The 144,179-nt window shown below is 50.3% G+C and overlaps 3 protein-coding genes across 3 annotated transcripts in view; all 3 read right to left on the reverse strand.

Annotated features, from left to right (window-relative positions):
* Positions 1-2,112: 2,112 nt before the first annotated feature.
* LOC119975729 (zinc-binding protein A33-like) lies at positions 2,113-23,923 on the reverse strand. Its single transcript, XM_038815555.1, has 6 exons — positions 23,428-23,923; positions 23,242-23,337; positions 22,915-23,148; positions 22,373-22,395; positions 20,801-20,916; positions 2,113-4,731 (listed from the first exon to the last, which is right to left on the reverse strand). The coding sequence occupies exons 1-6, from the start codon at positions 23,896-23,898 to the stop codon at positions 4,181-4,183; spliced, it is 1,491 nt and encodes a 496-aa protein (XP_038671483.1). The 5' UTR covers positions 23,899-23,923; the 3' UTR covers positions 2,113-4,180.
* A 14,198-nt stretch (positions 23,924-38,121) lies between these two features.
* On the reverse strand, positions 38,122-97,310 carry LOC119976483. The gene is given in 13 exon segments (XM_038817021.1): positions 38,122-38,894; positions 47,221-47,336; positions 51,677-51,699; positions 52,560-52,793; positions 52,887-52,982; positions 53,073-53,555; positions 79,175-79,434; positions 79,437-79,715; positions 93,420-93,535; positions 94,727-94,749; positions 96,166-96,399; positions 96,493-96,588; positions 96,679-97,310. Coding segments are annotated over 13 exon segments (2,946 nt in total). The 5' UTR covers positions 97,090-97,310; the 3' UTR covers positions 38,122-38,319.
* Positions 97,311-130,588: 33,278 nt separating this feature from the next.
* The window catches only part of LOC119976484 (zinc-binding protein A33-like), a 16,644-nt gene continuing 3,053 nt past the window's right edge, over positions 130,589-144,179 (reverse strand). The window contains exons 5-6 of the mRNA XM_038817022.1: positions 142,154-142,266; positions 130,589-131,893 (exon numbers count right to left, since the gene is read on the reverse strand). Of these exons, the coding sequence (XP_038672950.1) occupies positions 131,343-131,893; positions 142,154-142,266 (664 nt within the window). The 3' untranslated portion in view covers positions 130,589-131,342. The remainder of the gene's footprint in view (positions 131,894-142,153; positions 142,267-144,179) is intronic.

Consider the following 144,179-nt stretch of genomic DNA (forward strand, 5'->3'; position numbering starts at 1 on the left):
GTCTTGAGGACTTCTGCTGTTCTGAGCTCTCGCTATCTACCATAAGCCTCCCTTTTTCTTTTTACCCAAGGCCGTACATCCCTCACGATCCGGGGTTCACTGGATTTGTCAATGTGGTACAATTATTCACTGGATTTGTTGGTTCCACCCTTTTTCTTTGTTGGAACATGTTGGCCCTGCACTCTCCCTATTTCCTTCTTGAATGTATTCCGCTGTTCAGTCACAGATTAATCTAAATGTGTCCAGTCCAAATCCACTCTGACCAAATAATTTCTGATCTTATTAAAGTCGGCCTGCCCCCCGTTTAGAACTTTTTGATTTCAAAATAATTTCTGAACTGCTCTTTCAAACATGTCCTGGCAGCTTCAATCAATTACTTACATGGACCAGTTCACCAGTTCATTGGTGAATCACTTCACACTTCTCTGAATTGAACTTAATTTGCCACTTGTCTGCCCAATCCAACGTGTCAATGTTCCTTTTGAAGTTCAAGACTATCCTCATCACAGTCGGCAATGATTCAAATGTTTGTGTCATCTCTAAATTATGAAATCAAGCCTTGGACACTTGTGTCTCGGTCGTTAACAAATATATCAGAAAGAGCAAGGGTCCCAACACAGACCCCTGGAGATCTCCACAAAAACCTTCCTCCAAACCTTAAAAAAAAGCTCTTGATCACAACTCTCTGTTTTCCCTGTCACCGAGGAATATCTGAGCTTTAATAGGAGTGAAGCGATTTCCCCATCTACGCTATGGGATACACTGAATGATCGTTAGAGGGGAGGTTATCGCCTTTATGAAAAAATGAAAAATGAAAATCGCTTATTGTCACAAGTCAGCTTCAATTAAGTTACTGTGAAAAGCCCCTAGTCGCCACATTCCGGCGCATGTCCGGGAAGGCTGGTACGCGAATCGAACCGTGCTGCTGGCCTACTTGGTCTGCTTTAAAAGCCAGCGATTTAGCTGAGTGAGCTAAACCAGCCCCTAAAGGTGGAGGATAGCGGTCGTTGGCAGATGTCATGTTAGAGGTGGACCATCATGTTAGAGGTGGACCGTCAATTCTCAATCAATCACACAGCAGAATTGCAGGCTTGTAGGAAGAAGCTACAGTTGATATTTTGGGCTTCCATGCACAGAGAGAGCATGTGCTGGCTGCAACGTTAGTGCCGTGGGGAGGTGGGGCACTCTTTCTGAACACCAAGCTTTACCTTTAAGTCCATAACAGTGCACTTGACAGCAAGACACTGGATCACTATTAGGAGTGGGGATCCCAGCTAAATGTTTCAAACTAGGGACACTGAGGGTAACTTAAACTAGGGGCTCAAATCAAACTTGTTTTTAAATTTGAGTTTCATGTCACAGACATAGAGCCTTGAGTGGAGGTTGAACAACCAACAGCAAATAATTTGAATCCACTTTCTCAGGCTAATTCTGTCCATTGTATTTCTTCATTTGTTTTAAAAGAGAATTTTGCCTCAAACTCCATGAGTGTAAAAGACACTGAATTGTTCTGACACAATATTCTGTACAGTTCAGGGCAGTGAAAACTCCTAAAGAATGTGTTCTTTATGATTCAGGTGTTGTGAGAAAGACATTCCCCCTTCCCCACCCCCACACAGCCTCAATGAAAAGGAAGCCCCTCTTACCTGTGCCTGTTACCGGGTGGACAATTCCTCCTTCTCCCATTGTCGGCTCCCAATCTGATCTCCCAGTAACCGCTCTTGCTGGGTGGGGCCTTCAGGCTGTGCCTCACACTGACCTCTGCTGCCAGCAACAGGCCGTCATCACTCTGAGTGACAGGGGCTCCGGCCAATCCGCTCCTAATTAACCGGAAACCCGCCTCTCTCACGCTGGGTGACAGGGGCTCCGGCCAATCCACTTCCTCAATCATCGACCCGCGTCCCTCCCTCTGAGCGACAGGCCGTTTGACCAATGGGCTTCTCATATCCGCAGAAACCCTCCTCACTTACTGAGTGACAGGAGCTCCAACTAATCCGCTTCCATCGTGTCCGGAAGCCGGCTCCATCACTCTGAGTGACGGGACACTGGCCAATCCGCTTCCACATTCCCCGGAAACCCGCCTCCCTGACTCAGTAACAGACAAACAACATGTTGAATTTCTGCTTCTTGGATTTAATGATGAACGATGTCAACTTGATATAAAAACTGTTTCTATTCCAGTGGTTCTCAGATTGTTTTGTTTAAGGAATCATTTTACAAATGTAATCATGGATCCCCCAGTGTAAATTATAATTCTATATAATAATCATAAAATGAATAGGTTCCATTTACAGAAAACATTCATAATGTTTTGATAAAACAGGTAATTACATACTAGTGAGTTAAAGATTATTCCTCTGATGTGGACAGTGATGAGACAAAGCAGACAAACCAGACATAAATGATAACTGAGACTCCACTAACATTCTAGTGCAGCAACTGAACTGTTTTTCATCTGGTGAAACATAATCTGTTAATGTCTCACAAACCCCATCAGTTCACACATCATGGCCAATACAGACAGACTGTCAGATCAGTGTTCACAGCAGTGTCACATCATTTACATCTTTAAACTGTCTCAAGGCAGCTTCCTGTATTAATGTAAAATAAAAACTCCCGGAAACCCGATTTTCCTTTATTCCAATTGTATTATAGATTACCCACTGGAACATGACATTCTGGACAATATTTTCAGACCTGTACTAACCCAGTCCAGTTTGTCAGTGTTATTTAATCACACAAGGAAGTTACATTATTGAAACACGGTGAGAATTTGAAGTGAGTCAAACTGACAGATTTATCACGATTACAAGAAACAAACCAAATGGATATTAATATAAACAGAGAATGATGGTAATACTCAGCAGCCCGGGCAGCTCGATAACATAGAACATAGAACAGTACAGGCCCTTCGGCCCTCGATGTTGTGCCGAGCAATGATCACCCTACTCAAACCCACGTATCCACCCGTAACCCATCACAGCAGCAGCTGGTCTCCCACCTCCCCTCCCCTCCCCTCCTACTGAAAGTCAATGTGAGACTCACCGCTGACAACCATGACAGTGAAATGTCCATCACCGTGAAGAAGGGAGAGGATTCGGGAGGTTTGGGGTGGAAATATTGACAGCAGCTCAATGCAGAACTAACACTAACTCCTGTGAATTTATACAAAGCGGAACAGTTGATATTCATTCGGGTCACCCCCGGGGACCTCTTGCATTTATTTATCTCTCCCTTTCTCTCTGGAGAAATTATTTATTGGCTCCCCTGGAAAAACTCCCCGACCCCAGTTTGAGAATCACTGAACTGATTCATCTCAAACACGGTGTTCTATCGCCACCTTCCACCTGTGGAGCAACATTACAGGCATGAAGGTCACCGACTTCCTGCAGTTCACAGCTCATTCTACCCAGTAAGTTTCTCTCTACAATTGGACTTCTATTTGTTTCTTCTCTCTCCCTCCTTCTTTCCCCCAATCCTACAGAGGTCCTTGCTGATCTTTCAGTTCCCAGTTCCCATACAGGGTTTATACCCGGAATGTTAACCTGGTTTCTCTCTCCACACCTATAAACACTCCAGGCTGTCAAATGTCATGTTCATTTCCAACCCCTGGTTTGTGAGTGTTTCTGATTCTCCTGCCTGTTCCCTGTCCAATTTGCTTCTATTTGATTTTGAATTTCCTTTGTACATCCCTGGGTATTATTTAATTTTCCTGCTCTTGGATTTTCTCCTTTGTCATTTCCTTGCCATTGGTGATCAATCTCACCCTAGTTCCTCTTCCCTGCCCCTCTTAACGTTCAATTTCCCACCTGGAGTCTCTGAGACCCTGAGTTTATTTCTGTCTGTGTTTTAATTCTCCATCGTCTCTGCGCTTTGATTATTCTCTATTATCTTGGGGATTTTAATCTATTTTACAGGAGTCACTGGAAAAGTTACCGCGTGTTTGTTGCTCCTCATCGAGTAAGGAAACGAAAAACAAAATCACCAAAACATTATTGTCACTCAGCTGTAATCACCCTGAGCTCAGGAACCATCTAAATCACTGACTGTGTTATTTTAACTTTCCCCAGCTCCAGCCTCTCTGACTCTGGATCTGAACCCCCTGTGACTGAGACCCACACCCAGCAGTTTGCAGCTGGCAGGAGGCAGGGAGATGGTGTGAAATTATGGGATGGATCTGTTAGTGATCTTTAATCCCACAGATTGTCAGCGGGGCAGAAGTTTTCCTGTCAATATTCAATCCCGGAAAGAAGATGGGAAAGATCCTCTCAGTGAAAATGGGGGTGAAAGTGTGGAGATGGGACATGTTGTCCACATTGTAAAATGACACCTGTCCCCCCTCATAGTCCAGGAAAACCCCGATCTTCCCGGGAATCACATTCAGGGTGAGGGGGGTCCATGAAGGGGAGGTGCCGGCAAAATAACCAATTCCGGGAAACAACCCCAAAATCCAGAATCCAGACTCAGGGTTCAGGGAGATTCCCCCTTTCCTGTTCACAGACTCTCGGGCCACTCCCAGACACCACCAAATCTCACCCCCCACCTCCACCTCCCAGTAAGAACTCCCTGATGTGAATCCTTCTGATCCCAGGACACATTCCCAGAAATCAAACCTCTCCGAGGTGTCAGGGAGCGGCTGCAGTTTGTCTCCGAGTCTCACACTGGTCCGGTCCTCAGACAGGATGAGCCGGGGATTCGCTGTGTTCAGATCCAGAATCAGAGAGGCTGGAGCTGGGGAAAGTTAAAATAACACAGTGAGTTAGAGAGGGAGGGGGGAGGGAAGAGAGAGGAAGGGGTAGAGAGGGACAAATGGGGTAGGTGAGGAAGAGAATGGTGAGGGGGCGGAGGGGTCAGGTTCAGAGGAGAGGAATCAGAGCAGTAGAGCCAGGGAGTGGGGGAAGGGAGAGAACAGGAAAGGAGAGAGGGAGTGTGAGAATGGAGTGAAAGTGAGGCAGAAGTGGGTAACGGAAAGCTGGAGGGTTTGAGAGTGTGGAAGCCGGATTACAGAGAGATTGGGAGAGGGTTGAGAAATAGAGGGTGTAGCAGGGAGAACAGGAAGTGACAAGTGTTGTGTTAAACTACTTCGGCTAACACAGGCTGCTATTTCATAGATTATCATAGAATTTACAGTACAGAAGGAGGCCATTCGGGCCATCGAGTCTGCACCAGCACTTGGAAAGAGTACCCTACGCATGGTCAACACCTATCCCATAACCCAGTAACCCCTCCCAACACTATGTGTAATTTTGGACACTAAGGGCAATTTATCATGGCCAATCCACCTAACCTGCAAATCTTTGGACTGTGGGAGAAAACCGGAGCACCCGGAGGAAACCCACTCACACATGGGGAGGATGTGCAGACTCCGCACAGACAGTGACCCAAGCCGGAATCGAACCTGGGACCCTGGAGCTGTGAAGCAATTGTGCTATCCACAATGCTACCGTGCTGCCCGTGATTTGATGCAGTCTTAACTAAAGGATGCTCCAGACTTTGAAATGAGTTCAACGTGTTTATTGAACTATTGACACAGTTCTCAAATGAGTTTGACTCTCTAGTAACTCAGCCTAAGATGTACTAGCTTGCTCTAAGCCACGTGCTGGGGTGTGATGCTGTTGATCACCCTGTCTCACTCTTTGATGTCGGTCTGTGGAAAGAGGCAGGGTGTGAGTGCAACACCGGGAGGTGATCAGGGTTGGGCAGGTGTATGGCTGGAAGCGTCGTCCGCAGGTCCCAGTTCATCAGCAGTTGAACTGTCGACATGCCAGTGGACAAGGGTGTCGCCCGGTACACCAATAGTGCAAGGTGTATGTCAGAAGCAGAGTCCAAGGCCTTGTGGGTGAGCTGTTTAACTTTGCCATTGGACTGCGGATAGTGCGGACTGGAGGTGACATGCTGAAATTGTAGCTCTTGGAAAACGTGGACCATTCACGACTGTGGAAGCACGGGCCATTGTCGCTCATGATGGTGTTTGGGATGCCATGCCGTGAGAATGTTTCTTTACACGCTTTGATGACAGTCCGTGAGGTGAGGTATGGCAGCTTCAGCACCTCAGGATAATTCAAAAAATAATTGATGATTAAGATGTAGTCGCAGCATTCGCATGGAATAAGTCAATGCTAACCTTGGACCACGGAGAGGTCTCTAGGTCATGTGGTTGGAGCGTCTCCTTGCTCTATGCTGGATGAACCTCTGAGAGGTTTCGTAGTTGAGGACCATGTCCGTCATGTCCTGGTTGATGCCGGGCCAGTAGACAGCTTGCCAGGCCCTGCGTCTGCACTTTTCTACGCCCAGGTGTCCCTCATGAATCTGCCGCAGCGCCATGCTCTGGAGATGTAGCGGGATGACTATCCTGTCCATTTTGAGCAGGATGCCGTCGATCAGTGTCAGGTCGTCCTTGACATTGTAGAATTGAGGGCATTACCCTTTCTGCCAGCCATTGTTGAGGTTGTGGATGACTCGCTGCAACAAGGGGGTCTTTGGCCCTCTCTGCTCGGGTGAGAATAATCTTCTCATCTGTTGCCGGGAGAGTGCTTGAACACAGTTGCACCTGCGATTCAATGAGCTGGATGATCTCCAGTGGGTCACTGGGTGAGTTGACGGAGCGGGACGATGCATCGGCGATGATGAGCTCCTTGCCAGGTGTGTACGGCAAATTGAAATCATACCTCTGGAGTTTGAGCAGGATTCTCTGCAGGCGAGGTGTCATGTCGTTCAGGTCCTTTTGGATGATGTGGACCATCCGTCTCGACAGTGAATGTCGGCAGGCCGTAGACATAATCATGAAATTTGAGGATGCCGGTGAGAAGACGCCTTCTCAATCTGCGCATATCTGGTCTCAGTGGGTGTCATTGCCCGTGACGCGTATGCTGCTGGTACCCAGGAAGACGTGTCGTCTCTTTGAAGCAACACCGCCCCAATGCCATCCTGACTCGCATCTGTGGATATCTTGGTCTTCCGGTCTGGGTCTCGGAAGGCCAGGATGGGTGCATGGTGAGCTTGGCTTTCAGCTCCAGCCACTCTGTTCGGTGCTCCGTCTTCCACTCAAAGGCAGTTGATTTTTTCACCAGGTTGCGCTGTGGTATGTGTGGCCAAATTCGGGATGAACTTGCCAAGAACTTGCAGTACTGCCTTCTTGTCCTCGGGGACTATCATTTCCTCTATGGCTTTGACTTTGTCTGTATCCGGGCGCACACTGTGTTGTGAAATCTGACCGCCCAGGAAATTCAGCGTGGATGTCCAAAAACAGCACTTGGACCTGTTTAGCTTGAGGCCATGTTCATGTATGCATCAGAATACTTTCTTGGGTCGCGACACATGTTCTTCTGATGTCATGGACCAGATTATGATATCATCAATGTAGACACAAACCCCTTCTATTCCTTCCATCATCTGTTCCTTGATGCAATGGAATATCTCTGATGCCAAGATTATGCCAAATGGTATTCGGCTGTAGCAGAATCTGTTAAAAGGCATGTTGAAGGTGCAGAGCCTTCTGCTGGATTCTGCCATCTGAAGGTGTCCAACCGACACACACAAGCAAACTTACACTTCGAGATTATCCGCTCCAGGCTGAGAAACCCAGCCATATCGCTAACCCAGGACTCCACATTCGGGGGTTTTGAGTCTCTCCAGATTAACAAGATCCGTCTCCGGGCTACCAGGGAGGCAAAGGGCAACACCTCGGCCTCTTTCGCTTCCTGCACTCCCGGATCCTCTGACACCCAAAAGATCGCTATTACTGGACTCGGCTTCACCCGCGTGTCCAAAACCCTGGACATAGCCCTCGCAAAGGCCTGCCAGAATTCTTTAAGTGCCGGGCATGCCCAGAACATATGGACGTGGTTCGCTGGACTCCCTGAACACCTCACACAACTGTCCTCCACCCCAAAGAACTTACTCATTCTCGCCGTCGTCATGTGAGCCCGTTGCACCACCTTAAACTGAATTAAGCTGAGCCTGGCACATGATGAGGAGGAATTTACCCTGCCCAGGGCATCAGCCCACAGGCCCTTATCTAGCTCCTCACCCAGCCCCTCCTCCCACATGCCCTTCAGTTCCTCCACTGGGGCTTCCTCCGCCTCCTGCAGTTCTTGGTACATGTCCGTCACCTTCCCCTCTCCTACCCAGATGCCAGACACGACCCTGTCCTGATTCCTACGCGGGGGTAGCAGCTGAAATGTCCCCACCTGTTTTTTGAGAAAGTCGTGGACTTGGAGGTATCTGAAGGCGTTTCCAGGGGGCAGCCTGAATTTCTCCTTCTGTGTCTCCAAGCTAGGGAAAGTCCCATCGATAAACACGTCTCCCATCCTTCTAATGCCTGCCCTGTGCCAGCTTTGAAACCCCCCGTTTATCTTGCCCGGAGCAAATCTATGATTGTTCCGTAACGGGGTCCAAACTGAGGCCCCCTCCACTGACCCCAGACCCTCAGTGCCGCCGTCACCATCGGGCTTGTGGTGTATCACCTCAGCGTTTTATATGTTTCAATAAGATCACCTCTCATTCTCCTAAACCCCAAAGGGTATCAGCCCAACCTGCTCAACCTTTCATCATAAGATAACCCCTTCATCCCAGGAATCAGGCGAGTGAACCTTCACTGAACTGCTCCAGATGTGACCACATTAAGGATAGCTGCAGCAATAATTGTATATTTTCATATTTTATTGCAATAAATAACAACATCTCATTTACTTTCCTAATCACTTGCTGTATCTGTGGACTAACTTTTTGTAAATCTTGCACCAGGACACCCAGATCCATTTGCAGGTCTGCAGTTTCTCCTGACCCAATACCAGAGCAGATCCCCAAATTCATAACAGTCCGGAACAATAACCCCCAAATTTGGTTATTTTTTGGTTGAGGACCATTAAACCTTTTTGTTAGTTGACCTAGTAAGAGAATAAAGTCAGAAGATTCCAGGATTTGAAATCACCAAAAGCAATTTGCTATTCATGGGTCATGAAAGCAAACAGTCAATACTCGCTATCTTATACTCTCACATAAAACAATAGGGAAACATCATTAACAAGAGAACTTTGCTGTAACACACCAAAAACCCTGGGCTGGATTCTCTGATTCTGAGACTAAGGGCTGGATTCTCCGATTTTGAGGCCAAGTCCGGAGGAAGTGTGTAGTGTTATGATGAAAAACTCGGCGAAACCCCAGCACCGATACTCCGCCCCGGTGAGGGGTTAGCAGTCGTGCCACGCTCGGCCTTCCCGGTATAAACACCCGGAGAATTGCCAGGTCCGTGGCCACGCATCTGCCCGGCGATGACCTGCAGTAAGTCGCGCCGTACAACATGCGCGGACCTGGAGTACCAGTTAGTGCACTCCTGCACATCCCCCCCCCCCCCCCCCCCCCCCGCCCCGCCACCCTTGCACCAGCCCCGCTGACGCCTCCCCCGGCCAGCGGGACGGCTCCCTCCCCACGAACGTGACGGCACTGGACACAGTCCGCAGCCACAACACGAGGTTGACGATACCTCAGAGCACACGTGGCCCACGCAGTTGGGAATCGGTCCATCGGGGACAGAGTATCGGGGGAGGGACTTAGGGTGAAGTCCTGAGGCCGTGCCAACGGCGTGCGGCGTACTCATCGATAACGTCGCTTTGGAGGGGGCCGAGCATCCGAAAACAGGCACCGCCACTGATTTCATATGATCATATGATTTATATATCGGCGTCGGGCAATGTAGAATCCCGCCCTAAGTGTTGACACCAACGGAGAATCCGTGGGCTTTCACGACAGAACAATCGGCGCCACACCCGCACCGATTCTGCTGCTATTAAGGGGGTCGCACCGGCACCACGTGGAACACAATCGATTCTAATGGAAAACGGTGTAGGATTGGCCGGCTCCGTGATTGACACTCAGGAGGCTGACAAGCTGCAGCCGCACAGAAACAATTCTCCCCCCCCACCCCGACACACACCATCCCAGCCAACAAGATGGCTGTAAGGGGAGCAGCACCAAGGTTCACGGACGCAGACCTCGAGACCCTGTTGGATACCGTGGAGGAGAGTAGGGTGACCCTCTACCCCGGCACGGGAAGAAGGCTGCCAGCCACCGCCATTCGTCGTGCTGGGCGCAGGTGGCAGAGACGGTCAGCTCCGGGGGCAACATAGTCCGGACCGGCCGGCTGTGCAGAAAAAACTGCACAACCTCCTCAGGGTGGCCAGGGTGAGTAGGCAGCACTGTGCCCCTGGCATTAACCCTGCCCCTCACCCCCCCAACCCAGGAGAAGGCCACACAAAAAGGCCGGGAGCGGGCGAGGACAGGAGGGGAACCATGAGATCTGTGGCCCCTCACCAGGGCAGAGCAGAGGGCCCTGGTAGTGGCCAGCGGCCCGAGGAAAGGGCGGTCCTCGTGGTGGAGTGCAGCCACGGGCGAGGAAGTGAGACCCCACTGAGTTGCAGATCCATGACACCTGTGTGAACACCACCCCCACTGCCACCCCCACCCGCACCCAAACCCCCACACCACCCTCACCCCCAACCACACCCCCACACCACCCTCACCGCCAACCCACAGCACCCTGACCCCCGCCCCCACCCCACCCCCACCCCCAACCACACCCCCACCCCACCCTCACTGCTACCCCCACGCCACCCTCACCCCCAACCACACACCCCCCGACCCGCGGTCTATTCATGCATTTTGTCTGGTGTGTTGGAGGTCCTGCTGGGGATGGAATGGGTCTACCTGGTGTCCCCCGCCCCAGTCAGTGCCACAGCCGGAGACCACCAAACCCCCCCCCCCCCCCGGGAGCCGAGCAGTGATGGGAGCAGCTCGGACACCAACCCTCCGCCCGAGACCCTGGACACCCCAGAGCTCGGGTCGGAGGATGACAATGACTTCCCGTCACAGCGTCTCCAACACCCTCCACCATCCCAGAGACACTCACCTCGGTTGGCCATGTTAGTGAAGAGGCTCCTGGGACTCTCTCTGGTGCAGCACACAGCTGCCCCGGTACAGCAGGTGGAGGTAGGAGCAGCCGAGGGGGCAGCCGGTCGGAGGGCAGCCGACCCCAGGGACTAGCTGCCGTCCAGTCGGGTCTGGGGCTTCTGGAACAGACAGTCCCATCGATAGTGGAGATGCAGTCACAGAGCCAGGGACTACATGAGGGGATGTCGGTGAGCATCCAACACCTGCAGGCGCAGGTGGAGGAGTCCAACCGCGAGCAGGAGCAGGAGGTGGTGCTGACCATGCCTGTCACCCCGGCCAACACTCCATGGGTGGCGTCCGCAGTGGAGGCATTGGGGCGATGGTTTGGACTATGGATCGGCGATGCCCAAGGCCTGGGGCATTCTGTGCAGGCGCTGGCTGAGGCCCAGGACAGGGTTTGCTGCCTCACAGACGACCATGTCCCAGAGTCACCTGGAAATTGCAGCGGCGTTCCTGAGCATGGCCCAGTCACAGCAGGCCATGGCTGGGAACGTCAGCAGCATTGCCCAGGCACTGGCCAACATGGCGGAGACACAGAGGGAGGTGGCCCAGTCCCAGAGGGAGATGGCCCAGCCCCAGAGGGAGATGGCCCAGTCCCAGAGGGAGATGGCCCAGTCCCAGAGGGAGATGGCCCAGTCCCAGAGGGAGATGGCCCAGTCCCAGAGGGAGATGGCACAGTCACTGGCTGATGTGACACAAACACAGAAGGTGGTGGCACAGCAGCAGTCTGTTCTGGTGCAGTCCCAGATGGAGATGGTCCACTCCCTGTGCTCCTTGGATCCACCCCCGCATCTCCTTCCCCCCATCCCCTCACCCCTGGCCCTGTCGGTCCCACAGTCCCAGCTCCTCAGCTGAGCTGCTGCCAATATCTGCTGCTCCCAGCTTCTTAAACAAAAATCAACTGAACACAAAATGTTGTTCACTGACCCTTGAGCTGACCTGTGACCTCCCATCAGGGTTCAGCCTGCTGCCCTGAGACAGGATCTGAATGTGTCAACCCTCGGGACATTCTGAACCTTAAATGTTACAATCTCCAGTCAACTCAAAGGTCTTTCCCACAGGTGTTCCTCACTTAAAACCAACACAAGAAAATCTCCAAAAATAAATTTTTCCTCACCCTCTCCATGTAATTAATACATTGTCTGTATATTCTTCCTGCCTTTTCCCACATTATCCTCCATCTACTAACTGAACTATCAACACGCAGCACGGTGACACAGTGGTTAACACTGCTGCCTCACAGCTCCAGGGTTCCAGGTTCAATTCCAGCCTCGGGTGACTGTCAGTGACTGTCAGTGTGGAGTTTGCACGTTCTCCCCGTGTCTGTGTGGATTTCCTCCGGGTGCTCTGGTTTCCTCCCACAGTCCAGGGATGTGTAGGCTTGGTGGATTGGCCATGCTAAATTGTCACTTAGTGTCCAAAAGGTTAGGTCTGGTTACTGGGTTACAGGGATAGGGTGGAAGCCTGGGATTAATTTGGGTGCTCTTACCCAGGGTTGGTGCAGACTCGATGGGCTGAATAGAGGAATTGGGAGGGGAAAGGTCTAAATAAGCTGGGGGTGGGGAGAAAGCAGGGGTGGGAGACAGTGATGGTGAGTTACTTTCTTAAACCCCTGCAGTCTACGTGGTGTAGGTCCACCTACAGTGCTGTTAGGGAGAGAGTTCCAGGATTTTGACCCAGTGACAATGAAGGAATGGCGATATATTTCCAAGTCAGCACAGTGTGTGGCTGAGAGGGGAACTTCCAGGTGGTGGTGTGTCCAGGTATCTGCTGCTCTTGTCCTCCTAGAATCTAAAATTACTCTAAAAATAACCAATTCATATCAAATATACACAGTTTCTAGTGACTACTGTGTTAAATCATTCATTAAACTTGTCAAGGAGAAACGTGGCATAAGCGTCAGGTCAACCGTGGGTATTTAATAAGCTGCTTCTGTCATTAAAGGTCCTCCGGGCTGTTCCTAGGGTACAATAGCCCGGGCAATCTCAAGGAGATGGCAGGTTTGTCAACTCGTCCAAAATCAGTGTATTTTCTCGTGTCATCTAAGGTTTCTGTGATAGAGGACAGTAAGGACGGGGTGGGGGATGGAGTCGTGTTGTCTGTGGGCTTCATGTCGCACAATCTGGCTCAAAAGGATTTGCTGATCCTCAGTATGTCAGACTGCGATGATGTCACTGAACCGACTTCTTCTTTCAGGCTGTTGATCACAGAGCTCTCTCTCTCTCTCTCTCACACACACTCTCTCTTTCTCTATCTCTCTCTGTCTCTAACTCTCACTCTCACTCTCACTCTCTCACACTCTTTGTCTCTGTCTCTGTCTCTCACTCTCTCTCTCTCTGTCTCTCTCTGTGTCTCTCTCTCCCTCTCTGTCTGTCTCACTCTGTCTCTCTCTCTCTGTAACCTGTGGAAGATGAATCGTGAGCAGAGTCTGGAATGAATGATAATCTTGGAGCCTCTGCAGCAAAGAGCGAGTCATGCTGACCCTTCGTCTCTTGGAGACCCTCCTCGATATTGACCCCGATGATCAGAAGCAGGAGCAGATTCGATTTGCTTTTCTCGAGTCAGGCCATTTCCTTGTGTCTCTCCCACCCTCTGAACACCTCTAAGGATGAACAACATCTTTATTTTCCACTTGACTGCTTCCCCAGGCACCAGGACCTCAAAGAGGAGTTCCAAAAGCATCCACCTTTTGTAATCCCATTTGAGTTCCTTGCTGTCCTCTGGGGTCCCCAATTTGACGTTGTGTGTCCATGCCCCCCCCCCCCCCCCCCCCCCACCTCCGGTCGGGATGTGGTGTGTTATATATGGGAATGGACCAAAGTTAATGAATTGAGTAAATTACGCTAAATAACGTAAATAACAATGTCCGAACAGGTCCGATTTTCCACAGATACAACAAAGTCTGGGCTGCCCAGTGTAGACAAGGTGACCCTGGCTTCCCCTGATAACAAAGCTGGAGGGAGGGTGGGGATTGCTCCCTTACCATCCACCTTCAAAGTCATTCTGACCTGCTGTTTGCTGGTCCAGATCCAATCCTGCCTCACAGGCAATGACCCAGATTCTTCAGGCAAAAACTCATCCCTTACTATTGACACCCTCCACATAAACTATTTGGAGTGATTTACATTTCAGAATCCTCAAAATTTGCACAGAAATGGAAATCAAAATCACACACTATACTTACTACCCAACTCCCATTAATATTACCAAACCCTCTGCCTGGGTTATGTAGCAGCTGCAGGTATCCAGTGTTCCCACACTGAACACAAGAAGAAGCCTCATTGTCGACACAAACTGGAGACATTTGATGCAGATGGGAGTCAATACAATCTTGATCCTCCACTGGATGGTGAAGCCCCACCCAGAGGAACAGTCTGTAGAATGGTTGAATCACTAGTCTGAAAGTGACCTCCGGAAACTCCATCAGAAATGATGTGAGGAGATAATTTTCTCTGTGTCCTGCCCAATAGACTTTATCAATAATCTTTCTTATTCTCACAAGTAGACTTACATTAACATTGCAAAGAAGTTATTGTGAAAATCCCCTAGTCGCCACACTGCAGCACCTGTTTGGGTGCACAGAGGGAGAATTCAGAATATCCAATTCACCTAAAAGGACGTCTTTCGGGATTTGTGGGAGGTAATCTGAGGACCCACGCAGACACAGGGAGAACGTGCAGACTCCGTACAGACAGTGGCCTGAGCCAGGAATCGAACCTGGGACCCTGGCGCTGTGAAGCAATAGTGTTAACCAGTGCTGCCCCAAACAACATCATCAAAACAGAACACTTCATCATTCTCACAATGCTGTTTCTGGGATCTTGCTGTTCACAAATTGGTTTCCTCACTTCCTACATTACAAGAGTGACTTTTCCTCAACAATATTCCACTGGTTCGGGACTTCCGGTTGCGGCTAGGTGGAGCTAAGCCGCACGTTCGGCAGCTCCCGCTAGAAACGGACTTTGGGGCTCTTTTCAGGGCCCCCAACGGCGCTTTTTCGATGAATCCCGACGTGGGAAGGGGCCTGCAGTAGATCCCCAGGGTTCTATGGTCCGGACCAGGAGTGGGGTGAGCAGAAAAGCGGTGGCAGCGCCTCTGGAAAAGCGGGGGAAAGAAAACAAAATGACGGCTGGTGGAGCCCTCGAGGAGTGGAGGCAGTGGGCAGAGGAGCAGCAGGAGACTATTCGGCGCTGCTTCCAGGATCTTAAGGTGGAGCTGCTGGAGTCGCTGAAGGCTACCACCGGTAAGCTGCTGGAGACTCAGACAGCCCAGGGGGCCGCAATCCGGGAGTTGCAGCAGCAAGCCTCCGAAAGGGAGGAAGAGACCGCGGCCCTCGCGGGGAAGGTGGAGATGCACGAGGCGCTCCACAAAAAGTGTCAGGAGCGGTTCGAGGAGCTGGACAACAAGTCGAGGTGGAAGAATTTACGGATCCTGGGCCTCACGGAGGGGCTGGAGGGATAGGACCTGGCGGCCTATGTGGTCATCTAACTGAACTCGCTGATGGCCGCTGGGTCCTTCCAGGGGCCCCTGAGGCTGGAGGGGGCCCAGAGAATACTGGCCAGGAGGCCCAAGCCGAATGAGCCGCCACGGGCGGTGCTGGTGCAGTTCCACCGGTTCGTTGACTGAGAGTGCGTGCTTCGGTAGGCCAAGAAAGATCGGAGCAGCAGGTGGGAGAACACGGTAGTGCGGATCTACCAGGACTGGAGTGCGGAAGTGGCTAAGCGGAGGGCCGGGTACAACCGGACGAAGGTGGTGCTCCATAAACAGGGTGTGAAGTTTGGCTTGTTGCAGCCGGCGCGTCTGTGGGTCACCTACAAGGACTGTCACCATTATTTTGAGTCCCCAGAGGAGATGTGGGCCTTTGTGCAGGCCGAAAAATTGGACTCAAACTGAGGGTAAGGGATGGGGGTCTTGTATGTAAATGCAACTGTGTCTTTTTTGGAGGGAGGGTTCTCTGTTTCATGCGGGATGTGTGTTGGCTTCAGGGTGGGTGGGATGGTGTCTTTGTGTCTTTTGGTGTGGGTCTGGTGGACGGGTTCGGGCAGGGAAGTGCATTGGGAGTGCGGGGAGCTGGCGGTGGGGACCGGCAATGGGAGTTGCCCTAGAGGAGGCGGGGTTGGGCAGGGCGAAAGCGCGGGCTTTCCTCTGGTTTCCCGCGCTGCGGGGTGAAAGGGGCGGGGTCGGGGCTGAGAAGCGCGGGCCTTTGCTGGTTGTTACTTTCCCGTGCAAGAGCGGGGGGGGGAGGGGTGGAGGGTCTGCTGATGGGCACAGAGGGGGAGGAGTAGCCCCACATGGGGAGGGGTCGGAGGTGTGGCGGGAGTCACCGGGGTCAGCAGAAGTTAGCTGGCTCACGGGAGTGCTATGGAAGGGGGGGCGTAGCTAGGAGGGGTCCTAGCCTTGGGGGGGTGGGAGTTGCTGCCGTGGGAACAGGCCGAGCGGGGGGCGCTGGCCAGTGGCGGGCAGGGGATGGGTTATGGCTAGTCGGCAGGGGAGGGGGGCCGGGAGCTCTCTGATCCGGCTGATAACCTGGAACGTGAGGGGGCTGAACGAGCCGGTCAAGCGGGCCCGGGTGTTTACGCACTTGAAGGGGCTGAAGGCAGATGTAGCCATGCTCCAGGAGACGCACCTGAAGGTGGCGGACCAGGTTCGACTGAGGAAGGGATGGCTGGGCCAAGTATTCCATTCAGGGCTGGATGAGACAAACCGGGGGTGGCGATCCTGGTGGGAAAGATCCTGTTTGAGGCGTTAAATGTGGTGGCTGACAGTGGCGGGAGGTATGTGATGGTGAGTGGTAAGCTGCAGGGGGAGCGGGTGGTGCTGGTGAATGTTTATGCTCCAAACTGGGACGATGCGGGGTTTATGCGGCGCATGTTAGGCCGCATTCCAGATCTGGAGGCTGATCATGGGGGGATTTCAACACGGTGCTGGATCCCCCATTGGATCGATCCAGGTCCCGGACAGGCAGGAGGCCGGCGGCAGCTAAGGTGTTGAGGGGGTTTATGGATCAGATGGGAGGGGTGGATCCCTGGTGGTTTGCAAGGCCAAGGGCCAGGGAATACTCGTTTTTCTCCCATGTGCATAAGGCCTATTCCAGGATTGATTTTTTTGTCCTGAGCAGGGGACTGGTTTCGAGGGTGGAAGATGCTGAATACTCTGCCATAGCCATTTCAGATCATGCCCCGCACTGGGTGGACCTCGGGCTGGGGGAGGAGAGGGACCAGCATCCGTTCTGGCGCTTGGCGGTGGGGCTGTTGGCAGACGAGGAGGTGGCCGGGAGGGTTCGGGAGTGTATCGAGAGGCACCTTGAGGTCAACGATAACGGGGAGGTTCGAGTGGGGACGGTCTGGGAGGCATTGAAGGCGGTGGTTATAGGGTAGTTGATTTCCATCCAAACCCATAGGGAGAGGGGAGAGCAGAGGGAGAGGGTAAGATTGGTGGGGCAGGTGGAGGGACTGGGGGCGCCGATTGAGCTGGAGGAGCTGGTTAAAGGGATATGGAGCATGCAGTCAGGGAAGGCACTGGGGCCGGATGGGTTTCCGGCTGAATTTTATAAAAGGCATGCGGACATGTTGGGCCCCCTGTTAGTTCGGACCTTTGTAAAGAGGCAAGGGAGGGGGGCGCTTTGCCCCAACTATGTCACGGGCGCTGATTTCCTTGATCCTTAAGCGGGACAAGGACCCTCTGCAGTGTGGGTCATATAGGCCGATCTCGCCTATGTTGACGCCAAGTTGTTGGCAAAGATCTTAGCTACCAGGATAGAGTATTGTGTGCCGGGAGTCATTCACGAGGACCAGACGGGGTTTGTAAAGGGAAGGCAGTTGAATACCAACATACGAAGGCTTCTGAATGTCATTATGATGCCGGCTGCGGAAGGGGAGGCGGAGATAGTGGTGGCATTAGACGCGGAGAAGGCCTTTGATAGGGTCGAGTGGAGGTATCTGTGGGAGGTGTTGGAAAGGTTTGGGTTTGGGGAGGGGTTTGTCAGTTGGGTGAGGTTGCTTTATGAGGCCCCGATGGCGAGTGTAGCCACGAATAAGAGGAAGTCGGAGTACTTTCGGCTGCACCGGGGGACGAGACAGGGGTGTCCCCTGTCCCCCTTGCTCTTTGCGCTGGCAATTAAGCCCCTGGCCATGGCGTTGAGGGAGTTGGGGAACGAGGGGCCTGGTGCGGGGTGGGGAGGAGCATCGAGTGTTGCTTTATGCGGACGACCTGTTGCGGACCCAGTGGGGGGGAATGCCGGAGGTGATGAGGATTCTCAGCGAATTTGGGGGCTTTTCGGGGTATAAACTCAACCTGGGTATGAGCGAGCTGTTCGTGGTGCACCTGTGGGGATCAGGAGGAGGGGATTGGTAGGCTCTCACTGAAGCAGGCAGGGGGGAGTCCAGGTGGCTAGGAGATGGGGGGCTCTGCATAAGCTCAACCTCACAAGGTTGGTAGAACAAATGGAGGAGGAGTTCAAAAGGTGGGATATGTTACCGCTGTCGCTGGCGGGTAGGGTGCAGTCCATCAAGATGACGGTGCTCCCGAGGTTTTTGTTCCTGTTCCAGTGCCTTCCCATCCTTATCCCGAAGGCCTTTTTTAGGAGAGTTAACAGGAGTATTACGGGATTTGTATGGGCGCATGGGACTCCGAGGGTGAGAAGGGTGTTCTTGGAGCGGGGTAGGGATAGGAGGGGGCTGGCACTGTGGGTATTACTGGGCTTCCAACGCAGCGATGGTGCATAAGTGGGTAATGAACAGGGAAGGGGCAGCAAGGAAGAGGATGGAGATGGTGTCCTGTGTGGGCACGAGCCTGGAGGTGCTGGTAATGGCGCCGTTGCCGCTCCCTCCAACGAGGTATACCACGAGCCCCGTGGTGGAGGCTACCCTCAAAATGTGGGGGCAAGGGATACGGCATAGGGGGGAGGTGGGGACTCGATGGAGACCCCGATACGGGGGAACCACCGGTTTGTTCCAGGGAGTATCGATGGTGGATTTCTGGGCTGGCACAGGGTAGATATTAGGAGGTTGAGGGACCTGTTTGTGGATGGGAGGTTCATGAGTCTGGGGAGTTAGAGGGGAAGTTTGGGCTCCCCCCGGGGAACATGTTTAGGTACATGCAGGTTGGGGCGTTTGCCAGGTGGCAGGTGGAGGGGTTCCACGTGGGGTACGGCATAGGGTGCTCTCGGGGGTGTGGGTTGGAGAAGGGAGGATTTCGGATGTATACTGCATAATTCAGGAGGTAGATGAGGCCTTTGTGGAGGAGCTGAAGGATAGGTGGGAAGAGGAGGGCAAGACAGGTGTGCTAGGTGCTCGGGGAGCCCAGCGAACCACGCCCATATGTTTTGGGCATGCCCAGCGCTGGGGGAGTTTTGGAAGGGGGTAGCAAGGATGGTGGAGCCGGGAGTGCAGGAGGCGAAAGTTCTGGCCTTTACGTCCCTAGTAGCCCGGCGGAGGATCTTGCTTCATTGGAAGGATGCGAGGCCCCCAAGAGTGGTGGCCTGGATCAATGATATGGCGGGGTTCATTAAATTGGAGAAGGTGAAATTGTCCCACAGGACATTTTCCCAAATTGCAAATCCTGGGGAGTGTGGACAGTGATATTGTTCTGAAGATCAGCCCTCAGAATGGACTGGGCCTCTGAGCAAATTCACAGAGTGAGCAGCGGCTTCACTGGTTCACTACCTGCTCCATCAATGGAGTCACTCAAAACATCAACCTCACTCAATACTAACTCCCTATTCTAGATGTAAAACTATACCTATTTTGATCTAGACTCTGTGACTGTGTTAAACCTGTGGATTTTTACATTCTCCCTTCTGTTTTGAACATTGAACATTTCAATAAGATCACCACACTCCCTCCCTTATCCAGTGCAGACTCGCAGTTTCTGCAGCCCCTCCTCTTGATGAAGGTGTCCAATTCCACAAACCAGATTCTCTGTCGTTTAATTATCATAGAGTTTACAGTGCAGAAGGAGGCCATTCGGGCAATCGAGTCTGCACCGGCTCCTGGAAAGAGCAGCCGACCCAAGATCAACACCTCCACCCTATCCCCATAACCCAGTAACCCCACCCAACACTAAGGGCAATTTTGGACACTAAGGGCAATTTATCATGGCCAATCCACCTAACCTGCACATCTTTGGACTGTGGGAGGAAACCGGACCACCCGGAGGAAACCCCCGCACACACGCGGAGGATGTGCAGACTCCACACAGAAAGTGACCCAGGTCGGAATACAACCTGGGACCCTGGAGCTGTGAAGCAATTGTGCTATCCACAATGCTACCGTGCTGCCCAACTTGTTTAACACTTGCTCTCTAATGTCTGGATGCCTTCCCGATAAACGATGATAAAAAATGTTCCCCAGAATGACAGACGGGACCAGTCCTGTCTCCTCGACAAATTGGGTTTCCCATCCTGAGATTGGTGCTCTATTCCTCTGGTTATACAGATCCCTTCACTGCTTTGACACACGGAGCTGATGGCTTCATTTGGGAAGATGTCCTGTGGGACAATTTCACCTTCTCCAATTTAATGAACCCCGCCATATCATTGATCCAGGCCACCACTCTTGGGGGCGTCGCATCCTTCCAATGAAGCAAGATCCTCTGCCGGGCTACTAGGGACGCAAAGGCCAGAACACCGGCCTCTTTCGCCTCCTGCACTCCCGGCTCCACTGTAACCCCAAAACGGCTCCACTGTAACCCCAGACACTCACCCAGAGGAACCCACAGAGAGTAAAATATGAGAATGGAGAGGCTCCCGAGGATTAACAACCGACAAATTGAATATTTAATCTGGGACCTTGGAGACCCTTTAGTCCCTTCACAACTGGATTTAAAATCAGGAAAATGAATAGAAGAGTTTTACCGGGGTTAATGGAGTTTCTCATTTCTCTCCACGCTGTGTACTGTAAAGGGCCTTTGAACTTTCCGATAGACAGGGCGGCAGCAAATACTGAGAGTGTGCAATGGTCATCACTAATCCTGGATGTTAAAAAAATGGAATAAATTTATTTTTGTTAGAAGAATTTAGAACATATGCCAGGTTATGGTCACGTTTTCAGCATTTCTGATGATTGCGAAAATGTACAAAGTGAAATATTAATCACGTTTCTCTAACTGAGAAAGTGATAACTTGGAAATTCAAAGGCAGAGAATGGAAACCCCCATGTCCTGAAAAAGGTTCACAGTCTGATAACAGATTAGTTACTGGGATATCACAAATCACAGGAGAAGAGAAACATTTAGCCTGTCCACTTGCTCTTTTAGAATAGAATAGAATAGAACAGTACAGCACAGAACAGGCCTTTCGGCCCTCGATGTTGTGCCGAGCAATGATCACCCTACTTAAACCCACGTAACCCGTATCCCAACAATCCCCCCCATTAACCTTACACTACGGGCAATTTTAGAATGGCCAATCCACCTAACCCGCACATCTTTGGACTGTGGGAGGAAACCGGAGCACCCGGAGGAAACCCACGCACACACAGGGAGGACGTGCAGACTCCACACAGACAGTGACCCAGCCGGGAATCGAACCTGGGACCCTGGAGCTGTGCAGCATTGATGCTAACCACCATGCTACCGTGAGGCCCCAAACAAACAAAGTTTATAAAACAAAGACAAAGTCTGAAAACATCTGGAACTTAATGTTCAACCCTTAATAACTGATCCCACAACCCGCCTAGAATCCTGCTCTCTGGCATCTTGAATATCTCTGATTTTAGTCACTCCCCCATTGGGAGCTGGACCTTCAGCTGCCGAGATCCTCAGCTCTGGAATTCCCTCCCTGATCCTCTCCCTCTCTCTCTCTCTTTCTTCCTCAATCACTCTCTCTAAGATCCACCTCCGTTATCCGTATTAATATTTCCTCATGTATCTCTGTCAATTTGTGATTTTTAACGCTCCTGTGAACCTCCTTTAGACTTTATATTACATTAACGGCGCTATATAAATACAAGTCTTTGCTGTTGTTGTTGTTAAGGACACAGAGCCAGTTTATATTACAGAATAAAAATAGAACCCGTTCCCCCTTTAAAGTCTGACTTTCTCGGGTTGCTCAGGCTCCATGCAGGGACATGGATGACCCACTCCTTGGATACATGGACCGTGCGGCTCTCTCAGGGTCAGTCGGAAGGTCACAGACACTAACAGCAAACATCAGGCAAGTGATCCAGCCTGGGAATCAGGTTGTATTATTTACCTGACATCTTGTCATTTATACAATATTGTAGAACAGTTATGGAACATCTAATACTGTTTAATAACGGACATAAAGATCGTTATTATAAAATACTCGGCAGTGAACTATACGCCGCGTTTTCATGGCCCGATGGACGACCATTTAAAGTTATGACAACCAAGAAATAAATCCAGAAGAACACTTTATTGAGTTATTGTATCAAATTGCAGCGTTTCAGTCAATAACATGTCCTACCTTCTCTTCCGACATGCTTCCTCCTGAAAAAATGAATGAGGAACAGTGAGGATGACAGTAACAGATTTCAGGAGGAGTTAGAGAGGCTGGTGAAATGAGCAGACTCAGAGCAGATGAGATTTCACACGGAAGTGGAAAGTCATGGATTTTGGAAGGAAGATTGTGGAGAGTCAAATAAACTGGAACTGAGCATCAGTCCCGCTCACAGACACAGTGACTCTCACACACCGTACCAGACACACCCACACCCTCACAACATGGAACTGGAACTGGATTACAATGGGAGTTCCAGGAGAAAATTAAACTTGGGCAAAAAAAAGATCCAGAAAATTTATTCTCAGGAGGTTAAAGGTATTCCCGGGAATCTGCAGACAGTTTGGGAGCCGTCAGTTCCCAACTGCAGAACCGTTCAGGAAGGGAAACAATTTCAGTTTAATTATGTTTCTATTTATTCAGTAACTTCTATAGTTAATTCGCAGTTATCACCAGTTACTTTGTGATTGTGAAGTTTCACTGAACTGACCCGCAATATATTCCCTCACCTTCAGAAATATCAGCTCGTCTTTTTGCTCCACCTGTTTCTGCAACTTGTAGAGTTTCTCCTCAATAGAATTCAAATTCTCCTGAATCTCTCGAAGGTTTTTCTCCATTGGTTCTAGAAACCTCTCCTCTTCTTCCCTGAGATCTCTGAGTAAACGCTGCTCTTTCTCAGTGAGAATCTGGTGCATTTTACTGAACTCGGATGTGATGTGGGTCTGCAGACTGCTCGACTGTTCCTACCAAATGAAATGTGAAATATAATTAATGTCCCGCGATAAAGGGAACAAAACTAACCGAGATCCCAGAAAATCAGCACAGGGAGACCTTACCCGAACTTCAGAAATCTTCCGTGTCTGTTTCAGTTCCGTTTGTAGAACCTCCGATTTCTTCATAGTGAGAGAAACTAAGGAAGATTTCAGCTGATCCTGGATTGGGAAATAAAATTACAGAATGAAAGCGTTAGATCATGAAAATGTGATAAAACGTATCGGTTTATAAAATATTTCCCCTTTTACCTTGTAGATTTCAGCAGCTTCTTTAATCGGCAGGAAGCTGTGCTCTCTGTGTTCCCCCGAATCTCTGCAAATCACACAGATCAATTTCTTGTCAGTTTCACAAAACAGCTTCAGTTCTTCCTGATGTTCCTCACAGTGAAGTTTACTTTCCTTCTCTTTCGGATTCAGCTTTAATTTTCGAGTTTTCTCGGCCAGATTCCCGAAGGCCCGATTTACCGTGAGGTTTATTTCCGGAAATTCCTCTCTACATTCCGGGCAGGAGTTTACCTCCTCTTTTTTCCAACACTGGGAGATACAGGAGTGGCAGAAGTTGTGTCCACAATCCAGTGTTACCGGATCAGTGAAGAAATCAAGACAAATGGGACAAATTGTCTCCTCGGTCAAACTCTGGACCTGCTGTCTGAGAGCCATGTTCACACTCAGCACTTCCTGATTCAAACTGCTTTCAGTTTCAATCGGTTTCTGGAACATACCTCTTCATTCGCCCGGGGAAGGAGCAGTGCACTAGCTTTTAGTGTTTGAAACGAACATGTTGGACTTTAACCTGGTGTTGTAAGACTTCTTACAGTGCTCACCCAGTCCAACGCCGGCATCTCCACGTCATACAGTTTCAATGTTATTGCGCTGCTGACTCGCCTGAACAACTTGACGGAGTGATCAGGAGATTGTCTCAGAGCATTTTAATTGTATTGCTTAAAACACACTGGTCTATTTCCTCTCGAAATTTTTTAGGCTTTGACTATGCAGTATTTTGGGAAACTTACACTTTAAATTACAGAAGCACTTTATCCTCTTAATTTGAACACAACTGAATATCCCACTTCCTGATTGGACTTTACACTGACCCTTATGTACAGACAAGCAGATCTGGCAGCATCTGTGGAGAGAGAAACATAGTTTATGCTTGCAGACTGGGACCTTTCACCAGAACGGAGAAAAGTTAGAAATATTGGGATTGAGGTGAGGATCAGATCCAGAGTCTGGATGAGGGTGAGGGTTAGCGTGAAGGTTACATGTTAATGTCAGATATTTTGAGGAAGTGAAGGGGATTACTGTTAGGGTGAGGGTTAGATGGTAATCATAAATGTTGGGAAAGTGAAAGGGGGGGGTGGGAAGAAGAACAAAAGGGAAGGTCTGTAATAGGGTGGAGAACAGGACAGATTACAGGTTTCATAATGAAAGGCCAGAGGGAGTGGTAAAGGACAAGGAAGAAAATAAAAGGTGAGACTAGAGAGGGTGTAAAATACATATTAGCAGCCTCTCAAATACAAAGTAAAGTAATTAAGAAAAAAGTGAAAAATAAATAAACCAACCAAATGAACATTTGGAGAATGAGAGCAGAGATTGTGATCTAAAATAGTTGAACTCAGTGTTGTGACCAGGAGGCTGTAAAGTGCCCAGTGGGAAGGTGAGGTTCTGTTCCTTGAGTTTGTGTTGAATTTTATTGGAACACTGCAGCAGGCCAAGGACAGAACGGTCAGAGTGGGTGGAAGGTAGAGAATTAAAATCACTGGTGAGTGGGATCTCACGATCATACTTACAGTCTGAATGGAAGTATCTGTAAAACACTCAGCCAGGCTTTGTTTAATATCTCCAGGGTAGAGGAGACACATCCTGAACAGCAAATACAGGATATTTAATTGAAATAAATATAATTAATCAGTTTTTCATTTGGCAGGAGTGTTTGGAACTTTACACAGTGAGAATGGTGGATGTTAAAAGGCAGGTTTTACACGTTCTGCGTTTGTAATGAAATGTTCTGTATGTGTTGGTGTAACTAAATAATAAACTACCTGAAACGCTAACTGTGTTTGTCTCTGTACCGATGTAGCTCTGTCTCTTTGTCTCTCTGACCTGCATTTCCAGCATTTTCTGTGTTTATTTCAGATTTCCAGCCACGACAATATTCTGTTCTGGCTTTTCCCGGTGTCCTGGCCCACACCAGCAACCACCCCACATTCCCCCACCAACCACCCCCTTCCCTTCACTCCAACTCTCAGCAAGCACCACCGAAGAGAGACTGACTGGTCATTCGTGTCATTATTACTTTGTGTGTTGTTTCTGTGAGTAAAATATTTGCTGCGTTTTCCTATAAACTCAAATCTTCCACAGTTACAAAGAGCCACCTGCTGACAGAATGTCGGTGCTGCAGGAAAGAATTCCCCATTAAAAACAGCCCGAGAAATGGGGAGTGTCTTTGAAGGTTCACTGACACTATGGGCCGAATGGTCTCTTTCCATTGTGACATCATATTGTGATTGTTGCGTCACTGAGATTCGGATCGGATCAAATCCACATTTTGAAAGTTGACTTAATTCAATCCCATTATTTGATTGGATGTTTGATGACCATCATTGGGAAAGGTCAGTTATAAACTGTCTTAATATACACAATGTTGTGACAAATGTCTATTCATTAGGATCACCTATTCCTGTGTCAGAGTTGATAAATGCTGAAGCTGTTTCTGGATTGTGCTACAAAAAAATCAATCTGATTGACCTCTGGGCATTTTTGCACCAAGAGAACGATTTAAGTACAGGAATGGGAGAAAACAAGTGATTGGGGAACTCAGGAATCGGATGGGATCGCTCTCAGTCTTGGCATCAAATCTCTGCTTTCGGAAGGTCTGCTGCAGTCCTCGTTTGTCGCTGCTTCTGGGTGAATATTTACAACGGGAATCTGTCTGCAAATATAGAGAACCCACACTACACCTGAAATACGTGTACAGTTCTGGTCACCTTAATGAAGGAAGGAGATATTTTCCTTGCGGTGACAATGGTCTAGGCTGATTTCTGGGGAGATTGTCCTTGCAGAAGAGAATGAACAGTCTGTCATTGTTACAAAGAGCACCGCTGCCCCCTAGTGCCAGATTCTATGTGTTGCAAGAAATAATTTCACATTAAACACGCCCATTATCATTTCCTGTCTTTGAAATATCACACGCAAAATGGACCGAATTGTCTTCTTCTATCCGGGATCACGCTATGATTCTGATACTGTACTTGGATCTGACCAAATCTACACGTTGAAAATTAATTCCATCCAATCTAATTGTTTGATTATATTTCCCCTGACCATCATTGGGAAAGATTAGCTGGAAAGTCCCAAACTGAAATTCGCAATCACGCGCAAATGATTTACCGATTAAGATTCTCCATCAATGTATAAGGTTTGATAGATTCTTCTCTATTTATCCGGCTTTGACTTGACCCACAGGAAACAATTGTGCCAACAGAGCGATTGTGGGTGGGTAATAAAAATGCTGCCCAGCCAGCAAAACCCGTGAGAAAATGAAAAGGGACCAGGTTTAACCCCTCAGGTCCCTGACCAGAATCCATCCAGCGCTGGGCTTCACTGGAACATGAAATGAAATGAAATGAAAATTGCTTATTGTCACGAGTAGGCTTCAATGAAGTTACTGTGAAAAGCCCCTAGTCGCCACATTCCGGCGCCTATCCGGGGAGGCTGGTACGGGAATCGAACCGTGCTGCTGGCCTGCCTTGGTCTGCTTTAAAAGCCAGCGATTTAGCACAGTGAGCTAAACCAGCCCCTCCAGCTAAACATTGCAGCAGGCCAAGGACGGACACGTGGACATCTGTGTAAACAGTGCCCTACAGTAATGTCTATGTAAACAGTGCCCTACAGTAATGTCTATGTAAACAGTGCCCTACAGTAATGTCTATGTAAACAGTGCCCTACAGTAATGTCTATGTAAACCGTGCCCTACAGTAAAGTCTATGTAAACAGTGCCCTACAGTAAAGTCTGTGTAAACAGTACCCTACAGTAATGTCTATGTAAACAGTGCCCTACAGTAATGTCTATGTAAACAGTGCCCTACAGTAATGTCTATGTAAACAGTGCCCTACAGTAAAGTCTGTGTAAACAGTACCCTACAGTAAAGTCTGTGTAAACAGTACCCTACAGTAAAGTCTATGTAAACAGTACCCTACAGTAAAGTCTATGTAAACAGTGCCCTACAGTAAAGTCTATGTAAACAGTGCCCTACAGTAAAGTCTATGTAAACAGTGCCCTACAGTAAAGTCTGTGTAAACAGTGCCCTACAGTAAAGTCTATGTAAACAGTGCCCTACAGTAAAGTCTATGTAAACAGTGCCCTACAGTAAAGTCTGTGTAAACAGTGCCCACAGTAAAGTCTGTGTAAACAGTGCCCTACAGTAAAGTCTATGTAAACAGTGCCCTACAGTAAAGTCTATGTAAACAGTGCCCTACAGTAATGTCTATGTAAACAGTGCCCTACAGTAATGTCTATGTAAACCGTGCCCTACAGTAAAGTCTATGTAAACAGTACCCTTCAGTAAAGTCTGTGTAAACAGTGCCCTACAGTAAAGTCTGTGTAAACAGTGCCCTACAGTAATGTCTATGTAAACAGTGCCATACAGCAAAGTCCTAGAATACAGTGCGCCGTTTTCATTTCCTTCTATAAAGTAGTTCAGATAGTGTTGTTGGGCTGAAAGGTTTAACATATAAGGAAACGGAGACCAGATTGGGTTTTATTCTTTGGGGTTTAGAAGAATAAGAGGGGATCGTTTTGAAAAGTATAGGATACTGAGGAAGTTTGACCGAGCAGATGTTGAAAGGAGATTTTCCCCATGGGGGAAATCAAGAAGTAGAAGCCATGGGTTCAAAATAAGGGGTGATCCATTTAAGGTGGAGATGAAGAGGAATTTCTTCCCTCAGGAGTCTGTCAGTGTTTGGAATTATCTGGCCTAGACAGCATGCGCCAATAGAACCCACTTTGTTGTGTTAAAAGTTGCAGCGAATTGTTTGCTTTCCCCCAGCTCCAGCGTCTCTGACTCTGGATCTGAACACAGCGAATCCCCGGCGCATCCTGTCTGAGGACCGGACCAGTGTGAGACTCGGAGACAAACGGCAGCCGCTTCCTGACACGACGGAGAGGTTTGATCCCTGTGCCTGTGTAGTGGGATCAGAGGGATTCACATCAGGCAGACATTACTGGGAGGTGGGAGAGAAGACCGAGTGGGAGCTGGGAGTGGCCCGAGAGTCTGTGAACAGGAAAGGGGGAATCTCCCTGATCCCTGAGGCCGGATATTGGATTGTGTGGCTGGATTCTGGAAGCAACTATTTTGCTGCCACCTCCCCCACTGATACTCCTCTCAATCTGAGTGTGAAACCCAGAAACATTGGGGGGTTTCCTGGACTATGAGCGGGGACAGGTATCATTTCACAATGTGGACAACATTTCCATCTCCATACTTTCACTAAGAGAATCTTTCCCATCTTCAATCCAGGAGAGAATGTCGAAGAGGAAAACTTTGCCCCGCTGACAATCTGCGGGACTAAAGATCACTCACAGATCCATCCCATAATTTCACACCGTCTCCCTGCCTCCTGCCAGCTGTAAACTGCTGGGTATAGGTCCCAGTCACAGGTGGAGAGAGAAACCAGGTTAACATTCCGGGTATAGGCCCTGTATGGGAACTGGGAACTGAAAGATCAGCAAGGACCTCTGTAGGTCTGGGGGGAAGAAGGAGGGCGAGAGAAGAAACAAATAGAAGCTCAATTGGAGAGAGGAACTTACTGGGTAGAATGAGCTGTGAACTGCTGGAAGCCGGTGACCTTCCTGCCTGTAATATTGCTCCACAGACGGAAGGTGGCGATAGATCACCGTGTTTGACATGAATCAGTTCAGTGATTCTCCACCTGGGGTCCGATGAGTCTTTCCAGGGGGTCAATGAATAATTTCTCCAGAAGGCAAGGAAAAGAGTGAGCGGGGTGAGAAGAGAATAAGAATGGCACGTGATTTGGGGTGCGAGTAGGAAATAATAGGACAAAATTCCAAGCGATCCGATCGTTGCAATTTCCCAGGAGTTAGCGTTCGTTCTGCATTAGCAGCTGTCAATATATCCACCCCAAACCTCCCGAATCCTCTCCCTTCTTCACGGTGATGGACATTTCACTGTCATGGTTTTCAGCGGTGAGTCTCACATTGACTTTCAGTCGGAGGGGAGGGGACGGGAGGTGGGAGACCAGCTGCTGCTGTGATACTCGCTGTCTTCAGTTTGGGCTCAGGCAGTGAGTAAGTGCCGTTATCGAGCTGCCCGGTCTGCTGAGTATTTCCATCATTCTCTGTTTATATTAATCTCCAGTTAGTTTGTTTCCAGTAATTGTGATAAATCTGTCAGTTTGAGTTCAAATTCTCACCGTGTTTCAATAATGTAACTTCCTTGTGTGATTAAATAACACTGACAAACTGGACTGAGTTTGTACAGGTCTGTAAATATTGTCCAGAATGTCATGTTCCAGTGGGGAATCTGTAATAACATCGGAGAAAATGAAACTCGTGTTTATTGGTCATGTTTCCATTAAAATAGGAAGCTGCCGGGAGACGGGTTAAATCAGTGAATAGCGTGGGACTGCTGTGAATCCTGATTTCCAATCCATTGAATCGATTCGGTCTGTGTGAAAAAATCAATTCAATGGATTGAAAACCAGCATATTCTAACCCCATTAAAAACAACCCAATTGGCATGTATTCGAATGTTAGTGGAGTCACAGTTATCATCTATCTCTGGATTGTCTGCTCTGTCTCATCACTGTCCACATCAGAGAAATAATCTTTAAATCATTAAAATATAGTTTCCCGTTTTAATAAAAGTATGATTGAGCTATGTACATGAACTCCCTTCACATTATGCCTCTTATTTACCATTACATTTTATATGGGTGGGGAGTTCACGATTGCTAATCCATTGCAAAGAGAATTTTCAACTAACTAAATCTCAGAATCGCTGGAATAGAAGCAGAATTTTTTCTATAAAAGTGGTTCGGTCCGTAATTAAATTCAATCAGCAGAAACTAAACATGTTGTTTGTTTGATTGCAAATTTCTCCAGAGCTTGCAGCTAGAGCGAGGGCCCCTATCCGAACTCAGGTGGGTGGTTTGAGCCGACAGCTGGAGTAAACAGTGTGATGTGAATTGGGAGTAATGTTTGCTCAGGTACTTCAGTCCTCGCCACCTCGGGTAGGGTTCCTGAGATGGGCAGTGGGAATGAGATGGGCAGTGGGAACACCCGCCTGTTACAGGGGCAAACAAATAATTAGTTCCGAAGGTGGTCAGTCAGCTTCTGTATCTGTACAAGCTCCGCGAGCGAGTTATGGAGAGATGATGCTTTCTGTCAAGGCCGGATCCTTCAGGACAGCTCCACGCACAAGCGCTGTGCTCAGTGAAACATTCCCACCTACACTGGCCCAGAAACTAAAACAAAATACATCAGAAAGCCCATTCTGTCCAGTAAGTTCCTCTCTACAATTGAGCTTCTATTTGTGTCTTCTCCCCCCCCCCCCCCCCCCCCCAGCCCTACAGAGGTCCTTGCTGATCTTTCAGAAATCTGAGAGGGGGATGGTGGAATCCTGCTCCAATCTTTCTTGGATACAACGGGCTGAATGGCCTCCTGTGCATTCCATACCGTGATCCGGATGTAACGGATCAAATCCACATCTTCAAAATTCCATTCAATTCCATAGTTTGATTATGATTTTATGGAGATCATTGAGAAAGATTAGCTAGAAATTGACACATTAATATCCGCAATGTTGTTCCGTTCAATTACTGAAATTTAAACAAAAGTATTTTTGAAAATTTCGTCCTTACTCCTGATTCTGAATCCTTCCATCTCACCCCTAACACAGGGCCGGATTTTCAGAGCCTCCGCCTGGTGTAAACAGAGCGATAGTCGGCTGGAGATGACACTAAAGTTCCCACTGATGTTTCAGCCATGAGCGCATTGAGCAGGATCCAGGGATGGGCAATGGGAACACCCGCTTCTTTCAGATTGGAAACCTCTTAGAATAATAAAGTCAGACACGGCAGAAGACCATTCGGCCCCTCCTGCCTATTCAGGCTTTTTAGAGGGGCTGCCCAATTAATCTCACCCACTCATTTTTCGACAGACTTTTGACTTTCGAGTATTTATCCGGTTTCTCTGAGAAATCTGTTCTCGATCATTTCAGAAAATAAATTCCAAATCACATCACACTTCCAAAAAACATTTCCATTCACCTTTTACTCTGAATCTGTCGTTTTGTTCCCGACGCTTGGTAACTGAGGTCAGTTCCTCCTAATTTACTCCATAAACCCTGTTCACGGTTTCAAACATCTGTATTAAATTTCCCCTTACCTTTCTCCGCTAGAAATAAAACCTTGGGCTTCTCTGGGCTCTGCGCATCCCGCCTCTCTGAAACCATTCTAATCAATCTCTCCAAAAAGTTACTTTGTTCTCCATCCATTGATGGGATGTGGGTATCGCTAACATTTATTGCCCATCCCTGATTGATGTGGGTCTGAAGTCACATGTAGGCCAGACCGGGTCAGGATGGCAGATTTCCTTCCCCAAAGGACAATAATTCCTGCCATAGCTGCCCTCCTCATTCTGTCTTCAGCCAGAACCTACTCTCTCTCACATCTTCTAGTCTCTGTTCCCATGGCAATGTAGTTGGCTCTGCTTGTTGTTCTGTTTAGGTCAAAAAGCACAAAAGGAGGCCATTCAGCCCTCTGAGTGCAGGCATCACTTCTCTAGAGGAATTCAATTAGTCCTATCCTCTGTCCCAACACTATCTTCGTAGGTCTTTTTGATTCAATAATTTAAGGTTTTAATCTTTTATGCAGGTTTATTTCACTGAAATCTCCATCAATTTTCCTTGGAAATCAATACTTATCACTCACACTCCCATTTACAATCATAGAATTTACAATGCAGAAGGAGGCCATTCGGCCCATCGAGTCTGCACCGGCTCTTGGAAAGAGCACCCTACCCAACCCCCCCCACCTCCACCCTATCCCCATAGCTCAGTAACCCCACCCAAAACTAAGGGCAATTTTGGACACTAAAGGCAATTTTATCATGACCAATCCACCTAACCCGCACATCTTTGGACTGTGAGAGGAAACCGGAGCACCCAGAGGAAACCCATGCACACACAGGGAGAACGTGCAGACTCCGCACAGGCAGTGACCCAAGCCGGGAATCGAACCTGGGACCCTGGAGCTGTGAAGCAATTGTGCTAACCACTATGCTACCGTGCTGCCCTAATGGGTTGCTCCTGAAATCACTCCTGCATCTTTTGCCCAATCCTTACATCTCTCTCTGCTCGTGATTGCAATATCATATTTAAGGAACAGCTTTTTTTGTTGACCTGACCAAAACCTGTCAGAATGATGCACACATTCATCACCTCTCCCCTGAATCACATTTTCTCCAGACAAATCATTCGGGTAAATCTGATTTGCTCCCTCACAAGAGCCCTCACATCCTTCCTCAGGTGTGGTGACCAGGACTAGCTGTAATATTCTAATGTTGGCTAACTTTTCATTTATTAGGTATATTATCTCTGACCATTCTTAATTCTCCCACTTCTACTACTACCTCCACTTTGCCACGACAATGGTGTTAACCTTTGTTAATACAAAGGTAAAAAAAAGTACAACAGTTAAAAACAAAACAACCAATCAATTTGGTCTGGTGCATTTAACATGTCCCAACATGCTTCACAGGAATTTATAAAACAAAACATCTAATTGAATCACAAGTGGAGAATAAGTTAAACCAGGTATGTGGATTACATTGGAGCTTTATATAATATATACATTTCTAATTAAGTATCTGTCCCAGTCAACCACTACAGTGAATGAAAGAGAGAACTCCCAGATACCCCAACACCCTGAATATAGAGATGTTTCATCTGGCTGCAGTGGCTGTACCCAAACAGTAGGTGGTGCAAGTGTTCCAGAGGCCGGGCCATCTTCAAATTCATTTGGAGATCCAAGATGGACCGGGTCCGAAGAGACATAATGTACAAGCTTCTAGATAAAGGAGGGAGGAACGTACCCAACGCCGCCCTCATCCTGATGGCCACCTTTGTGCGTAACTGCATCAAGCTGTGCGTAGACCCCGGGTATGCAAACACCAAGTGTCACTACATACTGAGGTTCTACCTGTCCCCGGTGTTGCGAAGGATGGGCCTGGCCTCATTGCCGCGGAACGCTCCAAGCAGTTGGACCGGGCCGTACCACCTGTCCTTCGTGGAAAATTTTTTGAAGAAAAACACCTTTGACCACAAAGTAATGAAGCAGTGGTCAGCACGTAATGTCCTCGAGACCCTCAGAGAAAAGGAGACTGTGGAGGACGTTGGATGGTTCCCTGAGCAGACTGTCAGAGTCATCTGGCAGAATGCCTCATCACCAGAACTTTCAAACAAGCACCAAGACCTAGCTTGGCTGGTGGTGAGAAGGGCCCTCCCTGTCAGATTCTTCATGTACACCCGAAGGCTCAGCACCGTTGCACGCTGCCCTCGGAGTGGATGTGGGGAAGATGAGACAGTCACACACCTCCTTGTAGAATGTGCCTTTGCAAAGCAGGTCTGGAGTGAGATAGAACATAGAGAACATAGAACAGTACAGCACAGAACAGGCCCTTCGGCCCTCAATGTTGTGCCGAGCCATGATCACCCTACTCAAACCCACATATCCACCCTATACCCGTAACCCCACCCCCCCTTTAACCTTACATTTATTAGGACACTACGGGCAATTTAGCATGGCCAATCCACCTAACCCGCACATCTTTGGACTGTGGGAGGAAACCGGAGCACCCGGAGGAAACCCACGCACACAGGGGGCGGACGTGCAGACTCCACACAGACAGTGACCCAGCCGGGAATCGAACCTGGGACCCTGGAGCTGTGAAGCATTTATGCTAACCACCATGCTACCCTGCAGTGGTATCTGTCAAGGTTCATCCCGAGCAGCTCTGTAACACTGGACTCTGTGCTCTACGGACTGTTTCCAGGGACACACACCGAGACAAATATCAACTGCTGCTGGAAGGTCATCAACTCGGTGAAAGACGCTCTTTGGTCTGCCCGAAACCTGCTGATCTTCCATTGCAAAGAATTGTCCTCGACCGAGTGTTGCAGACTGGCACATTCCAAGGTCCAGGACTACGTGCTGAGGGACGCACTCAAGCTTGGGGCAGCTGCTGCCAAGGCGCAATGGGGGAAGACCACAGTGTAAGGTCTTACCAGCAAATGTACACCGAGGGGTTGGAAACAGTGTAAACCCCTCCGTCCGGGGTTCTTTTTTTCAATACCGCAATGTATGAAAGAAACAAAGTAATGTAAATATTTAAGAAAGAACTGTAACTTATAGTAGGATACGGGTGTAACGTTATCCCAATTGAATTGAAAACAAATGAATGTAACTCAGACGGAAATGTACAGTCAAGGCAATTTGAAATGTTCTGTAAAGATTATGATAAATTTTATGAATAAAGTATATTTTTTGAAAAAAAAGTGTTCCAGAGGCTGCCCTCTTTCCTCGGCCCTGTTTGAGTGCTGCACAGAACCTTTTGCCAAGTCCATCAGGAAGGATCCGGGTATGAGAGGAGTGACGATCCCAGGCAGCGGAGGCGTGCAAGTCAAAGCCTCCCTGTACATGGACGACGTCGCCGTCTTCTGCTCGGATCCCGCGTCTGTACGCAGGCTCTTGGACACCTGCAACCAGTTTGAACTGGCCTCAGAAGCCAAGGTAAACCGCGGCAAGAGCGAGGCCATGTTCTTTGGAAACTGGGCCGACCGGTCCTTTGTCCCCTTCACGATCAGGACAGATTACCTGAAGGTGCTGGGGATATGGTTCGGAGCGGCAGGGGCATGCACCAAAAACTGGGAGGAATGCATTGCTAAAGTAAAACAGAAACTGGGCTGGTGGGAGCAACGCTCCCTCTCCATTGCGGGCAAAACCCTGGTCATCAGGTGTGAGGTACTCTCGGTGTTACTGTACGTGGCGCAGGTCTGGCCCATCACTTGGACCTACGCCGCAGCAGTCACCCGGGCCATCTTCAAATTCATTTGGAGATCCAAGATGGACCGGGTCCGAAGAGACATAATGTACAAGCCTCTAGATAAAGGAGGGAGGAACGTACCCAACGCCGCCCTCATCCTGTGTGCAGTTGCATCAAGCTGTGCGTAGACCCCGGGTATGCAAACACCAAGTGTCACTACATACTGAGGTTCTACCTGTCCCCGGTGTTGCGAAGGATGGGCCTGGCCTCATTGCCGCGGAACGCTCCAAGCAGTTGGACCGTGCCGCACCACCTGTCCTTCGTGGGAAAGTTTTTGAAGAAAAACACCTTTGACCACAAAGCAATGAAGCAGTGGTCAGCACGTAATGTCCTCGAGGCTCTCAGGGAAAAGGAGACTGTGGAGGACGTTGGATGGTTCCCTGAGCAGACTGTCAGAGTCATCTGGCAGAACGCCTCATCACCAGAGCTTTCAAACAAGCACCAAGACCTATCTTGGCTGGTGGTGAGAAGGGCCCTCCCTGTCAGATTCTTCATGTACACCCGAAGGCTCAGCATCAATGCACGCTGCCCTCGGAGTGGATGTGGGGAAGATGAGACAGTCACACACCTCCTTGTAGAATGTGCCTTTGCAAAGCAGGTCTGGAGTGAGATAGAACATAGAGAACATAGAACAGTACAGCACAGAACAGGCCCTTCGGCCCTCAATGTTGTGCCGAGCCATGATCACCCTACTCAAACCCACATATCCACCCTATACCCGTAACCCAACAACCCCCCCCACCCCCCCTTTAACCTTACATTTATTAGGACACTACGGGCAATTTAGCATGGCCAATCCACCTAACCCGCACATCTTTGGACTGTGGGAGGAAACCGGAGCACCCGGAGGAAACCCACGCACACAGGGGGCGGACGTGCAGACTCCACACAGACAGTGACCCAGCCGGGAATCGAACCTGGGACCCTGGAGCTGTGAAGCATTTATGCTAACCACCATGCTACCCTGCAGTGGTATCTGTCAAGGTTCATCCCGAGCAGCTCTGTAATACTGGACTCTGTGCTCTACGGACTGTTTCCAGGGACACACACCGAGACAAATATCAACTGCTGCTGGAAGGTCATCAACTCGGTGAAAGACGCTCTTTGGTCTGCCCGAAACTTGCTGATCTTCCAGTGCAAAGAACTGTCCTCGACCGAGTGTTGCAGACTGGCACATTCCAAGGTCCAGGACTACGTGCTGAGGGACGCACTCAAGCTTGGGGCAGCTGCCGCCAAGGCGCAATGGGGAAAGACCACAGTGTAAGGTCTTACCAACAAATGTACACCGAGGGGTTGGTAACAGTGTAAAGCCCCTCGGTCCGAGTCTTCAATACCACAATGTATGATAGAAACAAAGCAATGTAAATATTTAAGAAAGAACTGTAACTTAAAGTAGGATACGTGTATAACGTTATCCCAATTGAATTGAAGACAAATGAATGTAACTCAGATGGAAATGTACAGTCAAGACAATTTGAAATGCTCTGTAAAGTTTATGATAAATTTTATGAATAAAGTATATTTTTTGAAAAAAAAAGTGTTCCAGATTACTGCTTGATGTGTTTAGAGACATCCTTCACTGAGATGCACTATTTTAAGCAAACAGACAGACTTGACAACAGAAGCAGAGGAGATATGAAGAGGGTGGAATATGCAGCAAGTTATAATCTGTAAAACTCTGTTTGAAGGAGGGGGTAGCAGCTTCAACAGTAACTTTTAAAGGGAATTGAAAGGATATTTGAAGGTCAACATTATTGTAGGGCCAGCTGGACAGCTTTTCAAAGAGCTGGCATGGACAGGACGGGCTGTGTAATCTCCGACACGGTTTCCCATCTGAAACAGGAGGTAGATGCCGCTGTCCATTCAGAACCAACCCTCGGTGCTGAGGGATGAGGGGCCAGTGGAAGCATTCGCTTCACTTCAGGGTGAAAATCAATACGTTTGTACAGGGCAGTGTGGCACTGAAAACAGGCTGAGAAGATACACATAGGCCAGGAACAGAAACTGTCTCATGAGACCCTGGCTGGAAACGATACTGGCCATCAGCAAAAGCACCCAAATCAAGGCACAAGGGGCTGGTTTAGCACAGTGGGCTAAAGAGCTGGCTTGCAATGCAGAACAATGCCAGCAGCGCGGGTTCGCGGCCTCTCCAAACAGGCGCCGGAATGTGGCGAGTACGGGATTTTGACAGTAACTTCACATTGACAATAAGTGATTATTATTATTAAACCTGTTGCTGCTATATGGATTTTCATTACCAACTCCAAGTCTATGAATATGGAACGAACTTCCAGACACAGGTGATCAACTTTGCAGCAGGACGAAGAACAGACAAAAGAAGCCATCAGACTGCTCAATGAGCTGATGGCTGGTCAGACCAGTGGTGGGCAGATACATCTGACTCAATCCAAGCTTCCCAGCATAAGTAAGCAGCAGCGAACAGATCTTGAGCAATAACCTGGCAGTTGCCCAGGCACAACCATCGCAAGAAGAAAGGGCCCTGCGTCTAGAACCCAGAGAAGACATCAATATCGAGTGATCGCAGCCCGTCAGCCTCCTTTACTAAGTGCGGCTAAAACCCAAAGCTCAGCCATGAGTCAGAGTCATATTTTCTTGAGGAATAGAATTGTGAATAAAATTGTGTTAAACTGTGAACCTGGTTTGTCCTTTGTTCATGCGCAAATAAGGGTCAAACTTAGCAAAACTTTTGAGTAAGTAAACTGGTCGAATACTTCAGAGGTTTTAAAGGTACAACAGCAGGAATTTCCTAAACAGGTTTAAACGCTGGAGTCTGGAGACAGCAGAAAATGAAACATACATTTTGCTTTCATGCTCTGATTTAATCAAGAAAAACATCAGACCTTTTTCAAATAAATCGTTTTTTTGTCCAGTTTAACAACAGCGTTGGGCAGTTGAACTATTTGAACCATCCGCACCCCCTGTGACTGAGACCCACACCCAGCAGTTTACAGCTGGCAGGAGGCAGGGAGATGGTGTGAAATTATGGGGTGGATCTGTTAGTGATCTTTAATCCCACAGATTGTCAGAGGGGCTGAGTTTTTCCCGTCGTTATTAAATCCCGGAAAGAAGACGGGAAAGATTCTCTCAGTGAAAGTGTGGGTGAAAGTGTGGAGATGGGACATGTTGTCCGCATTGGAAAATGACACCTGTCCCCCTTCATAGTCCAGGAAAACCCCGATCTTCCCGGGATTCACACTCAGGGTGAGGGGGGTATCAGAGGGGGAGGTGGCGGCAAAATAACCACTTCCAGGCTCCAGCCCCACAATCCAGAATCCAGACTCAGGGCTCGGGGATTTTCCCCCTTTCCTGTTCACAGACTCTCGGGCCACTCCCAGACCCCACCAAGTCTTTTTCCCCACCTCCACTTCCCAGTAATGTCTCCCTGATGTGAATCCCTCTGATCCCAGGACAAAGGGCCAGGGATCAAACCTCTCCGGGGTGTCAGGGAGCCGCTTGAACATTGCCTGATAATGGAAGAATATGGAGCTTCCGAGTCTCACACTGGTCCGGTCCTCAGACAGGATGAGCCGGGGATTCGCTGTGTTCAGATCCAGAGTCAGTGAGGCAGGAGCTGGGGGAAAGTTAAAATAACACAGTCAGTGATTTAGAGAGGGAGGGGGAGGGAAGAGAGAGGGAGGGGTCGAGAGGGGCAAACGGAGTAGGTGAGGAAGAGGATAGTGAGGGAGGGGGAGGGGTCTGAGGAGAGAAATCAGAGCAGCAGAGCCAGGGAGTGGGTGAAGGGAGAGAGCAGGAAAGGAAAAATGAAAATTGAAAATGAAAATCGCTTATTGTCACGAGTAGACTTCAAATGAAGTTACTGTGAAAAGCCCCTAGTCGCCACATTCCGGCGCCTGTTCGGGGAGGCTGTTACGGGAATCGAACCGTGCTGCTGGCTTGCCTTGGTCTGCTTTCAAAGCCAGCGATTAGCCTTGTGAGCTAAACAGCCCGGGAAGAGAGGGAATGTGAGAATGGAGTAAAAGTGATGCAGAAGTGGGTGATGGAAAGCTGGAGGGTTTGAGAGTGTGGAAGCCGGATTACAAAGAGATTGGGAGAGGGTTGAGAAATAGAGGGTGTGGCAGGGAGAACAGGAAGTGACAGGGAGTGTAGGAGGGTGTGAGAGACTGAGGTGGAGGAGTAGAGACAGCAGGTTAGCAGGGAGAGTGTGAGGGTGAGAGAGAGAGTGCAGAGGAATAAATGCAAAAGTTGGAGAGTGTGAAAAAGAGATGAGGGGAGGTTCCCAACAGTAGGAAGGTGGGGGGGGAGGGGGTTACTGGGAGGGTAAGAGAGAGAGTGGGGGAGAAAATGTACAAGATGGGATGAGAAAGAAAATGAAGGGACGGGGGAAATGCGAGGGGGGAGGGAGAGCGCGGGAGGAGGGGAGGGTGGAGGGAGAGGTATAGCGGAATGATGAAGGAAGAGGGAAGGAGAGAAATGGAAGAGAGAGTGTGGTTAGGCGGAAGAGAGAATGGAAGGGGCTGAGAGAGAGGGTGGGAGGGGGAAAGGAGATAGAGAGTGGGAGGGAAAGATGTTAGATTGAGCAGAGGGGAGAGTATGAGTGCGTGGCAGGGAGCGAGAGATTGTGGGAAGGGCAGAGGTAAGGAGAGCGGATATGAAGCAGAGAGAGAGCGTGTGTGGGAGTAATAGGCTGTGAGGAACAGGGGAGAGGGAAAGTGCAGATGGAGGGAAGGAAGGAGGAGAAGAGGGAGTGACCCGAGCCAGTCAGAGTGTGAGGGACAGGAGTGGACACAGTGAGATAGCAGGATAGTGGGGTGAGAGAGAATGTGAGAGATGGAGGAGAGATTGTGAGAAGGAGAGTGGGAGGGGAAAAGCAAGTTTTGGGAGAGAGGGTGAGGGAACAGAGGGAAGGAGAGAAAGAGCTGGAGAGAGAGCGGGTGATATTCCCGCTGAGCAGCGTTTCGATGTCACTGCACAGGTTGTACACAATCCCAGTCTGTAAGATACCAGACAGAAATTACATTACAAGAACACAAGAATTAGGAGCAGGAGGAGGCCATTCGGCCCCTCGAGCCTGCTCCACCATTCAGTAAGATCATGGCTGATCCGATTGAATATATTTCATGACCCAGTCACCACTGCTCACTGGGGAAGAGAATCCCAAACACTAACAACCCTCTGACAGCAAACAAATTCTCCTCATCTCAGTCTCAAATGTCAGATCCCTCATTTTTAAACTGTCCCTTCATGCTCGACTCCTCCACAAGGGAAACATCCTCTCAGCATCCACCCTCTCAAGTCACCTCAGCGTTTTATATGTTTCAATAAGATCACCTCTCAATCTCCGAAACCCCAATGGGTATCGGCCCAACCTGCTCAACCTTTCATCATAAGATAACCTCTTCACCCCAGGAATCAGGCGAGTGAACCTTCTCTGAGCTGCTTCTAATGTAATTATATAATTTAATAAATATGGAGACCAAAATGGTGCAGAATACTCCAGATGTGACCGCATTAGGGATTGCTGCAGCAACAATTGTATATTTATATATTTTATTGCAATAAACAACAAAAGAAATAGATAAACATGGTTAACAGGAAATCTTTGCGGTCACACACCAAAAACCCTGGGCTGGATTCTCCGATTCTGCGGCTCTGTCCGCAGGATCCGTCTGATCTTACGACCAAAAAGTTGCCGCCTCCCCCGCACCGATCCTCCGCCCGATGAGGGGCTCACAGCCTCACAGCATAAAGCCGCCGGCTTTACCTGCCAATACGGACGCAGAATTGCCGGGTCCGTGGCCACGCATGCGCACGCGGCGGCCGCTCTGCACAACATGGCGCCGGCTGCGCACGGACCCTGTCTGCCAAAACCTGCCGCCCGTAACCCCTCTCACCCCCCCGGACCAGCCTCCACCAATCCCCCCAACCCCCACTGAAGCCCCCCCCCCCCCCCCGCCAGCAGAAAGGCTCCCCCTGCCCCCACCCCCATTACTGTGGGATGCTGGACACAGTCCGCAGCCGCCACACGAGGTCCCCGAAAGTTGTGAGGACACGTGTCCCACTCCGTCGGGGACTCGGCCCATCGGAGATGGAGCATCGGAGGAGGGCTTCAGGTAACGTCCTGAAGGCGTCCATATGGCGTGGGACGTACTCCTCGAGTCCGCCGTGTTTGAATGGGCGGAGCATCGGGAAAGCTGCGCCACCCCTGATTGCAGCGTAAAAATGGATTCTCCGGCCGAACGTGATTTTGGCGTCGGCAATCGGAGAATCCAGCCCTATAAGCGTTCACACCAACGGAGAATCTGTGGGCTTTCACGACAGAAACATCGGCGCCGCACCTGCACCGATTCTGCTGCTATTAAGGGGCTCGCACCGGCACCACGTGGAACACAATCGATTCTAATGGAAAACGGTGTGGGATTGGCCGGCTCCGTGATTGACACTCAGGAGGCTGACAAGCTGCAGCCGCACAGAAATAATTCTCCCCCCGACACACACCATCCCAGCGAACAAGATGGCTGTAAGGGGAGCGGCACCAAGGTTCACGGACGCAGAGCTCGAGACTCTCTTGGACACCGTGGAGGAGAGTAGGTGACCCTCTACCCCGGCCCGGGAAGAAGGCTGCCAGCCAACACCATTCGCCGTGCCTGGGCGCAGGTGGCAGAGACGGTCAGCGCCGGGGGCAACATAGTCCGGACCGGCCGGCAGTGCAGAAAAAACTGCACAACCTCCTCAGGGTGGCCAGGGTGAGTCGGCAGCACTGTGCCCCTGGCACTAACACACGCCCTTCCCCACCCCAGGAGAAGGCCGCACACAAGTGCCGGGAGTGGGTGAAGACAGGTGGGGGACCAGGAGACTTGCGGCCCCTCACCATGGCAGAGCAGAGGGCCTGGAAGTGGCCGGCCGCCCAGAGGAAAGGGAGGTCGCCAAGGTGGAGTTCGGCCACGGGTGAGGAACTGAGACCCCGCTGAGTTGCGTTTCCCCATGACTTGTGTGTGAACAAACACCCCCCCCCCCCCGCCACTTCAGAGGGCAGGCCGATCCCAGGCCGTCCAGACGGGTCTCCTGCTTCTGGAACCGACAGTCCCATCGATAGTGGAGATGCAGTCACAGAGCCAGGGACTACATGAGGGGATATCGGTGAGCATCCAACACCTGCAGGCGCAGGTGGAGGAGTCCAACCGCGAGCAGGAGCAGGAGGTGGTGCTGCCCATGCGTGTCACCCAGGCCAACACCGCGGTGGAGGCATTGGGGGCAAAGCTTCCATCTAAGGATCGGCATGCCCAAGGCCTGGGGCATTCTGTGCAGGCTCTGGCCGAGGCCCAGGACGGTTTGCTGCCCCACAGGCGACCATGTCCCAGAGCCACCTGGAAATTGCAGCGGCGTTCCTGAGCATGGCCCAGTCACTGCAGGCCATGGGTAGGAACGTCAGCAGCATTGACCAGTCACTGGCCAATGTGACGCAGACACAGAGGGAGGTGGCCCAGTCCCAGAGGGAGATGGCTCAGTCACTGGCTGAAGTGGCACAAACCCAGAAGGTGGTAGCACAGTCAATGGGTGATGTGGTGCAGTCCCAGAGGGAGATATCCACCTCCTGTGCTTTCCAGCCACCAGCTTGCAGACCCTGGTCGAGACCAGAGCGGACCTCGAGGACTGGCACTGCCAGGTGCCGTCATCCTCCCCACATCTCCCCCCATCCCCCCACCACCCCCCCCCCCCACCCCATCCCCCCCCCCCCCCCCCCCCCCCCCCTCCCCACCCCATCCCCTCACCCCTGGCCCCATCAGTCCCACAGTCCCAGCTCCTCAGCTGAGCTGCTGCCAACAACTGGAAGTGAAGGAAGGAGGTCCGTGGGGATCAGTGTGTGGGAGGGGTAGGAGAGAGAATGTGGGATTGAGGGGTGTGGAACAGCAGAATGGGGAGAGGGATGGGATGGGACGAGGGAAGGGAAGACAGTGGGACAGAGGATGTACAGGGAGAAGAGCATGTGTGAGATGGCGAGGAGAGAGCTGTGGGTGGTGGGCCGAAGGGGTGTAGATGGAGGGGAGAGAGGGCAGAGGAATGAGAGGTGAGAGAGAAAACGGCAGCGAAAGGGGAGGTGGCTGGCAGCAACTTCTGGATGGGTGGAAGGGCAGAGAGAATTAGGGAGCAGAAGGGGAGAGGAATAGAGGAATGGAGAGGGGAAGGGTCTAAATAGGCTGTGGGTGTGGAGAAAGCAGGGGTGGGAGACAGTGATGGTGAGTTACTTTCTTAAACCTCTGCAGTCTATGTGGTGTAGGTACACCCACAGTGCTGTTAGGGAGAGTATTCCAGGATTTTGACCCAGTGACAATGAAGGAATGGCGATATAATTCCAAGTCAGCACAGTGTGCGGCTGAGAGGGGAACTTCCAGGTGGTGGTGTGTCCAGGTATCTGCTGCTCTTGTCCTCCTAGATGGTAGCGGTTGTGGGTTTGGAAAGTGCTGCCTAAGAAGCCTTGGCGAGTTTCTGCTGTGCATCTTGTAGATGGTACACTCGGCTGACTTTGTTTGTCCTTGTTAGAGGGACTTCATGTTTGTGGAAGGGGGAGCGATCAAACGGGCTGCTTTGTCCTGGATGGTGTTGAACTTCTTTAGTGTTGTTAGAGCTGCAGATAAGCTGACAAGACACTGGCAGTGGGGGGTCAACAGAGGTAATGGAGAGGTAGAACTAGAGTTATCTGAAAACTGTCCCTCTTTCTGTGGGTGAGGTTACTAAGTGGCAGCAAGTAGATCAGGAAAGGAGGTGATCAAGGATAAAATGTGTGAGAGTCTCCTAGGGAGCAGTATGGAGGTGAGAAGTGAAACTATTGCTGGAGATACTCTGGCTGTGATAGAATCGGCAAGTGTGGAACCAAATACAGACAGAGCAACAGAGTCGGACAATGGATAGTTTGGAGGAGAATGGTGGTGTTGACCATGTCAATGTTTGCAGAGAGGTTCAGATGGATGAGGAGGGATGATGGATTATACTCGTTATGTGTGTCATTTATTGGGACCATTCTGGGCTGTGGTCGGGATGAAAATCTGGTTGCTGTGGTTCAAACATCCACGTGCAGAAAAATTGGACATTTATTTCAGAAGTGATCATTTCTGGAAGACTTTGTAGAAGAATGTAAGGTCAGAGAACAATTATAAATACAGAGGGATCAAGATTGGGGATTTTGAATTGGGGCTTAAAAATCTGAACAGGAATTTAACAGGAGGTGACAGCACAGGTACAAGATCGGAGAGAGAACACAGCCCTGTCTGACTCCAGATTTAACGGGAAAGTTTTTCAGTTTCAACACATTGATTGAAATTGTGGTATTTTCGTTTGGAGAGAGCAGTTGGATCCATTTGCAGATTTGCTCCTCAAACTTCATTTTGGAGAGCATATTGACCATGTGTGTGTGTGATATTCTGTTAAAGGCCTTCGCCTGGTCCAAGCTGATGAGGCAGGTGTCTACATCCTGACCCACATATAGGTGATTGTATCCCTGAGGAGCACAAGGCTATCAGAGATCTTCCTTCCGGACACAGCAGAGGTCTGATCAAAGTAGATCACCAACTCTAGAGCAGACTTGACTCGATTGATGACCTTGGGCAGAATTCTGTTGTCCATGTTAAGCAGTGAAATGTCACCAATTTCTAATTCCTCTCTCTCCCGTTCCACATGTTGACGTTGGCGCGTCATTGCAAGGCCCTCCCACAATGCTTCACCCCCAAGGGGCCGAATTCCTGACCGCGCGGGACAGGTGTGGTGTCAGCGGTCGAGAACCCAGCATGGCTGCTGAGGACTGTGACCAACATCGCTGGGGGGGTGGGGGTGTGGGGGGGTGGCATGTTGTCTGAGGGCTTTTCTCTCTCTGTCTCTCTATCTCTCTGTCTCTCTCTGTCTCTGTCTCTCTCTGTCGCGTTGGGTCATTTCACGTTGGGTGTCTATGCTCCCCCCCTCCCCCGCCACCACCCCCTCCCCGCCCCTCCAACCCAGTTGCCTGCAACTACAGATGTTCAAGGTCTCTGTCAGGGGCACACGGGAGACAGGCGGGAATGTGGTGTGGTGAACATGGGAATGATGCTAAGTTAATGAATTGAGTAAATTAAGCGAAATAACGTAAATAACAATGTGCGAACAGGCCTGATTTTCCACAGATCCAACAAAGTCTGGGCTGCCCAGTGTGGACAAGGTGACCCTGGCTTCTCCTGATAACAAAGCTGGAGGGAGGGTGGGGATTGCTCCCTTACCATCCACCTTCAAGGTCATTCTGACCTGCCGTTTGCTGGTCCAAATCCAATCCTGCCTCATAGGCAATGACCCAGATTCTTCAGGCAAATTTGACACTCTCCACATAAACTATTTGGAGTGATTTACATTTCAGAATCCTCAAAATTTGCACAGAAATGGAGATCAAAATCACACACTATACTTACTACTCAACTCCCATTAATATTACCAAACCCTCTGCCTGGGTTATGTAGCAGCTGCAGGTATCCAGTGTTCCCACACTCAACACAAGAAGAAGCCTCATTGTCAACAAAACTGGAGACATTTGATTCAGATGGTGAGTCAATGCAATCTTGATCCTCCACTGGATGGTGATGCCCCACCCAGGGGAACAGCCTGTAGAATGGTCTAATCTTCTGAATTCTCCCTCAGTGTACCCGAGCAGGCGCCATAGTGAGGCGACTTTGGGATTTTCACAGTACGTTCATTGCAGTGTTATTGTGACACTAATAAAGATTATTATTATTTATCACTGGTCTGAAAGTGACTGCCAGAACACACATCCAAAATTATATTAGGAGTTCATTTTCTCTGTGACCTGACCAATATTTATACCACAAACAACATCATCAAACACAAAACTTCATCATTTTCACAATGCTGTTTCTGGGATCTTGCTGTTCACAAATTGGTTTTCTCATTCCCTACATTACAACAGCGACTGTTCCTCAACAATATTCCACTGGTTCGGAAGCATTTTGGGTCACGCTGCGGAGATGAGAGCAGTTTATAAGTTCAAGGTCTATTTTTCCCCTAGTTTGTAATGATTTCTCTGTGACCAGGAGCTGAGATTTTTCTTACTGCTGCTCGCCGCTCTTTTCCCTCTCTCACCCCCGCTGTATATTCATGTCACCCCCACTCCCCTCACCGGAGTCAGAGGAGGATTTCCTGTCTCCTGTCCCCTCCTCACAAACCACAGAACATCTTCCCACACTGCAAACCCGTGGGAAAGTGGACAGTGATATTGTTCTGAAGATCAGCCCTCAGAATGGACTGGGCCTCTGAGCAAATTCACAGAGTGAGCAGCGGCTTCACTGGTTCACTACCTGCTCCATCAATGGAGTCACTCAAAACTTCAACCTCACTCAATACTAACTCCCTATTCTAGATTTAAAACTGTACCTACTTTGATCTGGACTCTGTGACCGTGTTAAACCTGTGGATTTTTACATTCTCCCTTCTGTTTTGAACCTTGAACATTTCAATAAGATCACCACACTCCCTCCCTTATCCAGTGCAGACTCGCAGTTTCTGCAGCCCCTCCTCTTGATGAAGGTGTCCAATTCCACCAACCAGATTATCTGCCGTTTAACACTTGCTCTCTAATGTCTGAATGCTTCCCGATAAACGATGATAAAAAATGTTCCCCAGAATGACAGACGGGACCAATCCAGTCTCCTCTACAAATTGGATTTCCCATCCTGAGATTGGTGCTCTATTCCTCTGCTTATACAGATCCCTTCACTGCTTTGACACACGGTGCTGATGGCTTCAGACACTCACCCAGAGGAACCCACAGAGAGTAAAATATGAGAATGGAGAGGCTCCCGAGGATTATCAACCGGCAAAGTGAATATTTAATCTGGGACCGAGGAGACCCTTTAGTCCCGTCACAACTGGATTTAAAATCAGGAAAATGAATAGAAGAGTTTTACCGGGGTTAATGGAGTTTATCATTTCTCTCCACGCTGTGTACTGTAAAGGGCCTTTGAACTTTCCAATAGTCAGGGCTGCAGCAGATACTGAGAGTGAGAGAGAGTCATCATTACTCCTGTATGTTAAAAAAATGCAATAAATTTCTCTGTTATATTTCAGAACGTACGTAAATGTTTTCAGCATTTTTGATGATAGAGAAAATGTACAAAGTGAAATATTAATAACATTTCTATAACTGATAAAGGTGTAATTTGGAAATTCAAAGGCAGAGAATGGAAACCCCCATGTCCTGAAAAAGGTTGACAATCTGATAACAGATTAGTTACCGGGATATCACAAATCGCAGGAGAAGATGAATTGTACACCGCTATAAATAACATTGAAACAGAATACCCGGAGGCCTTATTCATCGTGGCCGGTGACTTCAACCAGGCCAACCTAAAGAATGTACTGCTGAAATCCCACCAACACATCTCCTGTCCCATCAGGGGCTCCAACATCCTTGACCACTGTGACACAAACATCAACGGTACCTACCAATCCATCCCCACATTGCACTGCTGAAAATCGGACCACAAGACAGTGTTCCTTCTCCCTGCATACAAGCAGAATCTTAAGCGGGAGAATCAGGTTAAGAAGGTTGTGTAATGCTTGTCCGAGGCAATGGAAGAATCTATGTGACTGGGCGGCATGGTGGCACAATGGTTATGCACTGTTGCCTCACAGCGCTAGGGACCCGGGTTCAAATCCTGCCTTGCTGGACTGTGTGTGTGGAGTTTGCACTTTCCCCATGTCTGCGTGGGTTCCCTCTGAATACTCTAATTTCCTCCCACTTTCCAAAGATGTGCAGGTTAAGTTGATTGGCCATGCTAAATTGTCCCTTAGTGTGCAAATGTTAGGTTGGGTTTTGGGATTGCACGGGGGTGGGCCTGAGTCGAGTGCTCTTTCAGATGGTCAGTGCAAACTTCATGGGCTAAATGGCCTCCTTCTGCGCTGTAGGGATTCTATGATTCTATGACTGCTTGGAGTCAGTGTATTTGTCCTGATTCAAGAAGTCAACGGTCAACCTGGACAAGTATGTCACCACCATCACAGACTTCATCACTAAGTGTGTCGAAGATTGCGGGCCAAAGAAGGTAGCACGTGCGTTCCCCAACTGGAAACCTTGGTTTAACTGAAGTCCAGGTCAGAAGCATTAAAGACGGGCGACCCTGACCTGTACAAGAAAATCTATGAACGACCTCTGCAAAGTCATCAGGGCTGCCAAAAGACAATGCCAGACTAAGCGAGAGTCACAAGCTAATGACGGACTCTCGCCGGTTGTGGTAAAGCTTAAATATTATAACAGGTTCCAAGCAAAGCCGAGTAGAATCTCCAGCAAAAGAACACCCTTCTCTGATCAACTCAATGCATTCTATGCTCTTTTCGAGTAGGAAGCCAACAAACCATTGTCAACTGCCCCAGCAGCCTCGGACACACCCATACCGACCGACACAGCCTCAGGAGTCAGGGTGGCTTCTTGAAAGTGAACCCACGGAAAGCAACAAGTCCAAATGGAGTCTCTGGTCATGCACTCAGATCTTGGATGAACCAACTGGCGTGCGTGTTCACGCACATTTTCAACCTGTCCCTACTCTGTTCCAAGGTTCCGTACTTCTAGAAGATGACAACCATATGCTAAAGAAGAACCGGGCGACATCCCCAATGACTACCATCCAGTGGCCTTGACATCGATCATTATGAAGTGCTTTGAGAGGTTTGTCATCAGACACATCAGCTCCATACATCCGGACTGCCTTGATCCACTGCAATTAGCAAACTGTCACAACCAACCACTGCAGACGATATCTCCCTGGCCCTACACTCATCCCTGGAGCATCTCAGCAACAGGGGCTCCTATTCATTGACTGCAGCTCCGCCTTCAACAGCATAATCCCAGCCAAGCTCATATCCAAACTCCAAAACCTAGGAAGTGGCTCCTCCCTCTGTAACTGGATCCTTGACTTCCTGACCCATAGACCACAATGATACCTCCTTCATGATAGTCCTCAATACCAGGGCCCTGCAAGGCTGCGTACTTAGCCCCCTACTATACTCTTTGTACACACATGACTATGTGGAAACATTCGGCTCCAACTCCATCTACAACTTTGCTGATATGACCGTAGTGGGCCAGATCTCAAACAACGATGAGTTGTATGTGATAGAGAACCTAGAGGCATGATGCAATGACAACAATCTCTCTCTCAATGTCAGCAAAACTAAGGAGCTAGTCATCAACTTCAGGCAGCAAAGTGTTGAACACATCCTTGTCTATCAATGATGCCAAGGTCAGCATGGTGGCACCGTGGTTAGCATTGTTGCCTACGGCGCTGAACACATGAGTTTGAATCCGAGCCCTGGGTCACTGTCCGTGTGGAGTTTGCACATTCTCCCCGTGTCTGCGTGTGTTTCACCCCCACAACCCAAAAGATGTGCAGGCTAGGCGGATTGGCCACGGAAAACTTGCCCCTTAATTGGAAAAAAAAAATTGGGTACTCTAAATTTATAAAACAAAAAAACTCAATGATGCCAAGGAGGTGATGGTTGAAAGCTTCAAATACCTGCATGTACACATCACCAACAATCTGTACTGGTCCACCCATGTCGACGCTACAGCCAGGAATGCACAACAGTGCCTATAATTCCTCAGGAAACTGAAGAAATTGGGCATGGCCACATTGACTCTTCCAATTTATAATTTAAAACAAAAATAAATTTAAAGTACAGGAACCAATTCTGTATTTTTTCCAATTCAGGGGCAATTTAGCATGGCCAATCCACCCAACCTGCACATCTTTGGGTTGTGGGGGCGAAACCCCGCAGACATGGGGAGAATGTGCAAACGTCACACGGACAGTGACCCAGGGCTGGGATTCGAACCCGGGTCATCAGCGCCGCAGTCCCAGTGCTAAACACTGTGCCACATGCCACCCCTTACTTTCCCAATTTTTATAGATGTACCATAGAAAGCATTCTATCTGGCTGTATCATAGCTTGTTATGCCAACTGCTAGGCCCAAGACCGTAGGAAACTAAAGAGGGCCATGGACGCAGCCCAGTCCATCATGCAAACCTGCCTCCCATCCACTGACCCTGTCTACACCTCCTGCTGTCTTGAGAAAGTGGGCAGCATTATCAAAGCCCCTCTCCCACCCAGATTATTGACTCTTCCAATTTCTTCCATCGGGCAGAAGATACAAAAGTCTGAGAATGCACACTAACAGATTCAAAAACAGCTTCCTCCCTAATGTTAGCAGACTCCTGAATGACCGTCTCCTGGATTGACCTGATCTTTCTACACATCTTCTCTACAGTTATAGCACTGCACGCCATATGCTTCACCCAGTGTCTATGTCTATGTATTTACATTGTGTATTTATCATATGTCCTGTGTTTGACATGTATGGGATGATCTGCCTGGACTGTACACAGAACAATACTTTTCACTATACCTCCGAACACATGACAAACATCAACATTGTAGAACAAAGACAAAGGCTGAAAACATCTGGAACTTAATGTTCAACTCTGTAATAACTGATCCCCACAACCTGCCAAGAATCCTGCTCTCCTCGACTGGCATCTTGAATATTTCTGAATTTAGTCACTCCCCCATTGGGAGCTGGACCTTCAGCTGCCGAGATCCTGAGATCTGGAATTCCCTCCCTGATCCTATCTGTCTCTCTCTGCCTCTCTTTCTTCCTGAAACACTCTCTCAGAAATCCACCTCCGTCATCTGCATTAATATTTCCTTATGTATCTGTCTGTCAATTTGTGCCTTTTGACACTCCAGTGAACCTCCTTTAGACTTAATATTACAATTAAGGCACTATATAAATACAGGTCTTTGCTATTGTGGTTGTTAATGACACAGAGCCAATTTAGTTTTAATGTCTGACTCTCTTGGGTTGCTCAGGCTCCATGCAGGATCATGTATGACACACTCCTTGGATACATGGACCATGTGCCTCTCTTAGGGTTAGTCAGAAGGTCACAGATACTAACAGCCAACATTAGACAAGGAAACACTTCCAACCTGGGAACCAGGTTGTATTATTTCCCTGGTGTTATCTCTTATGCAAGATTGCAGGAAAGTTATATAAAATCTAAGAATGTACAACTGCTTCAAGAAAAGTTACTATCAAGCAGTTGTCATAGAATCATAGAATTTACAGTGCAGAAGGAGGCCATTCAGCCTATCAAGTCTGCACCGGCCCTTGGAAAGAGCACGCTACTCAAGACCCATGCCTCTACTCTATCCCCCTTTATGTTATGTGTGAATAATGAATGGAATTGTTGACGCCTGATGGACAAACCTTTAAAATTATGAGAACAAACAAAAAAGAAATCGATGAAAATATTTTATGGAATTATTTTAGCAAACTACAGAGTTTCAGTGAAGAACATGTCCTACCTTGTCTTCCGACAAGCTTCTTCCTGAAAGAAATGAATGAGGAACAGTGAGGATGACAGTAACAGATTTCAGGAGGAGTTAGACAGGCTGGTGAAATGAGCAGATGAGATTTCACACGGAAGTGGAAAGTGATGGATTTTGGAAGGAAGATTGTTGAGAGTCTAAACTGGAACTGAGCATCAGTCCCGCTCACAGACACAGTGACTCTCACACACCGTACCAGACACACCCACACACTCACAACATGGAACTGGATTAAGGGAGGCAGTGGCATAGTGGAATTGTCACTGGATTATTAAACCAGTGACCCAGAGTAATGCTCTGGGGACTAGGTTCAAATCCCTCCACAATAAATGGTGACATTTGAATTCAATAAAAATCTGGAATTAAAAGTCTAATGATGACCATGAAACCATTGTCAATTGTCCTAAAAACTCAGCTGGTTCACCAATGTCCTTCAGGGAATGAAATCTGTTGTCCTGACCTGGACTGGCCGATATGTGACTCCAGACCCACAGCAATGTGGTTGACTCTTAACTGCCCCCTGAAGGGCAATTCGGGATGGGCAATAAATCTGGCAGAGTCTGCGATGCCCACTCCCATGAACAAATTTTTAAAAAGGTATTTCTTGGACAAAATTGAACTTGGGCAAAACAAAGCAAGTGTGAAGATGAAGAAAACTAATTCTTAGGAGGTTCCAGGAATCTGCAGACAGTGTGGGGGCGTTAGTTTAGAGACAACATCAGAACCGCTCAGGATGGGAAACAACTTTCGTTTAATTCTGTTTCTATTTTGTCAGTAAATTCTATAGGTATATCACAATTATCACCAGTTATTTTGTGACTGATGTTTCACTGAACTGACCCGCAACATATTCCCTCACCTTCAGAAATATCAGCTCGTCTTTTTGCTCCAACTGTTTCTGCAACTTTGAGAGTTTCTCCTCAATAGAATTTAAATTCTTCTGAATCTCTCGAAGGTTTTTCTCCAGTGGTTCTAGAATCCTCTCCTCTTCTCCCCTGAGATCTCTGAGTAAACGCTGCTCTTTCTCAGTGAGAATCTGGTGCATTTTACTGAACTCGGATGTGATGTAGGTCTGCAGACTTCTCGACTGTCCCTACCAAATGAAATGTGAAACATGATTAATGTCCCGCGATAAAGGGAACAAAACTAACCGAGATCCCAGAAAATCAGCACAGGGAGACCTTACCCTAACTTCAGAAATCTTCCCTTTCTGTTTCAGTTCCGTTTCTAGAACCACCGACTTTTTCGCTGTGAGAGAATCTAAGGAAGATTTCAGCTGATTCTGGGATTGGGAGAGAAAATCACAGAATGAAAGTGTTAGTCCTTGAACATGGGAAGAAATTATCAGTTTGAGGAATTTGTTCGCCTTTACCTTGTGTTTTTTGACAGCTTCTTTAATCGGCAGGAAGCGGTGCTCTCTGTGTTCGCGCGAATCTCTACAAATCAAACAGATCAATTTCTTGTCAGTTTCACAAAGCAGCTTCAGTTCTTCCTGATGTTCCTCACAGTGAAACTCTTTCCGATTCAATTTCAATTTTCGAGTTTTCTCGGTCAGATTCGCTAAGGCCCAATTTATGCTGAGGTTTCTTCCCGGAATCACCGCTCTACATTCCGGGCAGGAGTTTATCTCATTATTTCCCCAATACTGGGTGATGCAGGAGCGGCAAAAGTTGTGTCCACAATCCAGTGTTACCGGATCAGTGAAGAAATCAAGACAAATGGAGCAATTTGTCTCCTCGGTCAAACTCTGGACCTGCCGTCTGGAAGCCATGTTCACACTCAGCACTTCCTGTTTCAAACTGCTTTCAGTTTCAATGTTATTGCGCTGCTGACTCGCCTGAATAACTTCACCGAGTGATCAGGAGATGGTATCAGAGAATTTTAATTGTATTGACTAAAACACACTGGTCTATATCCTCTCTACCTTTTTTAACTTTGAGTAGACACTATTTTGGGCATTTTAAATTCGAAAATAGCTTTACCTCTTAATTTGAACACAACTGAATATCCAATTTCCCAACTGTACTTTACACTGTCCTTTATGTATACATTGAATTCTCCTGGAGCTATGCGCAAATGATCATTGGCTCCTCAGGGTTTACTTCAATTATTTTCCTTTCCCATTTTTGTCCCGTTTCACCCCAGAACTGTATTTCACGGTGAGCATCTTTCCCGGAGATTCTCTCTCTCGCACAGGCTCGGCTAATCTTCGTGAATTCGGCCTTTTCAATCCGGGTGCGAACTCCCAGCCACATTCCTGTGTGTTTAACCAGATAGACTTTAACCTCTAACTGCTCCTATCACTCAGATCCCGACAGACTCCATTGTCTATGAGATTCAGCGATATTTAACAAATCCAGGCAACCCTATTCCCAGAATGGGTTCCTATGGAATCTCCCTCTCCCAAAGTCTGTCTCCATGGCGACATGAATCACGCGGCCTTGTATTCAACCGGTTCTGAATTGCGCTCCCAAAGCAATCTGATTGCCCTCTGCGCGTTTTTTTGCCCCAAAAGAACGATTTAATCTCAGTAATGTCAGAAAACAAATAATTGGAGAATGCATCGGATTTTCAAAATTAAGTTGATCCAATTCTGTGACCATCATTCGGAAAGATTCGCTGGAAAGTCCCACACTGAAATTCACAATCATTCCGAAATGATTTGCCAATTAAGATTCTCCATCAATGCACAAGGTTTGATAGATTCTTCACTATTTACCTGGCTTTGATTTGAGCTACAGAAAACAATTGTGCCAACAGAGCGATTGGAGGTGGGGAATAAAAATGCTGCCCAGCCAGCAAAACCCGTGAGAAAATGAAAAGGGACCAGGTTTAACCCCTCAGGTCCTTGAACAGAACTACATCCAGCAGCAGCCTCCTCCCCCTGTCTCAACTTCTTACTTTGAGCAGCTTCTCCTGCATCTCAACACACTTCATCCAAACAAAAGGCACTGCTATGGGGACCTGGGTGGATTCTAGTTATTGTTGTACAACATGTGCTGTACTGTTCTATATAGAACATTCCTTGGTCCAGTCCTACTCCCTCCCTCCCCCCTCTTCCTCTCTTTCACACCAGTTCCCGCTTCCCCCCATTCTCGGTGTCTGACTTTCCCGCGGCTTCTGTCTCACACGTTAAGATGCTCATTTTCCCATCATCTGGATCAGGTTTTTGCACCCCTGAAATATATTTCCTTCAGTAACTCTCAAATGTTCAGTGTTTTTTTATTAGCTGTTGGGTAGCCTCAGGACTGGATTTAAAAAACCGCTGCTTAGGCCCCGGAAATCCCGTCTGACAATAAACTTGGTGATAATTTGGAGATGTTTCCTGTGTGTTTTGGGCAGGAATGACGTGAACAGAGGAATAAGAAGATGAAGAGCACAATGTAATGTTGCAGTGTGGGTGTTTATCAGTGTGTGTAATGTTTGAATGGAGCTGGTGAATCAGTGGGACTCAGGATGACAGAATGTGGCGAGAAACTTGAATCAGCTGAATTTGGGACATTGTCACTTTCTGAAGCCCGGGGGCTCCGAGGCCTTTCCCGCGCTCCCCTCCCCCACTCGCGTGCTTCCCACCACATGATGCTATGCTGAGTACAGTCCCCCCCCGTGACACTTCCTGATCCTCCAATCAGTGCCGCGCTTCTTCCCGCTCTCTCTCTGACTCGGGCTCCTCGCGCTCTGACCTTGGGCTTGGAGGTCAGCGCGTGGCCGGAGCTTTTCCTCCCGAGCGGCCGCTTTCCCCCCTCAGCCGCATCCTGGGCGCTCATTAAACTCCTCCTTCCGTACGAGGCCAACAGTTCCTAATGGGATGTCCAGTTTGACTCCATTCCATGGCCTCCTGAGAGTTTGCACCAAGGATGCAATGAGGTCTGGAGCCCGGTGCTCCTGGAGGAAGCCAAACGGAACATCTGCCCGAGCCGGAGCAAAGAGCTGAATTCCAGAGGTGGAGTGAGAGTGACTGCCCTAAACATCAAGGCAGCATTTCACCCAGTGCGGCATCAAGGAGCCCCAGCAAAACCCAACTCAATGGCAATCAGGGGGAAACTCTCCATTGGTTAGAGTCTGGATTATTTCTCCAGGAACATTACCATCAAGCTGCTAAAGTCCCTTTTCTGGAAAGTCCAGCCAGAGGATCCATCCTTCCAGCGTCTACCCTGGGTCAAACCCCGTGATAAGTTGAAGTGTTTTATTTGAACTCCGGGGAACAGATGCTGAATCTATTCATTCTCTTCTCAGGGAACAATTTTCAGCTGAAATCAACTTTGAAAATGTGGATTTGATCCGATCCGAATCTCAGTGACGCGACAATCACAATATGATGTCACAATGGAAAGAGACCATTCGGCCCATCGTGTCTGTGAACCTTCAAAGACACTCCCCATTTCTCGGGCTGTTTTTAATGGCGAATTCTTTCCTGCAGCACCGACATTCTGTCAGCAGGTGGCAGCCGTGCTCTTTGTAACAAAAAATGACTTGAGTTGACACATGACGAGTCTCAACACATCCCAGAAACTTACTGCATCCGCAATGAATTACTCACAAGTACAGGAGCCGCCTATAGGAAAATGCAGGAGCACCTTTATACACAGCAAGATCCCACAGAGCGATAAACAGATACAAAAGAAGTGAACCCCTGGTGATGCTGGTTGAGAGAGGAATGTTGTCCAAGACATCGGGAGAACTCCCCTGCTCCTCTTTACCGTGGGATCTGAAACACCCACCTGAGGTTTAATATCTCTCCCGACGGACTGAGTTGGTCAGAGGAAGATAGGAACAGGAGTGGGCCATTCAGCCCCTCGATTCTTTTCCACCTTTAGAGTAGATCATAGTTGAGTTTGTCCCAACTCCATTTACCCACATTAGCTCCATAACCCGTGATACTCTGGGAAGATCCAATTGTCCCAGCATCTGCGGGTGGAGAGAGTTCCACATTTTTCTTTCACTAAAAGTGGAGATGACCTTTTTCTGAAACCTGAAACATTAATTCACTCAGCGCCCTTATCGCTGAGTGAGAAGAGAGTGGGATCGATCCCACTCCACACACTTCAGCACATAACCGGAATTGGAGGGATCTCGCTGATCTCAAATCAGCTCAGCGACCCCAGGAGCGGTGAAAGAAACTTTGTTCTTTGCTTCCCAGCAGATAAAACCGAATCTCACATTTCCCTCCCCTCTAAAGATTTTGTCTGTGCGACATAGAATATTTCATCAGAACATAAGAACACAGGAATTAGGAGAATAAGTCGGCAATTCAGACCTTTGAGCCTGCCCCGCCATTCAATCAGATCATGGCTGATTTCCCAAAGTCTAACCTGTGACTACACATCAGACCTGGTCCTTCGTGCACTTTGGGACGTCAGAGAGTGGTGTAAGATGCTACATAAATGCAAATGTTTCTGACTCATAAATAAGATTGAAGGTTATAGGTTAAATCCCTCGAAACAGAGGGCAGCACGGTGGCCTAGTGGTTAGCACAACCGCCTCACGGCGCTGAGGTCCCAGGTTCGATCCCGGCTCTGGGTCACTGTCCGTGTGGAGTTTGCACGTTCTCCCCGTGTCTGCGTGGGTTTCGCCCCCACAACCCAAAAATGTGCAGAGTAGGTGGATTGGCCACACTAAATTGCCCCTTAATTGGAAAAAATAATTGGCTAATCTAAATTTATAAAAAAAAAGTCCCTCTAAACAGGACTTCCGGTGGTGGCGATGACGTAGGAAGCCACACATTTGGGAGCTCCCGTTTTAAACGGACTTTTCAGTTCTTTTCAGAGCCCAAAACGGAAATTTTTCGACGTCTCCCGGTGGGGGAAGGTGTGCTGAACGACTTTCCCCGCAGTCCATGACTCGAACACGGAGTGGAAAGGGGGAAAAATTGGCAGCAGCTCCCCAGAAAAAACGGGGGTAGGAATCCAAGATGGCGGCCAGCGGAGCTCCAGAGGAATGGAGGCTGTGGGCCCAGGAGCAACAAGCTGCTCTCCTGCGCTGCTTTACAGACTTCAAGGCTGAGGTACAGAGCTCTCTGCAGGAAACGAACAGAAGGCTGTCGGAGATTCAGACGACCCAGGGTGCTGCCATCAAGGAGTTGCAGACGCAGGCCACTGAACGAGAGGAGGAGGCCGTGGTCCTCGTGAGTAAGGTGGAGGGGCACGAGGCACTCCACAAGAAGTGGCAGGAATGCTTCGAGGAGCTTGATCACCGCATGAGGCAGAAAAACCTGCGGATCTTGGGCCTTGCGGAGGTGTCGGACCTGACAACCTACGTGGCTACGATGCTGAACTCGCTAGTGGGGGCCGGGTCTTTCCATCTGCCCTTGGAGCTGGAGGGAGCACGCAGAGTACTGGCCAGGAGGCGTAAGGAGAATGAACCCCCGCGTGCGGTGCTGGTGAGGTTCCACCGGTTCAGTGATCAGGAGTGTGTGCTGCATTGGGGCAAGAAGGTGAAGAGCAGCAAGTGGGAGAATGGGGTAGTACGGATCTATCAGGATTGGAGTGCGGAGGTGGCTAAGCGGCGGACCGGATTTAATCGGATGAAACAGGTGTTTTACAGGAAAAAGATAAAGTTCGGAATGTTGCAGCCCGCCCCTGTGGGTAATTTATTCGGACCGGCATTATTATTTTGATTCCCCGGAGGAGGCGTGGGCCTTCGTGCGGACGGAAAAACTGGACTTGAACTAGGGGTTGGGGATTGCGGGGTCGGTTGTAATATTTTAGTGCTGGATTCTGCTGTTGCTGTGTTCTCTTTTTTTTGTACTTTTAAATTTTGATATGGTTATTTATGGGGGTGTTATTCTGTTATTTTTTTTGCTGTGTGGCATTGTTTGAGTTTTGTATCTTGTGGGGAGGGTCGGGGGGTTTGTTGTATTCTATGTCTGGTTGGGGGTATGGAGTGGGGCTGGTATTTGGGAGCTGCGTCAGAAGGGTGTGGTGGGGCAGTGCAAAAGCGCGGGCTTTCCTCTGGTTTCCTGCGCTGCGGGGCTGGGGGGGGCGGAGACGGTGACGGGGGAGGCGGGGCCTTAACTGGTTCTTCCCCGCGCATGGAGCGGTGCCTGGAGTAGGGATAGATTGGGGGATGATCCCACTTTTGGAGGGGTCGGGTTATTGGCGGGATTTCCGGGGTCAGCAGAAGTTAGCTGACCCACGGAAGTACAATGGAGGACGGTTCGCGGCTGGGAGGGTTACTAGCCTGGGGGGAAGGGGAATACCGGGTTGCTGCTGGTAGGGTCAGGAAGGAGCTGGTGGGGGCTGGGGGGGGACAGAGGTGAGGTGCTGTCGCTGTGGGGACTGGGTCGGGCAGGGGGTGCTGGCCTGGGGCGGGCAGTCGACGGGCTTTGGCTAGTCTACGGGGGAGGGGGGGCGGGACGCTCTCTGATCCGGTTGGTCACCTGGAATGTGAGGGGGTTGAATGGGCCGGTGAAGCGGTCGAGGGTACTGGCTCATCTGAAGGGGCTAAAGGCAGATGCGGCAATGCTTCAGGAGACCCACCTGAAGATGGCGGACAAGGTCCGTCTGAGGAAGGGATGGGTGGGGCAGGTTTTCCACTCTGGGTTGGATGTGAAGAACCGGGGAGTGGCGATTCTGGTGGGGAAAAATGTGTTGTTTGAGGCATCGGAGGTGGTGGCGGATAAGGGGGTTAGGTATGTTATGGTTAGGGGCAGGCTACAAGGAGAGAAGGTGGTACTTGCTAGTGTGTATGCCCCAAATTGGGACGATGCGGGCTTTATGAGGCGTATGTTGGGACGGGTCCCGGATCTGGAGGTGGGAGGTCTGATCATGGGGGGAGGGGACTTTAATACGGTGTTGGATCCTTCACTGGATCGGTCCAGCTCTAGGACGGTAGGAAGCCGGCGGCGGCCAAGGTACTGAGAGGGTTTATGGACCAGATGGGTGGGGTGGATCCATGGAGGTTTGTGAGGCCGAGGGCACGCGAGTACTCTTTCTTCTCCCACGTACATAGGGTCTACTCTCGGATAGACTTCTTCGTGGTGAGTAGGGGACTGATTCCAAGAGTGGAGGAGGCCGAGTATTCGGCCATTGCAATCTCCGACCACGCTCCGCATTGGATAGACTTGGAGATGGGAGGGGTGCGGGACCAGCGCCCGTTGTGGCGGTTGGATGTGGGGTTGTTGGCGGAGGGGGAGGTGTGTAGGAGGGTCCGGGCAAGTATTGAGGGGTACCTCGAGGTGAATGAAACGGGGGAGGTTCAGGTGGGGATGGTCTGGGAAGCCCTGAAGGCAGTGATTCGTGGGGAGCTGATATCCATCCGGGCACACAGGGAGAGGAGTGAGAGGGATAGACTGGTGGGAAAGATGCTGGAGGTAGACAGGAGGTAAACAGAGGCACCAGAGGAGGGACTGTTGGGGGAGAGGCGCAGCCTGCAGGCTAAATTTGATTTGCTGACCACTAGAAAGGCGGAGGCACAGTGGAGGAAGGCACAAGGGACAGTGTACGAACATGGTGAAAAGGCGAGTAGGATGCTGGCTCATCAGCTCCGCAAGCGGGATGCGGCTAAGGAGATTGCTGGAGTGAGAGACAAGAGTGGGAATGTGGTGCGGAAGGGGGTAGAGGTGATTGAGGTCTTCAAGGACTTTTACGGGGAACTGTACCGGTCGGAGCCAACGGGGGAGAGGAGGGGAATGGAGAGGTTCCTTGACGGGCTTTCTTTCCCGAATGTGCAGGAGGAGAAGGTGGAGGGGTTGGGTGCGCCGATTGAGCTGGAGGAGCTAGTTAAGGGGATCGGGCAGATGCAGTCAGGGAAGGCTCCGGGGCCGGATGGGTTCCCGGTGGAATTTTATAAAAAGTTTGTGGACCTAGTGGGCCCCTTGCTGGTGTGGACCCTCAATGAAGCATGGGAAGGGGAGACTTTGCCCCCGACGATGTCGCGGGCGCTGATCTCGTTAATTTTAAAGAGGGACAAGGATCCCAGCAGTGTGGTTCATACAGGCCCATATCTCTTCTCAACGTGGATGCTAAGGTGCTGGCAAAAATCCTGGCCACCAGGATAGAGGACTGTGTGCCAGGGGTTGTGCACGAGGACCATACAGGTTTTGTGAAGGGAAGGCAGCTGAACACGAATGTGCGGAGATTGTTGAATGTCATCATGATGCCGGCAATTGAGGGGGAGGCAGAGATAGTGGCGGCGCTGGATGCGGAGAAGGCCTTCGATAGAGTGGAGTGGGGGTACCTATGGGAGGTGTTGGGGAGGTTTGGATTTGGTGAAGGGTTCATTAGATGGGTAAGGCTGCTATATGAGGCCCCGATGGCATGCGTGGCCACGAATGGGAGGAGGTCGGTATACTTCCGGCTTTACCGAGGGACCAGGCATGGTTGCCCCCGGTCCCCCTTGTTGTTTGCACTGGCAATCGAGTCGCTGGTGATGGCGTTGAGGGATTCAGAGAGGTGGAGAGGCTTGGTGCGAGGTGGGGAGGAACATAGGGTGTCGTTGTATGCCGATGACCTGTTACTATATGTGGCGGACCCGGTGGGAGGGATGCCGGGGGTGACGGAGTTGCTAGCTGAGTTTGGGACCTTTTCAGGTTATAAATTAAATTTAGGCAAGAGGGAGATGTTTGTGGTGCACACCTGGAGACCAGGAGGAAGGAATTGGTAGGCTCCCGCTTAGGCGGGCAGGGGAGAGCTTTAGGTACCTGGGGGTGCAGGTGGCCAGGGACTGGGGGACACTTCACAAACATAATTTCACCAGACTTGTAGATCAGATGGAGGAGGAGTTCAAGAGGTGGGACATGCTGCCATTATGTTGGCGGGGAGGGTACAGTCCGTCAAAATGACGGTGCTTCCAAGGTTCTTGTTCCTCTTTCAGTGCCTGCCCATCTTATCCCCAGGGCCTTCTTTAGGAGAGTGACTAGCAGTATTTTGAGCTTTGTGTGGGCACGTGGGACTCCGAGAGTGAAGAGGGTGTTCCTGGAGCGAGGGAGGGATAGAGGCGGGCTGCGCTGCCCAACCTTCTGGGGTACTATTGGCCAGCCAATGTGTCAATGGTGCGTAAATGGGTGATGGAGGGGGGAGGGGTGGCATGGAAAAGAATGGAGATGGCGTCATGTAGAGGTACGAGCCTGGGTGCCATGGTAACAGCGCCGTTGCTGCTCTCCCCTAAGAGGTTTACCACGAGCCCGGTGGTGGCGGCGACCCTAAGAATCTGGGGACAGTGGAGACGGCATCGGGGGGGAAACAGGGGGCTCGATGGAGGCTCCACTGGGTGGCAACCATCGGTTCATCCCGGGGAACAAGGATGGGGGATTTAGGGGGTGGCAAAGGGCGGGCATCAGCAAATTGAGGGACCTGTTTATTGGCGGGAGGTTTGCGGGCCTGGGGGAACTGGAAGATAAATTTGGCCTTCCCCAAGGGAACATGTTCAGATACTTGCAGGTAAAGGCGTTTGCTAGGCGACAGGTAGAGGGATTCCCCCTGCTGCCCTCGTGGGGGACGATGGACAGAGTGCTTTCAGGGGTGTGGGTCGGAGAGGAGAAGGTGTCTGACATCTATAAGGTAATGCAGGAGGTGGAGGAGTCGTCAGTGGAGGAGCTGAAGGCTAAATGGGAGGAGGAACTCGGGGAGCAGATAGAGGACGTGACTTGGGCGGATGCCTTGGAGAGAGTCAACTCTTCCTCCTCATGTGCGAGGCTTAGTCTCATCCAATTTAAGGTGCTGCACCGGGCCCACATGTCCGGGACTAGGATGAGTAGGTTCTTTGGGGGTGAGGACAGGTGCACCAGATGTTCGGGGAGTCCAGTGAACCACACCCATATGTTCTGGGCATGCCCAGCACTGGAAGAATTCTGGAAGGGGGTGGCGGGGACGGTGTCGAGGGTGGTTGGATCCAGGGTCAAACCAGGGTGGGGACTCGTGATTTTTGGAGTTGCGGTAGAGCCGGGAGTGCAGGAGGCGAAAGAGGCCGGTGTCCTGGCCTTTGCGTCCCTAGTAGCCCGACGAAGGATTCTGCTACAGTGGAAGGATGCAAGGCCCCCAAGTGTGGAGACCTGGATCAGTGACATGGCGGGATTTATAAAATTGGAAAGGGTCAAATTTGCCCTGAGAGGATCAATACAAGGGTTCTATAAACGATGGCAGCCTTTTCTGGACTTACTGGCTCAAAGATAGGTATCTTGGTCACTAGCAGCAGCAACCCGGGGAGGAGGGGGTGGGGAGGGGGAAGTGTTCCTTATTGTTGTGTCTATTCTGTAACTTTATATTGTGTTAATTTGCGTTGTTGTTAAAATGCTGTGTTGTTCATGGAGGTGGGGCGAATGTTTATGATTGTTAATATTATTGTTATTTTTGGTATTTTACAATGGTGCATTATTGTTGTATGAATTCAAAATTTTTCAATAAAAATTATTTCAAAAAAAAAAAATCCCTCTAAACATCTTCTCAGTCCCAGTAATCTAACATCTCTCCTTGACATTTATAGTATTTTGTGTTTTAATGTGAGCGGCTGCTGTCATGAACACAATTCAGTTTCTGCACCTGGATCTCACACCGAGTTTCCCAGAGGGTTTGTAATCGGCAGCAAGTTCAGACTGGAGAAAAATGTAATGAAATCTCGATCCCACCCATCTCCACCTCCTCCCTCTGTCTGTCTGTCTCTCTCTCTCCAGTGTCAACATTTCTTGGAGCTCAAGCCGTCCCAGTTGGATTCAGTTCCTCTTCGTGCGCTAACACTGTTTCCCCCTCACACTGTGCTGGGTTTCATGTTCCTGTGTGAGACACTCAACTTATTTAATCAAATTAGTTATTGCTATAATTCCCCCAAATATTGCAGTGAAATTCATCAGGAAATCATGGAACTGAAGTTGCTGCTGTGGGAAAGTAGCAGGTAAAATGCTTGAGTCTATTATAAAGGATGTAACAGGACACTTCGAAAATATCAATGGAATTCGACACAGGTGAACATGGATTTCTGAAAGGGAAATAATATTTGATAAACCTCCTGGATTTGTTGAGGATGTAACCAGCAGAATAGGTGAAGGAGAACTAGTGGATGGGGCAAATTTGGCTTCTCAGAAAGTTTTTGATAAAGTCCCGCATAAGAGGTTAATGTGGAAAATTAAAGGACATGGGATTTGGGTTAACATTGACATGAATTGAGAATGGGTTAGCAGACAGCAAACAGAGAACAGAAATAAATGGGTCTTTTTTTGGAGTGACAGGCGGTGATTGTGAGGTGGCACAGGGATCAGTGCTTGGACCCAGATTTTCATCATATATCGTCTTCAGCAATCACTCGGTAACAAGTATCATTGTCCACCTAAAAAGTTACTGGTCATGGGTTCTGTGGGTCCTTGAGTGGCTGAAGAGCCCGATCCTGGAGCCACATCTTCAACCGTACACTTTGCGTTATTTCCAGGAAGTGGGATCGGTCCTGGGATTCTAAATCTATGGTATTCCTTTCTCCGGCTCCTCTTCCAGTTCTCCTCTTGGCATTGGGTGTCCCCAAATAATTGTTTCCCATCAATCAGGAGCTTCCTCCAAGTCGGTCTCTTCTGAGCAAATCTCCCAGGTGTTGTTGTCTCTGTTGCATTTCTTTAGGGAAGCCCAATGAGGAACCAAATGTCATATTTCCATGTTTACTAGCATGGTGGTTAGCATCAATGCTTCACAGCTCCAGGGTCCCAGGTTCGATTCCCGGCTGGGTCACTGTCTGTGTGGAGTCTGCACGTCCTCCCCGTGTGTGCGTGGGTTTCCTCCGGGTGCTCCGGTTTCCTCCCACAGTCCAAAGATGTGCGGGTTAGGTGGATTGGCTATGCTAAATTGCCCGTAGTGTAAGGTTAATGGGGGGATTGTTGGGTTACGGGTATACGGGTTACGTGGGTTTAAGTAGGGTGATCATTGCTCGGCACAACATCGAGGGCCGAAGGGCCTGTTCTGTGCTGTTCTATGTTCTAACACGGAACTTGGTGGGAATGTGAGTGGTGAGGAGGATGTTAAGAGGCATCCAGGCTGGAATGGGTCAAAGTTGCCCTGAGAGGATCAATACAAGGGTTCTATAAACAATGGCAGCCTTTTCTGGACTTCCTGGCTCAAAGATACATATCTTGGTCAATAGCAGCAGCAACACAGGGAGGGGAGGTTCCTTATTGTAGTTTCTATTATGTAACTTAATATTGTGTTAATTTGCATTGTTGTTAATATGCTGTGTTGTTCATGGAGGTGGGGCGAATGTTTATGATTGCTAATATTATTGTTATTTTTGGTATTTTATTGTGGTTCGTTGTTGTTGTATAAATTCAAAATTTTTCAATAAAAATTATATTTTAAAAAAAAGAGGTTTCAAGGCGGTTTGGACAAGTTGAGTAAGTGGGCAAATACATGGCAGCTGCAGTATAATGTGGATAAGTGTGAATCTCTCCACTTCAGTAGGAAAAACGGAATGGCAGATAATTATTGAAATGGTGACAGATTGGGAAACATTGATGTACAAAGGGTCCTGTAATGTTGTTCCACAGTCGGAAGGTAGTGGATAATCACCGTGTTTGAGATGAATCAGTGCAAACACCTTTACTGCCGAGCCCCATTATTAAAGTATAAAACAGAAGCAGCATCTACTCTGAAAAGAGGGTTTGATGTGTTATTACATCCCAGAAGCCTCACCAGGACCTCGCGGTGGTGAAGGACAGGCGGTGGGGAAACTCCACCACTGAGCACTCAACACCGTAATCCTTCCTTTTGGGGAAAATGTATCAGTCAACCACTGAGATCACATTGATGGAGAAATTCTGGCCCACATCTCTTATCTCCAACTCTCTCTCCTGTCGGTTTTATAAACAAATTCCACAGGTGAATCATTACTGTCTGATATACTTCAATTAGTTAGCAAATGTTTTCAACTTTCCTCATGTTCCACACATTTCTTACTCTTTAGTAATACAAGTGTGTTGTGGTGGACGGCTACGTGGAATTGGGGAGCTTGTGATTTGCGGGGGGTGAGTGGATATCTTGGGAGGAAAGGTTAATCGAGGCGGCATCTTGGCACAGTGGTTAGCACTGCTGCCTCACAGCACCAGGGACCTGGTATCCATTCCAGCCTTTGGTGACTGTGTGGAGTTTGCACGTTCTCCCCGTGTCGGCGGGGGTTTCCTCCAGGTGCTCCGGTTTCCCGCCACAGTTCAAAGATGTGCAGGTTAGGTGGATTTGCCATGTTCAGCATCTGATGATGTGCAGGTTAGGTGGGGTTACAGGGATGGGGCAGGGGAGTGGGCCTGGGTAGGCTGCTCTTTCGGAGGTTCGGTGCAAACTCACTGGGCCAAATGGCCTCCTTCTGCACTGTCGGGATTCTGTGGAGGTTTGACCTGTATCCACTGAAGATTAGAAGATTGAGAGGTGAACCTATTGAATAATATAAGATCCTGAGGGGACATGATAAGGAGAATGGTGAAAAGATGTTCACACTCAGGGGAGCGACTTGCACTCGGGTCACAGTTTATAAATAAGGGGTCTTCCATTTAGGACTGAGACGAGGAGAAACATTTTCTCAGAGGGTCGCTCGGCTTTGAAACTCTCTTCCCCAGAGAGCTGTGGAAGCAGAATCATTGAATATCTTAAAGACAGAAATAGACAGACAAGGGAGTAAAAGGATAATCTGACACAGGCAGGAATGTGGAGTTAAGTCCACAATCAGATCAGTCACAATCTATCGAATGACAGAACAGGTTTGAGGGGCTGAATGGCCAACTCCTGATTTGTATGTTTTTCTGTTCCTCATCTCAGTCCTAAATGACTTTCCCCTTATCCTGAGACTGTTTCCCAATGATCGAGATTCCCAGCCCAGAATCCTGTATGTTTCAGTGAGATCATCTCTCATTCTCCTAAACTCCAGAGAGTTTCGGCCCAATGTACTCAGCCTATTATCACAGGACAACCGTCTCAGAGCAGGAACCAATTGACTGAACCTTCACTGTGCTGACTGATCAATCGCTGAGAGCAAAATGTTTCTTTCCTCTCTTCTTTCTGAAACATTTTTCATTATTATTTACATTCAAATCCATGAATCAAATAAATAAAAGCCACCATTTCATTTATTTCTCATTTTAAGTTAGTAGGAATAATATTTACGTTCTTATCTGTTATTCAGTAGATGTGGTCACTTGAGGAGTTTCTGGGTTAAATAAGAGAACAAGAAAAGATCTCGGTCCCCGGTTTGAGAAGGTCTCTGATACGTCTCCATTCTCCATACTGGGTGCATCCTTTAAATGCTCCCAGAGACAAACTGCCTTCTGCTGGGATTGGCTGATAGTCTTCTTCACTAATTATGTAAATATTAAATATTTAATAACAGAAAATAAAACAATCACTTCAATCTGTTACTTTATAATGTTGCTCAGTTATGTTTGGAGAACGTGCCGTCAGATGTACTCTCCTGAAATAAAAAAAAAACACAAATGTTAACACACAGTAAACTGATGGCCGTCCACAAATAGAGTAAAAAATCCTTGACTTTCCAGCGTGAAAGAAGACGAGAGTCAATAATAAAATGTTCAGCAAATTGCTGATCTCAGCTGCCAAGAAGCTGAAGGGAAAGTTTTGGGACTTGGACAGGAGTGGGTGTGAATTAATGGAAGGAAGCAATTGGAAAGCTAATTAGAAAAGGTGAGTGAATAATACAGGAATAATAGAGTAAAGGTTCAGTGAAGTGGACGGGCTGGTGCTCAATATTGAGGGTGAATCACTGGAGAACTGTGACAGGGATTTTTACTGACAGGCACAGGGTCAGCAAGAAACAGAAATAAGTGCCGGGGAAAACCAAACACAGAAAATAATAGGGGATGTACTGACGCCAGGAAGAACACTTGGAAAGACAGTGAGAGAGGCACAACAATGTGAAACTACAGGAACAGGAGTAGGCCATTCAGTCCCTTGAGCCTGTCCCATAATTCCATTAAATCAAGAGACCCAGTCGTGGAGAAGTTGATAGTTCAGAACCCAGAGAACGTGGTTACGATAAAGGTGGAGTTGGGAAGGTGCAGGGAGATTCTGGCTGTGGGTAGTGATTGAAGATAAATGACAAAAAGGTACTAAGGTCCTGTACAGCTGAAGGAGTAAATGACAAAGGAAGAAATGTTGGGAATTATTCTGGAAATGAGACCCAGACCTCACAGGAGTGAAATGAGGAAATATTTCAAGTTAAAGAGGGTGGTCGAAGTCTGCAACTCCCTTCCCCAGATGGCAACTGATGCTGGATCGAACTGAGTTTCAAATCCGAGATAGAGGGATGTTTGTCAAGCAAAGGTTAATGGGAAAGGCGAGTATCTGGAGTAGGATCGTAGCTCAGCCAATGTCTCACTGAAAGACAGAACAGGTTTGAGGGTTAAATACCTCCCGCTGCTGTTCTTATGTTCTTTCAGGAGAAATCTGTACTTTGATGTTTGTAGGAATATTTAGGGAAAGTTTCAGAAATTAAACTAATCTCAGAAGTTTATTTAAATTCGAAAGAATCATAAGAATAACATTGCAGCTAAGTGGCAAATAATCTAAACAGTAAACACTGAACTAATAAATAACGATAATGAGACACATCATTTCCCACCGTCAGGATGACCAGTGAAGACAGTCTGTCCTCTCCCACAGTCGATCACTGGTGAATTTTATAAGCTACAACTTCAAGAAGCTCCGTTAACAGCTCACCACTGACATGAACACAGTGAACAGGGTCCTGAATGTTCTCCCTGTGTCGACACTGCTGTTGGCATCACAACTGCACATCTAAATACTTTTTCAATGTTATGAGAGTCTCTGCCTCCACCATGTTTTCAGGGAGTGAGTTCCAGACTCGCACCACCCTCTGGGTGGAAAGGTTTTCCTCACATCTCCTTTGAACCTGCGTGGCAAAACTTAGTTCCAACTCCATCTACAAGTTTGCTGATACGACCATAGTGGGCCGGATCTCGAATAACGACGAGTCCGAATACAGGAGGGAAATAGAGAACCTAGTGGAGTGGTGTAACGACAACAATCTCTCCCTCAATGCCAGCAAAACTAAAGAGCTGGTCATCGACTTCAGGAAGCAAAGTACTGTACACACCCCTGTCAGCATCAATGGGGCCCGAGGTGGAGATGGTTAGCAGTTTCAAATTCCTAGGGGTGCACATCACCAAAAATCTGTCCTGGTCCACTCACGTCGACGCTATCACCAAGAAAGCACAACAGCGCCTATACTTCCTCAGGAAACTAAGGAAATTCGGCATGTCCACATTAACCTTTACCAACTTTTACAGATGCACTATAGAAAGCATCCTATCGGGCTGCATCACAGCCTGGTATGGCAACTGCTCAGCCCAGGACCGCAAGGAACTTCAGAGAGTCGTGAATACCGCCCAGTCCATCACACGAACGTGCCTCCCATCCATGGAATCCATCTACACCTCCCGCTGCCGGGGGAACGCGGGCAGCATAATCAAGGATCCCTCCCACCCGGCTTACTCACTTTTCCAACTTCTTCCATTGGGCAGGAGATACAGGTCTGAGAACATGCACGAAGAGACTCAAAAACAGCTTCTTCCCCACTGTCACCGGACTCCTAAATGACCCTCTTATTGACGGACCTCATTAACACTACATCCTGTATGCTTGAACCGATGCCAATGCTTGGGGCAGCAGGGTAGCATGGTGGTTAGCATAAATGCTTCACAGCTCCAGGGTCCCAGGTTCGATTCCCGGCTGGGTCACTGTCTGTGTGGAGTCTGCACGTCCTCCCCCTGTGTGCGTGGGTTTCCTCCGGGTGCTCCGGTTTCCTCCCACAGTCCAAAGATGTGTGGGTTAGGTGGATTGGCCATGCTAAATTGCCCATAGTGTCCTAATAAAAGTAAGGTTAAGGGGGGGGTTGTTGGGTTACGGGTATAGGGTGGATACGTGGGTTTGAGTAGGGTGATCATGGCTCGGCACAACATTGAGGGCCGAAGGGCCTGTTCTGTGCTGTACTGTTCTATGTTATGTAGTTACATTGTATATCTTGTGTTGCCCTATTATGTATTCTCATGTATTTTCTTGAATTTTGTTTAATTACCTTTTCTCCCATGTACTGAATGATTTGTTGAGCTGCTTGCAGAAAAATACTTTTCACTGTACCTCGGTACACGTGACAATAAACAAATCCAATTCAATCCAAAACCTTCTGCCAATTACCTTAAAGCTATGCCCCCTGGTCATTGATCCCTCAACCAAGGGAAAAGTTACTTCCTGTCCACTCCACCCATCCCCTTCATAATTTTATACATTTCAATTATGGTCCCCCTCAGTCCCCTCTATTCCAAGGAAAACAACCCCAGTCTATCCAATCTCTCTTCGTAGCTACGGTACACAGCACAGTAGCATTGTAGGGCAGCACGGTAGCATTGTAGGGCAGCACGGTGGCATCGTGGATAGCACAATGGCTTAACAGCTCCAGGGTCCCAGGTTCGATTCCGGCTTGGGTCACTGTCTGTGCAGAGTCTGCACATTCTCCCCGTGTGTGCGTGGGTTTCCTCCGGGTGCTCCGGTTTCCTCCCACAGTCCAAAGATGTGCAGATTAGGTGGATTGGCCATGATAAATTGCCCTTAGTGTCCAAAATTGCCCTTCGTGTTGGGTGGGGTTACTGGGATAGAGTGGAGGTGTTGAACTTGGGTAGGGTGCTCTTTCCACGAGCCGGTGCAGACACGATGGGCCGAATAGCCGCCTTCTGCACTGTAAATTCTATGATCTCCAGCCCAGGCAACAGGCTGGTAAATCTCCTCTGCACCCTTTCCAGTGCGATCACATCCCTTCTACAATGTGGATTCCAGAACTGCACACAATACTCTAACTGTGGCCTAATCAACATTCTATACAGTTCCAGCATAGCCTCCCTGCCTATTAAACTCTAAACTTCGCCTGATAAAGGGAAATATACCACATGCCTTCTTAACCACTGTATCCACCTGCCCTCCTACCTTAAGAAACCGGTGTACATGAACACCAAGGGCCCTCTGATCGTCAGTACTTCCCAGGGTCCTGCCATTTATCCTCTATTCCGTTGCCTTGTTTGTCCTGCCCAAGTGCATCACCTCACACTTATCCGGATTGAACTCCATTTACCACTGATCAGCCCATCTGACCAGTCCATCTATATCCTCCTGTAATCTAAGGCTATCCTTCTCACTAATTACTGCCCCACTAATTTCCGTATCATCCGCAAACTTACTGATCAACACTCCTACATTCAAGTCTAAATCTATCTGTAAACCACAAACAGCAACAGCCCCAACACTGATCCCTTCGGACCCTACTGGACACAGGCTTCCAGTCAGGAAAATACCCCTCGCCCATCACTCTGCTTCCTGCCACTCAGCCAATTCTGGATTAAATTTGCCAAATGTCCTTGGATCCCATGGGTTCTTACACAATAAATGGTAGAACTCTTGCGAGTACTGACAGGCAGAGAGATCCGGGCGTGCATGCGCATCGATCACTGAAAGTGTCAACGTACGTGGATAAAGTGGTGAAGAAGGCATACGGCATGCTGGCCTTCATTGGTCGGGGCTTTCAATATAAAAATTGGCAAGTCATGTTGCAGCTGTACAGGACCTTAGTTAGGCCTCACTTGGAATATTGTGGACAATTCTGGTTGCCCCACTACCAGAAGGGCGTGGATGCTTTGGAGACAGTACAGAAGCGGTTTACAGGGATGTTGCCTGGTTTCCAACTCCATCTACAAGTTTGCTAACGATATGACCATAGTGGGCCGGATCTCGAATAACGACAAGTCAGAATACAGGAGGGAGATAGAGAACCTAGTGGAGTGGTGCAGCGACAACAATCTCTCCCTTAATTCCAGCAAAACTAAAGAGCTGGTCATTGACTTCAAGATGTACACATCCGTCAGCATCAACGGGGCCGAGGTAGAGATAGTTATCAGTTTCAAATTCCTTGGGGGTGCACATCTCCAAAAATGTGTCCTGCTCCACCCACCCAGACTCCCAAATGACCCTCTTATGGATTGACCTCATTAACACTACACCCTCTATGCTTCATCTGATGCCAGTACTTATGTAGTTACATTGTATACCTTGTGTTGCCCTATTATGTATTTTCTTTAATTTCCTTTTCTTCCCATGTACTTAATCATCTGTTGAGCTGCTCGCAGAAAAATACTTTTCACTGTACCTCGGTACACGTGACAATAAACAAATCCAATCCATGGAGGGCATTAGCTAGGAGGAGAGGTTAGATAAACTCGGTCTGTTCTCACTGGAACGACGGAGGTTGAAAGGCGACCTGATAGAGGGCTACAAGATTATGAGTGGCATGGACAGACTGGACAGTCAGATGCTCTTTCCTAGGGTAGGAGAGTCAAGTATTCAGGGACATAGTTTTAAAGTATGTGGGGAAAAGGTTTAAAGTATGTGGGGAAAAGTTAGGACAAATGTCCAAGGCAAGTGTTTTTACATGGAGGGTGGTAAATATGTGGAATGAGCTGCCTAGGGAGCGGGTACGATAGTGGCATTTAAGGGACATCGAGACAAATATATGAAAGGGTGGGAATGGAAGGATACGGACTCCCTAAGTGCAGATGGTTTTAGTTTAGGCAGGTACCATGGTCGGCGCAGCCTTGGAGGGCTGAAGGGCCTGTTCCTGTGCTGTATTGTTCTTCGTTCTTACCTTCGTTATCAATCTCCCATCTGGAATCTTATCAAAGTCCTCGCTGAAGTCCAAGTCGATTAAGTCAGATGTATTGCCCTCTTTGAAAAATTCAATAATTGGTCAGACATGGCCTCCCCTTATCAAAACCATGCTGACTTTCTTGATTCATTCCTACCTCTCCAAATACAGATTAATTCTGTCTCTCAGAATTACCTCCAATATGTTAGACTGGCTGGTCTGTAGTTTCCTGGTTTATCCATTCCTCCCTTGGTGAATAATGGTACCACATTGACTATCCTCCAGTCCTCTGGCACCTCTCCTGTTGTCAGAGCAGAATTGAAAATTATTGCCAGCGCCCCTATTTCCTCCCTTGCCTCATTCAAAAGTCTTGGATACATTTCATCTGGCTCCGGATATTTGCCAATTTATAAGTCTGCCAGACCACTCAGAATCTATGTCAACTTCTTTTTATCACAGTCTTTCTCCCTGATTCCTGTACCCACATCGTACCTCTCATTCACGAACACTGACACAAAGTTTCCATTTAGAACCCTACCTATGTCCTCCCGCTCCACACACAAATAACCATTCTGGTCCTTAATGGGCCCTATGCTTTCCCTAGTTATCCTTTTACCCTTAATGGATTGTAAAGCAACCAAGGATTTTCCTTTATTTTACCTGCCACTATCCTTTCATATTCTCTCACCTATAAAGTTCCCTCTTGCACATTTTACATGTCTTGAGGGCTTCTGCTGTTCTGAGCTCTCACTATCTACCATAAGCCTCCCTTTTTCTTTTTACCCAAAGCCGTACATCCAGGGTTCACTGGATTTGTCAATCTGGTACAATTATTCACTGGATTTGTTGGTTCCACCCTTTTTCTTTATTGGAACATGTTGGCCCTGCACTCTCCCTTTTTCCTTCTTGAATGTGTCCCACTGTTCAGTCACAGATTAATCTAAACGTGTCCAGTCCAAGTCCACTCTGAATAAATCATTTCCGATCTTATTAAAGTCGGCCTGCCCCCAGTTTAGAACTTTGGTTTCAAAATAATTGCTTAACTGCTCTTTCAAACATGTCCTGGCACCTTTAGTTACTTACTTACATGGACACCAAGGTTCCTGTGCTGCACCTCCTTTACAGTTTCTCCCTTTTGTTAAGCTGTCTCTCTATATTTTTCTTACCCAAATAAATCACTTCGCACTTCTTTGAGTTGAACTTAATTTGCCACTTGTCTGGCCAATCCAATATGTCAATGTTCCTTTTAGAACATAGAACATAGAACAGTACAGCACAGAACAGGCCCTTCGGCCCTCAATGTTGTGCCGAGCCATGATCACCCTACGCAAACCCACGTACTCACCCTATACCCGTAACCCAACAACCCCCCCCCTTAACCTTACTTTTATTAGGACACTACGGGCAATTTAGCATGGCCAATCCACCTAACCCGTACATCTTTGGACTGTGGGAGGAAACCGGAGCACCCGGAGGAAACCCACGCACACAGGGGGAGGACGTGCAGACTCCACACAGACAGTGACCCAGCCGGGAATCGAACCTGGGACCCTGGAGCTGTGAAGCATTTATGCTAACCACCATGCTACCCTGCTGCCCCTTTTAAAGTTCAAGATTATCCTCATCACAGTCGGCAATGATTCAAATCTTTGCGTCATCTCTAAATTATGAAATCAAGCCCTGGACACTAGTGTCTCGGTCATTAACATATATAACAAATCCCAACATAAACCCCTGGAGATCTCCACGGTAGCACAGTGAGTAGCATTGTTGCTTCAGAGCTCTAGGATCCTAGGTTCGATTCGCAGCTTGAGTCACTGTGTGTGTGGAGTCTGCACCTTCTCCCAGTGTCTACATGGGTTTCCTCCGGGTGCTCTGGTTTTCTCTCACAAGTCCCAAAAAACATGCTGTTAAGTAATTTTGACATTCTGAATTCTCCCTCTGTGTATCCCAACAGGCATTCTCTTTAAGTCCATTACAGGGCACTTGCCAGCAAGACACTGAGTCACTATTAGGAGGACCCTGGCTAAATGCTCCCATTCTTAAACTAGAGACACTAAGGCTAACTTTAGTACATCAGCTCAGGACACATCAAACTTGTATTTTTGGAGTTCCAATCAGCCTGTGTCATGTCACAGACATTGAGCCTTTAGTGGAGGTGGAACAAGAAACAACAGCAAATAATTTTAATCCACTTTCTCAGGCTAATTCTGTCCATTGTATTTCTTCATTTCTTTTAAAGAAGAATTTTGCCTCAAACTCCATGAGTGTAAAAGACACTGAATTGTTCTGACACAATATTCTGTACAGTTCAGGGCAGTGAAAACTCCTAAAGAATGTGTTCTTTGAGATTCATATCTTGTGAGAAAGACATTCCCCATTCCCCACCCCCACACAGCCTCAATGAAAAGGAAGCCCCTCTTACCTGGGCCTGTTACCGGGTGGACAATTCCTCCTTCTCCCAGTGTCGGCTCCCAATCTGATCTCCCAGTAACCGCTCTTGCTGGGTGGGGCCTTCAGGCTGTGGTGAGGTCTGACTTTCACTGACCTCACACTGACCTCTGCTGTCATCAACAGGGCGTCATCACTCTGAGTGACAGGGGCTCCGACCAATTCGTTTCCCCATCTGCCGGGAACTCGCCTTCCGCGCTCTGAGTGACAGGCCGATTGACGAAAACCAGCCTCCCTCATTATGAGGGCCGATTAATTGAGCAATCCACTTCCGGTACCACGCTCGGTTTCTCGGTCCCTCTTTGTAAGTGGCACTTTGACCAATCCACTTCCGCATTACCCGGAAACCCGCCTCCCTTAGTCTGAGTGACAGGACTTTCGACCAACCCGCTTCTCCAATCCGCATAAACCCTCCTCACTTGCTGAATGACTAGAATTGCAACCAATCAGCTTTCATAGCTCCCGGAAACCTCCCTCACTCTCAGTAACAGGCCCACGGGCCAATCCGCTTCCAAATTCTCTGGAACCCGCCCCCCTCACTCAGTAATAGACATGTTGAGTTTCTGCTTTTTGGATTTAATGATGAACTGTGTAAACTTTGAGAAAAACTGTTTCTGTTCCAGTGTGTTATAACCTGCCTGCTTACCATTGGCTGGGGATTAATGACAATCCCACAATTCTGTGGGAGTATGAGCTTCCCCAATGAGGGGGGGGGGGGGGGGAGATAAATCATTTGCAGGCTCCCTGCATAAATAGAGCTGGCCAGTTTGGAACCAGAGAGAGAGGAGTTTGGCAGCAAGAGAAGTTGTTGTATATTTATGTTAATTTGTAAATAAATGTTATTTCTTTGTATCCTGAAAACTTGTGCTAGATTCTTTGTGGCTCTCACAAAACTGGCGACGAGGGTTAAAGTGAATAGCTGTGTACACTGCTGAAGCCACCTCCCTGGACGTTTGGATGTTTTTTGATGCTGCGCTGGAAAGCTGGAACCAGTACGCACAACGGATGCATTACTATTTCCGGGCAAACAACATCACCGAAAACAAGCAGCAGGTGGTCATATTGCTCACCGCCTGCGGCCCGCATATGTTTGGGGTGATTAGGAGCCTTACGTACCCAGTTGTGCCAGACACCAAAACGTTTGATGAACTTGTGCGGCAATATTTTACCCAACCCCATCCACGATAGACCAACGTTACCGGTTTAATATCACTGAAAGGACCCCAGGAGAATCCCATGCCGACTTTCTATCCAGGCTACGCAGGATTGCGGAGTACTGTGACTATGGTGAGACCTTGTCTGAAATGTTACGCGACCGTTTGGTTTGCGGTATTAACAATGTGGCCACCCAGAGAAAGTTGTTAGCCGAGCCAACATTGACTATTCAACAGGCCATTCAAATAGTATTGTCCCGAGAGAGCGCAGAACTAGGAGTGCAGGAGGTACAGGGAATGGAGGTGCATGCCTTGGGGCGCAACACCTTCCGTACGAAAGCATCCCCCGCACCCCTGTGGTACCTTGGGCAAGGTGATGTCCGGATCGACGCCAGTGGCCGTCAGACATTCCTCCCTGAAGGGAGCCTTCTCTAGAACCAATGGACGAGGAGCCATGCCCGTGTCAGACTTGTAGGCGCCGACCCCGTCGCGGACGCCGGTCCTGGGGGTGCCAGTGGCGCCGTCGTTCCAACCGAAACTGGGGCCAGCCCAGGGGCCGTACCTTTCATTTGGATGAACCTGTGTCGACTACTCCCGAGGACGTGGAGGCGGAGGATGACTGCCTGCAGCTGCATTGTGTGGCAGCTCCCCGTGTGGCCCCCAAGTGACAGTACGGGTCAATGGTCACCCGCTTGAGATGGAGTTGGACACTGGCGCAGCGGTTTCCGTGTTCACCCAGAGGACATTCAACCGCATCAAGCAGGGTATACAGACTCTTACATTAACTGACACACAGGCCAGGTGGCCACCTATACTGGGGAACCATTGGACATTGAAGGAACTACAATGACCCCTGTTGTTTATGGACGGCAGGATGGGCGTTTCCCACTTATCGTGGTGCGTAGCCATGGGCCCAGCCTGTTGGGTCGGGACTGGTTGCGCCATTTGCAGTTGCAGTGGCAGCACATCCTCCAAACAGTTTCTGGAGGGTTGACTGAGGGGCTAGGACAATACCCAGATGTATTCCAGCCCGGTTTGAGGAAAATAAAAGGGGCTGTAGCCCGTATCCAAGTCGAACCAGGAGCCACGCCGCGCTATTTCCGGGCGCGCCCAGTGCCTTACGCCTTGCTCAAGAAGGGGAGCTCACTCGTTTGGAGACTTTGGGTATCATCAGGCCCATGGGGCGGAGAAATTAGCAGACTCCCTGCATAAATGGAGCTGGCCAGTTTGGAACCAGAGAGAGAGGAGTTTGGCAGCAAGAGAAGTTGTTGTATATTTATGTTAATTTATAAATAAATGTTATTTCTTTGTATCCTGAAAACTCGTGCTGGATTCTTCGTGGCCCTCACAACACAGTGGTTCTCAGATTGTTTTGTATTGTTTAAAGAATAATTTTACAAATGTAACCATGTACCCTCCAATGTAAATTATAATTCTATATAATAACCACAATATGAACGGGTCCATTCACAGAGAACATTAATAATGTTTTAATAAAACAGGAAATTACATACTAGTGATTTCAGGATTATTTCTCTGATGTGGACAGTGATGAGACAGAGCAGACAAACCAGAGATAAATGATAACTGTGACTCCACTAATATTCTATGGCAGCAACTGAACTGTTTTTCATCTGGTTAAACATTATCTCTTAATGTCATACAAACCCCATCAGTTCACACATCATGTTCAATACAGACAGAGTGGAATCAGTATTCACAGCAGTGACACATTAGTTACATCTTTAAACTGTCTCAGGGCAGCTTCCTGTTTTAATGTAAAATAAAAACTCCCGGAAACCCGATTTTCTTTTATTCCAATTTTATTACAGATTCCCCACTGGAACATGACATTCTGGATAATATTTACAGACCTGTACAAACCCAGTCCAGTTTGTCAGTGTTATTTAATCACACAAGGAAGTTACATTATTGAAACACGGTGAGACTTTAAAGTGAGTCAAACTGACAGATTTATCACAATTACAAGAAACAAACCAACTGGAGATTAATATAAACAGAGAATGATGGAAATATTCAGCAGGCCGGGCAGCTCGATAACGGCACTTACTCACTGCCTGAACCCAAACTGAAGGCAGCGAGTATGACAGCAGCAGCTGGTCTCCCACCTCCCCTCCCCTCCTACTGAAAGTCAATGTGAGACTCACCGCTGAAAACCATGACAGTGAAATGTCCATCACCGTGAAGAAGGGAGAGGATTCGGGAGGTTTGGGGTGGAAATATTGACAGTTGCTCAATGCAGAACTAACACTAACTCCTCGGAATTTAGACAAAGTGCAATAGTTAAGATTGTTTCATTTCATTTCCTCTCTTGTGTTTCTCTATCATTCTCTCCCACTGTCTGGAGAAATTATTTTTGAACCCCCTGGAAAGACTCCCCGACCCCAGTTTGAGAATCACTGAACTGATTCATCTCAAACACGGTGATCTATCGCCACCTTCCGCCTGTGGAGCAACATTACAGGCAGGAAGGTCACCGGCTCCCTGCAGTTCACAGCTCATTCGACCCAGTAAGTTCCTCTCTACAATTGAGCTTCTATTTGTTTCTTCTCTCGCCCTCCTTCTTTCCCCCAGCCCCACAGAGGTCCTTGCTGATCTTTCAGTTCCCAGTTCCCATACAGGATTTATACCCGGAATGTTAACCTGGTTTCTCTCTCCACACCTTTAAACACTCCAGGCTGTCAAATGTTTTGTTCATTTCCAACCCCTGGTTTGTGAGTGTTTCTGATTCTCCTGCCTGTTCCCTATTGATTTTGCTTCTATTTGATTTTGAATTTTCCTTCGTACTTCCCTGGGTATTATTTAATTTTCCTGCTCTTGGATTTTCTCTTTGTCATTTCCTTGCCATTGGTGATCAATCTCACCCTAGTTCCTCTTCCCTGCTCCTCAACGTTCAATTTCCCACCTGGAGTCTCGGAGACCTTGAGTTTATTTCTGTCTGTGTTTTAATTCTCCATCGTCTCTGCGCTTTGATTATTCTCCATTATCTTGGGGAATTTAATCTATTTTCCAGGATTCACTGGAAAAATTACCGCATGTTTGTTGCTCCTCACCGAGTAAGGAAACAAAAAACAAAATGACCAAAACATTATTGTCACTCAGCTGTAATCACCCTGAGCTCAGGAACCATTTGAACCATCCGCACCCCCTGTGACTGAGACCCACTCCCAGCAGTTTACAGCTGGCAGGAGGCAGGGAGATGGTGTGAAATTATGGGATGGATCTGTTAGTGATCTTTAATCCCGCAGATTGTCAGCGGGGCCGAGTTTTTCCCGTCGTAATTCAATCCCGTACAGAAGAAGGGAAAGATTCTCTCAGTGAAAGTGTGGGTGAAAGTGTGGAGATGGGACATGTTGTTCGCATTGTAAAATGACACCTGTCCCCCCTCATAGTCCAGGAAAACCCCGATCTTCCCGGGATTCACACTCAGGGTGAGGGGGGTCTTTGAGGGGGAGGTGGCGGCAAAATAACCAGATCCGGGAATCAGCGCCAAAATCCAGACTCAGGGATCAGGGAGATTCCCCCTTTCCTGTTCACAGACTCTCGGGCCACTCCCAGCCACCACCCAGTCTTCCCCCCCACCCCCACCTCCCAGTAATGTCTCCCTGATGTGAATCCCTCTGACCCCAGGACACATTCCCAGGAATCAAACCTCTCCGGGGTGTCAGGGAGCGGCTGCTGTTTGTCTCCGAGTCTCACACTGGTCCGGTCCTCAGACAGGATGAGCCGGGGATTCGCTGTGTTCGGATCCAGAGTCAGAGAGGCTGGAGCTGGGGGGAAGTTAAAATAACACAGTCAGTGATTTAGAGAGGGAGGGGGAGGGAAGAGAGAGGGAGGGGTAGAGAGGGGCAAACGGGGTAGGTGAGGGAGAGGATTGTGAGGGAGGGGAAGTGGTCAGAGGAGAGAAATCAGAGCAGCAGAGCCAGGGAGTGGGTGAAGGGAGAGAGCAGGAAAGGAGAGAGGGAGTGTGAGAATGGAGTGAAAGTGAGGCAGAAGTGGGTGACGGAAAGCTGGAGGGTTTGAGAGTGTGGAAGCCGGATTACAGAGAGATTGGGAGAGGGTTGAGAAATAGAGGGGGTGGCAGGGAGAACAGGAAGTGACAGGGAGTGTAGGAGGGTGTGAGAGACTGAGGTGGAGGAGTAGAGACAGCAGGTTAGCAGGGAGAGTGTGAGGGTGAGAGAGAGAGTGCAGAGGAATGAATGCAAAAGTTGGAGAGTGTGAAAAAGAGAGAGGGGATGTTGGCAACAGTAGGAAGGAGGGAGGGAAATGGGAGGGTAAGAGAGAGAGTGGGGGAGAGAATGTACAAGATGGGATGAGAAAGAAAGTTTAGGAGGTCGGGTCGGAGGATGACACTGACTTCCCGTCACAGCGTCTCCAACACCCTCCACCATCCCAGAGACACTCACCTCGGTTGGCCATGTCAGTGAAGAGGCTCCTGGGACTCTCTCTGGTGCTCAGCACACAGCTGGCCCAGGACAGCAGGCCGAGGTTGGAGCAACCGAGGGGGCGGATGGACGGAGGGCCGACCCCAGGGACTAGCTGCCGTCCAGTCTAGTCTGGGGCTTCTGGAACAGACAGTCCCATCAATAGTGGAGATGCAGTCACAGAGCCAGGGACTACATGAGGGGATGTCGGTGAGCATCCAACACCTGCAGGCGCAGGTGGAGGAGTCCAACCGCGTGCATGAGCAGGAGGTGGTGCCGACCATGCCTGTCACCCCGGCCAACACTCCATGGGTGGCGTCCGCAGTGGAGGCATTGGGGCGATGGTTTGGACTATGGATCGGCGATGCCCAAGGCCTGGGGCATTCTGTGCAGGCGCTGGCCGAGGCCCAGGACAGGGTTTGCTGCCTCACATGTCCCAGAGCCACCTGGAAATTGCAGCGGCGTTCCTGAGCATGGCCCAGTCACAGCAGGCCATGGCTGGGAACGTCAGCAGCATTGCCCAGGCACTGGCCAACATGGCGGAGACACAGAGGGAGGTGGCCCAGTCCCAGAGGGAGATGGTCCACTCCCTGTGCTCCCTGGCCTCCAGCATGCAGACCCTGGTCGAACCAGAGCGGGTCTCCAGGAGTGGCAGTGCCAGGTGGTGGGGGAGCCTCGGGGGGTAGCTCCCCTTGCCCCCTCAGTCCCATTGAGGGAGGAGGAGGTGATGAGGCCCATGTCGGTGACTCCCGCAGGGGAGGTGCCTGATCACAATAGCACCTCGGACTCCCCCCTCCTGTCCCTGGCGTATCTGGTTGGCAGCGGGCAGAACATGGCGATACCACGCCACCTGGGACACCTGAGCAGGGGCCGGGCCTATCCAGGCCCGGTTTCTCCAGAAGGCGCCGGCCAACGGGGACCCAGTTCGCAGGGCAGGAATCACAGTTGGCCGGCGTCTTCTGGAGAAACTGGGCCTGGTTGGGCCCGGCCCCTGCCAGGTGGGTACCTCTGGGGACCCACCTAGACATAGTGTTAGGGCCCGCAAGGCCAGAAAAGTAGACACCAGTTAAGTTGGCTCGGGTGCAGGGCACAGTTTAGTTATAGGGGTATATATTTGTTCACAATAAACACCTGTTACCACTGTTACAACCTGCCTCGGTGCTTTGCCTGATGGGTGTGTGGGGTGGGCTAGCCTAGGCTGGCTGGGGGTGGGGGGGGCAATGGGTGAATGTTGGGGGGATCTGGGGTATGGTGCGAACCCTGTGGGTGGCCCGTGATCCCCACCCTCCTCACCTCACCCTGACCGCTCCGACCACCGCCGCCCCAGGGATTTGATGGGACCGTGTGTAGGAATGACCGGCTCACAGGCAGGGATCACCCAGGTGGACGGTGGAAAGTGTTACCGTGGGCAGGAGTCAGACATTGTCATACGATGCAGAGCAGCAGAGCTCATCGCAGAGCGGGTTGTCATCATCCTCCATCCCAGGGCCCCCACCCCGCAGTGCAGCAGGTATGTGTCACGGAGGGGGCTGCAGGTGGGGGTGGGCGGGGGGTGGCCGAGGTGGGAAGTGAGGAGGTGTGCGGTTGGGATGCAGTGTCTGTGCCCCTGGACAGTTCCCCGCACCCCCCCCCCCCTACTTGTTGGCTGTCAGCGTGTCCCATGCTCGTAGGCCCTGGTGCACACGTCATGCGGCATCCCGCACCTGCCTGGGCTCCATGTCCTGGCCGCCCTCACCCTGGCGTTCCTCTTCCTCCTCCAACACATCGCCCCTCTGCTGTGCGATATTCTGGTGGATGCAGCAGGCCGCCATGGGCGACCCTCTCAGTGACATACTGTAGGGTCCCTCCACAGCGGTCCAGGTATCTGAACCACATCTTCAGGAAGCCAAAGCACCGCTTGATCACACCGCTGGTCGCTGTGTGCGAGTCGTTGAAGCGGGTCTCCGCGTCGGTCTGTGGCCTCCGGATAGGAGTAATCAGCCAAGACCACAGCGGACCAGAGGCGTCTTGCTGACTGCCCGGCTACCGGGCACAGACGTGTACGATGCGCAGCTGTTGGTCACAAACCAGCTGCATGTTCATCGAGTCAACCCCTTTCGGTTTGTGTACAGCGGCCTGTTATCCTCAGGGGCCCGTAGGGGGACATGCATCCCGTCGACCGCCCCCTGGACCCGGGACATCCCGGTGATGGTGGCGAAGGCCGCTGCCCGGGCATCCTGGTGGGCTCAGTCCACATCGAAGTAGATGTATTGATCCGCCTGGGCATATAGGGCCTCCGTGACGGCATGGATACACGTGTACACCGAGGTCAGTGAGATCCCGGACAGGTCCCCACTCGGCGCCTGCAAGGACTCCGTGGGGTAAAAGTTCAAGGCGGCCATCACCTTGGGGGTGGGTGTCATACCTCCGCGGAATGCCCGGTCCGGCAGTTCCTCGAATGACAGGCGGTGCCGGTAGACACGAGGCCTCATGTGGCGCCTCCTTGGGACCTCCTCCCCCTTGGCCGGTTGGACAGCCTGGGTGGCAGCCCTCTGCCCCTCTGCTGCTCGCTCCGCTGCTGCCTGCTCCGCTGCTGCCCGCTCCGCTGCTGCCTGCCCCTCTGCTGCCCGCTCCGCTGCTGCCTGCTCCGCTGCTGCAGCTGCCTCCTCCTCCTCGAGGAGCTCCCGCTCGTACAGCCGCAGGGCATCCCCCAGGGCTGCGGCGACCAGCAGGAAGGCCACCATTGCTGGTTGAATTCCAATATCCAATATGCCATTTGCACTGCGGGATCCACCCCCCCCCCATCTCCCTCCCCCATCCCCTCACCCCTGGCCCTGTCGGTCCCACAGTCCCAGCTCCTCAGCTGAGCTGCTGCCAACAACTGCTGCTCCCAGCTCCTTAAACTAAACACAACTGAGCACAAACTGTTGTTCACTGACCCTTGAGCTGACCTCTGACCTGTGACCCCCCCGTCAGGGTTCAGCCTGCTGCCCTGAGACAGGATCTGAATGTGTCAACCCTCGGCACATTCTGAACCTTAAATGTTACAATCTCCAGTCAACTCAAAGGTCCCTCCCACAGGTGTTCCTCACTTAAACCCAACACAAGACAATCTCCAGAAATATATATTTCCTCACCCTCTCCATGTAATTAATATTTTGGGCTGGATTCTCCGATACTGAGGCTAAGTGTTGACGCCGTCGTGAAAACGGTGGAGTTTCATGACGGCATCAACGGGCCTCCAGGTGGAGCTATTCACCGGCCCACAGGGGCTAGCACGGGCGGAACGTGAAGCTCCCGGGGAGCGGCCGCCGATACACCGCGGCTGCTCATAACCATTCTCCCCCCCACACACCCCCCCCCCCCCACACACACCCACACACACACACACACACACCCACACACACACACAGACACACACACACACAGACACACACACACAGACACACACACACACACACACACACACAGCGTTGCAGGCAAGATGGCCGCCAGCAGAGCAGCTCCACGATTTAGGGACAGCGAGTTGGACATCCTCCTGGACGCCGTGGAGGGGAGGAGGCTGGTGTTGTACCCCGGGCCGGGTCACAGGTACCATTGTCCGGCGGAGGTGGCAGACGCCGTCAGCGCCGTCTGGGTGGTGTCCCGGACTGCAGACCAGAACAGGAAGAAGCTGCACAACCTCCTCAGGGCAGCCAGGGTGAGTACCCAGCACTGTGCCCCTGGCACCAACCCCCCTACCCCCACACACATGTGACCCGCCACCCACACCCCTCAGGGGGACAGTCGCCATCCCACCTTGACCCACATGGCTGCACCCACCCATGCCAGCCGCAATGGCCGGGTGCCCTGGGCACTGATGCCATCAGAGACACAACCCCTGGGCTGCATGTGTCGCACCGTCTGACAATGTTGCTGTTTCTGTCTCCCCCCCCCCCCCCTTCCGCCCAGGACGAGGCTGCGCATAATCCGCCGGGAGCGGGAGAAGATCGGAGGGGAGAGGACCAGAACTGCGTCCCCTCACCGTGCCCGAGCAGAGGGCCCGGGACAACGTTGGCGGGCCGGAGGAGAGGGAGGTTGCTGATGCGGAGGTCGGAGGCGCGCCACCAAGTGAGAACCCCCTACGTGTATGCGGCCCTCTCCCCAACCCACCCCACCTCACCCCCTACCCACAGCCGCCTCACCACACCTCCCTCACCCCACCCCCTCACCCCAACCCCCATCACCACACTTCCCTCACCCCACCCCCTCACTCCAACCCCCCTCACCCCACCCCCTCACCCCAACCCCACCCCCACCCCCCCCTCACCCCACCCTAACCCCTCACTCCAACCCCCCCAACCCCACCCCCTCACCCCAATCCCCTGACCCCACCTCCCTCACTCCACCCACTCACTACCTGATGCCTCACTCCCGTCCGTCTGTCTGACCATACATGCTGTCTTGTGTCTTGCAGGACCAGCCGGCGATGGTCCCGGACCAGCCGGTGCCCCCCCCTCGCCCCCAGCCAGTGCCAGGGCCGGTGCCCCCCCCGCCCCAGCCAGTTCCAGGGCTGGTGCCCCCCCAGCCAGTGCCAGGGCCGGTGCCCCCTCCCCCCCAGCCAGTGCCAGGGCTGGTGCCCCCCCAGCCAGTGCCAGGGCCGGTGCCCCCCCGCCCCCAGCCAGTGCCAGGGCCGGTGCCCCCCCAGGGACCTAAGCACCGACGGGGAGGGCAGCCGTAACAACAGCCCTCTGGCCGAGACGCGTCAGGAAACCACAACCCAGGAGACCCCGGACTTCGGGTCCGATGAGGAATTTTCCGTCACTGCAATCTCCCAGATCCTCCACCATCACCTCGACTGGGCTCTTTAGTGAGGAGGCGTCTGGGACACTTACCGGTGCGAACCACACAGCCGCTCCGGTACAGCAGGTGGAGGTAGGAGCAGCCGAGGGGCCGGACAGTCGGAGGGCAGCCCGGCCCCAGCAACCAGCTGCCACCCAGACGGGTCCCGGGTTCCTGGAATATCCACTCCCACCCATAGATCAGGTGCATTCACCCAGGGGCCGGGTTGGTGAGCAACAAGATGGCCGCCGTAATGGCGCCCGTTGTGTGAGCACCACCCTGTCATGTCGGGGATCCCCAATTGCTCGGCCTGTCCCCCGCCTTCCTCTCCCCCCCCCCCTAACCCTGACAGAGCCCCCTCCGCCCCACAGAAAACACAGCCGCTGTCCGTTACGGGAGTTCGCAGTCCCCCCACGCCAACTCCTACCTCCTCCCACCGCCGTATCAGCCAGCACGCCGGCATTGCGATTTTTTATAGTGGTTAGAACCACGCCGTCGGGACTTCGGCCCATCCAGGCCGCTGAATCGCTCAGACCCCGGAGAATCGGTCGTCGGGTTCCGATTCCGTCATTTTGGAGGTCCGGCCCCAAACCAGCGTCAAAGCCGGTTTGGGCGTCGGAGCCTATTTTCCGGCCGATGTTTCGGAGCGGAGCTGCGGAGAATCCAACCCCATGGGCGGGATTCTCCGAGCCTCCACGCCAAAATCACAATCGGCGCAGGGACAGAGAATGGCCGTTGATGCCGGAATCAGCACCGGCGCCGCTCCCGCGATTCTCCGGTCCCTGGGCAATCGCTTGGGAGTCTCTCCCACGCGAACTACGTAGCGTGAGTCGGGGGCCATTGACAGGGGATCCCCCCACCCCCCCGCGATTCTCCATGAAGAACTGGCCGAGCTCCTGAGGGTGTGGTTCTAACCACATATTGGCCATCGGGAACGTCTGGTGGCGGCTGCGGACTCAGTCCGTGGCCACCCTGGTGGGGGGGCCTCATGTATTGCCAGGGGAGAGATTGTGTGTCACGGATCCGCGGGCGAGCGCGATCTCGGGGGGCGGGGCGGGGTGGGGGCCTTTATTTCTGGTGCCACTCCGCGGTCCGAGTCCGCCATGTCCCACTGGGCGGCTGCTGCAGGCCACAGCCGTGCCCATGCGAGGGCTCCCGACCGGACGTGCGGGGCCAGTGTCCGCAGCCAGAGCTGCGAGGAGCACTCCGGGGTCCTGCCAGCCCCCTGCAGGTAGGAGGATCGTTCAGGACTTTCTTAAGGAAAGTCCAGAGTGAAACGCCAGCGTAAAGGAGATAGCCCCATTAGTGGGGAATCCAGACCCTTGTCTTGATATTCTTCCTGCCTTTTCCCACATTATACTCCATCTACTAACTGAACTATCAACACGTGGCACGGTGGCACAGTGGTTGGCTCTGGTGCCTCAGCTCCAGGGACCCGGGTTCAATTCCAACCTCGAGTGACTGTCTGTGTGGTGTATGCACTTTCTCCCCGTGTCTGTGTGGGTTTCCTCCGGGTCCTCCGGTTTCCTCCCACAGTCTAATGATGTGTAGGTTAGGTGGGTTAGCCAGGCTAAATTGCCCAAAAGGTTAAGTTGGGTTACTGGGTTTCGGGGATGGGGTGGAAGCCTGGGTGTTCTTTCTAAGAGCCAGTACAGACTCGATGGGGTGAATGGCCTCCTTCTGCACTGTAAATTCTGTGATGAACATCACTTTGGAGTAGGGTAGAGTGTGAATGGACTGAGGGAGGATTGAGTGAGCTAGAGGGGACAGGGAATATGCTGGAGGGGAGGGAGAGATGGTTAGGGAAGCTGGAAGTGAAGGAAGGGAGATTGCGGGGAACAGTGTGTGGGAGGGGTTGGAGAAAGTGTGGGATTAAGGGGTGTGGAACAGCAGAATGGGGAGAGGGCTGGGAGGGGAGGGAAGGGAAGACAGTGGGAGAGAGGATGTACAGGGAGCAGAGCATGTGTGAGATGGCGAGGAGAGAGCTGTGGGTGGTGGGCAGAAGGGGTGTAGATGGAGGGGAGAGAGTGCAGAGGAATGGGAGGTGAGAGAGAAAACTGCAGTGAAAGGGGAGGTGGCTGGCAGCAACTTCTGGATGAGTAGGAGGGCAGAGAGAATTAGGGAGCAGAAGGGGAGAGGAATAGAGGAATGGAGAGGGGAAGGGTCTAAATAGGCTGGGGGTGGGGAGAAAGCAGGGGTGGGAGACAGTGATGGTGAGTTACTTTCTTAAACCTCTGCAGTCTATGTGGTGTAGGTACACCCACAGTGCTGTTAGGGAGAGAGTTCCAGGATTTGACCCAGTGACAATGAAGGAATGGCGATATATTTCCAAGTCAGCACAGTGTGTGGCTGAGAGGGGAACTTCCAGGTGGTGGTGTGTCCAGGTATCTGCTGCTCTTGTCCTCCTAGATGGTAGCGGTTGTGGGTTTGGAAAGTGCTGCCAAAGAAGCCTTGGTGAGTTTCTGCTGTGCATCTTGTAGATGGTACACACGGCTGACATTGTTCGTCCTTGTTAGAGAGAGTGCATGTTTGCGGAAGGGGTAGCGATCAAACGGGCTGCTTTGTCCTGGTTGGTGTTGAACTTTTTTAGTGTTCGGCTGTGGTCGGGATGAAAATCTGGTTGCTGTGGTTCATACATCCATGTGCAGGAAAATTGGACATTTATTTCAGAAGTGATAATTTCTGGAAGACTTTGTAGAAGAATGTAAGGTCAGAGATCAATTATAAATACAGAGGGATCGAGATTGGGGATTTTGAAATGGGGCTTAAAAATCTGATTTGGAATTTAACAGGAGGTGACAGCACAGGAACAAGATCGGAGAGAGAACACAGCCCTGTCTGACTCCAGATTTAACTGGAAAGCTTTTCAGTTCTGACACATTGATTGAAATTGCGGTATTTTTGTTTGGAGAGAGCAGTTGGATCCATTTGCAGATTTGCTCCTCAAACTTCATTTTGGAGAGCATATTGACCATGTGGGTGTGTGATATTCTGTTAAAGGCCTTCTCCTGGTCCAAGCTGATGGGGCAGGTGTCTACATTCTGACCTACATATAGGTGATTGTATCCCTGAGGAGCACAAGGCTATCAGAGATCTTCCTTCCGGACACAGCAGAGGTCTGGTCAAAGTAGATCACCAACTCTAGAGCAGACTTGACTCGATTGATGATCTTGGACTTAATTCTGTTGTCCATGTTTTTAAAAATTTTTTTATAGTAGCCAATTATTTTTTCCAATTAAGGGGCAATTTACCTTGGCCAATCCACAACCTGCACATCTTTGTGGGGGTGAAACCCAGCAGATACGGGGAGAATGTGCAAACTCCACGTGGACAGTGACCCAGGGCTGTGGGTCCTCAGCGCCGTCGTCCATGTTAAGCAGTGAAATGTCAGCAATTTCTAATTCCTCTCTGTCCCCTTCCACTTGTAGCTGAAGGTGAGGAAGCCTTTCCTCATAGATTCTAAAATCTTATCAGTCAGAATCAAACTCTCACACACTGGACTGATCCAGTCTCACAGAGTCAAACACAAATGACCTGATGAACTGTCACTTCCTCTCAAGTTGCTGGCGGTTTTTGTCAACTCGTCGCAAATTAGTGTTTTTTCTCGTGTGATGTAAGATTTCTGTGATAAAGGATAGTGAGGGGGGGGAATGATGTTACTGAACCGACTTCTTCCTTCAGGTTGTTGATCAGAGAGCTCTCTGTCTCTCTCACAAACTCTCTCTCTTTCAATCTCTCGCTCTCTGTCTCTCTTTCTCTCTCTCTATCACTATCTCTGTCTGTCTCTCTCTCTGTCTCTCTCTCTGTAACTTGTGAAAGATGAATCGTGAGCAGAGTCTGGAATGAATGATAATCTTGGAGCCTCTGCAGCAAAGAGCGAGTCGCTGACTCTTCACCGCTTGGAGACCCTCCTTGATATTGACCCCGATCATCAGCAGCAGGAGCAGATTCTATTTGCTTTTCTCGAGTCAGGACATTTCCTTTTGCCTCTCTCAGCCTCTGAGCACCTCTAACGATAATCAACATCTCGATTTTCCACTTGACTCCTCCCCCAGGCACCAGGACCTCAAAGAGGAGTTTCAAAGGCATCCACCTTTTTGTAATCCCGTTTGACTTCCTTGATGTCCTCTGAGGTCACCAATTTCATGTTGCGCGTCCATGTTCCCCCCCAGCACCCCCTGCACCATCCCCTCCCCTCCAACTCGGTTGTCTGCAAGTACGGATGTTCAAGGTGTCTGTCAGGGACGGGAGTGTCCGCGGTCTTAGGCAGGATAGTGGAGGAGACGGACCCGGACCCTTTGGTGGCGATATTTGGGGGTCTCATGGCAGGTCACCCAAACAAGCCGCTACCCCCGGGGGCGGTGCCGACCGCCACTCTAGCAAAATTCCCTGCCATACAATCAATGAGGCAAAGGCGAAGACAATGACCTTCCGCCTGTCCAAGAGCTCCAGCTTATCTGAGACACCCAAATATCATCACCAAAGGGTCCGGGTCCACCTCCTCCTCCACTATCCTGGCTAAAACCATGAACACTCCCGCCCAGAATCTTCCCAATTTTTCGCAACCCCAAAACACGTGCTCATCATTCGCTGGCCCTGCCCACACCTCTCACACTCATCTGCTACCCCCTGAAATAACCCACTCATTCTCACCCGAGTCATATGCACCCTGTGCACCAGCTTGAACTGTATCAGGGTCATCCTGGCACATGAGAAGCAGCAGATACAATTTCCTCCAAACAACAGAGGCCCAAATACAGATCCCTGTGGAACACCACTAGTCACAAACTTCCATTCAGAAAAACACCCTTCCCATTGTTACCCTTTGCCTTCTGTGACCCAGCCAGTTCTGTATCCATCTTACCACCTCACCTCTGATCCCGTGTGACTTCACCTTTTGTACCAGTCTGCCATGAGGCACCTTGTCAAAAGCTTTACTGAAGTCCATGTCAACAACATCTACCTCCCTCCCCCTCAACAATCATCTTTGTCACCGCCTCAAAAACCCCAATCAAGTTTGGGCAGCACGGTAGCATTGTGGACAGCACAATGGCTTCACAGCTCCAGGGTCCCAGGTTCGATTCCGGCTTGGGTCACTGTCTGTGTGGAGTCTGCACATCCTCCCCGTGTCTGCGTGGGTTTCCTCCGGGTGCTCCGGTTTCCTCCCACAGTCCAAAGATGTGCAGGTTAGGTGGATTGGCCATGATAAATTGCCCTTAGTGTCCAAAATTGGCATTAGTGTTGGGTGGGGTTGCTGGGTTATGGGGATAGGGTGGAGGTGTTAACCTTGGGTAGGGTGCTCTTTCCAAGAGCCGGTGCAGACTCGATGGGCTGAATGGCCTCCTTCTGCACTGTAAATTCTATGATTCTATGATTCTATCCCGGCAACCGAGGAAACCCCCTCCAGACCTTTCGCCTAAAGTCCCGAATCTGCAGATCCCTGAACTCACTCCCCCTCAGAAGCTCTACTCTCTCCCTTAGCTCCTCTAGACTGACAACCCTTCCTCCAAATACAGATCCCTCACCTTGACCAGTCCCACTTCCCTCCACCTCCTGTATACACTATCCATCTGTCCTGGCTCAAACTCATGATCCTCGCACAGCGGCGTTAGCACCAACATCCCTTCCACCCTAAAATGCCTTCTCAACTGATTCCATATCTTCACTATGGACTGCACCACCATACTCCCTGAATACCTACTCGGAGCCATTGGCATCGCTGCCATCACCATTGCCCTCAAACTAGATCCCTTACAAGATTCCTCCTCCATCCTAACTGTCATGTGAAAGTACCTTTAAGAAATGGGTGTTTATAAATGGATGTGCATATAAATATCTGTAGTGAGAGAACCTTTAAGAAATGTGTGTTTACTACTGCAATGATGTCAGAGAGTGAGTGGAGCTGGGCTGTCTAGCAGCTTTTTACTTTTGTTTTAGGCTGTTTGCTGCAGGGTGTGTTTTAGTGTCATTTTCAGAGCTGGATAGCTGCAGTCACAGCCAAAAGGTGTATGAATCTCTCGCTGTAATCTAAAGACTGTAAATCAATCCTGGTGATTTAAAACTAATAACAGCAGTGACTTTAACCTGATGTGCTTCTGGTAAAAGGTGTTTTAAGTCGTATGGATGTCAAAAAGAAAGCTTAGAGGATTACTTAGTGTTGTAGTCTTTAGGGATTGTATTTGAAATAATGGTTGCTAAGATGTTCACTGTATGTTTAAAAAAGGTTAACTTGAGTTCATAGAATAAACATTGTTTTGCTTTAAAAAATTACTTTTCCATTTCTGCTGTATCGCACCTGAAGAGTGAGCCGTGTGCTCCCCATCCCACAATCTATTAAAAGTTGTGGGTCAGGTGAACTCCATGCTACACTTTGGAGTTCTCTAAACCCTGGCCCATAACACTAACCCACTCTACCTCTTCTCCTTCCCACCACCACCGCACCTTGTCCACATTCGCTGCCAAATAATAACTGAAAATGAAATGAAAATCGCTTATTGTCACGAGTAGGCTTCAATGAAGTTACTGTGAAAAGCCCCTAGTCGCCACATTCTGGCGCCTGTCCGGCGAGGCCGGTACGGGAATCGAACCGTACTGCTGGCCTGCTTGGTCTGCTTCAAAAGCCAGCGATTTAGCTCAGTGAGCTAAACCAGGCCCTGAATGGAGCAAGTTTGGCATCGCCAAGCCCCCCTGCTGCCTCTGCCTCTGTAGCAAAGTCCTCCCCACCCTCGGCACCTTCCCCGCCCATACAAAGTCAGAAATGATCGTGTCCACTTTACGAAAAAAAGACATTTGATATAAAGATCGGGAGAGTTTGAAAGATAAACAACAGCCTTAGCAGAATATGCATTTTCACCACTTGGACCCTCCCTGTCAACGTTAAGTGCAGTGTATCCCACCTCTTAAGATCATCCCTCACCTCCTTCACCACTTTTTAAAGTCCCTGTTATGGAGCCCCGTCCATTACCTCGCTACCTGAATCCAAAATACCTAAACCTATCCCTCGCTACCGTAAATGGCATCCCCTAAATTATCCCGCTGTGCCAGCTCATGCACCGGGAATACCTCGCTTTTCCCGACATTCAGCTTGCACCCGGAGAACACTCCAAACCTCACCAGCAGGTCCATAATCCTTTCCATATTCTCCAACGGATCCAAAACATACAGCAAGAGGTCATCGGCACAGAGCGACACCTGATGCTCCCTCTGTCCCCTCATAATCCCCCGGCACTCTGCCGACCCCCTGAGAGCCATCGCCAATGGCTCTATGGCCAGCGCAAACAGCAGCGGCGACAGCGGGCACCCCTGCCTCATACCCCTGTGTAGGTCAAAGCTTTATGAACTCATATCATTCATCTTTATCCTCGCCCTTGGTGCCACATTCAACAACCGTACCCAAACCACAAATCCCGGCCCAAACCCAAACCTTCCCACAACCGCGAACAAGTGCCGCCACTCCACCCAATCAAATGCCTCCTCCGCGTCTATGGCTCCTGACCCCTCCCCAGGAACCACAGAACATCTTCCCACACTGCAAACCCGTGGGAAAGTGGACAGTGATATTGTTCTGAAGATCAGCCCTCAGAATGGACTGGGCCTCTGAGCAAATTCACAGAGTGAGCAGCGGCTTCACTGGTTCACTACCTGCTCCATCAATGGAGTCACTCAAAACATCAACCTCACTCAATCCAAACTCCCTATTCTAGATTTAAAACTATACCTACTTTGATCTGGACTCTGTGACTGTGTTAAACCTGTGGATTTTTACATTCTCCCTTCTGTTTTGAACCTTGAACATTTCAATAAGATCACCACACTCCCTCCCTTATCCAGTGCAGACTCACAGTTTCTGCAGCCCCTCCTCTTGATGAAGGTGTCCAATTCCACCAACCAGATTCTCTGCCGTTTAACACTTGCTCTCTAATGTCTGGATGCTTCCCGATAAACGATGATAAAAATTATTCCCCAGAATGACAGAAGGGACCAGTCCAGTGTCCTCTACAAATTGGGTTTCCCATCCTGAGATTGGTGCTCTATTCCTCTGGTTATACAGATCCCTTCACTGCTTTGACACACGGTGCTGATGGCTTCAGACACTCACCCAGAGGAACCCACAGAGAGTAAAATATGAGAATGGAGAGGCTCCCGAGGATTAACAACCGGCAAAGTGAATATTTAATCTGGGACCGAGGAGACCCTTTAGTCCCGTCACAACTGGATTTAAAATCAGGAAAATGAATAGAAGAGTTTTACCGGGGTTAATGGAGTTTATCATTTCTCTCCACGCTGTGTACTGTAAAGGGCCTTTGAAATTTCCGATAGACAGGGCGGCAGCAGATACTGAGAGCGTGTGACCCTCATCACTAATCCTGTATGTTAGAAAAGATGCAATAAATTTGTCGGTTAGAAGATTTTACAACGTATGTAATTGGTCACGTTTTCAGCATTTTTGATGATAGAGAAAATGTACAAAGTGAAATATTAATCACGTTCCTATAACTGAGAAAGGGATAACTTTGGAATTCAAAGGCAGAGAATGGAAACCCCCACGTCCTGAAAAAGGTTCACAGTCTGATAACAGATTAGTTACCAGGATATCACAAATCACAGTAGAAGAGAAACATTTATCCTGTCCACTTGCTGTTTCACAAACAAAGTTTGCAGAACAAAGACAGAGGCTGAAAACATCTGGAACTTAATGTTCAACCCTTAATAACTGATCCCCCAACCCGCCGAGAATCCTGCTCTCCTCTACTGGCATCTTGAATATCTCTGATTTTAGTCACTCTCCCATTGGGAGCTGGACCTTCAGCTGCCGAGGTCCTGAGCTCTCGAATTCCCTCCCTGATCCTCCCCGTCTCTCTGTCTCTCTTTCTTCCTCAATCACTCTCTCTAAAATCCACGTCCGTTATCCGGGTTAATATTTCCTTCTGTGTCTCTGTCAATTTCTGCTTTTTAACGCTCCTGTGAACCTCCTTTAGATGTTAGATGACATTAAAGGTGCTAAATAAATACAAGTCTTTGCTGTTGTGGTTGTTAATGACACAGAGCCAGTTTATATTATGGAATAAAACCCGTTCATCCTTTAACGTCTGACTTTCTCGGGTTGCTCAGGCTCCATGCAGGGACATGGATGACCCACTCCTTGGATACATGGACCGTGCGGCTCTCAGGGTCAGTCGGAACGTCACAGACACTAACAGCCAACATCAGGCAAGTGATCACCTCCAGCCTGGGAACCAGGTTGTATTATTTACCTGACATCTTGTCATTTCTTCAATATTGTACAACAGTTTTGTAAGAAAATCTAACAGTGTTTAATCACGACCATAAAGATAGTTCTTATAAAAGACTCATCCGTGAACTATACGCCGAGTTTTCATGGCCCGACGGACAACCATTTGAAGTTGTGACAACACCAAGAAATAAATCCATAAGAACACTTTACTGAGTTAATTTACCAAACTGCAGAGTTTCAGTAAATAATAAAAAATAAGAACACAATTCTGAGGCTTTTTAAAAGCAAACTCTGCAGAGTTTCAGTGAAGAACATGTCCTACCTTCTCTTCCGACAAGCTTCCTCCTGAAAGAAATGAATGAGGAACAGTGAGGATGACAGTAACAGATTTCAGGAGGAGTTAGACAGGCTGGTGAAATGAGCAGACTCAGAGCAGATGAGATTTCACACGGAAGTGGAAAGTGATGGATTTTGGAAGGAAGATTGTGGAGAGTCAAATAAACTGGAACTGAGCATCAGTCCCGCTCACAGACACAGTGACTCTCACACACCGTACCAGACACACCCACACACTCACAACATGGAACTGGAACTGGATTACAATGGAAGTTCCAGGTGAAAATTAAATTTGGACAAAACAAAGATCTAGAAAATTCATCCTCAGGAGGTTACAGGTATTCCCGGGAATCTGCAGACAGTGTGGAAACCGTTAGTTCCCAACAGAACAGTTCAGGAAGGGAAACAATTTCACTTCAATTCTGCTTCTCTTCTGTCAGTAAATTCTATACCTATTACACAATTATCATCAGTTATCTCTGGTGGGCCATATCTCAAACAACGATGAATCAGACTATCTAAGGGAGATGAAACACTTGCTGGCATGGTATACCGAAAACAACCTCTCCCTAAATATCGGAAAGGCCAAGGAACTGTGACTTCAGGAAGCATAGCACGACTCACACTCACACTCCCGTCTGTATCAATGGCTTCGAAATGGAGATGGCCGATAGATTTAAGTTCCTGGGGGTCACCATCACCAACAGTCTGTCCTGATCCACTCACATTGATGCAACAGTCAAGAAAGCCCAACAGTGTATCTACTTTCTACGGGTGCAAAAGAAATTCGGCATGTCTGTATCGATTCTCACAAACCTCTACAGATGTGCCACAGAGAGCATTCTATCCGGCTGCATTACAGCTTGGTATGGGAACTGCTCGGTCCAAGATCGCAACAAACTGTAGAGTGTGGAGAACTCAGCCCAATGCATCACACAAGCTTGCCATCCCCACATTGATTCTGTCTACACCTCCCACTGCCTCAGGAAGGCAGACAGCATTATCAGAGACCCATCCCACCCAGGCATTGCCTTCTTCCAAACCCTTCCATCAGGCAAGTCTGAAGACACGCACATAGGAACAGTTCTTCCCCACAGCTACTAGACTCTTCAACGACTCCCCCTTTGACTGAACTGTTACCTGTAAGAACATTATTCACAATGCCCAATGCTGCTCTTGCTCATGTATTTGCTTTGCTTGGTCCCTTATTCCACACTGTAACCAATCAGTTTGTCCATGTACCATTTGTCAATGGACTCTGTTGGTTATACTTTTTGTCTACTATGTACGTACTGTGTACGTTCCCTTGGCCTCAGAAAAACACTTTTCACTGTACTTCAGTACACGTGACAATAAAAATGTGACAATTAAGTTCTTTTGTGACTGTGAAGTTTCACTGAACTGACCCGCAATATATTCCCTCACCTTCAGAAATATCAGCTCGTCTTTTTGCTCCATCTGTTTCTGCAACTTGGAGAGTTTCTCCTCAATAGAATTTAAATTCTCCTGAATCTCTCGAAGGTTTTTCTCCATTGGTTCCAGAATCCTCTCCTCTTCTTCCCTGAGGTCTCTGAGTAAACGCTGCTCTTTCTCAGTGAGAATCTGGTGCATTTTACTGAACTCGGATGTGATGTGGGTCTGCAGACTGCTCGACTGTTCCTACCAAATGAAATGTGAAACATAATTAATGTCCCGCGATAAAGGGAACAAAACTAACCGGGATCCCAGAAAATCAGCACAGGGAGACCTTACCCTAACTTCAGAAATCTTCCCTTTCTGTTTCTGTTCCGTTTGTAGAACCGCCGATTTCTTCTCTGTGAGAGAATCTAAGGAAGATTTCAGCTGATCCTGGGATTGGGAGAGGAAATCACAGAATGAAAGTATTAGACCATAAAAATGTGATAAAACGTATCGTTTATAAAACGTTTCCCCTTTTACCTTGTAGATTTCAGCAGCTTCCTTAATCGGCAGAAAGCGGTGCTCTCTGTGTTCCCGCGAATCTCTACAAATCAAACAGATCAATTTCTTGTCAGTTTCACAAAACAGCTTCAGTTCTTCCTGATGTTTCTCACAGTGAAGTTTACTTTCCTTCTCTTTCGGGTTCAGCTTTAATTTTCGAGTTTTCACGGCCAGGTTCCCCAAGGCCCGATTTATCCTGAGGTTTCTTTCTGGAAACTCCTCTCTACATTCCGGGCAGGAGTTTATCTCCTTCTTTTCCCAACACTGGGAGATGCAGGAGCGGCAGAAGTTGTGTCCACAACCCAGTGTTACCGGATCAGTGAAGAAATCGAGACAAATTGGACAAATTGTCTCCTCGGTCAAACTCTGGACCTGCTGTCTGAGAGCCATGTTCACACTCAGCACTTCCTGATTCAAACCGGTTTAGCTTTGGGTATTCCTGCATTCCTCAACATCTTCAGTTCCGCCAATTGCTGATGAACTTCGCTGCAATACTCAAGATAAACATCACAAACTGCTCTCTGTGATCTCGACTTTCACACGAGTTGATTAATCCTCGCGCAGTTCAGGGGCGGGTTGGGCTGCAGAGAATGTTGACAGGGGAGAGAGAGAGAGGGAGGGGTGGGGAGGGGGAGAGAGAGAGGGAAGGAGAGAGAGAAAGAGGGAGGGAGGGAGAAAGAGAGGGGGAGAGAGGGAGGGAAGGAGAGCGAGAGAGGGAGGGAGAGGGAGGGAGAAAGCGAGGGAAGGAGGGGGGAGGCGCAGATGGGCGTGATCGATGTTGCATTGCCCATGTCTCCAGTCTGTACTCGCTGCCGAATAAAAAGCCTCTGGTGAAACAAGGTGCAAGTTCCATGAACAGAATTGTGATCAGAATTGTCGCGCTCGGCCTGGGGCAGGAAGTGCCAGATGTCAAAGTGTAATTTTCATAAAGGCTACAGAGAAGATCTTTAAAGGGTTTGAACCTGTGAGGTTTGATGTTATTTGCCAGCAAGTAAAGTTCTGCGTTTTTGCCTCGCATTCCACTAACCCCGGCCGTCTCAAAGCGCCTCCTGTCCGATTAAATATTTTGGAAGCGGAGTCCTTATTGCAAAGTGCGGTAACGCATTAGCAATGTGACTACAAAGCAGGGTTATGTGTTGAGGATTGTCCTCCACAGAGAGGGGGGAGAATGGGGAACTCGCTGTCACAGGCAGTGGTCGAGGGAGAGAGAGTTGACACATTGACAGCGACACTCGAATTCCAAGATGACTTTGTATCGCACAGAATGAATACGAAGCTTATTTTTTTTATCTGTTTGAGGAAATTAAGGTCATGTTTGAAAATAGAAAACAAAATCTTCAGATCCTCAAAGACTGGATCAGGGACCTTGTATCTGTGAATTCACATCTCAGACAGGGCTGCCCTCCCAGGCATTGAGAAAGAGGAAGCACATTCCAGGTGTGGGGGGAGGAATGTGGGACAGACCAATGGAAAATGGGAGGGGCTGGAAACCACATCCCAAAGGGATAGATAATGAAAACACAAAGTGCTGGCAAAACTCAGCATCTGTGGAGGGAGAAGCAGAGTTAAGGTTTCGAGTCGAAATTCACTTCTTCGTGTTTCGAAAGGCGCTTCATTTCCATAGGAACTACAAGCAAGCTTCGACCGACTATCCACCAGGAAGGCGGTGCGCCAACTGAGACGAGCAAGGGGTGCAGTTTATGAAGATGGAGATGTTAGCAGGTCAGCTCCGGAGGGAGGCAGCGGCAAGGGAAATTCTTCAGGTGAGGGATAGGGCAGGGAAGTTGGTGGTGGCTCCGGAGCTGATTAACAAGGTTTTTGAGGAGTTTTAGGAGAGGTTGTACAGGTCAGAGCCACCCAGGGGAGACCGTGAGATTCAGAAATTTCTAGATGGGTTGGAGTACCCAAGGCTAGGGGAGGGGGACAGGGCTACATTAGAAGGAGCAACACTGGAGCAGGAGATAAAAGATGCGATTGGGAGGATGCAGTCGGGGAAGGTGGCAGGTCCGGATGTGTTTCCGGTGGAATTTAACAAAAAATTTAAGGATAAGTTGGCACCCCGATGGTGGGGATGTTTGAAGAGGCAATAGGGAAGGGAGTGCTGCCACAAACCTTGGGGCAGGCATCGGTTTCACTGTTGCTAAAAAAAGATAAGGATCCGACGGAGTGTGGGTCTCGGCCCACATCACTTCTGAATGTGGACGCAAAAGTATTGGCGAAGGTACTGGCGGATAGGCTGGAGGAGTAACTCCCGAAGGTGATAGGTGAGGATCAGACGGGGTTCGTGGAAGGGAGGCAGCTGTTTTCGAACATTAGGAGGGTTTTGAATGTCGTTGTGACACCGGCGGAAGGGAAGGAAACAGAGGTGGTTGTGGCGTTGGCCGCCGAGAAGGCGTTTGATCGGGTAGAATGGGGGTACCTGATGGCAGTGCTGGAGCGGTTTGGGGTTGGACCAAGATTTGTGAACTGGGTAAAGCTACTGTATTATATAAGGAGCCAAAGATGAGTGTCCACACAAACAATATCAGTTCGAGATACTTTTCTCTCCACCGTGGGACGAGACAGGGATGTCCTATGTCCCCCCTGCTGTTTGCGATTGAGCCATTGGCCATCGCATTAAGAAGTTTGGGAGGATGGAAAGGAATAGTGCGGGGGGTGGGGGGTGGGGGTGGATAGAGCATAGGGTGTCCTTATATGCTGACAACGTGCTGCTGTATGTCTCAGAACCGAGTGCATCTATATAGGAGGAATATTGGAGCTACTGCGAGTATTTGGGTCTTTCACGGGGCACAAGCCTGACCTGACCTGGACAAGAGTGAGTATTTTGTGGTGTCTTGGCCGGGGGTGGGGGCAGGGGTGGGGGGCTGCCATTCCGTAGGGCAGGGTCTCACTTTAGGTATCCGGGGGTGCAGGTTGCCCGGGAGGTTTCGCAGGTACAACATCACTAGTTTGGTGGGGAGAGTGAAAGCCGATCTGGCAAGGTGGGATGGTCTTCCTCTGTCACTAGTGGGTCGGGTACAGGCGGTTAAAATGAATGTGTTACCGTGATTTGTTTATTTTTCAATGCCTACCGATTTTCCTGCCAAAGTCTTTTTTGAGGGAGATTGAGGGAAGGATCACCTCGTTCATATGGGGAGGGAAGGTAGCCAGAGTGAGAAAGGTGCTGCTACAGAGGGGATGGCAGGCGGGGGATTTCGGTCTCCCGAACCTGATGTATTACTACTGGACGGCGTATGTGGAGAAGATGTGGAGCTGGGTCAGAGGGGTAGATTCCCAGTGAGTCAGAATAGAGGAGATTTTGCGCAGAGGGTCAGTGTCAGCGGTGTATGGAGCTATTTTGGAGGAGGATAAGGCACCACTGGAAGCAATCAAAGCGAAGAGGGAGGAAGAGCTGGGGGAGGTTGTAGAGGAGGGGGTCTGGTGTGAGGTGCACCGGAGAGTGAATGCCTCCACCTCATGTGCGAGGTTGGGGCTGATACAGCTGAAGGTGGTATATAGAGCGCACCTCACGAGGGCGAGGATGAGCCGATTTTTCGACGGAGTAGAAGATGTGTGTGAGCATTGCCGGGGAGGGGGGGGCGCTAATCATGTTCATATATTTTGGTCCTGTCCAAAGCTAGAGGATTACTGAAGGAAGTTTTTAGGGTAATTTTCAAGGTGGTGCGTGTGAAACTGGACCCGGGTCCCCGGGAGGCCATATTCGGGGTGTCGGACCAGCCAGGGTTGGAAACGGGTGCGGAGGCAGATATCATAGCCTTCCCTTCGTTGATCGCCCTAAGGCAAATCATTCTGGGATGGAGAGCAGCCTCTCCACCCTGTGCCCTGGCGTGGCGAGGGGACCTGTTGGAATACTTGACCCTTGAGAAGGTTAAGTTCAAACTGTGGGGAAGCCCGGAGGGGTTTTACAAGTCATGGGCACTATTTATTATGCACTTTCAATAACTGGATAACATGGAACATTAGTTGGGGGGGGATTTGTGGGAGGGCTGTGGGGGAGGGGGGCTGTGCATATTAAAGATGGCTCTGAGTAATCCCTGATTCCTTTTTGTCATTTGTTTGTGTAAACATTCGGGCTGATGTTTGGGGGTTGGTGGGAGGATGGGATCGTTGTTAATGTTATGGGGTTTGACATATCTGTTGCTGATTATTGTTTATTGTTGTTGGGTGTACATTCGGGAGAAAATGTGAAAAAGGAGGAGAATAAAAATATTTATTAAAAAAAACTCTTGTCGCTGTTAAAATTAGTTGTAGTCTCAGAGTTAAATAATCTTGCTGTAAATATTGTTACGATCCCTGGTTGATATTCCTTCTGGACAGAAAGGCCCCAGAGTTGAAGACCGGCTCAGGAGACCGGAACTTTAACATTTCTTTCAGAAAACGGGGAGGGAAAGAGTCGTGGGGCAACCAATTAGCTTTAACAACAACAAAGAGCATGAAAAGTTTGAATTTAATAATACTCTGTTCAAATCAAATCAAAGTTGGGTCATTCAAGTTGCAATCGTTCTGTTTCAGGTCACAGACATTGAGCCTTTAGTGGAGATGGAACAACAAACAACAGAAAATAATTTGAATCCACTTTCTCAGACTGACTCTGTATCTCTTCATCTGTTTTAAGGAGACTTTTGCCTCAAACTCCAGGAGTGTAAAAGACACTGAATTGTTCTGACACAATATTCTGTGAAAACTCCTGAAGAATCATCGAATCCATGTGAGTCTTCCCATCGAGTCTGCACCAATCCAGTAACCCCACCGATACTTTCAGACACTCAGGGGCAATTTAACGTGGCAAATCCACCTAATCTGCACATCTTTGGGCTGTGGGAGGAACCGGAGCACCCGGAGGAAACCCACGCAGACACGGGGAGAAAGTGCAGACTCCACACAGACACCCGAGGCTGGAATTGAACCTGGGTCCTCGGCACAGTGATGCAGCAGTGCTAACCACTGTACCACCCTCTAATGTGTTCTTTATGATTCAGGTCTTGTGAGAAAGACGTTCCTCCTTCCCCACCCCCACATAGCCTCAATGAAAAGGAAGCCCCTCTTACCTGGGCCTGTTACCGGGTGGACAATTCCTCCTTCTCCCAGTGTCGGCTCCCAATCTGAATTCCCAGTAACCGCTCCTGCTGGGTGGGACCATATCCAGTCTCTTAGCCATGACTTTCCCAAGTATCTTCGCATTCACATTGAGAGGTGAAATGGGTCGATATAATCCGCTGAAGCCAATCTGAAGACAAACCCTTTATTCTCTTGGTGTTCCCTTTGTGTCCTTTCTCCCCTCATTCCCCGATTGTCTCCCCCCCCCGCCCCGTGCCATCACCTCTCCAACCCGCCCTTAGCATTTCCCCCCTTGGCCCTGTGTGTGCCCCCCCCCTCCCTCCCACACACACACACACACCCCCGATAGATGCTACGTCCCTACTGGGAGGTTAGCTGCGGTCTCCCCTTGCTATCGTACTTCCTGCGCTACCTATCCCCTCCCGGGGCTGACCTTACCCCTGTCCCATGTCCGCTGACTGCCTGGGGTAGGCCCGCCCTCCAACCGTCCCGCCCCTTGGGAGTTCCGACCTCCACCTGTTGTACGGGAACATCAATGCGGTGCGCACCAGAGGGTGTCCCATGGGCCTCTTCACTGAAGTGCCCAACCAAAGTGAGTCTCTCTGGGATGGTGGATGGTGTTGGAGACGCTGTGACAGGAAAACAGTGTCATCCCCGGACTCGAGCTCCGAGGTGTCTTAACAGTCACTGAATCCATCCAGGTGCGGCACCAGGTCTGCTGTCATGGAAGTCCACAGATCCTGCCCCGGCATCAACACTTAGTCTCAGGAATGGAGAATCCAGCCGATGACTTCACACAGAGTCTCAACACATCCCAGAAACTTACTGAATCTGCAATGAATTACTCATAAGTGTAGAAACCGTCGATATATAGAAAAATACACAGGCCAATTTACACATAGCTAGATACCACAGAACATGAGTTAAACTCGCTTTGACAGTGTGGGTTGAGGGAGGAATGTTGTCCAGGACACTGGGAGAACTCCCCTGCTCCTCTTTACTGTGGGATCTGAAGCACCCACTGGAAGCGGATGCAGCCTTGGTTTAATTTCTCACCTGAAGGACTGAGCTGGTCGGAGGGAGAATGGAACAAGTTGGGCAATCAGTCTCTCCAACGTTTCCCCCTTTCAAGTCGGTCATGTTTGAATTTATCCCAACTCCATTTACCCACCTCAGCTCCATAACCCTGGATACTCTGGGAAGCTCCAATTGTCCCAGTATCCACAGGCTACAGGTGGAGAGAATTCCACATGATTCCTGCATTAAAGGCCGAGATGACCTTTCATCAATGTTCTGAAAGCTGAAACATTAATTATATTCCTCTCCACAAATGATGCCTGACCTGCTGAGTATTTCCGACATTTTTGTCTTTATTTCAGATTTCCAGCTCCCGCAGTATTTTACTCTTCTTCCTGTGTTATGGAATTGTCTGGGAGGAACCGGACACAACAGGAAATCCATCACATCATCTCCCCAGTCCTGCTGGGCAGAGAAACATTCCAGAAACAGGTGGGAAATTGCCTGGGCTCCAGTGGTTGGTGTCAGTTGTGGTTCAGCGGCAGCGGCCTTATCGCTGACACTTCACAATGTTTTCTGGAGAGATATTGTTTCATTCAAATTGAATTAGGGACGCCAAGGGGTGGGAAAGGAAGCTATAAAAATACAAGCCTTTTGTTCCTTGCTTTCTCATGATTAAAACCGAATCTCAGCTTCTCTCACCCTCTATAGATTCTCTCTGTATAATCTGATATATTTCCAAAACCTGCACCTCAAACTGGTCCTTGACGTGCTTTGGTATGTCTGGAGTTGTGAAAGGCGCTATATAAATGCAAATTATTCCGTCTTGTAAATAATATCGACCCTCACAAATTCAATCCCTCTAAGTATCTACCCTGTACTAGTCACCTAAAACATTCCCCCATCTCAGCCTCGCCCCTCCATCACCCCTTCACCATCACCTCCCCACCCCCAGCCTCATCCTCACAAGTCAATCCCTGCCAAATCTTACTTCCTATCTTCACCACATCTTCATCCTTATCACTCCAATCCTCTATCCACCCCTTCATGCCCCATACTCCAGAAAACCCAATCCACCCTGTTGTTTACCCCGTCCACCCTCACACTGCCACCACATTCTGGATGCTCACATTACCAATTGCACCACTTCCCTCAACACCCACTCCCCTGAACCCATTCCTCCCACTCAGCCCCTTTCCCAGCCTCCTTTCCACCCAAGTCCACCCTCAGCCAGACTCTGCTCACACACCCACCTTCCTCCTCATCCCATCATTACCCCAGGCCACGCAATGTATCTCTCCTTCACCCACCCTCGCTCTCTGTACCTCCCACCCACATATCCTTGCACCAAAACCCTTTTATTTCCAAGCCCCATTGCAGAACCGTATGACGTTCAACACTATTAAATCCCCCACTTCCTTTTCCACTCTTCACACCCCCACCCCGACTATTCTGACATCACTGCACCTACTAAACGTTAGCCATTCCTAACACACCTTCATTATCTCCACCATTCATCCATACACCCACCTCCTCCTCCATTAATTACTACCTATTCACCCACACGGTTCCTTACCTCCCCCAGTGCCTAACCATCTTTAACCTCCCAGAAACTCCTACCCTCCACACTAGACAAACTCTTAACCCCTAAACTCCCCATTCCCCTCCAATCAAACTCACCTATTTCCTTAAACCACTTTCCTGTTTCCCACCTCACCTCAATCCCAGACATCCCCCCAGCAGCAGAACACACTCAATCCCCAGTTCCCCCATCATCGCTCCCTCTCTCCACTTCCATTCCCCCATCATCCCTCCCTCTCTCAACTTCCATTCCCCCATCATCCCTCCCTCTCTCCACCTCCATCCCTCCATCATCCCTCCCTCTCTCCACTTCCATTCCCCCATCATCCCTCACTCACTCCACCTCCATTCCCCCATCATCGCTCCCTCTCTCCACCTCCATTCACCCATCATCCCTCCCTCTCTCCACCTCCATTCGCCCATCATCGCTCCCTCTACTCCACCTCCATTCCCCCATCATCCCTCCCTCTCTCCACCTCCATTCCCCCATCATCGCTCCCTCTCTCCACCTCCATTCCCCCACCATCCCTCCCTCTCTCCACTTCCATTCCCCCATCATCGCTCCCTCTCTCCACCTCCATTCCCCCATCATCCCTCCCTCTCTCCACCTCCATTCCCCCATCATCGCTCCCTCTCTCCACCTCCATTCCCCCATCATCCCTCCCTCTCTCCACCTCCATTCCCCCATCATCGCTCCCTCTCTCCACCTCCATTCCCCCATCAGCGCTCCCTCTCTCCACCTCCATTCGCCCATCATCGCTCCCTCTCTCCACCTCCATTCCCCCATCATCCCTCCCTCTCTCCACCTCCATTCCCCCATCATCCCTCCCTCTCCACCTCCATTCCCCCATCATCGCTCCCTCTCTCCACCTCCATTCCCCCATCAGCGCTCCCTCTCTCCACCTCCATTCACCCATCATCGCTCCCTCTCTCCACCTCCATTCCCCCATCATCGCTCCCTCTCTCCACCTCCATTCGCCCATCATCCCTCCCTCTCTCCATCTCCATTCCCCCATCATCGCTCCCTCTCTCCACCTCCATCATCGCTCCCTCTCTCCACCTCCATTCCTCTCTCTATGGCCATATCACTTCACCTCCATCCCCCCTCTATGGCCACATCACTGCATCAGCCACACACCGCTTCCGCATCATCCAACCATCCCACCCCATATGCCACTCTGCTCTTCACCCACCATTCCCCCTGCACCTCGTTCCATCTCACCCACCTTCTCACTATCACCATTCTTGCTGATCCTCACCCAATACTCCTCTGCTCCTCACCAACATCCAAACTCCCTCCTTACTCCTAATCATGTCCCCTTAGTCCCTGTCCCTATCTTTGGTACCCTCCACATGTGCTTTCATCTTAACCGATCTCCCCTCCTCCATGCTTATATCCCCCACCCCATCATACCTCCTTCCTCCTTCTCACAGCACAAATCCTCATTACCCCACCTTACCCCCATTCACCTTCCTTCTTTCTTCTGAGCCATCTGCTTTTTACCCCCTTATACACATCCTTTGGCCTTACTTCCTTACCACGCGTTTTTATTACCACACACATCCCCACCTATGTATCACCCTTCCCAATGTTCCACCACTTCTGCCCCACCCAGTGAAACCCCAGCTCCTGACTCTCTTACTTTACCACGCCCTTTCCTCCAGTTGAGGCTCCAGCTCTCTAATACCACACCCGATTACATCTAACCGCTTGCATTCCCCACTCCCTTAGTTCACACCTCCTTACCCATTCTCCCCACCAGTAAACCAGTGATTAACACCCCTCCCCCAATAGCCTCATTCTTACCTCCAACCACATTCATACACCTTTGTATTCCTTATCTCCTCCTCGGTATTCCTAACCCCCTCTACCTTGGTCCCCCAAATACTCCACCTTACCAACAAAACCCTCCTACATATCTCACCATTCACATACTCCACCGCTAACCCCATTCACCCTAACCTGCCAACACCATTTAGAACCACACCTCGTGACTCCTTAACCCCATCCTCCCTCTTCACCCACCAACCACCAGTACATCATCCCCCATCCCCGCCATGCTCCTTAACCCCACACCTCCCTCCCCTCCTTCACCTTGCCTCACCCTCCCTCAGTCATGCCACCATCCCTCTCTCCTCATCCCCCCAATATCCATCTCCCTCACCACCCCTCCCTCTACTTCTCCTCCGATGAAGCTGATAATGGCGGGAAGTGATAAACTCCTCTGTTTTCTTCAGTCTTTCTGAGTAAGTCTGAGTTTGCTGAAGTCAGTATGGATTACATTGAGAAACCTTCCCCAGTCTAAACATTCCAAAACTAAGTGGCACAGTAGCACAGTGGTTAGTACAGTTGCTTCACAGCTCCAGGTTCAATTCCCGGCTTGGGTCACTGTCTGTGCGGAGTCTGTAGGTTCTCTCCGTGTTTACGTGGGTTTACTCTGGGTGCTCCGGTTTCCTCCCACATCCAAAGATATGCAGGTTAGGTGGATTGGCCAAGATAAATTGCCCTTAGTGTCCAAAAAGGTTAAATGGGTTACTGGGTTGCGGGTATCGGGTGGAGATGTGGGCTTAGATAGGGTGATCTTTCCATGGGTCGGTGCAGACTCGATGGACCAAATGAAATGAAATGAAAATCGCTTATTGTCACGAGTAGGCTTCAATGAAGTTACTGTGAAAAGCCCCTAGTCGCCACATTCCGGCGCCTGTCCGGGGAGGCTGGTACGGGAATTGAACCGTGCTGCTGGCCTGCTTGGTCTGCTTTAAAAGCCAGCGATTTAGCCCAGTGAGCTAAACCACCCCCTCTAAATGGCCTCCTTCTGCACTGTAAATTCTATAATCTAAGCGAAAGCCTTGGTAGGAGCCAGCATTAGTTCACCTCGAGAAGGCCCTTCCCCTCTGAAGTGTTTTTTGCCTCTGGAAAGCCCCTTTATCTGGCTAATTTCTGCCACATTACTGTCAATCACTTATTCTATTGTGGATCAACAAGGGGAAAATGTTCAAGGTAAACCCCCCAACCTTGGTTGGAATTACATGAAGTCACGTCAGATATCATCTCCCATCCTTTGCTTTAATATGGATCATAGAATCATAGAATTTACAATGCAGAAGGAGGCCATTCGACCCATCGAGTCTGCATCGGCCCTTGGAAAGAGTACCCTACCCAAGCCCACACCTCCACTCTATCCCCGTAACCCCACCTACCCCCTTTTTGGACATTAAGGGCAATTTATCATTGCCAATCCACCTTTGGACTGTGGGAGGAAACCGGAGCTCCCGGAGGAAACCCACGCAGACATGGAGAGAACGTGCAGTCTCCGCACAGACAGTGACCCAAGCCCGGAATGGAACCTGGGACCCTGGTGCTGTGAAGCGACAACATTAATACATAAGAGAACAAGAGAGAAGTAAAACTTAGAGGGGTGTGCAAAATAATGAGAGGAGTAAAACTTAGGCAGGGCGGAGGGGGGGGGGGTGCAAAATACCGAGAAGCTTTTCCCAATTTGTTTGTGAGCAGGTGCGCTACAGCTAATTACTGGCTTGATAATTATAATCTCTCTAAGTTAAATGGATGTGCAATGATACTGATTTTTTGTTTTGGGGGAGGGGCGTTCAAATCATCACGAATTCTGATTTTATGAAGATCAAAACATAAAAGTTACTGGAAACCTGAAATTAAAAAAAATACCTGTGCTGGAAACCCACAAGTTTAAAAAACAATGGCCTAAAGCAAAACAAATGAGTGAATATCTGGTGGATGTCAGTTTTAGGCTAGTAGACATTAAATAGGCAAGCACAGTAGCTTGAACTCACTGACCAGGAGGTTCGGAGCTCGGTCCTTGTTTTGTGTGGGGTTTGTTGATCTTTAGTATGGCACTGTTAAAGGTATTTCAATTAGTTTTAAGTGCCCTTGCAATAAGGGAGGAGGCGGAGATGCTGCCCTCTTCCCCCATTTCCCCACTGCTTGATGGTAATTCAGTGCTTCTGCTGGAATGTGTTGCAGCTGTCTGTGCGGAGTCTGCACGTTCTCCCCATGTCTGCGTGGGTTTCCTCCGGGTGCTCCGGTTTCCTCCCGCAGTCCAAAGATGTGCAGGTTAGATGAATTGGCCATGATAAATTGCCCTTAATGTCCAAAAAGGTTAGATGGGGTTTCTGAGCTATGGGTGATAGGGTGGAGGAGTGTGCGAAGGTAGGGTGCCCTTTCCAAGGGCCGGTGCAGACTCGATGGGCCGAATGGCCTCCTTCTGCACTGTAAATTCTGTGATTCTCTGAAGTGCTAACCACTTTGCTACCATGCCGCCCTTAGACATCCAATCATGTGTCGCTGGGTTTTTGTCAACCCAGGAAACCTTTTTCATAAGTGAGAGGAAGTGAGCTGTTGCTATAATATCCAACACATTTCTCAGGATACTGTGAGATAGTCTGCCACATCGATCTCCCACTTAGAGCCGGATATACCTTTATTTTCTTCTCACAATTGATCTTGGACTGACCAAACTATTTCTCAGTGATAAGCTCGTTTGCCTAGTTATTTAATTACATAATTTATACAACACATTACTGCTGTGAGAATTATCAGAATCACCAACAGAAACATTTGTGTTGCCACCAATAATAAATGTAATAGAAACAGAAAATGCTGCAAAACTCAACATGTCTGGCAGTATCTGTGGAGAGAAAAATAAAGTTAACGTTTTGAGTCCGGAGACTCTTCTTCAGAGTTAACAAATGTCAAATATGTTCCAGTAAAATATAACTATTGGCTTAGATGTACGCCTCCCCCACCTACAGATCCTCACACACAATTCGAGATGATTGACATGTTGTAAATATATATAGTTCAAACAAACGTGCATACATGGACCTTTAAGGTTATAGAACTCATTGTTTACCCGCATCTATCTGAGGATATTTTCAATTTGAGTTTCTATAATCCCTCTTCACTTTAATTTTATTTAATCTGATAGATATTGGTGCGTGTGATTCTGTACTGAATGTTTTAATGTCAGTTTTTGTCTGGAAACTTTCAATGCTTTAATTCTACAGGCCGCATTAATCTCTTCATGAAGGTTTATTTGGTCAGGTGGCTGAGCAGGTCTGAAACCTGTTCTTCAGCAGAGCCTTGCCTTGCATGGCCGAATTTTAGTTACCACACTGGCAGCAAATCAAAGTTGCACCCATTCCACATTGTCCCAGTATCATACCAAGCAGACCATTACAATGCAAACCATTCTGGGGCATTCCTTAATCTCAGCAAATGATCAGGCGACAGTCTATCAGAAGAACTTTTCTGCATTTTTCTAATTCCTCTGGCAGTGGCCAGACTATCAAATGCAATTATCAGAAAATGTTCACACGAAAGAATGCATACATCTCCAAAACAACCCCAGCAATTTAGAACATAGAACACTACAGCGCAGTATGGGCCCTTCGGCCCTCGATGTTGCGCCGACCTGTGAAACCATCTGAAGCCTATCTGACCTACACTACTCCATTTTCATCCATATGTCTATCCAGTGACCACTTAAATGCCCTCAAAGTTGGCGAGTCTACTACTGTTGCAGGCAGGGCGTTCCACACCCCTACTACTCTGAGTAAAGAAACTGCCTCTGACATCTGTCCTATATCTATTACCCCTCAATTTAAAGCTATGTCCCCTCGTGTTGGTCATCACCATCCGAGGAAAAAGACTCTCACTGTCCACCCTATCTAACCCTCTGACTATCTTATATGTCTCTATTAAGTTACCTCTCAGCCTTCTCCTCTCTAACGAAAACAACCTCAAGTCCCTGAGCCTTTCCTCGTAAGACCTTCCCTCCATACCAGGCAACATCCTAGTAAATCTCCTCTGAACCTTTTCCAAAGCTTCCACATCCTTCCTATAATGTGGTGACCAGAACTGCACGCAGTACTCCAGGTGCGGCCTCACCAGAGTTATGTACAGCTGCAGCATGACCTTGTGGCTCCGAAACTCAATCCCCCTGCTGATAAAGGCTAGCACACCATATGCCTTCTTAACAGCCCTATTAACCTGGGTGGCAACTTTCAGGGATTTATGTACCTGGATGCCGAGATTGGGGCAGCACGGTAGCATGGTGGTTAGCATAAAGGCTTCACAGCTCCAGGGTCCCAGGTTCAATTCCCGGCTGGGTCAATGTCTGTGCGGAGTCTGCACGTCCTCCCCGTGTGTGCGTGGGTTTCCTCCGGGTGCTCCGGTTTCCTCCCACAGTCCAAAGATATGCGGGTTAGGTGGATTGGCCATGCTAAATTGCCCGTAGTGTCCTAAAAAGTAAGGTTAAGGGGGGGTTGTTGGGTTACGGGTATAGGGTGGATACGTGGGTTTGAGTAGGGTGATCATGGCTCGGCACAACATCGAGGGCCGAAGGGCCTGTTCTGTGCTGCACTGTTCTATGTTCTATCTCTCTGTTCATCTACACTACCAAGAATCTTGCCATTAGCCCAGTACTCTGCATTCCTGTTACTCCTTCCAAAGTGAACCACCTCACACTTTTCCGTATTAAACTCCATCTGCCACCTCTCAGCCCAGCTCTGCAGCTTATCTATGTCCCTCTGTATCCTATAACATCCTTCAGCACTATCCACAACTCCACCGACCTTCGTGTCATCCGCAAATTTACTAACCCATCCTTCTACACCCTCTTCCAGGTCATTTATAAAAATGACAAACAGCAGTGGCCCCAAAACAGATCCCTGCGGTACACCACTAGTAACTGAACTCCAGGATGAACATTTGTCATCAACCACCACCCTCTGTCTTCTTTCAGCTAGCCAATTACTGATCCAAACCGCTAAATCACCTTCAATCCCATACTTCCTTATTTTCTGCAATAGCCTACCGTGGGGAACCTTATCAAACGCCTTACTGAAATCCATATACACCACATCAACCGCTTTACCCTCATCCACCTGTTTGGTCACCTTCTCAAAAAACTCAATAAGGTTTGTGAGGCATGACCTACCCTTCACAAAACCGTGTTGACTATCGCTAATCAACTTGTTCTTTTCAAGATGATTATAAACCCTATCTCTTATAACCTTTTCCAACATTTTACCCACAACCGAAGTAAGGCTCACAGGTCTATAATTACCAGGGTTGTCTCTACTCCCCTTCTTGAACAAGGGGACAACATTTGCTATCCTCCAGTCTTTTGGCACTATTGCTGTCAACAAAGGCGACAAAAAGTTCAAGGACAAAGGCTCTGCAATCTCCCCCCTGGCTTCCCAGAGAATCCTAGGATAAATCCCATCTGGCCCACGGGACTTATCTATTTTGACATTTTCCAAAATTGCTAACACCTGCTCCTTTTGAACCTCAATTCCATCTAGCCTGGTCGACTGAACCTGAGTGTTCTCCTCAACAACATTGTCTTTCTCCAGTGTAAACACTGACGAAAAATATCCATTTAACGCTTCCCCTATCTCCTCTGATTCCACACACAACTTTCCACTACTATCCTTGATTGGCCCTAATCTTACTCTAGTAATTCTTTTGTTCCTGATATACCTATAGAAAGCCTTAGGATTTTCCTTGATCCTATCCGCTAACGACTTTTCGTGTCCTCTCCTCGCTCTTCTTAACTCTCCCTTTAGGTCCTTCCTGGCTAACTTGTAACTCTCAAGTGCCCTAACTGAGCCTTCATGTCTCATCCTAACATAAGCCTTCTTCTTCCTCTTGACAAGTGCTTCAACTTCCTTCATAAACGACGGTTCCCTTGCTCGACAACTTCCTCCCTGCCTGACAGGTACATACTTATCAAGGACACGCAGTAGCTGTTCCTTGAAAAAGCTCCACATTTCGATTTTACCCATCCCCTGAAGTTTCCTTCCCCATCCTATACATCCTAAATCTTGCCGAATAGCATCATAATTGCCTTTCCCCCAGCTATAATTCTTGCCTTGCGGTATATACCTATCCCTGTCCATTGCTAAAGTAAACATAACCGAGTTGTGATCACTATCACCAAAGTGCTCACCTACATCTAAATCTAACACCTGGCCGGGTTCATTACCCAGTACCAAATCCAATGTGGCCTCGCCCCTTGTTGGCCTGTCTACATACTGTGTCAGAAAACCCTCCTGCACACACTGTACAAAAACTGACCCATCTATAGTACTCGAACTATAGTATTTCCAGTCAATATTTGGAAAGTTAAAGTCCCCCATAACAACTACCCTGTTACTCTTGCTCCTGACGAGAATCATCTTTGCAATCCTTTCCTCTACATCTCTGGAACTATTCGGAGGTCTATAGACAACTCCCAACAGGGTGACCTCTCCTCTCCTGTTCCTAACCTCGGCCCATACTACCTCAGTAGACGAGTCCTCAAACGTCCTTTCTACCGCCGTAATACTTTCCTTGATTAACAATGCCACACCCCCCCCTCTTTTACCATCTTCTCTGTTCTTACAGAAACATCTAAATCCTGGAACCTGCAACAACCATTCCTGTCCCAGCTCTACCCATGTCTCCGAAATCGCCACAACATCGAGATCCCAGGTACCAACCCATGCTGCAAGCCCACCCACCTTATTCCGGATGCTCCTGGCGTTGAAGTAGACACACTTCAAACCAGCGTCTTGCTTGCCGGTGCCCTCTTTCGAACTTTTAACCCTATCCCTGACCTCACTATTCTCAACATCCTGTACACTGGGACTACAATTTAGGTTCCCATCCCCCTGCTGAATTAGTTTAAACCCCCCTGAAGAGCACTAGCAAATCTCCCCCCCAGGATATTGGTACCACTCTGGTTCAGGTGAAGACCATCCTGTTTGTAGAGGTCCCACCTACCCCAGAATGAGCCCCAATTATCCCGGAAACCAAAACCCTCCCTCCTGCACCATTCCTGTAGCCACGTGTTCAACTCCTCTCTCTCCTTATTTCTCACTTCGCTAGCACGTGGCACGGGTAACAATCCAGAGATTTTTTTTTTTTTTAATTTAGATTAGCCAATTATGTTTTCCAATTAAGGGGCAATTTAGCGTGGCCAATCCACCTACTCTGCACATTTTTGGGTTGTGGGGGCGAAACCCACGCAGACACGGGGAGAACGTGCAAAGTCCACACGGACAGTGACCCAGAGCCGGGATCGAACCTGGGACCTCAGCGCCGTGAGGCGGTTGTGCTAACCACTAGGCCACCGTGCTGCCCTAACAATGCAGAGATAACAACTCTGTTTGTTCTAGCTCTCAGCTTCCACCCTAGCTCCCTGAATTTCTGTCTCAAATCCCCATCTCTCTTCCTACCTATGTCGTTGGTACCTATGTGGACCACGACTTGGGGCTGCTCCCGCTCCCCCTTAAGGATCCCAAAAACACAATCAGAGACATCACGAACCCTGGCACCTGGGAGGCAACACACCAACCGTGAGTCTCTTTCGTTCCCACAGAACCTCCTGTCTGTTCCTCTAACTATGGAGTCCCCAATGACAAGTGCTCTGTTCCTCTTCTCCCTTCCCTTCTAAGCAACAGGGACAGACTCTGTGCCAGAGACCTGTGCCCTATTGCTTACCCCCTGGTAAGTCATCCCCCGCAACAGTATCCAAAACGGTATACTTCTTATAGAGGGGAACGACCACAGGGGATCCCTGCACTGCCTGCCGGTTCCCTCTCCCTCCCCTGACGGTAACCCATCTACCTTCTTCTTTTACCTGAGGTGTGACTACCTCCCTATAACTCCTCTCAATAACCTCCTCCGCCTCCCGAATGATCCGAAGTTCATCCAGCTCCAGCTCCAGGTCCCTAACGCGGCTCTCGAGGAGCTGGAGTTGGGTGCACTTCCCGCAGGTGTAGTCAGCAGGGACACTAGAGGTGACCCTTTCCTCCCACATTCTGCAGGAGGAACATTCAACTGCCAACTGCCAACTACTGAAAAATAAAAATAAAAAACTTGTTAGTTTAGCAATCCAACGGACAGAACTTATTTTTTGGTTAGAGGAGGAGGATGTGTGGTAGACACTACGTAAGTAGTGTTTCGGGTAAAGCTGTCACTCGAGAACAGCCCCTTCACCAACGACCTTCAACTTACGCTTTCAATTTAATACCCTCATCCACACTACCATGAATTTCACTAGAATGTAACTGAACCAGAGGTTGCTAGATCCCATAGTTATTCCAATTTCCATTTAATGATGTGATTTCCCTTTTTCTATCTATGTGTGAAGTGGAGATTCCCATTTATTACCATTCTGTTGATTAATCAACTCTGGGGGAAATCAGTTCAATATTCTTACAATCAGATATGTTTACATATGAGATAGCAGTGCTTGAAATCAGTTTCATGGTCACTTAAATACCTTCTACTCGCAAGCACATTGTTTCGAAAGATAACAAATATGGCCAATTAAAAAATATTTTTTTCTCATCACTGTAAAGAGTTAATTACTTTAAGTGTTTGCAAAATGGTGGAGCAAGTAATCGCGCTGCTACCGATTGCGTCAATTTATTATTTTTACTTTCCCTATGGAAAAATAATCAGATTCCATTTTTAATGAATTTCTATTTGTTTCTTCTCTCTCCCTCCTTCTTTCCCCCAGCCCTACAGAGCTCCTTGCTGATCTTTCAGTTCCCAGTTCCCATACAGGGTTTATACCCGGAATGCTAACCTGGTTTCTCTCTCCACACCTTTTAACACTCCAGGCTGTCAAATGTTTTGTTCATTTCCAACCCCTGGTTTGTGAGTGTTTCTGATTCTCCTGCCTGTTCCCTATTCATTTTGCTTCTATTTGATTTTGAATTTTCCTTCGTACTTCCCTGGGTATTATTGAATTTTCCTCCTCTTGGATTTTCTCCTTTGTCATTTCCTTGCCATTGGTGACCAATCTCACCCTAGTTCCTCTTCCCTGCCCCTCTTAACGTTCAATTTCCCACCTGGAGTCTCCGAGACCCGAAGGATGGGATTCTCCACTTGCCGACTCCGAAATCACGAAATGCAAATGGGTAGAGAATAGCTTCTGTTGCCAAAATCGGGTTAGGTGCCGGTTTGACGCCAAATTGGGATGGTCCAGCACCCTGAAAATGTGGGAAATGCATCATCCGCTCTGCAGGGTTAAAGTACAATCGGCAGATCATTAGCGGACCTGACACCTTATTCTCCAGGGCCAGCGAGATTCACCGCCTCCGATGGGCCGAATTCCCGAAGGTGTGGTTCACTTGTGGTTTCAAAAATCGTGAACCTGGCATGTTGGCTGCTGAGCGAGAGAGAGAAGGTAGGAAATGGCGTGGAGTAACTGCGGGACAATAGCCGTGCTGGCTGCGGTGGGCACTGCCAGGGCCAGGGGAGGTGAGGGGAGGGGGAGGGGGACATCTGAGGAGCCGCGGTGCCCCCACACAGGACTGGGGTGGTGCCCAGGCACCGACCGCCATTACGGTGGCCATCTTGCTGCGCACCCACTGAGCAATCACCTCAGCCCCTGGTTCTACACAGTAACACCGGCCGTATGGGTGCGCCCACCCCCCACCATAGCGTGCCGCCCGGCCCCAAACACCCACCCCCACCCAACCAGCTGCCACCTACAGAGAGACCACCCAGGGCCACAACCAGATAGTGACCCAGGAGCCTCTTCACTAACCAAAGTGATGGCCTCTGGGATAGTGGTGGGTGTAGGAGACAGCTGTGATGGAAGGTCTGTGCCATCCTCCGACCTGATCTCTGGGGTTTCCTGAATCTCAGGCCGAGGGCTGGTGTCTGAGCTGCTCTCCCTGTCAGTGCTCGGCCCTCTGGGGTTAGGGGGGGGGGCACTGGCTCTGTCACTGTTTGGGGGCAGGGGTTTCGGATGGACCGGCCCCATTGTCGGCAGGCCCTGTAAGACACAAAACAGCATGTATGATTAGACAGTGGGCCAGGGCGATGTGCGAGATGGGGAGGGCTGAGGGGGATTCGGAGGGGGGGGGGGGAGGGGCTGCAGGTTGAGGGATGTGAGGATGGTGAGAGGTGAGGGGAGTGTTGGGGGAGTGCTGTCCACAGACATGTATCATGGGGATCTGCAGAAAAGCAGGGTCTCACTTCCTCGTCCGCCGCTGACCTCCACCTCGGTGACCTCCCTTTCTGCCGGGCCATCGACCGCGTCCAGTGCCCTCTGCTCAGGCATGGTGAGGGCCCATAGTTCTGCTGGTCTCCCGCCGGTCTTCTACCACTGCTGGTCAGTGTGCGCGGCCTTCTCCTGGGGGGGGGGGGGGGGGGGGGGGGGGGGGGGGGGGGGGGGGGGGGGGGGGGGGGGGGGGGGGGGGGGGGGGGGGGGGGGGACAAACCCCAACAACAACACCATTAGACGATACAACATATGCAGCCCAGGAGTTGAGTACATGTTGGCTTCATTGGTCACGGCACCCGACCATGGCGGCTGGCATGGCTGCTGGCATGTGGATTTGGCCAACCCTGGGGGGCAGGGGTCTGGTTACGTGTGTGTGTGTGTGTGTGTGTGTGGGGAGCGGGGTTAGTACCAGGGGCACGGAGTAGCCAACTTACCCGAGCTGCCCTGAGGAGGTTGTGGAGTTTCTTCCAGCACTGCATGGAGTCCGGGCGATGTTGCCCACGGCGCTGATCGCCACCTACGCCCAGGCATGACGAACAGCGGTGCCTGGCGGCTTAACACCCGGGCCGGGGTACAGGTTCACCCGCCTGCCCTCCATGGCATGCAGGAGGGTGTCCAGCTCAGCATCCCTGAACCGTAGCACTGCTCTCCTTCCAGCCATCTTGTTGACTGGGACAGTGTGTGTCGGGGGAAGGACCGTTTAACTGTGGCTGTGCCGAGTGAGCCTCATGTGCACCAATCACAGACCCGGCGAATCCGGTACCGTTTTCCATGGAATTGATTATGTTCCACGTGGCGATGGTGCTAGCCCATTTAAAGTAGCTGAATCGGTGCAGCTGTTGCGCCATTCTTTTTGTTGTAAAACGTCACCGTTCCCACGCCGGCGTCGGCACTTAGTCTCAAGATCAGAGATTCCAGCCCTGAGTTTATTTCTGTCTGTGTTTTAATTCTCCATCGTCTCTGCACTTTGATTATTCTCCATTATCTTGGGGATTTTAATCTATTTTACAGGAGTGACTGGAAAAGTTACCGCGTGTTTGTTGCTCCTCACCGAGTAAGGAAACAAAAAACAAAATCACCAAAACATTATTGTCACTCAGCTGTAATCACCCTGAGCTCAGGAACCATTTGAACCATCCGCACCCCCTGTGACTGAGACCCACACCCAGCAGTTTACAGCTGGCAGGAGGCAGGGAGATGGTGTGAAATTATGGGATGGATCTGTCAGTGATCTTTAATCCCACAGATTGTCAGCGGGGCCGAGTATTTCCCGTCGATATTCAAACCATGACTGAAGAAGGGAAAGATTCTCCCAGTGAAAGTCTGGGTGAAAGTGTGGAGATGGGACTCTGTCTTCTCTCCCACCTCCCAATAACGTCTCCCTGATGTAAACCTCTAATCCCAGGACACAGAGATGGGAATCATATTCCCTTTGGGCAGCATGGTGGCCCAATGGTTAGCACTGTTGCCTCACAGCTCCAGGGACCCGGATTAAATTCGGGCCTCGGGTGACTGTGTGGAGTTTGAACTTTCTCCCCGTGTCTGCCTGGCTTTCCTCTGGGTGCTCCGGTTTCCTCCCACAGTCCAAAGATGAGCCAATAAGGTGGATTGGCACACAATATTCCAGGAGTGGTCTCACTCAGACCCAGTATAATTGCATCAAAGCATCCTTGCTCCTCTACTCAAATCCTCTCACTATGAAGACCTACATGCAATTTACCTTCTTTACCAACTACTGTACCTGTAAGTTTAACTTCAACCTCTAAGGTATGACGACAACCAGGACCCGTTGCTCACCACCTCTCTCAATTAACAGCCATTCAGATATTGCAGTGAAATTCATCTGGAAATCAGGGAACTGAAGTTGCTGCTGTGGAAAAGTAGCAGGTAAAATGTTTGAGTCTATTATAAATGATGTGTTAATAGGAGACTGAGAAAATAGCAACAGGATTTGACAAAGTTCATCTGAATTCATGAAAAGGACATCGTTTTTGGCAAACCTACTGGAATTTCGTTGATGGAACAACAATCAGAATAGATGAGGGAGAAACCGTGAATGTAGTGGATTTGGATTTTGAAAAAAACCTTTGCTGTAGTTCCACATAGAGGTCAGTGTACACAATTAAAGTGCATGGGATTGGGGGTGATATATTGGCCTGGAATGAAAATTATTTAGCAGACCGGAAGCAGAGAGTAGGGAACATAGAAACATAGAAAATTGCAGTAGGAGGAGGCCATTCGGCCCTTCGATCCTGCTCCACCATTCATTATGATCATGGCTGATCATCCATCTCAATAGCCTGTTCCCGCCTCCCCCCCACTGCCTTTAATCCCCCTTCATCCCAAGTGCTATATCTAACCCCTTCTTCAAAACAAACAATGTTTTGGCCTCAACTACTTCCTGTGGTATCGAATTCCACAGACTCCCCACTCTCTGGGTGAAGAAATCTCTCCTTATCTCTGTCCTAAATGGTCCAACCCAAATCCTCAGAATGTGACCCCTGGTTCTGAACATCCCCACCATCGGGAACATCCTTCCTGCATTTACCCTGTCTACTCCTGTTAGGATTTGATGGGTTTCTATGTGATTTCCCACCTCATTCTTCTGAATTTCAGTGAATATAATCCTCACTGACTCAATCTCTCCTCATATGCCAGTCCTGTCATCCCAGGAATCAGTCTGGTAAACCTTCTCTGTACTCCCTCTACAGCAAGAGCAGCCTTCCTCAGATAAGGAGACCAAAACAGCCCACAATATTCCAGGAGTGGTCTCACTCAGGCCCAGTATAATTGCATAAAATATCTTTGCTCCTCTACTCGAATCCTCTCTCTGTGAAGACCTACATGTAATTTGCCTTCTTCCGACTACTGTACCTGCAAGTTTAACTTCAACCTCGAAGGTATGACGACAACCAGGAGTCGTTGCTCACCACCTCTCTCAATTAACAGCCATTCAGATAATAATCTGCCATCCAGGCCGCCCACCACGTCCACCCTTTACCCCCCCTGCACTCCGCTGGCTACCGCAGTCCAGCCCACCCCTCACACCCATCTGACAGAGCAGCAAGACAGGCTGTAACAGTGGTAACAGGTGTTTAATGTGAACAAATATTTACAGATAGGTGTCCTGGCCCCTATAACTAAACTATGCCCTGTACCCGTGCCAACGTAACTGGTGTCTAACTTTCTGGCCTTACAGGACCTAATGCTAGATCTAGGAGGCTCCCCAGACTGTACAGCAAGAGTGAATTCCCGCACTGCGACCTGGGTTCCCATTGGCTGGTGTTTTCTGGGGCGATAGGGCCTGGATGGGCTTGGCTGCTGCTCGGGTGTCCCAGGTGGCGTGATGCCGTCCTGTTCCATCCGTTGCCCACCTGATGCACCAGGAACAGGAGGTGCAGAGGAAAGGCCTGCACGGTGGCACAGTGGGTTAGCATTGCTGCCTACGGCGCTGAGGACCCAAGTTTGAATCCCGGCTCTGGGTCACTGTCCGTGTGGAGTTTGCACATTCTCCCCCTGTTTGTGAGGGTTTCACCCCTACAACCCAAAGATGCGCAGGGTAGGTGGATTGACCACACTAAATTGCCCCTTAATTGGAAAAACAAAATTGTGTGCTCTAAATTTTTTTTAAAAGGAGGGGCGGAGGGAGTCCGAGGTGCTGCGACGTTCTGGCACCTCCCCTGTGGAAGTCACTGACACAGGCCCCATCACCTCCTCCTCCCTCGGGGTGCTCGATGGCCCCTGGGCTACTCCATGGAACGGGAGTGTGAGCAGAGCCATCCCCTGAGGCTCCCCCTCCAACGGTGCTATCAGTCCTGGCGGCTCACAGTGGTCTTGACCAGGATCCGCACGCTCGCGGGCACGGAGCACAGGGAGTGGACCATCTCTATCTGGGACTGTGCTGCATCACGCTGCGATTGTGTCACCACCTTCTGGGTCTGTGTCACATCAGCCAGTGACTGCACCATATCCCTCTGGGACTGGGCCACCTCCCTCTGTGTCTGTACCAGCACCTGGGCAGTGCCACTGATGTTCCCAGCCATGGCCCGCTGTGACTGGGCCATGTTCAGGAGCGTCGCTGCAATTTCCAGTTGGCTCTGCCACATGGTTGCCTGTGAGATGGCAACACTGCCCTGTGCCTCGGCCAGTACCCACACAGACTCGATTCTGTTTCACGTGGCGCTGGTGCCAGCCCCTTAACAGTAGCGGAATCAATCCAGATGTGGTGCCAGATTTGCTGTTGCGAAAGTCCATGAATTCTGTTCGGGGCTCAGGTGAGAGCAGCATGGTGGCACAGTGGGTTAGCCCTCCTGCCTCACGGCGCCGAGGTCCCAGGTTCGATCCCGGCTCTGGGTCACCGTTCATGTGGAGTTTGCACATTCTCCCTGTGTTTGCATGGGTTTCGCAAAGATGTGGAGGATAGATGGATTGAACACGCTAAATTGTCCCTTAATTGGAAAAAAATGAATTGGGTACACTAAATTTATAAAAAGAAAAAATTCTGGGATCAGACAAGTGCAATGAGGACTAACATGTGGCGCTCAACTGGGATTTCCCATCTTTAGACATCCCAGGGGTCCTGGCCAATGTTCTATCCCTCATCATGGAAACAGATTATTTGTTTCTCATCATGTTGCTGATGGTGGGGCATCACTGTGTGAAAAATAGGTTGTCATGGCTTCCATATTTCAACAGGTGCACTTCAAATGTGCTTAATTTGCTGTAAAGTGTTTTGAAATGTGAGGTCGTAAAATGGTGAAAAATATTAATGCAAGTTTTTTCCATAATTATTTGTTTTTAAAAATATATTTTATTACATACATGTATCAAAACAAGTTCCAGCAAATAAACGCCCCCGGAAACATACTTCACAACAATCAACTATATAGTCTGTACAGACGTTTCCCCTTTTTCACCTTCCCCCCCCGCCCTCACCCCCCCCTGCCCTGTCACGAAAAGCTCCTCAAACACAGTCACAAACATCTCCCACCATTTCGCAACCCCCCCCCCTGCTGAGCCCCTTAAATCATTTGTTTTTTTAAATTAAGGGGCAATTTAGCGTGGTCAATCCACCTCACCTGCAGATCTTTGGGTTGTGGGGGTGAAACCCACACAGACACGCGGAGAAGGTGCAAACTCCACATGGTCACTGACCCAGGGCCAGGATGATAACCCGGGTCCTCAGTGCCGCAGTCCCAGTGGTAACAACTACACCACGTGCCGCCCACCCTTACCTCATACTTTATCTTCTCTAACCGCAGGAAGTTGTACAGGTCACCCAACCAAGCCGCTATCCCCGGTACCAATGCCGACCGCCACAACAGTAGAATTTGCCGCCGTGTCATCAGAGAGGCGAAGGCCATGTCATCGGCCTTCCTCCTCTCCATGAGCTCCGGCTTCTCTGAAACCCCAAATATCGCCACCAAAGGGCCAACGTCCTTCTCCGCCTCCACTACCCTGGCTAAGACTGCGAACACTCTCGCCCAAAACCTTCCCAATTTGTCGCAACCCCAAAACATGTGCACGTGATCAGATCAGCCTATATACTAAAATAGTAATTATGATTGTTTTCCAGAATGTCCACTTCCTGATGTCTGTAATCGTGCCCGGTTTTGACCTGATAAGGATGCTAGGCCCATGCCCAGCCCCACTCTTTTTCCAATTATGCTTGTTGGAAGACATTGCAAGACAATACAGCATCTTATATGTATAGTAACACCATAAGCATCTCACACTCTGACTCCAGATGCTGCATCAAGACCAGTACTCACACTTCAGCATCATCATAGGAGTACAGACAGGCTGCAATCCCTCCCCATTCATTGTCTTCTTGGTGATCAATTTCATCATGAAGAAGGTGATGTTGGGTGCAAACTTTGGCATCTTGTGTGAAAACCACTGGTTGCTGGACCTGCATCTCGCAGACATTACTGCGCGCTCCAAAACATGGCCACCAGGTTTCAGAGCAATAGCACCAAAGTTGGTCCATGTATCAGCTGTGTGAAGGCCAAAACAGTGACGACTAGATAGGAATGAGGTTCTACCATACTATCGGGCAACACACTTGGTGGCATCTCTCACTTCCCCTACCTAGATTGCATCATCTCCAGTGAGGCTAATGTTAAGATCAATGTCCATACCAATTTGCAAAGAAACATTTAGTTATTCAGCAGCACCACATGATCTGGCATCCAGCCATGAAACTATAACTGCACATGTCCATACTGGTAACAACTATAATCTACACCAGAAGGTCATGGAATATATCAGCATGGGTCCCACATGAGTTAAATGTTTCACCAGCATTGCTGAGGTAAAATCCTGGGCATCACATCTCGACTGAACAGCACCAAAGGGGAGATGCTACAGAGGACAGGTCAGAGGCACCTGGTGGACATTGTGATGGGGAGACAACTGAGACGAGCGGGACACGTGCTTTGCCTCCCAAACACATTCCCACCGGAGTGGAGGGAGAACGAACATGGCCAGATTGGAAAGTGAAAATGGGGTCGGCCAAGGAAGACCTGGTGAACCTTCAAGAGCAGGACACCACCTGGGCTGGAGTGAGAGAGATTGTGATGAATTGGTGCTGGTGGTGGAGTCTTGCTGCCTGCTGTGCTGCCTGGTGTCCAACACGTGATCGGAGGAAATAAGTCTGAGTAACTGTGTTTTGGAGTTTGACTTTACCTATTGTATCGTGTGCATCTTAATAGCAATTAAATTGAATCATTGTAACCATCGACCAACAAATTTGAGGTGATGTCCCCATGGATCCTATAAAGCTGGCTATAAAGTTTTCTTTTTAATAAACCTCAAGATTCAAAATTGACATTTCGGTGACAGTGAGGCAACTTTGTTCAACATAAGTGAGACGTGACCCATGACAGTATTTGAACAGTTGTTACATTTTATAATTTAGAATTATATAGTCCTGTTTATACCTAGGGTGTGAGTTGCAGTAACACGTGCCTGCACCACCTGACCTAAACCCCTGGCTTATCCTCCAAGTGCATCTTGAAGTCTTCTCCACTTAGGTTTTCTAGTCTCTGTTCCCATGGCCATGTAGCTGGCTCTGCTTGTTGTTCTGTACTTTTAGGTCATATAGCACACAAGGAGGCCATTCAGCCCTCTCAGTGCAGGCACGATTTCCCTAGAGGAATTCAATTAGTCCTATTTCCCCCCTGTCCCAACACTCTATCTCCGTAGGTCTTTTCGATTCAAGAATTTACAGTTTTAATCTTTAATGAAGGTTTATTTCCTGGCGGTACGTGGCACAGTGGTTAGCACTGCAGTCTACGGCGCCAAAGACCTGGGTTTGAATCCCGGCCCTGGGTCACTGTCCGTGTGGAGTTTGCACATTCTCCCCATGTCTGCATGAATTTCATCCCTACAACCCAAAGATGTGTAGGTTTGGTGGATTGGCCATGCTAAAATTGCTCCTTAATTGGTAAAAAAAATAACTGGGTACTCAAATAAAAAAAATGAAGGTTTATTTCCATGCAATGACCATCAATTCCCCTTGGAAATAAATATACATCACTCACACCAACACCATTGGCAGAGGGAGGCGGACCATTCACACTCCCATTATAATGTGCTCTTCCTGAAATCACTCCTGTATCTTTTGCCCAACCCTTACATCTCTCTCTACTCGTGAATGCAATGTCATATAGGGCTGATTTAGCATGGTGGGCTTGACAGATGGTTTGTGATGTAAAACAAGGCCAGCAGCGCGGGTTCAATTCCTACACCACCTTACCCGAACAGGCGCCAGAACGTGGTGACTAGGGCCTTTTCACAGTAACTTCATACTTGTGACAATAAAAGATTATTATTATACATAAGGAACAGCTTGGTTCATTGGCCTGACCAAAACCTGTCATAATGATGCACACAAGCATCTATCCTTCCCAGAATCTAATTTTCTCCATACAAAAAACCCACACAGCTTCTCCCACTGAACATTGCAGCTAAAATCTCCCATTTATGGAACCATTCAGGTACATCTCATTTGCTCCCTCACAAGAGCCCTCACATCCTTTCTCAGGTGAGGTGACCAGGACTGGATGTAATATTCCAATGTGGGCTATCTGTTCATTTAATTAGGAATATTATCTGTGACCATTCTTAATTCCCCCACTTCTACTACTACCTCCACTTTGCTACAACAATGGGAACCTGCAAGATATAATCGTCTATTTGGTTAATACAAAGGTAAAAATGTACAGCAGCAAAAACAAAACAACTAAATAACTTGATCTGGTGCATTTAACATAAAATGTCCCAACATGTTTCACAGGAATTTATAAAAGAAAACATCTAATTGAATCACAAGTGGAGAATAAGTTAAACCATGTATGTGGATTACATTGGAGTTTTATATAATATATTCATTTCTAATTAAGTATCTATCCCAGTCAGCCACTACAGTGAATGAAAGAGAGAACTCCCAGATACCCCAACACCCTGAATATAGAGATGTTTCATCTGGCTGCAGTGGCTGCACCCAAACAGTAGGTGGTGCTAGTGTTCCCGATTACTGCTGGATGTGTTCAGAGACATCAGAGAGTGTAGCGCACTCGATCGGGGGAGGCTAAGGATTTCGATGTCGATCGTGGATTGGACAACACGGAGAGACTGGAGACTTTGAAGAAACGTTTGAGCTCGGCTGCTATTGGTGGATCTTCATGCTGGTCTGAGCCTTTGGTTTATGCCTAATGCCGGTACAGTCAAGAGGCAACGTCTGAGCTATGACCACTGCTGCATCCCGACCACCAGGCTGGGGAGTGCGAAACACTGTCCGAGTCACAGTGAGGAAGTCGGAAGGGAAGTCGCCTGTGGATCAAAATTTCTTCGTCAAGCGGGTGCTGCTCGACTGCTGCGGGTTTCAAGCAACAAATGTCTTCTGCTTGCAAGATTTCCCCAACAATGGTTATTTCGATGTCACCTTCAAGAGTGTTGCTGCTTGCATCAAGTTCTTGGAGGTGTTTAAAGAAAAAGGCAACCAGAGCCCCCTGTCTATCCTGACTGCGGAGCCTCTGTTCACGCTACCATCGCAGAGAAACCGGGTTGTTACACTGCACACGTACAACCCCCACGTCCCCGTGTCTGATGTGCTTACGTTCCTCGCCAGGTACGTCGACTTGAAAAGTGACAGCGTATAACTAAAGGACACCTTTGGCATCTGGACAAGCGAGCACCAGGTCAAGGTGACCCTGAGAATGGACGGCAATGGAACCATCCTACACCCACCCTCCAGCTTCGCCATTGGAGGAAATCGAGGCTACCTCTACTACGGAGGGCAGCCACAAGTATGTCACACCTGTGGCAAAACGGGGCACATGGCCGCCAACTGCAACGTCACCTTCTGCAAAAACTGCAAGCAGGAGGGGCACATGACAAAGGACTGTAAGGAAGACAAGTACTGCAACCTGTGTGGAGAGGCCGGCCATCTTTACAGGGCCTGCCCAAAACGCGGGGCAACCTATGCGCAAATCATCAGAGGTGGAGTCAAAAAGGCAACCACACAGGAGGTACAGGCACCCTCCATCGACAAAGACACCACACCACAGAATGCTGAAATTCTACAGAAAGACCCTCAACAGAAAGTGGAGGCCCCAGCACAGCCTGACAAAACAACACCACTCCCATCTGACGAGGAATACGCGACAGTCGAGGATGGAACAAAGATTGAAAGGCGCTGGGAAATGGCGAGCACAAAAAAAGGAAAGAGGAAACTGAAAAATGAAACAAAGAAACCCCTGACGGGGAATGGTAAAAAGCGGCAACTCAATAGTGCCGACAACTCCTGCGATGAGGGCGAAACATCTAAGAATAGGCCTCAATTAAAGAGGCAAAGCACCAATGTGGAAGGGGATGGACAGAACCCCCAGACCACAGACAGGAACGAAAACAAAACTCGCCCAGAGCACCAACCTCTGGATGATGGGAACCGGCCTACAACCCCAACACCCGCTGACTGCCACGTCAGGCACAACGGCTACACCCCCAACCCCCCCCCCCCCCCACAATGCACATCCATCAGGTTCAAGGCCACACTGAGGACAATGGCAGCTTCCTAAACCCTGAAACTGTGAAACATTTTGAGAACACCACCGGCATGATGGGGAACTTTGAACAGCTGGAACAACCAACTGCAATAGACTCTGAAATCTGAGACTGGTAAATCTACTCTTTTTAAAATGGGTTTTAAAATTGCATCTGTTAATGTGCGAAGTATTAAAGACACTTCGCGGTGTGTAGCCACATTCGGCTACTTAGAAAATGTGAGAGCCGACCTACTGTTCCTGCAGGAGTGTGGAATTCCACACCACACCAACTACAGGTGCTGGTCGAGCTGGTGGTCCCACGGGCCATCCATCTGGTCAGGAGGAAACGACTGTTGTTCCTCCGGCCTGGGTATTCTGCTACGGGGAGGCAATTTCACCATCTCCGACGTTAAGGTGGTGGTGGGTGGACGCCTCCTCGTAGCAGACGTCAAATACAAAAACACCCCTATCAGACTTATTAACGTGTATGCCCCGGCCGTAAAAACTGAGCGGCTGGCTGTCCTTCAGCAACTACCACTGCTGTTGGCCACCTCCAAGCCGGTCATCCTGGGCGGTGACTTCAACTGCATCATCGATGCGGCTGGACGATCCGGCAGAGCCGACAGCAAACTAGACGCTACGTCCAGACTCCTGAAGGAAACGGTAAAAGACGCGAAGCTGCTCGATGTCTTCAGCAACCCTGCAGACAGAGCACAGCGTAGATACACATGGTCACGGCCAGATGGGTCCGTCCGTTCCAGAATAGACTTCTTCTTTGTGTCCCGTGCTTTCACGGTCAGGCCCACCGACGTCAAGCCGGTGTTCTTCTCTGACCACTGCCTCCTACTGGTTGACTGCCACCTGCAGGAAAACCAGGGGTTGGGCAGGGGGACGTGGAAGCTGAATGTAAAACTGTTGACCCCAGAGAACCTCCAGGAACTCAAAAGGGATTACAAAGGTTGGAGAACCGTGAAACCCCTCTTTGAGTCTCCACATCTCTGGTGGGAAGCAATCAAGGGGAACATCAAAAGGTTCTTCATCCTCAAGGGCGTTCAAAAGGTGAGAGAGAGAGACGAGGGGTCATGTCCAGGCTCCAGGAAAGCATGCAGAATTTGCTCCAGCTGCAGTCGATGGGGGTTGATGTCAAGGAGGATCTCCAAGAGGTGAAGGGCCAGCAAGCCTCGCTCTACACATCGGAGGCCTCCAAGATTATCTTCCGGTCCAGAGTCCGCTCCATGGAGCAGGATGAAAAGTGCTCACGCTTCTTCTTCCAGAAGGTACACAGAGGGACCTCTGTGATCAGCAGCCTGAAGGAAGAAGATGGCTCTGTAAAGACATCGCAGTCTGACATACTGAGGATCAGTCAATCCTTCTATGCCAGACTGTATGATCTGAAGCCAACAGACAGCACTGTTACCCAGACCTTCCTGTCGTCTATCACGGAGGTCTTGGACGACAACGAGGGGGAAAACCTGGACAAACCTTATCTCTGGACGAGCTGACAAAGGCCGTCAAGTCCTTTGAGACGAGTAAAACTCCCGGAAGCGATGGCTTACCGGCTGAGTTGTATTTGGCTCTGTGGGACTGGATGGGCCCAGACCTGCTGGAAGTGTACGAGAGTATGCTTCTGGATGGCAGGATGTCAGAATCCATGAGGAAAGGCATCATCACCCTCATCTACAAGCAAAAGGGGGAAAGGGAAGAAATTTGAAATTGACGACCCATTTCACTGTTAAATGTGGATTACAAAATCTTAGCCAAAGTCATCGCCAATCGGGTCAGGTCTGCTCTGGAGTCGGTGATCCACCCCGACCAAACCTGTGCTGTACCCGGCAGGAAGATCTCTGACAGCCTCGCGCTGCTCAGGGATACGATCGCCTACGTGCAGCACAGGAGGGTGGACACCTGCCTCATCAGCCTTGACCAGGAGAAGGCCTTTGACAGAATATTGCACACCTACATGATGGATGTGCTCTCCAAAATGGGGTTTGGGGAGGGAATTTGCAATTGGATCAAACTGCTCTACACAAACATCTATAGCGCAGTCTCAATCAATGGGTGGGAATCAGAAAAGTTCCAGATCAAATCTGGAGTCAGGCAAGGCTGCCCTCTCTCCTCGGCTCTGTTTGTGTGCTGCATAGAACCTTTTGCCGAGTCCATCAGGAAGGATCCGGGTATGAGAGGGGTGACGATCCCAGGCAGCGGAGGCGTGCAAGTCAAAGCCTCCCTGTACATGGACGACGTCGCCGTCTTCTGCTCGGATCCCGCGTCTGTACGCAGGCTCTTGGAAACCTGCGACCAGTTTGAACTGGCCTCAGGAGCCAAGGTAAACCGCAGCAAGAGCGAGGCCATGTTCTATGGGAACTGGGCCGACCGATCCTTTGTCCCCTTCACGGTCAGGTCAGATTACCTGAAAGTGCTGGGGATATAGAACATAGAACATAGAACAGTACAGCACGGAACAGGCCCTTCGGCCCTCGATGTTGTGCCGAGCCATGATCACCCTACTCAAACCCACGTATCCGCCCTATACCCGTAACCCAACAACCCCCCCCTTAACGTTACTTTTTAGAACACTATGGGCAATTTAGCATGGCCAATCCACCTAACCCGCACATCTTTGGACCGTGGGAGGAAACCGGAGCACCCGGAGGAAACCCACGCACACACGGGGAGGACGTGCAGACTCCGCACAGACATTGACCCAGCCGGGAATCGAACCTGGGACCCTGGAGCTGTGAAGCATTTATGCTAACCACCATGCTACCGTGCTGCCCCTAATATGGTTCGGAGGGGCTGGGGCATGCACCAAAAACTGGGAGGAGCGCAATGCTAAAGTAAAACAGAAACTGGGCTGGTGGGTGCAACGCTCCCTCTCCATTGCGGGCAAAACCCTGGTCATCAGGTGTGAGGTACTCTCGGTGTTACTGTACGTGGCGCAGGTCTGGCCCATCACTCGGACCTACGCCGCAGCAGTCACCCGGGCCATCTTCAAATTCATTTGGAGATCCAAGATGGACCGGGTCCGAAGAGGCATAATGTACAAGCCTCTAGGTAAAGGAGGGAGGAACGTACCCAACGCCGCCCTCATCCTGATGGCCACCTTTGTGTGCAACTGCATCAAGCTGTGCATAGACCCCAGGTATGAAAACACCAAGTGTCACTACATACTGAGGTTCTACCTGTCCCCGGTGTTACAAAGGATGGGCCAGCCTCATTGCTGTGGAACGCTCCAAGTAGTTGGACCGTGCCGTACCACCTGTCCTTCGTGGAAAATATTTTGAAGCAAAACACCTTTGACCACAAAGCAATGAAGCAGTGGTCAGCACGTAATGTCCTCGAGGCTCTCAGGGAAAAGGAGACTGTGGAGGACGTTGGATGGTTCCCTGAGCAGACTGTCAGAGTCATCTGGCAGAACGCCTCATCACCAGAACTTTCAAACAAGCACCAAGACCTAGCTTGGCTGGTGGTGAGAAGGGCCCTCCCTGTCAGATTCTTCATGTACACCCGAAGGCTCAGCATCAATGCACGCTGCCCTCGGAGTGGCTGTGGGGGAAATGAGACAGTCACACACCTCCTTGTGGAATGTGCCTTTGCAAAGCAGGTCTGGAGTGAGATGCAGTGGTATTTGTCAAGGTTCATCCCGAGCAGCTCTGTAACACAGGACTCTGTGCTCTACGGACTGTTTCCAGGGACACACACCGAGACAAATATCAACTGCTGCTGGGAGGTCATCAACTCGGTGAAAGACGCTCTTTGGTCTGCCCAAAACCTGCTGATCTTCCATTGCAAAGAATTGTCCTCGACCGAGTGTTGCAGACTGGCACATTCCAAGGTCCAGGACTACGTGCTGAGGGACGCACTCAAGCTTGGGGCAGCTGCCGCCAAGGCGCAAAGGGGAAAGACCCCAGTGTAAGGTCTTACCAGCAAATGTACACCGAGGGGTTGGTAACAGTGTAAAGCCCCTCGGTCCGAGTCTTCAATACCACAATGTATGATAGAAACAAAGCAATATAAATATTTAAGAAAGAACTGTAACTTAAAGTAGGATACGTGTGTAACGTTATCCCAATTGAATTGAAGAAAGACAAATGAATGTAACTCAGATGGAAATGTACAGTCAAGACAATTTGAAATGTTCTGTAAAGTTTATTATAAATTTTATGAATAAAGTATATTTTTTGAAAAAAAAAGTGTTCCCGATTACTGCTGGATGTGTTCAGAGACATCCTTCACTGAGATGCACTATTTTAAGCAGACAGACAGACTTGACAACAGAAGCAGAGGAGATATGAAGAGGGTGGAATATGCAGCAAGTTATAATCTGCAAAACACTGTTTGAAGGAGGGGGTAGCAGCTTCAACAGTAACTTTTAAAGGGAATTGAAAGGATATTTGAAGGTCAACATTATTGTAGGACCAGCTGGACAGCTTTTCAAAGAGCTGGCATGGACAGGATGGGCTGTGTAATCTCCGACACGGTTTCCCATCTGAAACAGGAGGGAGATGCCGCTGTCCATTCAGAACCTACCCTCGGTGCTGAGGGATGAGGGGCCAGTGGAAACATTCGCTTCACTTCAGGGTGAAAATCACTCTGTTTGTCCAGGGCAGTAATTTCCGAATCAGGGTCAATGAATTCTTGATGGATTTTTAAAACGCTGGAGTCTGGAGCCAGCAGAAAATGAAACACACACTTTGCTTCCATGCTCTGTGATCTAATCATTAACAAATTAGACCTTTTTCAAATAAATAGTTTTTTTGTCGAGTTTAATAACAGCGTTGGGCAGTTGAACTATTTGAAACATCCGCACCCCCTGTGACTGAGACCCACACCCAGCAGTTTACAGCTGGCAGGAGGCAGGGAGATGGTGTGAAATTATGGGATGGATCTGTCAGTGATCTTTAATCCCGCAGATTGTTAGCGGGGCCGAGTCTTTCCCGTCGGAATTCCATCCCGGACAGAAGATGGGAAAGATTCTCTCAGTGAAAGTGTGGGTGAAAGTGTGGAGATGGGACATATTGTCCGCATTGTAAAATGACACCTGTCCCCCCTCATAGTCCAGGAAAACCCCGATCTTCCCGGGATTCACATTCGGGGTGAGGGGGGTCGGTGAGGGGGAGGTGGCGGCAAAATAACCACATCCGGGAATCAGCCACACAACCCAGAATCCAGACTCAGGGCTCGGGATGAATACCCCTTTCCTGTTCACAGACTCTCGGGCCACTCCCAGCCAACACTCTGTCTTCCCCCCCACCCCCACCTCCCAGTAATGTCTCCCTGATGTGAATCCCTCTGATTCCAGGACACAGAGCCAGGGATTAAACCTCTCCGGGGTGTCTGGGAGCGTCTGCTGTTTGTCTCCGGGTCTCACACTGGTCCGGTCCTCAGACAGGATGAGCCCGGGATTCGCTGTGTTCAGATCCAGAGTCAGGGAGGCTGGAGCTGGGGGAAAGTTAAAATAACACAGTCAGTGATTTAGAGAGAGAGGGGGAGGGAAGAGAGAGGGAGGGGTAGAGAGGGGCAAACGGGGTAGGTGAGGGAGAGGATAGTGAGGGAGGGGGAGGGGTCAGAGGAGAGAAATCAGAGCAGCAGAGCCAGGGAGTGGGTGAAGGGAGAGAGCAGGAAAGGAGAGAGGGAGTGTGAGAATGGAGTGAAAGTGAGGCAGAAGTGGGTGACGGAAAGCTGGAGGGTTTGAGAGTGTGGAAGCCGAATTACAGAGGGATTGGGAGAGGGTTGAGAAATAGAGGGTGTGGCAGGGAGAACAGGAAGTGACAGGGAGTGTAGGAGGGTGTGAGAGACTGAGGTGGAGGAGTAGAGACAGCAGGTTAGCAGGGAGAGTGTGAGGGTGGGAGAGAGTGCAGAGGAATAAATGCAAAAGTTGGAGGGTGTGAAAAAGAGAGAGGGGATGTTTGCAACAGTAGGAAGGTGGGAGGGAAATGGGAGGGTAAGAGAGAGAGTGGGGGAGAGAATGTACAAGATGGGATGAGAAAGAAAGTTTAGGAGGTCGGGTCGGAGGATGACACTGACTCCCCGTCACAGCGTCTCCAACACCCTCCACCATCCCAGAGACACTCACCTCGGTTGGCCATGTTAGTGAAGAGGCTCCTGGGACTCTCTCTGGTGCTCAGCACACAGCTGACACGGGACAGCAGGTGGAGGTCGGAGCACCCGAGGGGGGAGGACGGTCGGAGGGTCGATCCCAGGGACTAGCTCCCGTCCAGTCTGGTCTGGGGCTTCTGGAACAGACAGTCCCATCGATAGTGGAGATGCAGTCACAGAGCCAGGGACTACATGAGGGGATGTCGGTGAGCATCCAACACCTGCAGGCGCAGGTGGAGGAGTCCAACCGCGTGCAGGAGCAGGAGGTGGTGCCGACCATGCCTGTCACCCCGGCCAACACTCCATGGGTGGCGTCCGCAGTGGAGGCATTGGGGCGATGGTTTGGACTATGGATCGACGATGCCCAAGGCCTGGGGCATTCTGTGCAGGCGCTGGCCGAGGCCCAGGACAGGGTTCGCTGCCTCACATGTCCCAGAGCCACCTAGAAATTGCAGCAGCGTTCCTGAGCATGGCCCAGTCACAGCAGGCCATGGCTGGGAACGTCAGCAGCATTGCCCAGGCACTGACCAACATGGCGGAGACACAGAGGGAGGTGGCCCAGTCCCAGAGGGAGATGGTCCACTCCCTGTGCTCCCTGGCCTCCAGCAGACCCTGGTCGAGACCAGAGCGGGCCTCCAGGAGTGGCAGTGCCAGGTGGCGGGGGAGCCTCAGGGCGTAGCTCCCCTTGCCCCCTCAGTCCCAGAGAGAAGCCCAGGGGCCATTGGGCACACTGAGGGAGGAGGAGGTGATGAGGCCCATGTCGGTGACTCCCGCAGGGGAGGTGCCTGATCACAATAGCACCTCGGACTCCCCCCTCCTGTCCCTGGCGTATCTGGTGGGCAGTGGGCAGAACATGGCGGTACCACGCCACCTGGGACACCTGAGCAGGGGACGGGCCCATCCAGGCCCGGTTTCTCCAGAAAACGCCGGCCAACGGGGACCCAGTTCACAGGGCAGGAATCACAGTTGACGGGCGTCTTCTGGAGAAACCGGGCCTGGATGGGCCCGGCCCCTGCTGTACCCTCTGGAGACCCACCTAGACATAGTGTTGGGGCCCGCAAGGCCAGAAAAGTAGCCACCAGTTAAGTTGGCACGGGTGCAGGTCACAGTTTAGTTATTGGGAGGGCAGCACGGTGGCCAAGTGGTTAGCACAACCGCCTCACGGCGCTGAGGTCCCAGGTTCGATCCCGGCTCTGGGTCACTGTCCGTGTGGAGTTTGCACATTCTCCCCGTGTCTGCGTGGGTTTCGCCCCCACAACCCAAAAATGTGCAGAGTAGGTGGATTGGCCACGCTAAATTGCCCCTTAATTGGAAAAAAAATAAATAATTGGATAATCTAAATTTATAAATAATCTAAAAAAAAAAGTTTAGTTATTGGGACGAGGGAATAAACCTGTATATATTTGTTCACAATAAACAGCCTGTTACCACTGTTACAACCTGCCTCGGTGCTCTGTCTGATGGGTGTGTGGGGTGGGCTAGCCTGGGCTGGCTGGGGGTGGGAGAATGGGTGAATGTTGGGGAGGATCTGGGGAATGGTGTGAAGTCCTGTGGGTGGCCCGTGATCCCCACCCTCCTCACCTCACCCTGACCGCCCCGACCACCGCCACCCCAGGGATTCGATGGGACCGTGTGTAGGAATGACCAGCTCACAGGCAGGGATCACCCAGGTGGACGGTGGAAAGTGTTACCGTGGGCAGGAGTCAGACATTGTCATACGATGCAGAGCAGCAGAGCTCATCGCAGAGCGGGTTGTCATCATCCTCCATCCCAGGGTCCCCACCCCGCGGTGCGGCAGGTATGTGTCACGGAGGGGGCTGCAGGTGGGGGTGGGTGGGGGGCGGCGGCGACCAGCAGGAAGGCCACCATTGCTGGTTGAATTCCAATATCCAATATGCCATTTGCACTGCGGGATCCACCCCCCCCCCCCCCCCCCCCCCCCCCCCCCCCATCCCCTCACCCCTGGCCCTGTCGGTCCCACAGTCCCAGCTCCTCAGCTGAGCTGCTGCCAACAACTGCTGCTCCCAGCTCCTTAAACTAAACACAACCGAACACAAACTGTTGTTCACTGACCCTTGAGCTGACCTGTGACCTGTGACGTCCCATCAGGGTTCAGCTTCCTGCCCTGAGACAGGATCTGAATGTGTCAACCCTCGGGACATTCTGAACCTTAAATGTTACAATCTCCAGTCAACTCAAAGGTCCCTCCCACAGGTGTTCCTCACTTAAAACCAACGCAAGACAATCTCCAGAAATATATATTTCCTCACCCTCTCCATGTAATTAATATCTTGGGCTGGATTCTCCGATACTGAGGCTAAGTGTTGACGCCGTCGTGAAAATGGTGGAGTTTCATGACGGCATCAACGGGCCTCCAGGTGGAGCTATTCACCGGCCCACAGGGGCTAGCACGGGCGGAACGTGAAGCACCCGGGAGCGGCCGCCGATACGCCACGGCTGCTCATAACCATTCTCCCCCCCCCCCACACACACACACACAGACACACACCCACACACACACAGACACACACGGCGTCGCAGGCAAGATGGCCGCCAGAAGAGCAGTTCCGCGATTGCATGGGTGCCGGGCAATGTTTAGTTATAGGGGCTCGGGCACAGACAGCGAGTTGGACCCCCTCCTGGACGCTGTGGAGGGCAGGAGGGTGGTGCTGTACCCTGGGCCGGGTCGAAGGTCGCAGGCTCCATTGTCCGGTGTGCCTGGGCGGAGGTGGCAGACGCCGTCAGCGCCGTCTGGGTGGTGGCCCGGACTGCAGACCAGAACAGGAAGAAGCTGCACAACCTCCTCAGGGCAGCCAGGGTGAGTACCCAGCACTGTGCCCCTGGCACCAACCCCCCTACCCCCACACACATGTGACCCGCCACTCCCACCCCTCAGGGGGACAGTCGCAAGCCCACCGTGACCCACATGGCTGCACCCACCCATGCCAGCCGCAATGGCCGGGTGCCCTGTGCACTGATGCCATCAGAGACCCAACCCCTGGGCTGCATGCGTCGACCGTCTGACAATGTTGCTGTTTCTGTCTTTCTCCCCCCACCCCCACACCCACCCCACCCAGGACGAGGCTGCGCATAAACCGCCGGGAGCGGGAGAAGATCGGAGGGGGAGGACCTGAACTGCGTCCCCTCACCGTGCCCGAGCAGAGGGCCCGGGACAACGTTGGCGGGCCGGAGGAGAGGGAGGTTGCTGATGCGGAGGTCGGAGGCGCGCCACCAAGTGAGAGCCCCCTACGTGTATGCGGCCCTCACCCACCCCACCTCACCCCCTACCCCCACCCCAATCACCCCACCCCCTCACCCCACCCCCCTCACCCAACCCCTCACCCCAACCCCTCACCCCAACCCCGTCACCCCCCTCACTCACCCCACCCACTCACTACCTGATGCCTCACTCCCGTCCGTCTGTCTGGCCATACATGCTGTCTTGTGTCTGGCAGGACCAGCCGGCGATGGTCCCGGACCAGCCGGTGCCCCCCCCCGCCCCCAGCCAGTGCCAGGGCCGGTGCCCCCCCCGCCCCCAGCCAGTGCCAGGGCCGGTGCCCCCCCCCCACCCCCCCCCCCCCCCCCACCCCCAGCCAGTGCCAGGGCCGGTGCCCCCCAGGGCCCTAAGCACCGACGGGGAGGGCAGCCGTAACAACAGCCCTCCGGCCGAGACGAGCCAGGAAACCACAACCCAGGAGACCCCGGACTTCGGGTCCGATGAGGAATTTTCCGTCACTGCAATCTCCCAGACCCTCCACCATCACCTCGACTGGGCTCATTAGTGAGGAGGCTTCTGGGACATTTACCAGTGCGAACCACACAGCCGCTCCGGTATAGCAGGTGGAGGGAGGAGCAGCCGAGGGGCCGGACGGTCGGAGGGCAGCCCGGGCCCAACAACCAGCTGCCACCCAGACGGGTCCCGGGTTCCTGGAATATCCACTCCCACCCATAGATCAGGTGCAGTCAGAGAGCCAGGGACCAGAGAAGGGGATGACGGCCGGCTTCCAGCCCCTGCAGACGCAGTTGGAGGAATCCAACCACGTGTAGGAGCAGGGAATGGTGCCGGCCGTGCGTGCCACCCTGGCTGAAACCGCACGGGTGGCGTCCGCGGTGGAGGCACTGGAGGCGAAGGTGTTGGACATGGGTCAGGCTGTGCAAGGCCTGTGCATTCTGTGCAGGCGGGGGCCATGGCCCAGGACATGGCTGCCCACTCACAGATTGCAGCGGCACTCCGCAGTGTGGCCCAGTCTCAGCAGGCCATGGCTGAGAGCATTGGCACCATTGCCCAGGTGCTGGCTGGCGTCACAGGGATGGCCACTCCCTGAGCCCCATGGCCAGACCCTGGTCCGAAACCAGAGCGGGCCTCCAGGAATGGCAGCGCACACCCCCATCCCATTGAGAAGCTGGGGTCCATCAGGCATCCCGAGGGAGGAGGAGGTGCTGGGGCCCATACACTGCAGGGGAGGTGCCGTAACACCGCAGCACTTCAGACACCCCCTCCTGTCCCTGGTGTATCTAGTGGGCAGCAGGCAGAACAGGGCAGCAGTACGCCAGCCGGGACGGCCGGAGCAGCCTGGACCACCCAGGAGACGTGCGCCAATGGGGACCATCATCACGGGGCAGGGGTCACAGCAGTCCACCGCCACCCCTGCTGTACCATCTGGGGAACCACCTAGGTGTAGTGATAGGGCCCATAAGGCCAGAAACATAGACACCAGTTAGGTTGGCATGGGTGGAGTGCAATGTTTAGTTATAGGGGCTCGGGCACAGACTGTATATACCTCTGCACATTAAACACATGTTATCACCGATGAAAGCTGCCTCTGGTGCTCTGTCCGATGGGTGCAGGGGGTGGGGCGGTAAGTGATGTCCACTGTGGGTGAGGGGTGGTGGAAGAGTGTGTCCCAGTGGGTGAACCATACAGCCACCCCCCCCCCCCCCCCCCCCCCCCCCCGCAGACATCCCCATCACCCCGTCCCCAGAGATACGACAGGGCCATGGGATGGACTGTCCAGCTCGGACGCAGGGATCACCCAGTTGGGAGGTGCTACTGTGTCCATGAGAGTCAGACATTGTCTCACGATGTGGAGCTCGGAGTTCATCGCAGAGCGGGCTGACATCATCCTCCATCCCGTGGACCAGACCTGGCAAACCAGTGCCTCAGGTATATATGATGTGGAGATGCCGGCGTTGGACTGGGGTGAGCACAGTAAGAAGTCTTACAACACCAGGTTAAAGTCCAACAGGTTTGTTTCAAACACGAGCTTTCGGAGCACGGCTCCTTCTTCAGGTCACCTGAAGAAGGAGCCGTGCTCCGAAAGCTCGTGTTTGAAACAAACCTGTTGGACTTTAACCTGGTGTTGTAAGACTTCTTACTGTGCTCAGGTATATATATAATGGAGGGGTGGTTCGGTGGTGTGCATGCGGGTGGTTCGATGGTGTGGGAGGTGAGTGTTCGGTGGTGGGGGAGGTGAGTGTTCGGTGGTGGGGGAGGGGAGTGTTCGGTGGTGGGGGAGGGGAGTGTTCGGTGGTGGGGGAGGGGCGTGTTCGGTGGTGGGGGAGGTGAGTGTTCGGTGGTGGGGGAGGTGAGTGTTCGGTGGTGAGGGAGGTGAGTGTTCGGTGGTGGGGGAGGGGAGTGTTCGGTGGTGGGGGAGGTGAGTGTTCGGTGGTGGGGGTGGTGAGTGTTCAGTGGTGGGGGAGGTGAGTGTTCGGTGGTGGGGGAGGTGAGTGTTCGGTGGTGGGGGAGGTGAGTGTTCGGTGGTGGGGGAGGTGAGTGTTCGGTGGTGGGGGAGGTGAGGGTTCGGTGGTGGGGGAGGTGAGTGTTTGGTGGTGGGGGAGGTGCGGGTTCGGTGGTGGGGGAGGCGAGTGTTCGGTGGTGGGGGAGGTGGGGGTGTTTGGTGGTGGGAAGGTGAGTGTTCGGTGGTGGGGGAGGTGAGTGTTCGGTGGTGGGGAGGTGGGGGTGGTCGGTGGTGGGGGAGGTGAGTGTTCGGTGGTGGGGGAGGTGGTGGGGTGGTGAGTGTTCGGTGGTGGGGGAGGTGGGTGTGTTCGGTAGTGAGGGGCTGCGGTAATGTGGTGCCCGTGCCCAGCAATCCCACCCCCACCCCAGTTGGTGAAGTGTGCATCGACCAAAGCATCCCACGCTCGCTGCCCCTGCTGGTGGCGTAGTGCAGCCTCCCGTGCATGCCCCGCCCATTGTCCCTCTTCCCCATCTCCTCCTCGTCTGACAAGGCCTGCCCTTGCCCCTCATCCTCCTCCAGCACATTGCCCCTCTGCTGCACGATGTCGTGGAGGAAGCAGCAGACCACAACAATGATGCCGACCCTCCTTGCCTCGTACTGGAGGGCCCCTAAAGCGCATCATCAATACCCCGCAGCACCTCTCCACATACGCCTGGTAGAACAATGGGCCTCATTGTAGCGGTTCTCCACGTCGCTCTGTGGCCTCTGTATAGGCGTCACCAGCCACGAGCGCAACGGGTAACCCCTGTCGCCCAGCAACCAGCCCCGCAGCCGAGGGGAGGGGGGGCATCCCTCGAACATGCCGGGTATGAATGATTGAGCCAAGATAAACGAGTCATGCCCACTGCCTGGGTACCGGCTGCAGGATCTTCATCTGGTGGTCACAGACCATCTGTATGTTGATGGAGTGGTGCCCCTTCCTGTTCCTGAACATCGGCCTCTCATCCGCCGGTGCCCATAGGGCGACATGCACCCCATCGATGCCCCCCTGGACCTGGGATATCCTGGCGATGGCAGCAAACCCCGCTACCCGGACATCCTGGTGGGCACGGCCCACAGGGAACTGAATGCCAGGGCATACAGGATGTTGGTGACGGCACGGATGCACCTGTGTGCCGATGCCTGTGAGATGCCGGACAGATCCCGACTCGGCAACTGGAACGACCCCGTGGTGTAGAGGTTGAGGGCGACCGTCACCTTGATGGCCACCGGTAGCGGGTATCCTCCCCCAGTCCCATGCGGTGCCAGGTTTGCCATCATGTGGCAGATGTGAGCGACGGTTTCCCGGCTCATCCGCAGCCTCCTCCTGCCGGCCCGGTCCGGGAGTTCCTGGCGGCGCCGGTAGGCGTGGGGACTCCTTTATCACCACCAACTCCTCCTCCTCCTTCCCCTCATCCCGTTCCTCCTCCTCCCCATCGTCCCGTTCCTCCTCCTCCTCCCCCTCGTCCCGTTCCTCCTCCTCCCCTCGTCCCATTCCTCCTCCTCCTCCCCCTCGTCCCGTTCCTCCTCCTCCCCCTCCTCCTTTCCTCCTCCTCCCTTTCCTCCTCCTCCTCCCCCTCGTCCCGTTCCTCCTACTCCCCCTCATCCCGTTCCTCCTCCTCCTCCCCATCGTCCCGTTCCTCCTCCTCCTCCCCCTCATCCCGTTCCTCCTCCTCCCCCTCCTCCCTTTCCTCCTCCTCCCTTTCCTCCTCCTCCTCCTCCTCGTCCCGTTCCTCCTCCTCCCCCTCGTCCCGTTCCTCCTCCTCCTCCTCCTCCTCCCGTTCCTCCTCCTCCTCCCCCTCATCCCGTTCCTCCTCCTCCCCTTCGTCCCGTTCCTCCTCGGCCTGTCGGGCAGGCGGCCCTCCAGCCTGAGTGGCTGGTACCTGCCCCACTGCAGCCCGATCCTCTGCTGCAGCCTTCGCCACCTCTCTGAGCCGCCTGTGCTGATGCTGCCACAGGGCTGCATGCAGGGCAGCGGCCCCCGCCACGGCGGCCAGCGTCGCTGGGTGGTGCCCAAACATTCTGATCTGCAGGGGGTGAGGGGACACAATGTTACCATGGCGCATACACCCATGCACAGCCAGGTACCTTGGGCTACATGGTGGCCCCGGTTGGCACCGCGCACCTAGCCTCACATGTTCCCCACCCCGGCCCCGTCGGTGCCCCGCTGCTGGCACCCGTCCCCGCTGCCAGGGCCGCTGTTTGGTGGCACTGCCTCACTACGGGCTGCCGTCGGTGTGGCCCTGGGTGGTCCTCCTGTGGGTGTCGCTGGTTGGGTTGGGTTGGGTGGCCAGGGAGGGGGTGGGCACCTAACCATACAGCCGTTAACTCTGCGTTCACACAGGGAGCCGGGGCGGGTGGGCAAAGGATGGCCGGCATAATGGCGCCCGTTGCGTGAGCACCGCCCTGTCATGTCGGGGGCTCCCCGACTGCTTGGCCTGTTTCCCCTCCCTTCCTCTCTCCCCCCCTGCAGGAAACATGGCCGGTGCCCGTTACGGGAGCCCGCAGTCCCTCCGCGCCAACTCCTACCTCCTCCCACCGCCGCATCAGCCAGCACGCCGGCATTGCGATATTTTACACGTGGTTAGAACCACGCCGTTGGGACTTCGGCCCATCCAGGCCGCAGAATCGCTCAGACCCCGGAGTATCGGTCGTCGGGGCACCTATTGCGAATCCGTCATTTTGGGGGGTCCAGAAAATCGGGAATCGGCGCCAAACCAGCGCCAAAGCTGGTTTGGGTATCGGAAGCAATTCACCGGCCGATCGCTTTTCGCGATTTCGGAGCGGAGCTGCGGAGAATCCAACCCCATGGACGGGATTCTACGAGCCTCCACACCGAAATCGCGATTGGCGCGGGGCGGAGGATGGCCGTTTACACCGAAATCGGCACCGGCTCAGGGTCCACGATTCTCCGGTCCCTGGACAATCGCTCGGGAGTCTCTCGCGTGCGAACTACGCAGCGCGGGTAGGAGGCCATTGACAGAGGACCCACCGCGATTCTCCGTGAAAAACTGGCCGAGTTCCCGACGGCGTAGTTCAAACCACCTATCGGCCGAGGGGAACGTCCAGTGGTGGCTGCGGTCTCAGTCCACGGCCGCCCTGGTGGGGGGCGGGGGGATCGTTCACCATGGGCCTTCATGGACGGCCAGGGGAGCGACCGTGCGTCATGGACCCGCGGGCCCACACAATCTCAGGAGTTCCTTCATTTCTGCTGCCACTCCGAGGGGCAAGTCCGCCATGTCCCACTGGCCGGCCAGGGTTCACTGGTTCACTACCTGCTCCATCAATGGAGTCACTCAATAAATCAACCTCACTCAATCCAAACTCCCTATTCTAGATTTAAAACTATACCTACTTTGATCGGGACTCTGTGACTGTGTTAAACCTGTGGATTTTTACATTCTCCCTTCTGTTTTGAACCTTGAACATTTCAATAAGATCACCACACTCCCTCCCTTATCCAGTGCAGACTCACTGTTTCTGCAGCACCTCCTCTTGCTGAAGGTGTCCAAATCCACCAACCAGATTCTCTGCCGTTTAACACTTGCTCTCTAATGTCTGAATGTCTTCCCGATAAACGATGATTAAAAAATGTTCCCCAGAATGACAGACGGGACCAGTCCAGTCTCCTCTACAAATTGGGTTTCCCATCCTGAGATTGGAGCTCTATTCCTCTGGTTATACAGATCCCTTCACTGCTTTGACACACGGTGCTGATGGCTTCAGACACTCACCCAGAGGAACCCACAGAGAGTAAAATATGAGAATGGAGAGGCTCCCGAGGATTATCAACTGGCAAAATGAATATTTAATCTGGGACATTGGAGATCCTTTAGTCCCGTCACAACTGGATTTAAAATCAGTAAAATTAATAGAAGAGTTTTACCGGGGTTAATGGAGTTGATCATTTCTCTCCAGGCTGTGTACTGTAAAGGACCTTTGAACTTTCCGATAGACAGGGCGGCAGCAGACACTGAGAGTTTGAGAGAGTCCTCAATCCTGTATGTTCAAAAAATGCAATAAATTTCTCTGATAGAAGATTTTAGAACGTATGTAAATGTTTTCAGCATTTTTGATGATTGCGAAAATGTACAAAGTGAAATATTAATCACGTTTCTATAACTGAGAAATGTATAACTTGTTGCTCGTAGCCCAGATTGAGCCAGTTTTTCCGATACCGAGAGTATCCACTGTTACCTTATATGGGAACAGGTCATGTGCAGCCCACACCACCAGAGATGGGACACCTGGGGCGGGTTCAGGTGGCCTGTCAAACGGTCATCAAGCGGCCCATTGGCTGCTGGGACCCGCTCCCGAGACCTCATTGGCTGGAAGCCAGAAAGGTTTCTGGAAAGGCAGGGAGGGGAATAAAAGTAGGCATCTCAGAGACACCAGAAGCAAAGGACTAGCAGCAAAGACTCGAAGCAAAGACTGGGTGTGTGAGGTGACCCTGACCAGGCCAAAAGGAAGCAAGCATGAAACAGCCAGCGAGAATCACCTTTGCAAAGAGGAACCAGAGGGTCTCAGGGATCGGATCTACAACTTACCTTTTCGGGTAATTTCGTCGAATCCTGGGTGTTTCTCGTATGTACCGTGGGTAATTTACGGTTTATTTAATAAAGTGTGTTGTATTTTGTCCATGTCCATACTTTGTTCCAGTCATAAATGAAGACATCTGGGTAAACTTTAATTAAGGAGCTGGTTGAAGTATCTGAATTGGACAGCAACAACATTATGGCACCTCAGACAGTCCTTGGATAAGAAGCGATACGTTGCTCCAAAGTCGAACCTTCAACCCAGTATTCTCCAACACTGTCTGAGCCTGAAATAAGGGGACAGATTGTCCCACCAAGTGGCCAGTCGTAAGAGAGTGAAGGACTAATACAGTTTCGACCAGCTGATTGGGCCATAAACCAGGAGTCTGGAAGGTGAGGAGTACAAACTTTAGAAAAGATCTAGGATAGTTGCGGGACTTGAAAGAACTTTGTGGGAGGGAATTTAGTGGAAACCAGACCCTTATCCCAATTGTTTTCTCCCTCCACCCCCACCAAATTCTAGCAGAATAGTGATGGCCAGTCGTGCCGAGTTGGTTGATGTCCTCTGATGCACAATCAATGGACACAAAACATGGATGAGATCCAAACGATCGGCTTTAATGCACATGATGTGTGCCCGGCAGCAGGCGTACAGAAAAAAGGCCGACTGTCGGGAAGCACGGGTTCTTATATCCCACCTCGTAAGGGGAGCTACCTACCTCTCAGCCAATTGGCTGAGAGGCACATGACTTACCCGGGCCAATTGGCAGCGAGTCCTCTGCACCAATAGCAGCTCACTTCCAGGTACCGTAATACCCCTAGTCACACTTCCTCCATGTATATAAAAACAGTAAATGGCCCAAGTGGGTACAGTGGGGCGAAACCCCTAAACCAGATCTGGGATCCTAAGGAGAATATAGCTGGAGTCATACTCAGCTTCTGCTCTTCCTTCCTTCTTTGGGGTTGTTGCTGGTGATGGCCACTGTTGTGGTCGGTCGCCGTAAATTTAATCAAATTAAAGAAGACAGATAGCCAAATAATAAGATTACAGCAGGACCTAGTGGGCTCTGCTGGATGCATTCACCAGCTAGAAGCCGAGGTAGCAATGAGAGAGGAGCAGAACCGTGTCAACCTCATACATATGAGTGAATACCAGGCCCAGTGTGACAAGGCCCATCAATAAACACAGCGCGCTATCGGTGAGAAAGATGTCGCTGTTACCCAATTAGAGGAACTGAAATTAAAATGCAGCGACCCGCAGGCTGCGGTAAAAGTCTTACACCGAACAGGGAAAGAAAACAGGAGCCGCGCTGTGGACCATACCAAATGCCTGTGTGGGATAGGCAGATTACAGTCCCAATTGGCAGTTACAGGAGT

Source organism: Scyliorhinus canicula, chromosome 13 (genome assembly GCF_902713615.1).
Source record: "Scyliorhinus canicula chromosome 13, sScyCan1.1, whole genome shotgun sequence".
Classification (NCBI taxonomy): Eukaryota; Metazoa; Chordata; class Chondrichthyes; order Carcharhiniformes; family Scyliorhinidae; genus Scyliorhinus; species Scyliorhinus canicula.

Excerpts from the sequence above, each read along its gene's own strand:
- LOC119975729 (XM_038815555.1), bottom strand. The coding sequence starts at position 23,898 with ATGTTCCAGAAACCGATTGAAACTGAAAGCAGTTTGAATCAGGAAGTG. Across the intron at positions 22,396-22,914 it reads ACGAGCTGATATTTCTGAAG|GAGGAAGCATGTCGGAAGAG; the intron begins GTGAGGGAATAT and ends TCATTTTTTCAG. Across the intron at positions 20,917-22,372 it reads GAAGCATGTCGGAAGAGAAG|GATTAGTGATGACCATTGCA; the intron begins GTAGGACATGTT and ends TTTAACATCCAG.